This window comes from Sturnira hondurensis, unplaced genomic scaffold, assembly GCF_014824575.4.
Source record: "Sturnira hondurensis isolate 20B ecotype Veracruz unplaced genomic scaffold, ASM1482457v3 Scaffold0002840, whole genome shotgun sequence".
NCBI classification, from domain to species: Eukaryota; Metazoa; Chordata; class Mammalia; order Chiroptera; family Phyllostomidae; genus Sturnira; species Sturnira hondurensis.
This window is the reverse complement of record NW_028075471.1, coordinates 13,168,168-13,312,346: the sequence shown is the minus strand read 5'-3', so window position 1 is coordinate 13,312,346 and position 144,179 is coordinate 13,168,168. Positions and strand designations below refer to the sequence as shown.

At 39.0% G+C, this 144,179-nt stretch overlaps 1 pseudogene; it reads right to left on the bottom strand.

The window, feature by feature from the left end:
• Positions 1-64,678: 64,678 nt before the first annotated feature.
• LOC118983630 (small nuclear ribonucleoprotein-associated protein N-like) lies at positions 64,679-122,853 on the bottom strand (annotated as a pseudogene).
• Between the last annotated feature and the right edge of the window lie 21,326 nt (positions 122,854-144,179).

The window sequence follows — 144,179 nt, the reverse complement described above, 5'->3', positions numbered from 1 at the left end:
AGTTTTCATAAGAAAAAATGGATAAAATCAAATGTTTCTATTGCCGTTTGTTATTTTGATTATAGTAATGATTGAAGCCTAAAAAAATAAATGCTAACTTTTGACATCACACACAAAAATTGCTGAAGACTGTTAGTTGGTATTGAAATAAGACTGTAATATACTTAATTCATTTTGGGAAAATGTTCCTGATAAGTAGTTTACCTTTATGCACAGTCTACATCCTTTTATTGATCAACTTCCTATCTAAAGTTGCTCTAAACTAACTAAATATCTTAAGGTCAAATACATTTACAGATATGAGGTTTCAAAATTTCAAGGTAGCTTCTTTCCTGACCTCACCTGCCAAGGCTCCTGCTTAGTCTTTCTCCATCTCTGCCTAACTCACTGTCTTGTGACGTGCTCCTCACCCAGACTGAATACAGTTGAGTTGAATGACGGCAGAGTTGTTTCTGCTACACATGACAACAGACAGAATATTTTCCTTGTATTGAATTTAACTACATTATTGAGTAGCTTGAAAGTAAAAATTAATAGGACACAATCTCTCTCCGAAATCTGCACCCAATCTTTGCCAACAATATCAGCTAGAGGTTTACCTTGGTTAGAGAGGAAAGTAAATATAAATATCTTCTGGGATCTGTATGTAGTCCAACAAGGCCACCCCAGATCTTCAGGTGCTGTACCCTGTATTCAATCTAGGGGTCTTTCTAAATTAACAAGTGATTATCCCAGAGCATTGATTAAAATAGAAGAGCAATGTATTAATTTGCAGAATGTGCTTCCCAGCTTACCTCCCAACAACTTTTAATTCACCTGCAGTACATTTTTCTGGACCTTTTATCACTGCAGTTTTTGATCTAACTGAAGGCGAAGTTTGTAGACACTCTCTTTATAGAACCATGAACTAATTACATATAATTAGCAAATTACTTGCTAGAATTATCATTTTAGCTAGTAATTTCACATGTATCTGAGTGAAACTGAGAAGTAATCAGAAGAAATAAAAATTATTCACTGTATTGATCTCACTTAAGTCTTAAAATTTTATTGGGTAACACTTAAATTTTTGCACTATAGAAATTAGCTTAGGTTCTTAACACAAAATGTTCTCTAGAAAAAGAGAGCACTGTAAATTTGCTCCACTCTAGCCCTGGCTGGTGTGGCTCAGTGGATTAAGTGCTGGCCTGTGAGCCAAGGGGTCATGGGTTTGATTCCCAGCGTAGGGCACAACCCTGGGGTGTGGACCAAGTCCCTAGTTGGGGGCATGCAAGAGGCAACCACACATTGATGTGATGGTTCTCTCCCTCTTTTCCTTCCTCCCTTCCCCTTTCTCTATAAACAAATAAAAGCTTTAAGAAAAATAAATTAGTTCCACTCTGACATCAGTGCAGAATTGATCTTACCTGATTATAGCTCTTTCACCAAAGGTTCTGCATCCTGAATGTGGGCAGGACAGGGAAAGCCCTTGTGAGACAGCTGCTGGGATGACAGCTTAGTCCTGGTTTCCACCTCAGGTCAGGTCAGAAGAATGCAAATCCCCTGAGAATATGGTACTTGAAGTTTTAAATATGTATTCCATACTTTTGTTTACCTTCAAATGGAAAGCAGGATTTTACTTCAAATCTGTGTGTTTGTGTGTTCGTTTACATACAGAATTGGAGAAAGATTTTGTACATAAAGATCCATCTAAAAGATGGATGGGATCATTACATTATTCCCCATCTTTTTAAAATGTTCTTTAGCAGCTTAACACCCGAAGTAGATTTTTAGAATTTTGCACAGTGATTTTAGCTCCTTAATTTTTGAAAATATTTATTTATTTATTTTTAGAGAGAGGGGAAAGGAAGGAGAAAGAGAAGGAGAAAAGCATCAATCTATGGTTGCCTCTCACTTGGCCCCCACTGTGGACCTGGCCCTCAACCCAGACATGTACCCTGACCAGGAACTGAACCAGTGACCCTTTGGTTCACAGCCTGCGCTCAATCTACTAAGCTACACCAGCCAGGGCTTAGCTCCTTCTTTTAGACATTATTGCACATCTATCACCATACATTTCCATGCCTTTAACATTTTATTTTTCAAATATGGTAGCATTTTAAAATTAACTTTATTAATCTTTACCTCTGCTAAGGGGAAAGGAAATATGATGAGAGGAATGATCATTTTCTTTTTTTTTTAAATATAATTTTTATTTGGAATGATCATTTTCTGTGTGGCAATCTTTACAGTGTTGATTTCCTGTCAGCAGCTGGAATCTGAGGTTCTGGCAGATACACCTCTGCAAGCTCTCACTTGGCAGTGTTTATCAGCTGAATATAATAATAGTCAATTTCTATGTAAATATAATCATTATTTGATGGTGCTGAGGAAACTTCCTAGATAATGATTTTTGTGATTCCTTGATTAACATAATGAAACTATTACCATATGCCCTAACGTTGCACATTTGGAAATAACTGAGATTCATCTTGGCCTTTTTAAAGAAATGTGACACTTCTAGGTAAAAAATATGCACATGCCCCTGTGCCAGGACACTCAAAAACACAGCATTTTGATACACATGTATGTGTCCATTTAACATTCCACAATTAGTTATTGAGTCTCTACTGTGTTTCAAATACTCCCTAGGTGTGTACACACCACTCCAGCTATCTAGGAAGACAGGGTCCCCTGATCTCATAGACTATCCTAATAGGGAGCAAGGCAGCCACACAAACAAATGCTGTTATTTTCTGTAGTGACAGAAGAAGGGAAAAAAATAGGGCTTCTTTGACTGTGTGATTGGAGGTCTTTCTGAATTGGCATCTGTTGAAACATACTTGATCAGAAGGAGTCAGCTGATGAAAATAAGAAGGTGAGAGATGCAGGGAGATCAAAGAGCAGGTGCAGTCCAGAGAAGGAAATGAGACTGGGTGTTCAAGGTCTGTGAGGACCAGTGGGACTGGAGAGGAGGGGGCTGGGAGTGGTGACAACAGACTGGTAGGCAAGGACAGAACCCTCAGTACAGTTGAATAGGGGTAATAAGAATGCCAGATATACAAATATATATATAGGAAACTAAGTTAAACTTGAACTTCAAATAATCGATGAATAATTTAGTGTAGGTATGTTCTATTCAGTATTTGGTATTTTATATTTTATTGAGCAAATCTATCCTTTCCTTATCATCCAAACCAGAACACTTTTGAGTGAAGGGGTTGTTGTTGACAGCTAATTCAGGACACCAGCTAAATGCCAGGTCTGACTCAGGCAAACCAGGGTGTGTTGTCATTGTGTTGACAGAGTCTGGATACCACCAACACTGAAATAATTGCTTGGAATCCCCCATTTCACTAGACTATTTTAGTATGGTATTTAATAGGGAATATTTCTAAAGCAGCCTTTTGGATTGACTTGTTTCTATGCTTGAATTTGTGGATAACTTACTTAAGGGGTCATGAATGGGTAAACTTTTCCTCAGGCATAACAGCTCAAGATCCTCAGTGGCATCCTGATGGACTATCTTGAAGAGGATTCTGAACTACATCTAAGCTCAGCATGAAAAAGAGCTTGGTTGGATGCATAACAGTTACTGTGGCATAGAGGGGACTACTGTGACTTGCCTTCCACATATTTGCCCTTTGTGACTTCCACTTTAATCTTCCTACATTCCAAATAGAAATTATTCTTTCTTGCTAGGCTTTATGTGACACATTAATTTAACATCTTTGTTCCTATGTCTTTGATAGGCTGCATATGAATTTGCCTATTGTGCCTGTAAAACACAGAACATAATATGATTTTCAGGACATAGTAGATTGCTTTGTCTCTTAGGTCCCTGAAATCTTCTCTTGCTACTTGGCAAATCCTAGAGACACCAACCAGGACCCCAAGGATTGTATCAAGATGGCTGAGTACAGGTCTTGCTCTGCTGTGAGACTCAGTATGATGAAAGTGAAGCCGATTTCAAATAACCCAAATTATTAAATGTGTGGCCAGATCTCTTAGCCTCCCCATGCTGACATTTATTATCTGTAGAATCACAGCAAGCTACAATACCAAAGCAGTTGATTGGAGTTACCCAGTAAATAACATTTGATAAAAAGAAAATTAGGTGGTAAATAGACCCTTGAGAAATTAAAAACAGCCTTCTAGGCTTTCCACATATTCATCACACAGGAAGGTGTTGGAATAATACAGTAGACCTGAGAACTGACAGCAACCAGCTTCCAAAGCCCTCAAATACTGAGTCAAATAGTGTAACAGCCCAGCTTGAGGGATTTTTCAAATTTGAGTGATAATAACCTTTGATTAAGGAAGAAAAAAAGAAAAAGCTTATCTTCAATTTTAACAGAAAGCCTTAAAAGAGTCGTTACAAACAATATTCATTTTTTAGGCTAGGATTATTGTGGCTTGCCTATTATACTCATAAGTCTCAAGTGTCTGATCTGAAACCCAGTACAAATGAATTGATTTACTTCAGTTGAGCAATGTTTGACAAGGAGAAAAGATGAGCCTGTCTTTCTTAGTGCCCTAGCTTTGTTTTCTGTAAAAATAGGTAGTGAACTTTAAGCCCCAATGTTTTTGTTATTGTGTTAAGAGAGGAGAGAAGAGGTCTCATGCAACAGACTTTTGTTGAGGGTGAATAAATGCTTCTGGAAATGTCACCTGTAAATTCCTTCTACATACAGCCTAGAATTCCCAAATGGGAATTGCACCTCTCTGCTCCTTTGAGTACATAATAGAATCGGTGAAATATATTCTGTCAGTAGATCGGGATAATAAAATTTTTTCATTAGAGAAAATAATAAGTAACAGCCATTCTATTTCTACTCAACTACATACCCCACCTCGTCCAGGAAGACTTCCCTAACTTTCCACTTGTTATTCCTCCTTTATGTTTTCATAACACGTTGGGCCTCCTCCTATTTGCTGTTTGTGAGAAGAATTATGTGGTAGACAGAGCACGAGCTTTAGCACCAATCCTACCTCCCATTGGGCGAGGTACCTCTCCTCTCTCAGTCTTAGACTCGGTCTATATAAAGGCTCTATGTGAGGGTCTATGGTTTAATGGTTGTTGCTCAATAAATGAGAGTATTTGGCTATTAATTAGACTAAGAAATCTTAAGACCACAGGTCCTGATTTAGTGTACTTCCCACACAGGATACCTCCAACTACATCACAGGCACATAGGAGATTATATTTTTTTAATGAATGCTCTGTGTGGTTCAGATGTCATTCCAAGTAACAAGTTGTACTTCTCATTATGTTTCCATATAGCTTTAGGCATTTATCTCTTAAAGTTNGTGAGAGGAATTATGAGGTAGACAGAGCACGAGCTTTGGCACCAATCCTACCTCCCATTGGGTGAGGTACCTCTCCTCTCTCAGTCTTAGACTCTGTCTATATAAAGGCTCTATGTGAGGGTCTATGGTTTAATGGTTGTTGCTCAATAAATGAGAGTATTTGGCTATTAATTAGACTAAGAACTCTTAAGACCATGGGTCCTGATTTAGTGTACTTCCCACACAGGATACCTCCAAGTACATCACAGGCACATAGGAGATTATATTTTTTTAATGAATGCTCTGTGTGGTTCAGATGTCATTCCAAGTAACAAGTTGTACTTCTCATTATGTTTCCATCTAACTTTAGGCATTTATCTCTTAAAGTTCTCCTTGCAACATATTTTAGAACTTTGTTACACGCCATAATGATTCTCCCAAGTAGCATGTTGAGTTCTTCCTCTTTTATGTCCATTGTATCCGATACACTGCAAGGAAACAGCACTGGCTAGCCAAGTGAGAGGAAGGAGGACAGTCAGCAAGTAGTTGGGTGGGTAGGGGAGAAGCCTAAAATCTTAAACTTTTCAGGCACTAAATGGAAAATTTATTTTTTAGTAGTTTATTCTCTGTGCTCTTTGTACCTTTATATTTGCACTACTCGTTTCCACTTATCAAACATTTTCTGAATTTCAGCATGTGGGGTCAGATACTGGGGGATACAGAGGAGAACTGGAGAGAAAGAGAGAGGGATGAGTAAATGGATTACCCAAGGACTTAAAATTTCCCAGGGGAGGTAAAACAGGGGATACAGTAGAATAGATTTTAAATTCAAATGATGTTTTGTTTCCTTTTTTTAGTTTTTTAAATTATTTTTATAATTTTTATTTAAATTATTATATTGTTTTTCAATTACAGTTGTCCATATTTTCTCCCCACCCCTCCATTTCACCCCCTCCAAACCCACCTCCCTCCCTTGTTTCCACCCTCCTTCAGGAATTACTATAAAGGACACATGGACAAAAACAAAAGAATCAAATAATGCTATTACTACTAGGAAACCTTCACTGCGTTCTCAAGGATTCTCACTTTAAGCCAAAGTTCTTACTCTAAAGTCATGGTTCTCCCTGATTTCTGCCTTAGACCCCTCATCCTCTCTCCAGTCCATTGTAGCCAGTGTAGCTACCTCTCCTCCTTCTGAAACATGGCTTCTGCTTCTTCACCTCTTGCGTCTTCTATCTGAAAACCTTCCTCCACGCTACATCTCTACCTAATGAAATCTTCTCCACGTCCTCGAAAAGCCAGCCTGAAGCCACTTCTTTCATGGAGCCTCCCCTGAGTCTCCCAACCCCAGTTTTCTCTCCTTTAAATGCTTTAAGCATTATCTACTTGTTGACAAGTAGAAACAAAAGTGGGAAAGACATTAAATTTTGTAAACTGAGATTAATAGGAAGCTTAAGTCAATAAGCAAAAAGGAGTGGGACTGGATTTAGGGTGTTCTGGTGACACTGTGGAGCATGGACGATTCCTGGCGGGACCTCAGGAAAGGCCATGATGGTGGCATGAATTTGGGTCTCACACAAGAGAGGTGAAAATGAAAATTTGAGATGAATGGGGCTGACAAAAAAAAAAATACACAGGAGACTGAACAGAGGGACTTGAGGAACACCTGTTTTTAAAGGCTAAAAAAGGAGAGGAACCATGAAAGAGCCTGAGAAGCAGCTCTACAAGAGGCTGAATGAGGTAGGAGGGAGCAGATTCCACTTCCCCCTACACATGGGAGAAAAACCTAGACCATCTATGGAGGAACAGAGCAAACAGCCAACAGTACCCCAGCATATACGAAAGTAGGAGACCAAAAAGTATAGCGGACATTGAAAAAAACAGTGAGGGGAGTGCTTCAGGAATATAAAGTCCCAGGGATCAGTGTGGGGACCAGGGCAGCTGCAGCTCCAGGCTGGGTGCCCGCCCGGTCTGCCACAGGGTTCTTGGGAGAGAGCTGGGTTAATTGCTCCCTCCCCGGCGGAACAAGTTTCCAGAAACACCAGGAGAGACCTGGTTGCTTAAAGTCACAGAGAGGGGAATAGGGACTAAGTGGCAAACACACAGGAGCTGTGAGCACCCACTAGTCTGTGGATGCCAGGTAGAGGGAGTTGAGAGTTGGGCTGTGACAGGCCCTCACCCCAATAGTCCTCAATGGGGCTGTGCAAGAGGCCAGGCTACTGTATGAGCGGCAGGCTTGAATAGAAGTAATTTCTTGAAAGGCAAAAGTGAAAAGAGACACTTTGGGGGAATTGTCCTGCAACAATCGTTCCGCCCTCCTTGCCACACAGCCCTGCAGTGATTCTGAGGTAGCATGGAAAGCCCTACATACCCCATAGCACTGAGAAGGGCATGCACCTGAACCCATGAAGCTGGAAACCTTCTGGCTGAGAGTGCTCACCTGCAACCCAGAAAGAGTGCACTCTGCAGAAGGCCTAGATTCCACACCCAAGGCCACCCAAAGAGGCCACAGGCTAGCCCTGGGGAGAGGGCACACAGGATCCCTGAGTGCAGATCAGGAGGAGAGAAAAGCCCCTCAGCCTGCTGCAGCCAGCAAGACCAGAAAAATCAGTGTGGCCAGTTTGAAACAAGCAAGAGACTTTTTCTTTTTTAAGAATTTTTTTTTATTTTTTATCTCTCAATTCCTATTTCCTTTCTCTCCTTCTTTCTTGTTTTCTTCTTTCTTCCTTTCTTTCCAGTTTTGTCTCTTCTTCCTCCCTTCTTCTGCTTCTTTTTTTAATACCCACAAGTGAGACCAAAAAAAAAAAACTGGAACTGTGAAAAGACCAAAGTTGGACCCAAAGAGGGTGCATCCTAACAGCAGAGACAGTGAGAATTATAGGATGCTGTTCCAACATCCAAATTCTAGGGGTACCAGAAGGGGAAGAGGAAGAGAAACAAGTGGAAAACTTATTTGAGCAAATAATAAAGGAGAACTTCCCCAGCCTGGCAAAGGAAATAGACTTCTAGGAAATCCAGGAAGCTCAGAGAGTCCCAAAGAAGGTGGACACAAGGAGGAACACACCAAGGCACATCATAATTACATTACCCAAAATAAATATGAAGGAGAGAATCTTAGAAGCAGCAAGAGAAAAGGAGACAGTTACCTACAAAGGACTTCCCATCAGACTGTCAGCTGATTTCTAAAAAGAGACCTTGGAGGCAAGAAGGGGCTGGAGAGAAGTATTCCAAGTCATGAAATGCAAGGACCTACATCCAAGATTACTCTTTCCAGCAAAGGTTTCATTTAGAATGGAAGGACAGATAAAGCACATCTCAGATAGGGTCAAGTTAAAGGAGTTCATCATCACCCAGCCCTTATTTTATGAAATGTTAAAGGAACTTATCTAAGAAAAAGAAGATAAAAAATATGAGCAGTGAAAAGACAGCAAACTCACAGTTATTAACAACCACACATAAAAGAAAAGCAAACTAAGTGGACAGCTAGATCAGGAGTGGAACCATAGAAATGAAGATCGCATAGAAGGTTAGCAACAGGGGAGTGGGAGAAGGAGAGAGGGAGAAAAAGTACAGAGAATAAGTGGATAGATGGTAGGTAGAAAATAGACAAGGGGAGGGCAGGAATGGTATCAGAAATGTAAAAGCTAAAGAATTTAAGACACATGGACGTGAACTAAAGGGGGGAATGTGGGTGGGAGAGGGTGTGCAGGATGGAGGGGAATGAAATGGGGAAATGGGACAACTATAATAGCATAATTAATAAAATATATTTAAAAAAGAAATATGCTCAACATGCTGGTTAAAGTCTTGTGTGTGTCATCTGTCTCTGTAAGGTGATTATAAGTTTTTTAAAGAAAATTGTTAATACATACATATTTATAAATTTATATGTGTATACAAATAATGCCCTGTGCTTTGACTAATATATCTCCAGAGCAGTAGGTGTTTATTAAATGTTTGTTTCAGAATTCAGGATCAGAATATTCTCAAATCCTGTCTGTAATACACAGGAAGTTGTTGTTGGTAGAGCTCAGTCTGAATGGGTGATGGTTTTCACTAGAATTAGCAACTTAAAGTACCCACAATGTGTAGCTTCTGAAGTAAACAGCTTCCTCTCCTGCTTTAGAAAACACCATGCCTAGAGTGGAAAAATTGCATGTTGAAACCAGTATCACTCGTTAATGGAGGAGCTGTTTGTGCATATCATGTGTGTTTTTCTTCTCTTGTCTCTTCTATAAGCTGCTTTTATATTGAGGAGTGGTAATTCAGCACATTGGCTGTGATGTTACTCCAGGTAGATGGACTACTACTGTATGGTGAGACACAGGGTGCTGAGATTCCCCCAGCAGTTACACAGACGATTAGCAAAGTGGAGCCAGTGGTTACGTGGTGCTTTGGATAGCTCCTTACATGGTGAACAGTTGGTCTAAGAGCTGCTGTTTTAGAGAAACAGAGAACCAGTTGGGAAGCCCAAATCGCAGTTGGATCTGTTTGGCATATATTTAGGAGATATCATTTGGGGGAAGTGTTTTGCTGGTCAGCCACCCCCAACCACCCCAAATAAATTCCCCATCCTCTTGCTGATGCTTTAGACAGGGCATTTAAATAATTTTGTTTAAATCCTCACCCAGGGATATTCTTATCCATTTGAGAGAGAAAGAGAGAGAGAGAGGGAGAGAGAGAGAGGTATGTGAGAAAGGAACATTGGTCAGTTTCCTCCTATCTGTGCCCCAACCAGGGATCAAACCCACAGCCTAGGTATGTACCCTGACCAGGGATCCAACCACAACCTTTTGATGTATGGGATGATGCATCAACCAACTGAGCCACCTGGCAAGGGTTAGCTAGACTGGGCATTTTTCACCCTAATGAAACAAAGCTTAAAAATGCAACTATGAAAAATTATACATTTATTCCGAGGGAAAAATGTTTAATTACTGAAATCTTTTAAGGCTTTATTCATATATAAAACCAGACCATCCTAGATAAATCCATGCTTTGTAATCTAGTCCCATCTATATAAAGAAAAAATATATTGAACAATTCACAAATTTATCTCTTTTATCAGTTTTTCTACTCTTTAGTTATTTGACATACATTTTCTACAAAAAATATAATAAACCTGTATCAAATGGTGGAAATTGTAAAGTTACCTTTTTAGTCCTAAATACTTTATTTAATGTAGAGTTTTGGCAAGGGGACATATACAATTTCCCTTTTTATTAATACATTATCCAGTTTTATTTCAAATATTCCCAATGAGTAACCTTTCTTTTTTTATTTCATCTAACCTATAAGCACACATTTAAATTTAGTTTAACCTTATAGTTTTTTGAAATTCTGGCCCCATGTTAGGTGCTGTGGAGAAACCCAAAATAAGCAAGTTGAGAACTGTGTTTTCTGGGAGAGACTTATACACTGACTTCATAAAACTGGAACCCAAATAGCCATAAAAACTAAATTATTGGTACTTTCATTATCAGGAAATAATCACACTCACAACTGCTCTGAAGTTACAGGACCTAAGTTCCATGTGTGTATTAAATATGCTGATTGATTTTCATATGAATTGTTTTGAATACGTTTGTATGCAAGATTTCTTCAGAACTTATCTCCTCTTTGTTCTTGTTCCTGAAATGGTCTGTCCATGTTTTGGATGTTGCACTTACCATATGGAACTGTGATTATTGGTTAAGTTAATGTGTTAAATTATTTGTTTAGTCTCCCCAACCAGAATAGAATTCCGCCTGGCCAGACAGAGACTGTCTTTCTCCTCTGTGCTCATTTTTGCATCCACAGTGGCTAGTACCACATCTGGGACAAAGGAGTGTTCGTTGCATTTTTATCAGACACCTACTTCAAGTGTCCTGAGTTTACATAAGTAAGAGTTTAAATCATAATTCAGTTCTTTCTTACCACATGGATAGATTCAGGATACATAGATCTTGTTCTCATTTTTAAACCAGGATTAGGTTTCTGAATAAGAGTTGGTTGGTTTATGTAGGTTGCATAGAATTATTTTAAGTGAAAATAGACATTTTCTCTGACAGTATTTTCATCTGTTCAAATGGAATGTCTATCTCACAACCATTTTATGTTTGCCTTGTGGTTTTTCTCTCATCTCAGCATCTCATATGTATAATAATAGGAATCTTTTTTATTCCTCTTCATATGACTGCTGTAAGCTTCACCGCCTTTAGGAATACATTTACATTCAGAGACACCAACAGTATATAATTTCCACAGGATGAAGCTCTTTAATCCTATTTTATATCTAAAAGGAATGCTCAACATTATCTGCTGACATCTCTTGAGAATCCAATTTCCCAAGATTATGTTCCTGAGACTAAGTGGAAATTTTCAAAACCTAGAGTTCAAAGTTAAGTATCAAATTCAAACAAAGCCCAAACAATCCAAACTGATACTGATTTGTGAGGCCATAAACAGCAACAAAATCTTCAAGTGACTATTGGCATAATAATTATGATTTTGGCTTAGCAAAGTCGAGTCTCTCTTCTCTGGCCCTAAGCATGTAGGGGATGTTTTTCCTAAACAGAATTTTTAGAGAATGTAACATTCATAATAAAAAGCAACCAGAACATTATGACAGATATCTATGTAAATAGTAGGTATCAAAACAGTGGGGCAAAATTTAAGATTAAATTTAATTGTGAATCAAAATTCTGTTATTGAGATACAGCAAACTGGAATCTTGGTGGAATCCTAAGGAGGTCAGCTCCTTGCTGCTGACTTTCATGACCAACATGCCAAGAACAGGTGGTCTTTCCTAAACCATGTTTTCTCCATGACATACAGAGATGAAGAAATAATTGATTTTTTAGTAAATATAATGAAAGTTAAAAATAATAATAAAATACACTGAGCAGGTAAAACACATGTAAGCTGCTGGTTTACTGAAGTTTCTAGCTAAGAGTTTATTCTAGTCGGTAATTGACCAAGACACTTTGTAGTTCCTTACTAGCACCTTCACCATTTATTGGATTTTAAAAATACTTTTTGAAAATTAGATCTTTCTCCTTATGTTCTTAGGCAGCATACCTGCATGACTGACGAGCACAGCTGAAAAATCTACACGCATCTTATCTGCCTCACTCCCTGAGGGCTATCAATCACTCGTCCTACATATCTGTATTTTATTGAAGATTTTCAAAACTATAACGGGGCCCTGGCTGGTGTAGCTCAGTGGATTGAGCGCGGGCCTGTGAACCAGAGGATCGCGGTTCGATTACCAGTCAGGGCACATGCCTGGGTTGCAGGCCAGTTCCCTGCAGGCCAACTCCCAGCAGGGGACGCACAAAAGGCAACCATACACTGATGTTTCTCTCCCTCTCTCCTTCCCCTCTAAAGATAAATAAATAAATAAAATCTAAAAAAATATTTAAAAAAAAAACTATAACGGTAATGGGTTAGAGAAGACACTTATTTCTGGGTCATGTGGAAAGTCAGAGTCAAAATCATCCACCCTTCAGAGTGATCATGACAGGCTGATACAGGAATTATATGCCAAAAGAAGCAGCTTTCATTCTTGAAAATCGAGGGTGATACGTAGACCAAATAAATGTGAATCCACCAATATCAACTTACTCTAGTCCTACAGCCCCTTAGCCAACTCTTAAATTATAAATAAAAGGGAAAGATGGAAATAAAAAAGCCAGATAAAATAAGTGTTTAGTAAGGATGTTGGGAAACAGAAAATAAATAAGACTTCCGTCTTTTTCAGACAAGGTTGTTATAATACTCTAAACTCCAAACATGCAACTTCCTTTTCTTCCAAAGTTTGAATCATCTATATAATTTTAGAGGTGAGAGAAAATATTCTATAGCCCTTAAGTGCCATCCTCAACCTGATAGGGCTCCTTAGCAATTTCTCTCTGAAAGGGGCTTAAATTTAACCATGCACAGCCCAAAATCTTAGCTGGTCTTTGCTCAAAATGCCCCCGTGGAAAGGACTCTGCTGCCCTCTACTGTCACTTAAAGCAACATCCCTCCTAAGGGAAGACCTTGCAAGGATACTTAAGCTATTGTACAAGTTTATCCTTTATCCTAACTGAAAGATGAAGTAGAAATGTGGAAGGAGCTCTGTCAGGTTTGAAATGTCAAGGCCGAGAGATGAAATGGTCCATCTATGTGGGCAAACTCTTTTAAAAACTAGTCATTATCCAAAAAGTTGGTCCAAAAAAAAAAAAGAACTCACGAAAACCCATTTCACCCAGCAAACCATATATTGTAATTTAATATAAACAGAGCGAAGACAGAGGATGCAATACCAATCTAATTGTTATAAAGAAAAATAAAGCAGGGTAAGGGCATATAGAGTGATAGAGATACCGTCTACACGGAGTGGCTAGATACTGGCTAGAAGTCCAGAATGACAAGAAGAGGTAAGCCATAGGAACATTCCAGGCTCAGGAAACAGAAACTGCAAAGGCACTGTGGTAGAAGTATGTTGGGAATGTGCCAGGACGAACAAGGCTGATAACTGAAGTGTAGTGACTGAGAAAGTTCGCCTGAGGGTCTGGGGAAGGTGGCAGAGGTCAGAGTATCTAGGGACATATAATGGAGCCACATCTACAACTTTAACTTTTCTAGAAGCCAGATTTTAAAAAAAGACAAAGCAGGTAAAAATAATTTCAATAGTATATTTTATATAACCCCATGTTTCTAAAATAGTGTTATTTGAACATGTAATCAATATAAGAAATAGTGATGAGATATTTTATTATTTTCTGATACTAAATATTTCTAATTTGATGTGTATCTTACATGTACAGCATACCTGCTTAAAATGGCCACATGTGAAGTGCTCAATGGTCAAACTGAGCTATAAATTATAGCTATGGCTACATTAAATTTTTGTTCTAGCTGTATTTGAATTTACAAATTCTTTTTGAGTTTAATTATCTTTTTTTTTCAATTATTCTTCTGTTTTGCTTTTTGTTGTATTTTTCCCATTACCATTGAATCCCCTTAGACCTCCCTTTCCTCAGCATTGACTATCCTATTGTCCATGCCCATGAGTCCTTTTTCTCTTCTGCTCAATACCTTGACCCCCTAGTCCCCCATTCCTAATTTTCTTACACACACTTTGGAAGTTAGAATTCAATGAAGAATAAAAGAGCAGCAGACCTCACAGCTCAAAGGGACTCCAAGCTAACCTTGAATCATCAAGCTGGGTCACTTTGGGGTTTTGTTTTACTTTGGAGAACAAGGTGGGCGGTGGTTAAGTGAAGCATCAGCTTGGAGAGTCTAGGTAGGAATACATTACACCTGGAGTTCAGTAAAGTTTTTTTTTATGGACCGTTGAGAGTAGGGGGCCAGAGAAATGTGAATGAGTGGAATTTCCCACCCCTTCCCTGCCCCCCATCCCCCACACTCACCTGTCCCAGTTTCAACCAGCCCAGTGCTACCAAAAGATGTGCAGGGCAGTGCAGTGGTTAGGAGTTTATATGCTAGATGCTGACTCCTGGTTTTGCTACTTTAATAGCTATGTGACCTTGAGTGTGTCACTTAAGTTTTGGTGCCTTAGTTTTCTCATTAACAATGCAAGGCAGTTGTGAGGATTAGAGTTAATGTCAAGTGCTTAGAATAGTGCCTGATTATAAAAAATGTTTCATAACGAGAGACAATCCTACCTGTCACTGTAAAATCCTCTCAGCCAGTACTTGGTGACAGTTCCGTACACCAAGCACACTGGCACAACCCACCCCTCGGGTCACAGTGCTGTACCTTTGTTTTCTGCCTTGGGGCTTCTTGGAAGCCACAGCATGGGATACCTTTTGGGAATTTGCTTGGCTCTAACAATTCTTCATTCTAGAGATGCAAAGGAGTTAATCCAGTGGACCATCTTTGACCTAGGTGAAAGGGAAACAAAAGATAATCTGCTTCCCTTTTTGTCCCTAGGTAGATAATTCTGACATGTGTTTTGTGAGATTTTCAGAAGGTTTAGTAGAATTAAGCACCTGTAGAGGAGGCCAACTCCTTGCAGAAACTCCCTTCCATTCCTGTTTCCCCGCCGCTGTCCTGTGTTCCTGGTCACACTCCCAAATCAACTACGTGCACTGAGCCTTTGTTTCAGATTCTGCTTTCAGGGGAACCCAGGACAAGACACTATATTTTTATAAATTTTCCTAGCTGTTACTTTGAAAAATGCTTATCCAGTTAGTCATAGGATATGTCCATTTCCAGGATGGCCTTGCCTCTTTACAAGTATGTCCTTATGACCCTGACCCTCTTTTCCCTGGAATCTCTAGTATCATTCCTTTGATTAATTCCTATAAACATCAGCAAACCCTCTACATCCTACAGAAACCTTCCCCACTCAAGCCACTGCCCAGTTTTTTGATAAAAGAGTTTGCTTTTACTTCCTTCATTGGCTCAATTCTCATTCATTCCTCATCCCACTGTGATCTGGCAACCATCCCCTGAACCACTCTACACCATTTTTGCAACTGACTTATTAAATGACAACTCCAGTCACCTCTCAAGAGGAAAAGTGAAATTGTTAAGCTGTGGCAGGATGAGTTATTGTGTAAACTGGAATCCATTCTGCAGAGTTCTGTGAATAATAAGAACAAATATGATAGTATTAACATGTAATGAGCACTTGCAATATTCCAGGAATACTGCTAAGTGCTCTTATATGAATTCTCATTTAATACTAACCAAGCCCATCAAGTAGGAATGATTATTATTTCCATTTTGTAGCTGAGAAAATATATTCCAAGCAGTTAATTTATCTGAAAACACACAGCTAGCCTGTGCAGAGTCAGGACTTAAATTCAGGTTTGTCTTCCTAGAACGCTCAGCTCTGGCTCAGTTCACTAAGACCATCTGAGACCCTGCGTGCTTGACCTTGACCTACCACTGTCTGTACTCCTCAACACTGTGAGATATAAATTTCCTTTCATTGGTTTAAAAGCAGGAGTTAAGAGACTCCCATTATACAGCAACAGAAAGTAAATTAGAGGTGGCTTAGAAGCCAGGGATCAAGGGGAGATGGATAGTGATGGCACATGCGATGCGATGATGAATATGTTCTAAAATTGACTGTGGTGTTGGTGGCACAACACTGTGAATATGCTAAAAACCATCAGATTTTACTCTTTAAAAAGGTGAATTGTAAAAGGGGGAAAAGGAATCCATTAGAGTGATTTCACTTACTTATCTGACAACCCAATACAGCTCATGCGTAGGAAATGCTAGATGATGCCACTGTTATTTATCAAATTCACAACCAGTAATTGCATATAAAGTAGGCCTATTTTTCACTTGCATGCAGGATTTGGGGTTCAAAGAATTGTTTCCTTTCATATCATTGCTGATCGGGCACAGGATCACTGAGACCCATGACTTCTGCACACAGCTCTGGGTGCAGCCAGACCCCTCTGTTCCTTTAAAAGAAAAAGGAGGAAAGAGGATCAGCAGCTCCTTGAAAGAAAGCAGTACCAGATCATTTGAATGCCTGCTTATGTTTACGGCCTTCGTTAGGGGACCACATCCAGATGGCTCAGCAATTTTGATGACCACATTGCCTGCCAATACATGCTCATAGTCCTAACTTCCAAAAACAAAAGGGAGAAGAAAAAGTGAAGGGGAATTCAGTGTTAGCAGCAGACTGCTGTTCATCCCCTCCGGGTGGATGTGGACTACAGTGAAGCCCCCAGTGGGGAGAGTCACTATTAGGTTTGAGAAATGTGGACTGACAATTAGCCTCTGTTCCCTTAAAGGAGGGGCACCAAGCAAAAGAAAGGCCATTAACTACTGGCTTATACTGGCCCCATTACTTCAGTGGGTTAATTTCTCCCTAAACATCGGGCAGGAGCAAAGTCCCTCCTCTCCACCTGTGACCTTATTAACTCATGATTGTCTCCCTTTCCTAAACAACTCATCTCCAGTGACTTTCCTTCTTCCCGAGCTGAGGCACATTGCAGCACAGGAGAGCTGGTGTCAAATCCTGTGTGAAGGGATTTTTTTTCTCAGCCTCACCTCACATCACAGCTCCAGTAGGAGAATTCCAGAACCGTTGATGGTTTTCTCCCTATCTCCCAGTTCTAGTCCTAAGAGGAACCCTTTCTATGTAGAAAAGAATGCCTTATAAATCCATATGATAGAGGACCAGAGAAAGGCAGGAAGGGAAGAAGATCTGGAGACTAAGCTGACTACTCTGGGGGTAAATCAGGTGGGGCGAAGGTGTGCAGGGTGAGGGATGATGGATAAGAAAGGAAGGGAGGTCTGTGATACTGCAGATGCCCCATCTCCATATTCCTGAGCTTTGAGGGGTTTGAGTTCTCAACAGCTCTTTGGGTCTTGGGTCTGTTGTGTCTTTGCCTGACATACTGTCCTGAGACTGACTGCAGGGTTAAAGGTGATTCCCCCTGGATGTAGCCACCAAGAGGACCCATTCAGCTCTGTTTTAAAAAGCAATCAGTGCTGCCTTTAGACAGGAAGCAGAAGTTTTTAGAACCTGGAGACAAAATGTAAGGATAATGCACTTTGTCTAAAGGGAAGCAGACCTTCTCGTTAGTGCACAAGAATCCACTTTTCTAAACCAATAAGATTGCACAGGACTAGTAACAGTTTGCTTTATAAAGTGATAACTAAATTGATAAAACTTTTGTAACAGAGGTGTGGTAAGTAGAGGAAGGTGTTTTGTTAAAAGAGATTCAGATTCCTCAGTTACACAAGAAGAATACAAGATTTTTTGTTCCATTTTCCATTAAGAAAATAGAGGAAAGAGCTTTTTACTTGGAGGAAGAGAAGGTCTGAGACCAAATCTCTGACCCACTTCTTAGCTATGGGACCCTGGGCAGGTCAGTTAACCCATCCTTCCATGTTTTTTAAATGAATAATGAAGAAAAACAGTTCACTTATCTTTCCCACATTATTACTAAATTTAATTTGTTTATTGTATGCATGTGCTTTATATAAATATACATATTATATGTTAAAAAGAAGAAATTGTAATATCTATTCAGTGCTCCTGAGTAAGGAACTCAAATTATCCTCATTTTATAGGTGAGCAAGTTGGCTCTCAGAAAACTCACTAAGTTATGCAAGGTTAAACACCTAAGAACTGGTGAGACTAGGTTCAAACTCAGTCTGTCAACTTTCAAAGGCTCTTTCTTCCAGTGTTCACTGTCCCTTTTATTAAAAGTGAAGTATTCCACATGGTACAGTGTTATTTAGGTCACCAAATTTTCACTTGACAATTTTTCATCTGATTGAAGTTTTATGTTATAATCAGGAGTACTGTTCCTTTCAACATAATTGTTACAGTGTTACTTTTGCAATATAATTTTTAATGGTGATACTTTAATATATTACTGACTTTTTCAAGGCTCTAGCTAAGAGTCCTGATGAAAATTCAAGAGGTTCTTTGCCAATCTTGTAGCATCTCTTAGTTAACCTTCCCTCCAAAAACTGGAAATACTCTAAGTGAATGACAATCTTCGTCTAAACTCAGCTTGGGTTTGCAATGTGAGGCAATTGACTACAGAATAATACCATATTTATATAAAGCAATGTAAGATTCTCTCAGTCATCTTTTCCTTATTCTTCTAATCAAGAGAAAAATACCTTTATTTGGCCATGGGTAACAACTTTCCCTCTTTTGGCATATCTGGACACATGTTCCAGTATCAGGGAATAGCACTGCAGGGTAAGTGGAAGCAGTCTGGCTTCCTCAGCCAGGTGTCTGGGTAGCCAAGGGAAGCAGTGTTGCCATAGCCTTGAAACCAGGTCCAATAAACTGTTCCGATAATGTGATGTGAGCTCGAATGCACAGAATTATGTTATATTATGTAATGTTCTGGCAGTTTTCCTGCTTTGTTCCCCTCCTTAAACAGGTAGGTACTCCCTGCTGAGGGGGCAATGATGATGATGAAAGACATGCAAGGGGACAGGTATCATGGTGGGTACCACGCTGGGGAGCAGGGGCCATGACATGAGACATGCAGACAGACACATAACTTGCAGTTTGCATGGCAGGCCCACCCACCAATAAAGGCACGCCAAGCATCCCAATGGTTCCATGGCCTTGAAGAGTGGTAACACAGGTACCAGATGTTAGACCTTGGTCCCCGATTTCAGCTCAGAAAAGAACTTGAAGCCAAGGAGCTCAAATACAAGCAAAAGTTTATTTAGAATGTTACAGAGGTAGAAGTAAGCTGTGGAAGAAGTGACCCAGCTGGGTTGTGTGGACTCAGGAAACAAGCTACAGAGGCAAAAGAAGGGCCCTGGGAGTTTAAAAGAAAGAAAGGCAAAGCTAATGCCTCTGGAGGAAGGAGAGTAAGAAAAGTCTGATCATGCTTCAGGGAGAGTGAACATACACTTGGTCTTTTGTCTTAAGGGTTTGTATCTGTTTCCAAAGGCAGGGATTTTAGAGGAAGTCTCAGGGGAGGATCTCCATAGACAATGCATCAGCTTCCCAGGTGTGTCCTATTAAGGTTGTGGTCCCCACTGGTTGACAGGTGCTAGAATAGGGGTCATTAGTCACTGAATCTGGCCCTAATATTAGCCATGGATTTACTTCATTTTGTTCCACTGCTTTTCTGGGCTTGGATCTGAAACACAACTAAGACCTAGATGTTATCTCTAGTTTGACCAAAACTCTCTCAACAGACCAAAGGCTTGGTTTCTAAGATTATTTGATGTGGATCAGAAATTCATTGTCCTGAGGGCTTAATGCTTGAGCAGATGGTCTTGAAAGGGCTTGTAATGGGAGTTGAGTGAGGCTCTTCTTTAGCCCCACTTTATTCCTCCTCTAAGGAGGGTTCTATCACATGACTAGCAATATGAAAGGGGAGAAAGGGTCAGGGAAGTATCCAAACTAAATGGCCAGCATAAAAAAGGTCAGGGGAGTCTAAACCACATGGTCAGTGATACGCTACAGGAGGAAAGACCACCCTGGGGGTGAGGACCCACCCTACAATACTTGTGTTCCCAGTTTTACCCATTGCTAGGCACCCAGACTTTCCACCCTGGTGACCTTCTGTACCTGGCCTATCGCTCCTACTCTACTCATGACTGTCTAACTGCCTACCATATCAGTACTAAATGTTAAATGTGAATCAAAACTACTGATAAAAAATGATGATTATTTTATCTGTTGCTGGGTATTATTTACCAGCAACTCAACCTCCGTTAACAAGCAAAGTTCATATTCCTTCCACAGCTAACTTAAGAATCCCATTAAGAAGTGAAAACATGCAATTTTAACACTGTCAAGATTTAAAGGAAGAAAAATGAGGGAGGTGATAAAACTTTAAAGAGGTGCAGGAAAAAAGGCATCAGTAATTTCTCTGTCCAGTAACACTTTCCCAAACTGTCCTGAAAGCCAAAGATGAAATAGAAATTTCTTTACTAACCAGGAGTATGAAGGAGGACTGACCTTTTATACAGCAATCATTTGTAGTTTTGACAAATGATCAAAAAGGAAATTTGCATTAAAAAAGTATGCTGGGCACACTACACGAGAAGTTAAGTTCCCATAATGTAAAGAAAGCCAGAGGTCAAACTTCTTAAAGGACCTTGTCTGATAAAAGCTGAATTTCTTCCACTACACATGTGGGAAGGTAGTCAAGCTGCAAAGGATTTTTTAAGAAGGACAAAGTATTTTTGTTCTGTGCATCAACACAAAGTGTTTTCCATCTTTACAGGCCTGAGTTTGGACCAACAATTTTTCATCTTACACATATTAGGGATTGGGATGGAGAAAAGCAAAAATGGTAACATAAACATTATCAGCCACCTACTTTGCCTTTGGTAATTATACTACAGTAGAATTAGTTATAAACCTATTTATCTCTTTAGTTTCCCCTTTAAAATGCTATCAGAAGACCAATAGCTGTCTTATAAGTTTAAAAAAATCTATCTATTATATAATAATCCAAGGGAACATGTTATAGAACAGACCCAGGGAGGAGGGAGCAGAACAATATACTACTGCCCAATGGACTTACCCTTGTGCTCTGGGAGTCCCCCACCCGGTACTAGGTTCGCCTTGCCAGACTCCAGGAAAAGACATCTCTCAGTACCAGAGATTGGTGAAAAGGAAAGGGATTATTAATGTAAAGACTGATACAAACTTAAGAGTAATGACTTGATGTCTTCATTGAGATCCCAAAGTCCTTTAGCATACCTACAAACACGCAACCCTTTCTTTCCCCTCCACCCAGTCTTGGATACCATAGCTCAGAAAAAGAAATAGAAGTCTGTGGTTCTTCTCTGCCCAAGCCTCATGGTCCCCAAAAGACTCCGCATGGCTGCTGCACCTGGGTTTAAATCCCAGCGCCAATCTTCCTCTGCTGCACCATTTCTGACTCCTCCCACAACTGGCCACAGCTGCCAGCATTCCCATATTTTTCCAGCTTTACTGGGCTGCCATAGTAAGTCCAGGCAGGCATGGCCCTGTGGCATGGAGCCAATCATCTCCAAGCTCTTACTCAGGCTCTGTAACCAGGGGGATTTGCCTCCCAGTTACATCATGGGTTGAAGTCACTCCCATTTCCCTGGCTCAAAGCATGGCCACAGCTATTTAACATATCTATGGAATAAGTTAAACATTGTAGATATGTTAAATGACCATTCTAGAAGTTATCTGCAAAACTGTTGCTATTCAAAACAACTCTAAATGGCCCTGCTCGATGTGTCCCATCCCCCAGCTCAGACTTGTGGGAGAAGACATCCTATATATTTTTTCTAATATTTCCTGGACACTGAGTTCTGGACCCCATTACAAATCCCTATTTGGGGACCCCCTTGGCTGCACCCTGTTACAAATATAAGAATATTTATATGTAAAATTATTGTGGTACAGAAATATGACTTTATTCTTATCATTCAGAGTTTTTGTCTGATAGCTGGTAATAAACCTATTAATAAAAAGAAACTTAGCATGAAATCCAGCTACAGTACTAACCCAAAGCAGCTAAAATGACACAGTGCAATTCTGTCTGTCTTCTCACCCAACTCATTCTCTGCATTCTAATACACACAGTATTTTAAAAACTGTCCAAGTCCATAGTAGGCACATAATAAATATTTGTGAAATGAAAGTATTCTACAGAGTGTTAGTAGTTACTTGGAAACAGAAAACAAATGAAGAATAACCTGCTTTTAGTTTGGGAGGCAATACAGGATTATGGTCAAGTGGATGGGCTTTTGAATCTCACATCTTGGTACGTATCCCAGGTAAACCTTATCAATTTAGTTACCTCATGTTTATTAATAAGTCCCCCTAAACTTTTATTTCTTTCCATTTAGAATAGAGATAATGGCATCAGCCTACTAAGATAATATTTGTGAAGAGCTAGGATGTAGGAAATGTTTAGTAAGTGGCAGCTACATTATTTTTTAGTTTTGTTTTTTAAGTATTTTTATTGCTTTTAGAGAGAGGGAGATTGAGATTGAAACATTGATGTGAGAGACAAACATTGATCAGTTGTCTCCCATATGCACCCAGACTAGAAAATAAACCCTCAACCTAAGTATGTGCTCTGATCAGAAATTGAATCCACAGCTTCCTGTGTATGGGACAATACTCCAACCAGCTGAGTCACACCGGCCAGGGACATTTTTCAGTTTTCTAAATGATCCCCTTGTGCATTCTCCACAAAATTCCCATACTTAGTCCCTCCATCTTCTGGGTCATGCCTTTATATATATTTGTACATATTCTACCAATGTTAACACAGTCTTCTTTCAGTTGGCTTATTGGTCCTCATTTCTGATATGCACACAGCACTAATATTAGCTGATATAGATGATATGCCTGATAGACAAGTTTAGAGGTGATTTCTCCCTGTGAAGACTCTGATCCTGGTGCCAATTGCCCATGAGATGGGGCTCAAATGGATTATCTCAAAGTAAATATCATCTTTTATTTTTTTTATTTTTAATATGTTTTATTGATCATACCGTAACAGTTGTTCTATTCCCCCCTTCATTCCCCCCACCCTGCACACCCCCTCCCCCACCATTCCCCCCTTTAGTTTATGACCATGTGTCACAAGTTCTTTAGATTCTATATTTCCCCTACTATTCTTGCCCTCCCCCCTACCTATTTTCTACCTACCATCTATGCTACTTATTTTCTGTACGTTCTCCCCCGTTCTCCTCCTCCCACTCCCCTGTTGCTAACCCTCCATGTGTTCTTCATTTCTGTGGTTCTGCTCCTGATCTAGCTGTCCTCTTGGTTTGCTTTTGTTTTAGGTGTGGTTGTTAATAACTGTGACTTTGCTGTCCTTTCACTGTTCATAATTTTTATCTTCTTCTTCTTAGATAAGTCCCTTTAACATTTCATATAATAAGGGCTTGGTGATGATGAACTCCTTGAATTTGACCTTATCTGAGAAGCACTTTATCTGTCCTTCCATTCTAAATGAAAGCTTTGCTGGATTGAGCAGTCTTGGATGTAGGTCTTTGAATTTCATGACTTGGAATACTTCTTTCCAGCCCCTTCTTGCCTGTAAGGTCTCTTTTGAGAAATCTGCTGACAGTCTGATGGGTACTCCTTTGTAGGTGACTGTCCCCTTATCTCTTGCTGCTTACAGGATTCTCTCCTTCATTTTCATCTTGGCTAATGTAATTATGATGTGCCTCGGTGTGTTCCTTCTTGGGTCCAACTTCTTTGGGACTCTCTGAGCTTCCTGGATTTCCTGGAAGTCTATTTCCTTTGCCAGACTGGGGAAGTTCTCCTTTATTATTTGTTCAAATAAGTTTTCCACTCGTGGCTGTTTCTTTTCCCCTTCTGGTACCCCTATAATCCGGATGTTGGAACGTTTAAAGATGTCCTGGAGGTTCCTAAGCTTCTCCTCATTTTTTTGAACTCTTGTTACTTCACATTTTTCTGTTTGGTCATTTCTTCCTTTCTTCTAGTCCACTCCCTTGATTTGAGTCCCAGTTTCCTTTCCATCACTATTGGTTTCCTGTGCATTTCCCTTCACTTCAATTAGTTTAGCCTTCATATGTTCCTCTAATTTGTGACTAAAATCAACCAGTTCTGTGAGCATCCTGATCACCAGTATTTTGAACTGTGCATCCGCTAGATTGGCTATCTCTTGGTCGCTCAGAAGTATTGGCTCTGGGGCTTTGAGCTGTTCCTCTTGAGCCATAATGTCTTGGTCTGTTCGCACCTGTTATGTATGAGGGGCGGAGCCCTAGGTGTTCACCAGGGTGGGGCAACTCAGTCACTGGGTTGTGATGCTGAATGTGGGGGCGGAGTCAAAGGGAAGCAATGGCGGTCCCCTCTGCCTCTTCCCACCGCTGGGGCCTGCATGGTCTGTCTCACTGCGCTGGAATGTGTGACCTCAGTCAGCCTGCTGCCTTATGCCCTCACTGGGTCCGCCCGATGCTACCCCAGCTGCCTGGGCACCTGGGGTTGGGGGATCCTTCCTGCCCAACCCTGCTCCGCTGCTGGCTCTTTCTTCACATTCTTTCTTTCAGGGATTCCCAGTAAGCATACATTGAAGCATATGGCAGTGTTCTACAGGTCTCTGAGTCTCTTAAATTTTTTTTATTCTGTTTTACTTCTCTTCCTTTACTTGATACTCTCAATTGATCAATCTTTACATTTGCTAATTCTTTATCCTACCAACTCATATATTCCAGTGAATTTTTTATTGTTAATTATTTCTTAGCTCCAGAATTTCTATTTGTTTCTTTTTAATGACTTCTATATCCTTATTGATAATCTCTATTTGGTAGATATATGATATGCATACTTTCTTTTGGGTCTTTAGATATTGTATTATTTAGTTCTTTGGATTGGCTGATTTAAAGTATTTGTCTATTACATTCAATATTCTTCCTCAAGAATAGATTCTAGTGACTGCTTCTTTCTCCATGTATTGCCCATACTTTTCTATTTCTTTGCATCTCATAATTTTTTGTTGAAAACTAGACATTCTACAAAATGTAATGTTGCAACCCTTGTAATTAGATTCCCCATTTTCAGGGTTTATTGTTGTTGTTATTTGTTGTTATTTTTGCTATTGATATTTGTTTGTTTGTTTAGTGACTTTCCTGAACTGTGGCTGAAACATATATATTCTTTGTCATGTGTGGCCACTGAAATCTCAGCTTGGTCAGTTCAGTAGTCAGTTAATGATTAGATAGAAATTTCCTTAAGCTCTTTGAATAAATAAGTCTCTCAGCCTTTACTTAGAAATACTGTGTGCTGGTTGAGACATACCTTCAATGCTGGCAGTGTATAGCGCTGCATTAATTAGCCTTTCCTTCCAGTTGTGCAGAACCTTATTATCAGCTAGAGGTGAGAGACTAGTGTCATCTCAATTATTTTGTGCACATGTATACAGTCCTATACAGTATGTGGTCCTCTATATGCCCTTGAATTGTATAAGAACTTTTCAACCCCCCACCCCCCGGACATTTCATTTCTTTGCTTTTCTGTTGGTTTTTTGGTCTGGCTTTTGTTGCCCTAACTGATATCTCATCTCAGACAGCTGTGAAGTTAAATAATTCCCCCTGACTGTTTCTAACAAATATCCCAGAGAGAAGATTGTTTGCACTGGGCAAGTTCTGATTCAGTTTAAATAAATACAAGCTCTGAAAGTTGGAGTGTTTCAAGGAGCTACCAAACAGGTCAAATGTAAAAAATACTCTAGGAATAATGCTTTGGGGAAGCTGTTAGTCCATTTTATCCCCTTCACTAACTGCTAGGCTACTGATTTTCACAGCTACACTGGTTGTGAAGATGTTGGTTTAAAGGCTACCATAGAACTGAGGTGCAAGGGCTGGTGTTAGGACAAGATAAAATGCCACAAATCTCACTATTCTTACTGAGCATCCACCATTCCTCCTTCCCAACAGTCCTTGGTGGTTGCAAACCTCTGTTAATTTTCAGAGTTCTGAAAAAGTTGATTTTGACAATTCCTTCCATTATTTTCATTGCATAGATAAGCAGATTTTCAGAGGCCCTTACTCTGTCATTCTGGAATTTCTTCATACAGATTACTTTAAAGAATAAAGAATAAAGAATAAGAATAAGAAGTTCTAATAAAGAATTAGAACTCCATTTTATTTTAGCATAGTTATGCAGGTGCTTCTATATTAGAGTCTCAATCCCAACAAAAGAAGGGATTCATGAAGACCCAGGCTCTTCTCCGACAGAATACATCCACTTCCTGTTGGATTAAGAAAGGACTTAGCTGTGAGTAGAAAGGTTAGTTACATTTAATGATTTTATAGCAGGGGAAGTTGGTAAATGCTTCCTAATGCCTGACCTGCCTGCCCCCATGAGAAAACATGTTATTCAGCAAATCTAACTCCAAATGGCAAGATTTTCAATACCTAAATTTTCAATTATTGGTACATGACTACTTTCTGTGCCTGAGTTTCTAATATGAAAATCATCAAGAACCCAGAGAAAATGGTATTTACTCTAACTTTTAGGGAATTTGGCATCCTTTAAGAAAAAATGATATATTTTTCCTCATATAAAGTATAAAAAAAGTGGCACTGAGGAACTATTAATTTGAATTGTTACAGGAACGTTTCTAAAGAAAATAAAGTTTTCTAAAGAAAATGTGAATACTTAGAACCCTACTTAAAGATTAGCTTTAAAGTTTGTCCAATGATTAACATTTGGGAGAATTAGGTTTTCTCTAAGGGAAAAATACATTTTATGCATTCATAAGCAACTGCAAGTTTTTTAAAGAATAGTCAGCATATTTTTGTTTTTTAAATGGGCCAGATAGTAAATGACCTTGACGACTTTGAAGAGAAAGAGGGAATAAGAAACAAAGTGGTAGCATTCATAGCAGAAGAAAAGTAAAACAGACTTATTGAAATGTGTGGCAAATAATTGAATAGCCAAAAAGATTATAAGTCACTGTACCCAGATCACTGTCACTGAAACATGAAAATTGAAACACAAAAATATCAGAAATAACAACCTGAATATGTTTACCCTGGGAGATTATACCAGCTTCTAAAAAAGGAAAGCCTTAAAAAAATAAGGCTTTTATTAAAAATAAAAGCACCTTCTATGTCTTATTTGTTATTTTAAGTAGAAAGTAGCAAGGAAGGAATGGATTTGATTCTGCCAATGGTATTCAGTGCTGAAGTAAAGTGGGCCATTATAGTGTATGAGGAGGTGCCATCAGCTGTATGGAACGCCCAAAACATAAGGAACTGAGAAGCTATAACACCTGGTTATCATTTTCTGATTTCTGATCCAGGATCTATTATGATGCTCTAATTATAGAATTCATTGCTAACACTTAAAGAGATACAGTTGTTAGAGTTATTTTTAATAAAAGTGTCAGTATTTGAATAGAATGCCATTTATCAAAAAATATATTGTTTCCTAATACACTGAAACTAAAACAGAACTGCTGAGAGAGATACATTCTTTAAAGCTCGGATTGCTTTACCCTCTCCTTCAACCCACAAATCTCTCCAGATTGCTTGAAACTTGCTCTCTTATCTTTAACTGAGTTATTTTACAAGTATTCTTATTATTTATTTGTGCATTTATTTTTTATTTCTACTCCTTGTTTCAACACTTTACTCATTTTAGATAAATTTGACTTACTGTCACTATTATAGATTTATCACAAGTCTTTGTGATGCTAATTCTTCCTTTTTTTCCTTTTTTTTTCTGTATATTTGCTGAATTTTGCTCATGGTGGGTCAGTTTCTCCTATGTTTATTATGGATGGTTGTGTATTAGTTTTCAATATAGCTTATTTTGTATATATGCATGTAAATCCCATGTGGCCTAGGCATGGGATTGAAGTGCCCTTGCAGGGTGGGTTTTATGGTCCCTTCTCGGATAATCCAGGTGTACTATTGGGCTATATAAGTTTCTGCTACTTTCTCAATGCGAGAAGGGGTAGTTACCTGTTCTGCTTGAGTAGCAAACAGTTTCCTCCTAAATCCACAGGGGCTGTAAATTTAGAATTGGGGTTTTCTAGCTTTATTGATATATAATTGACACAAACACTAAGTAAGTTTGACATGTACATATATTGTAAAATGTTTACCACAATAAATGTTAACACTTCCTTCTCCTCCCACAATTACTGTATTGTCATTGTTATAGTGAAAGCTCTACTCTCAGAGCAACTTGAAAGTATACAACACAGTATTGAAAACTATAACTATCATGCTGTACATTAGACCCCCTAGGGAAGTTCAGAGTTTTGATCGTCCCAAGAAATTTTATTTATTTTTTCCACTCAAAGTGATTTTGTTCATTTTTCTTCCTGGTCTTGATAACTACCATTGACAAAAACCACTTTATTTCCATAAATGGACATACCGTATTTTACTTACCAGTTCCTCTATTTATAATTTGATTTGTTTTCACTTCTTTGGTATTATAAAAATGCAGCAATAAATGTATTTTGCGTATATAGTTTTTCTCAATAGACAGATTATTTCCTTAAAGTAATTTTTAAAAAGCAAAGTATTAATGTTTCATCAAAGGCTATGAACATTTCCTGATGCTGGTGAATATTGCCAAATTTCCCTCCAAAACAGTTTCTTTGTCATTCTGTTAAGTACTGGGAAGCCAAGAAAATATTTGTTGTCACTAATATTATTCCCAGAGGACTTTTGGCAGCACCACTATATTTAAATTCATCTCAGGCCTGCAATAAATTGGCTGTGTACCATTAAAAGGGTGAAAGCAAGCATGAAATTGGTTATGAACAAGGTGCACTGCACAACTGATTGTCCAAACTTCACTCTCTTCTATAATGAATCACAGGCTCTTTATAAGAGTCATGTTGCTGAGAAGCCCACCACTTAGAGAGCCAGGAAACCACATGGTGCCAGGAATTAGGAAAGGATGGAGGTTAAGGATGAACTGAGATGGAGAAAACAGGTGAGAATGTCATTTTGGAACAAGCCTGTTCCTGTGCACCTGGGCCTTTGATATTATGGCAATCCCCTGAACTACTTCCTGTCTAAGCATTTAAATCATTGGAGCACAAGGCTTTTCTCTTAAAGGACTCTGTAATCACTGAGGAAGCCAGGTTCCTTTGTGCCAGTCCCATATAGACTCTGGAAGTCACTCTTAGAAAAACTCATGCCACCCCTAGCCAAGAGTTCTCTACTAACAGCCTTCAAAAAGGAGAGTCTGGTTATTGACCTAGCCATGTATATCATCTGGTGACCCACAGGGTTCTTCAAAGCTAAGAAATAAGCCATTTTCTTACTTCTTTCAATGTAGAACTGAGTCTAAGACCCTGTTCTAGGTGGTCCACCAAAAACAAATGGTTGTGTCAAAATGAACAACTGGACTCTTTTGCAACATGAGTTCTCAGGGAGAGAAGCTTAAGGCAAATCACCAACTGGCATAGCATTCTAATTTCTGACAGACATATTAATCTCAATTTTTAATTTCCACATACCCACACCCTTGCTTCCTTCTTACATAATGTATGTACTTAGTTCATAGTTCTCATTGGTTAAATCTCCAGGGTGGGTTCAGTTAGAGTTTTGATTGTTATCTAATGTACTTATATTCTCATACATCTTTTAGGCTCAGTTAAGGAGGATTCTACATTTCTACCATGAATGAGATGTTCTGCCTGTCACTGCTTCCTTTTAATTATTGTTTAAAAGGACTATGATTCATAATTTTCTTATCATGACAACTTTTTAGAAAATTCTTATAATTTATCTATTAATTCCCTTTATTATAATGTATGTTTCTGGCATTCTTCATTTTTTAGAATCTACATTACACCCACCTCCTTGGGTATATTCATTTGAAATTCTTCTCCAGTGGTCCTGTTCTATAGCTTTTCTTTCTTTTTTTTTCCAATTTTTTTATATAATTATTTTTCAAGTACAGTTTTCTGTCTATTACTCCCATCCCATCCCACCTCCCATCCTCCCCCCTCCCTTCCATCTCCACCCTTCTCAGTCATTGTCCATGTATCCTTTATATAGGTTCCTCTAAATCCCTCCCTTATTTCCCCTGAAATTCCCTCCCCTCTCCCCTCTGGTCACTGTCAGCCTGTTCTCTATTTCAGTGATTTGGTTATATTTTGCTTGCTTGTTTGTTTTGTTGTTTAGCTTCCTGTTAGAGGTGAGATCATATGGTATTTGTCCTTCAACACCTGGCTTATTTCACTCAGCATAATGCTTTCCAGTTCCATCCATGTTGTTGCAAAAGGTAGGAGCTCCTTCTTTCTTTCTGCAGCATCTATAGCTTTTCTCTTTCATTCACTTTGAACTTTTTCAGTTATCTACTAACAAAAATTATTTTCAAACTTTAATATAATAATAGTAATAACTACAGCAATATTATTTTTCATGACACCTCAGTTTATTTTTCATTCAGTTATGTAATAATATTTACTATTTTCCCTGTATCTTGCTAAGCCCTGAGGAGCTCATATTTCTACTTTCATGAAACTTAGAATCTAGTAGAGGCAACAGATAAGCAAGTAAAAATAATATATTAAAACATTTTGAATGTCATAAATACCCTGAGGGGGAGGTACATGGTGCTGGGAGGGTGTACTAGAGAAGGATATGACCTGACTAAAAAAATCAGGGAAGTGACATTTTCTGAGGATAAATATGGGTTGGTGGAGAAAGATAAGAATGTACCAGGCAGAAGGAATGGCATGAGCAAAATTAACATAGGAGCAAAAAGTGCTCAAGACTCCAAACAGCCTTGGCCAGGTAGCTCAGTTGGTAGGAGCACCATCCTAAGACACCAAGGTTGTGGGTTCAATCCCTTATCATGGTGCATACGGGAATGAACCAATGGGTGAATAGACAAGTGTAACAACAAATTGATATCTCTGTCTTTCTCTCAAATCAATAAATAAAACATTATTTTTAAAAAGCCACTCTGAACGAAGGTCAGTGTGGCTGAAATACATGGAGGAGGGGGAAGTGTGGTAGGAGATGAGGCGGGTGAAAAAAGCAGTGGTGATATTAATATTTGTCTTCATCCTAGGAGCAGTTGCATTAATTTTAATTACCACTGTCTTAGAGTGGAAAATATTACTATATAACCATTAGAATCATTATTTCAGCTAATGATTTTGCAGTATCCAATGCAAGTTTCTATTTCAAAACCCTTATGACTTAAAGTAGCTACTGGTGTTATTCCTGTTTTGTTTGTGCATGAAGTTTCTTGCATTTGATATTGAAAATGTCATTTTAAAATACCCAATGCTTTATGACTATATTCTCTGTACCTAATCTTTTGTCCTAGCGGTTCCTCTCACAGTGCTTCATGGTTAGCTAATGCTCTATAAATGTTTGCAGAATGGTGAGTGAGAAAAAGAGTGAATTTGAGGTTGCCAGAAACCACTCTGTGAAGAAGTCATTTAAGAGAGCCATGTTCTGACATTCACCCACAAACTCATTTCTAATACAACAAAAGAAAAAGAGATCAGAGATATGAGCACATTTCAAATTGAAGTATATTTCCCTCTGTGAATCATTACTGCTTCTTCAGCTGATTTTTGTCCTCTTTCACACCTGCTCTATTGCCATTCTCTGGGTCAGGTACAGAGCAATGTAATCAGAGTAGACAGTATGCCCACCTGTTTTGAACATCTCTCCTACTGTAGCAATGTGAGAGTGTGAAATATCAAAGCACTGCAATAGACCCTTCACCCCTGTGTTAGGAGATAATTATTTCCCCAGAGTAGTGGGAGGCTTTATAATAACTTGGCTAAAACCCAAGAAGGTAGTTAAGTTCATTTCAGTTTTGCAAATCTTTGTGGAATAGTTTCTATGTTCAAACAGTATTAAAATAAAAAGAGAACCAACTGAATGGGAAAACATATTTGCCAATGATACCTCAGAAAAGGGTTTAATCTCCAAAATATATAAAGAATTTACATGACTCCACTGTAAGAAGACAAGCAACACAATTAAAAATGGGCAAAAAACTTTATAGACACTACTCCAAGGAGGACAGACAGAGGATCCAGAGACACTTGAAAAGATGCTCAATATTGCTAGCTATCAGAGAGATGCAAATTAAAACCACAATGAGATACCACTTCACACTGGTCAGAATGGCCACAATAAACAAAGCAACTTCTCCACAAGTGTTGGAGAAGTTGTAGAAAAAAGGGGACCCTAGTGCACTGTTGTTTGGATTGCAGACTGGCACAACCACTATGGAAAACAGTATGGAATTTTCTCAGAAAACTAAAAATGGATCTGCCTTTTGACCCAGCTATTCCACTGCTAGGATTATATCCTGAGAACCCTGAAACACAAACCTAAAAGAACCTATGCACCCCAGTGTCCGTAGCAGCACAATTTACAATAGCCAAGTGTTGGAAGCAAGCTAGGAGCCCATCAGTTAATAAATGGATCAAAAAACAACTGTATATTTACACAATGGAAGTCTATGCAGCAGAAAGAAAGGAGGAGCTCCTACCCTTTGTGATAGCATGGATGGAACTGGAAAGCATTAGGCTAAGCAAAATAATCCAGGCAGTGAAAGACAAATACGATATGATCTCATCTTTAACAGGAATCTAAACAACAAAACAAACAAACAAGCAAAATATAACCAAAGACACTAAAATAGAGAAGAGACTGACAGTGACCAGAAGGGAGAGGGGAGGGAATTTCAGTGGAAACAGGGAAGGGTTTACAGGAACAAGTATAAAGGACACATGGACAAAAACTGGGGTGGGGGATTGGAAATGGGAGGGAGGTGGAAAGGACTGGGGGGTGGACTGGGGTGTGAGTAAAAGACAAAAAACTGTACTTGAACAACAATTAAAATTTAAAAAAGAAATTGTTCTATGTGAGCCAAGAGATGCAACAATGAAATGAATGTGCCTCTTTTGAGTAGCTCACAACTCCTTGCTCACTCTAACTACTTAACAGCAGATGTAATACTTACACCATATCAGACACATGGAGAGCTTTGGGAATAGATGAAAGGACTCTGTTTGTATACAAGGTTAATATTCAGGTGTTTTAGGCCCAAAGCACTTATATTTTGACCAAATTTTTGTTACTTAGCAACATCTGTTGAATGCCAAGTCCTATACTATGTGCTGGAAATAGGAAAATGAGACATTTCTTAACCTTGAGGAGCTCACTGTCCAGTAATGAAAACATAAATAGATTACTACTATAAAATGTGGCAACTCCATCAGAGGTATGTGTATAATTCCAAAGAAGCACAAAGGAAGAAGACTCAAGTCCAGGGTAGTCCAGAGATCATTTCTTAATAGAATTTGTAGGAAGTGAATCTGAAGCATGAATTGGCAAGGAGTAGGTTGATAAGGACATTGAGATCAGTGGGAAGAGAATGATTTCAGAAGTATCCTCTTCAAGATGCCAGACAAGTTGCTTGTAGGTAGATTGTAAGTTGACATAAGGAATTTGGACGTTATCTTATTGGGCAACTACGAGTAATTGAAAGCTTCAGCCAGTGACATGATAAGGTCCACATTTTGGAGGAAGCATGGAAGAGAGGGCTCTGGAGACAGGAGACAAAGATGCAGGTGAGGAGCTCCAGTGGCGCAATCGGTTAGCGTGCGGTACTTATAAGATGCAGGCGAATGCACCAACCAAGCAAGAAGAGGTGAGGGGAGGACTACAGTAGCAACAGCAATGTTACTGCCCATCTTATTTTACTGTCCAGGGAAAGTGTGAGAAGGAAAGATATCACTGTTTTTCTTTTTCTAAACTGGCTGTCATAATATACGCAAGTAAAATGTAGCATGTGTTAGATTCCTCAGAGAATTGCTCAGTGTGATTAAATTGGAGTGAGTTAATTCTCTAAGGAAACCGGAATCAAACTCAACTAATCATGAGCACTGACAAGGCTTTTACTTTTCATTTGCAAAATGGAGATAACAGTATCTTCCCCATAGCGCTGGTCTGATGGTTAAAGCATTTGACATTGATTGCACTGGCTCATAGCAGATACATATTAAGTGTGAGTTACCTTTATTGATTCGATGGATAATTAATAGGCATGTAGTCTGAACCATCAACACTAAACCACACAATAAAGTCATGAAAAGAATAGAGATTCTGCTCTCATTAGTCTCATGGTACTTTGGGAGAAAGAAATATATAAAGAAATAAGAATGGAACAGGTGGAAATATACAGTAAAAGGAGGGTGCTAGAGGTTAAAGAAAAAAATATGCACCCCTGAGGACAAGGACAAAGGCAAGGGCAGGAGTTTTCAGGGAAAGGGCCATTTGCACCTAACACAAATAATAAATAGAAAGGGCATTCCAGGCAGTTGCCAGAGCCTTCCTATTCAGAGTGTTCTCTGAACCAGCAGGGAACTCATTAGAAAGGCAGAATCTTGGGCCCCATGCCAGACCTACAGAATCTGTGTTTTAGCAAAGTCCCCAGATGACTTGTGCCCATGTGAAAGCTTGAGGACCTGTACAAAGATGTAGCAGTGAAAATTTACATGATAATTACAGAATGTTTATTTCCTGAATCCAAATGACTAATTTTTAAATATCAAAATAAAACAGATGACAAATTGGTATGTTTTCCTTCCATAATTAATTTATTGAACCAAATTACACTTCAAAAATGAACCTATGTGTATAACTAACCAATGGATCAAAGAACAAGTTGCAAGGGAAATTACAAAATACATAGATGAATAAAAATGAAACATTCATACCAGACTTATAAGATGCAGGCTAAAGTAGTTCTCAGAAGAAATTTTATAGCTGTAGTTGCCTGTGTGAAAAAAAAGAATAAAAATCTAGAGCAAACAAAAAGAAGAAAATAAACAGTGGAGAAAATTAATAAATAAAAATACATCAAAAATTGACAAAACTAAAAGTGCCTTTGAAAAGATCAGCAAAATTGACAAGTCTTTAGCTGGAATCTAAGAAAAAAGAGAAGACTCAAATTACTATAATTAGAATACTCAGAAAAGTATAGGGAACATAACAAGCATGTCAAAATATTGTTAAGTAAATGAATGATAAATAATTTGAGTTATCAAAAATATTATAATAATTACCATTATGTTAAAGTTTGAAAATCATTCTGTTAGCAGATGAATGTTAAAAAGTTTGAAATAAATGAAAGAAAAATGCTGTGAAACATGATTGTTGGAGAAGAATTTCAAATGAATATATTTAGGAATGCAAATCTTTGTTTCTGGGAAGAAGATTTAAGGAATTTTTGTTAAGATGGCAGTAATCCTCAAATTTATCTTTAGATTAAACAGAATTTCTATAAAAGTCCTTACTGAATTATTTTTTTACTGTAATTATCAGACTCATTCTAAAATTTCTATGAAAATGAAGAGGACGTAGAATAGTAAAAATAATCTTTAATTAAAAGAACAAAACTGTAGAAGCCATACTTTTCAATATCAAAGTTCACTAGAAAGTCATAGCAGGGTGGTAGTGGCCTAAAATAGACATAGATTAATAGAATACAATTCAGAGTCTAGAAAGAAAAAATGTATATCCAGCCATTGTTAATATAACAAGAATGACGTGTAATATTGATGTAAACTGGCAGCCAAAGAGAGTGGATTGGAATGTGCATGCATGAACAATGATGACTTCACTGTAGTAGTCAGTGGGGCTTGTACATGCCATTGAGTGAGCACATATATTCTGTGGCTGTCACATTTTAAATAACCCAATAAATAGAGCAACAAATCTGCATCGCATTTTGCATTAAGCTTGAACATTCCTCTGTGGAAACTAGATGATTCAGAAAACCATAGCTATGAGCAACTGGTGATTGGCAGCTTCATTAATACAATGAGCCCACTCATACATCATGTCTTGTGCAGAGTTTTTTGGCAAAACATCAAATTATCCAGGTAATTCAGCCCCCTATAGCCCAGATTTGGCACCCTATGACTTCTTGGCTTTTTCCAAAACTCAAATCATCTTTGAAAGGGAAGAGATTTCAGACCATCAGTGAGATTCAGGAAAATATGATGGAGCAGTTGACAGTGATTGGGAGAACTATGTGAAGTCCCAACGTGCCTACTTTGAAGGGGACTGAAGTGTCATTGTCCTATGTACAGTGGGTTTTGTATCTTGTATCTTCGTCAACAAATGTCCCTATTTTTCATGTTATCACATGTAGCTGGATACTTTCTGGACACGCCTCATTGTGTTTCAGCTGCTCCATAGTCACCTGTGGTTCATGGCTACCATACTCCACAGTGCACATAGAAAACACTTCCACCACAGAAAGTTTTTTTACACAGCACTAATCTACGGCCTACATTGTAAAGCTTTCACTAGATCCATGACAACCTGAAAGTGTACATGTGTTGCAACCATTCGAGGCTGGACATGTTCACATGGGATTTGAGCAGACAGAAGAAAATGTGTGAAGCCATGGGCTTGCTTGACATGCCTTTTTCAAGGGTGAGCAAACCATGCATGCTATAAGCCACATGTCCCCAAGCCGGAAGCCCCTAACTCTCTTATATACTAAACACACACAAAGCCAGCAGGGAGCCAAAATATTGTATAATACAGTGAGATTCTGTATGTGTGAGCCCACTCAAGACTACGGGAACAGTTTATTGGACCCAGTCTCAAGGCTGTGAGAACAGAACTTATCTTAGTTCCCCAGACACCTGGGTGAGGGAGCCAGACCGACTTTGTTTACCCTACAGTACAAAAACTCTGAGCATATTTGCATCTTTTTGTGAAAAGAACTGCATGGCTTTCATAATATTCTCAAGGAGGTGAAGTACCAGTGTGAGCACAGCACTTAGTGGGCACAGCACTAAGCTGAACTATTAAATATCAAAGTTATATCTCACTAATCCTGAACTGAATTGAGTGTTTGTTTTATTTGATGACTTGATTTTACTTCCTATTAAAAAATCTGAGCCCTGGCTGGTATAGCTCAGTGGATTGAGCTCAGGCCTGCGAACCTCGATTCCCAGTCAGGGCACTTGCCTGGGTTGCAGGCCAGTTCCCAGCAAGGGACTCACGAGAGGCAACCATACATTGATGTTTCTCTCCCTCTCTCCTTCCCTTCCTCTCTGAAGATAAATAAATAAAATACTTTTAAAATCTGTAAGGTTGATTTCTGTTGGCTCTTCTCTGCTTTCACTTGAGAAACAACATATTCTGTTAAAAAAATCTCTTTAAAGTATTATTTCTCTCTTAATTAAATCAGGACATACCAACAATTATGACCCAAAGCAGTAATAATTATGCCATAGCCAGCACTTGTGAGGCTCAGGACGGATGCCCCCACCCCACCGTACCCCACCCCACAGGAAAGTGAAAGCAAGGGCAAATTTCACATTGAATTTGAATTGACATGAAGATGGACAGATTGATGAATAATGACCATGAGAACAGACACAGTGGTGGAGAGCCTCAGTACAGGAAAACCTGAAGATGTCTTTGACAGCAATCAGGAGGTGCAGCCTCTTTTTGACACGTCCTGCCTCAGAACAATGGTAAATTCCATGGGGAATCTTTTAGAGAAAGGTCATCACAAATGGTGGAGATGGAAAGACTTCATAGCTGAAAGTCTTTAATTGCATCTGGCACACTATGCTATTACCAGCTTGGCTGAAAAAATTGAAATCTGCCACAACAGCTGTTGCTACCACTGGGTGTTTCTAAAATATCAACACCTGGCACCCCACAGTTGCTCTCTCACAATGAGGAATTATTGCTTTGACTAAAAGGATAAAGCGTGGCAACAGCAAGCACATGTGCCTGTAGCTGACAAATGGTTAGTGTCAAATTTCTCTGGAGATAAATGTGGCCCCGCCTGAGGAGACTGCACAGGCAGATCCTCCTGCAAATTCAATCTCTACTCAAAGCCAACAATGGTTGCTGTCCCAAAGACCTCTGCTTAGGTCACAACACCTCTAGCTTTTACCTCTCAATGACAAGGAGCCAACATTAGTGATGCAATCGTCCTTCCCCTTTAGCCCAGGAAGATTCCAGACTATTGGGTCAAATGCAAAATCAGGAGAGGTTCTTGGATAAGACATCTGCAGTTATTGTTGACAGTGCCATTTAAAAGGAGTAAATGGTTTTTCTCTTTGGCATAATTTTCAGCTAAGTCTTCAAAAATGCAAAGTCTGCTTTCTTTTTCCTTCAGATTCTCCTTGAATTTGTTAATGTGGCAGAGTAACTAAAATAATGAACCTTAATAGCCTTAGATGTAAACCCTAGCTCTGCCACTCCCTTGCTATGTGACCTTGGGCATGTACTCAACTACACTGAAGCTCAGTTTCCTCATCAGGAAAGTGCAATAGTATAGCATCTGACTTAAAGAGGAGTAAGATCAAATGAGGGAATTTAAGTACAATTCGTAACAGTGCCTGGTTCAATGTCAGAACTCAAGATTTGATATCTATTGTAAAGCCCTAAAGTTGCGCTAAAGGATTTTCACGTTTTATTTAATCTTAATTTCAATCTTGATGCCGATTAGTGAAATCAGAGAAAATAACAATCAAAAAAGTATGTCATCTAAAATTATTTTTGAAAGAAAAGCTACATTGGTATAAGAATCTATATCAGTAAATTTATAAGTTTATACTCTAAGTTTTCATGATACCTGGAAGAAATAAACTTTTCTCATCAATTAGTTTCTCTCATCCTGTCTGATGGATTTAGCTCTGATGGAACTGATCTGAATTTTTTTGTTTTAGCCTTTCACCATATGAACTGACCATTTTGCTCAGCTCGAGGCCACTGACCACAGGGCTGGAGATGATGTCATTAAATTGCAAAAGGAGTAAACACTAGAACAAACAGAAACAGGTCAGGAATAGCTTTAGGAAAATGTGGTTTGGGTGGCTTTTGGAGGTCATAGGACTATAACATGAGGAAATACGATGAAAAGATAAATACATTTCAGGTCTCAAACTGTTTATTTCAAATGAGAGATGTAATTTTTTGTTCCTCTGTAGTGATATGCTTGAACTTTGAAACTATAAAATTTGAATAGTTGCCAACAAAATACCCCATAAGCTTTATGATAAATTTTCCTTAAAGTTCCTCTGAATATATAAATTAATCTAAACCCCATTTATTAATAGGTAAGAATTAAATTACATTTGTTGCTGACCTCCTTAGGGTTGGTCCATAACTAGATTTCAGTTAAATGACAGGAGGGCTATTTAATAATCTTTACCCTTAGAGCTCTTCTCCAAAGATCATGACAGGCACAAGAAAGATGCTGAAATCATCTGTAATATGCATACCTTAGATTTCTACTCAAGGAGTCAAATTGGAACTCCACTCCATCTTACCTATCCATGTGAAAAAAATGTCTGTTTTCAGGGATGGGGGATGGTCTTAGGTTGCATCTACTCAATTCCTCAGTAATTTCTGAAGCATAGCTCTTTCATGCAGAACTTTAGAATCTCTGACAGAAAAGAAATACTCAAGGACCCTCTCTGCCTTAATTTTAAGCTCAGATATGAAAAGCTCAGAGAGAGGAAGTAAACTTCCCCAAGGACAAATGGTCTTTTTGTGGTTGAGCTGGGTCTAGCAGTAAAGCCTTTTGATTCTTGATTCACTGCTCAGTTCTGTTAATGAAATGACTAAAAAGAGAGTTGGAGAGTTTGATGGACATTTCTAATATGCTATGTTTCTTTAAAAGATATGGTCACATTGATTTTCATCAGCAAGTTTCTTTGAATCCTGCCTGATCACTCCTGTTTGTGACCAACAGAGACCTTCTGTAAAGTGACTTATTCAATATTAACTTGTCTATAGAATATTATTAACCTGTCTCTAGAATAACCAAATATGTAATTTTGGTGTACCAGTAGGGGTTATATGGTTATAAGCAGCTGAAAGTGGGCAACTTAGGCACAAAGCAAATTTGTTGAGACATGCAGAAGCGCACATGGAATCCAAGCACCAGTAAAGTACAAGACCCAGAAGGGTACATAGCAGGTTAGCTCTAGGATCTAGACAGCCAGTTAATAATCAAATTAACACTTTCTCCAAGAGATATACAGTTTGTGCTGATGTTAGTATTTTTTATTTTTGTTCTTTTTTTTAAATTTTGGTCTTTTTATTACTCTGCTCATATTTTGAATTCCCAAGAGACTGACTCCAAGGGTCTTAGCTCCAGTCACTCATCTGCCCCATTTATATCAAAACAAAAATGTGCATCTTGGGAGAGTGGGAGATTGGATCTTCAAGATAAGTTTGGGGTGCTGCTAACAATGGAAGAACTACAGGATGCTGGAGCATCATTTTGGTGGGATACACCCTCCTGGTAAAGCCTTTTTAGGCTGAGACATCTTTAGTTCAAACACATCTTTTAGAAGACATGGCATGTGTGTCTATTACGTCCTTTCCTATCACTTTTTCTCCTCTCTGGTGCCACAATAAGCACTTACAAGGCACTCATTATTTGATTGATTTAGACTGAACCATTTCAACCAAACTCATCTATCTGTTGAAGTAATGGTTATCTCGTATCCTTATGAAATATTAGAGGTGAGAGTGCCACTTCCTAGATGGTTGAAGTCAATACTATAGCTTCTGCAATGCCATGTAAGCATAGCATTTAGTGCCTCAGCAGCATCATTGTCAGTGCAAGGAGGAATCCAAAGCACATGCTCATGGAAGCATGATTCACAACAGCCAAGAGATGGAAGCAACACAAATGTCAATCAATGGATGAGTGGATACAGAAGATGTGATACACACATATATACACATATATATTTACATATACAAACACAAGGGAATACTATGAAGCCACAAGAAAAAAGAAAATCCCGCCACTTGCAACAACATGGATGTACCTAGAGGGTATTATGCCAGACAGAGAAGGACAAACAATGTACAATCGCACTTACACGTGGAGCCTAAACAAAGCCAAACTGATATAAACAGTGAGTAAAATGATGATTTCCAGGAGCATATGGGTGGAAGAAAGTATTTAGGAAATCAATAAGTTCTACAGATGCTATGAACAGTGTGGTGTTAGAGTTGTTGATTAGAGTTGACACTGCATTACACATCTGAAAGTTGCTAAGAGTAGATTTTAAATGCTTTCATCACCAAAAACAAGATATGATTATGTGATGTGACGGAGGCATTAGCTAATTGCTATGGTGGTAATCATGTTGCAATATACAAATGTATCAAATCAATACATTTTACACCTTAAATGTACACAATGTTATATGTCAATTATCTCTCAATAAAAGTATTACATGTTGAGGGGAAGCTGATGTCCTCCAGCTAGATTCCCTAAGTTTGAGTAAATTGTTCCACTAACCAGCTGTGTAACTTTAGGTGAGTTACTTAAACTCAGAATCCTCATCAGTAAGATAAGTTTAAATAATCATCAATTTTATATGAGGAGTAAACAACTTAATATATGAAGAATACTTAGAGCACCCACTTGATGGCAACTTAATTGTTATCCTCACCATTATTATCATCCCAGAAACTTTCAGATGGTATTGAAGTTTTGGTGAAGATGGGTTGCTTTTTCCCAGTTTTGTGGCCCTTGCTGGGATGGTGGTAAAAGATGGATTGCAACAATCAAGACCATGTTTAATGAGTTAACTGCATTGAGAACATGTGCTAAATGCTTGTTTTCCCCCATGTGTCTCTTAATGCTTCTTTAAATATCATCTTTGCAATTTTTACTTCCTTTACAAATATGAAACTTAACAAGCAGACTCAGCCAAACTCAAGAAAGGTCTGCATTTCTTTCTTTCCAAGGGTTCGAATCTGGATTTACAATGGCTACACACTTAATCAGGGAATTATCTTGATATTATTCACTGCCCATTAATCAGTTTGTCCCCTTAAAAAGTGACAAATTGTGGTTCCTTTTCGATCTCAAAGAGGCCAGCTTTGTTAGCTGTTGCTTTGTTAGGGAAAGCAAATGCCCAGAATTGTTCTTCGGCTGCCCTTTGTTGCTGGAAGGTCATGGGAAAGTAGATGTGAGGGCTCCAGGGTGATTCATCATTTCCTGACAAAATAGTGTGACATCTGGGCACAGCATTCCCACTGATGGCACTCACATTCTGTCTGTGAAATGATTCTCACACAAGTAAAGGCAGCAGTAACTCTGAGCAGGAAAGGTAATACATGGTCACACCTGGGGTTACAGCTGTCTCCACCTGGTGTAATCCGAGTAACAGAAGTTGATTGGACTTTTCAATCCTATTCTATGTCTGTGCCTGTGAAGTACCTTCCCAAGACCTTCCTCCTTCTCCCCTAGTCTCCCCTTTTCATGCGTTAGCAGTAAGGCTGCAATAGTTGCCTAAGTTAAACCTGCATTGCATGTCAAAGAACAGCCTGCTGTAAAATAAGGTGTGTAAATTGGTACTGTGCGTCTCTATGTCCTGGAGATTATTGTGCCTACCATGGATTTTGCATAATAAATGTCATTACACAGTGAGTGTTCTCATTCTTTCAGAATCAGTGTTTGACAAATTCAAATTTCTTTATTAATAGTTGGTGCGGGAACTTCTATTTCCTCCCCTTTTTCTGGCTCAGGAGAAAGCCTTCCTGGAACCCCAGAGAGAAAGGAAATTTTTATCTTTTAAGGCAGAAAAGTACATGTAAAGTATCTGAGAAGGTTCCCTGGAAAAGGTACCTTGAAAAACACCTTCATGCCTCCAGAGAAAAGGCCCTTGGTCTTCTACTATGTATCGCTCTCTCTTTCTCCTTCCTCCCCACTTCCTCCCTTCTTTCTTTGTCTCTTCTTTTTTTCCTTCCTTTCTTCCTTCCTTCCTCCCTTCCTTCCTTCCTTCCTTTTTTCCTTCCCTCCTTCCTTCCTTCCTTCCTTTCATTCACTTAATAAATAATTTCTTTCAACTTCTATGTCCTCTCTGTACTAAGCCCCTGGGAAATAGAATCAAATAATGTCCTCTTCCTGCCTTTAGTTTACCTAGAGACAGGCAAGTAAACTAATAATTATAGCATGAAGAGATTAGAGCCTCGATATTCCAAGTGTAGTTCCTCAGAAACTTGTTATAAATACAGAATCTCAGTCCCACCAGAACTTACTGAGCGAGAGTCCACATTTTTACAACATCCCCAAGTAATCTGCAAGCACAGTAAAATGCTGTTTGAGGCATGGGTCATGTACCGTGTAAAGCTAGGATACAGAGGGGCATGTGGGGCACAGGGAGGCAGAGCCTCTTGACTCGGTGAGCCCTTGACTTGCTTTTCACACTCCCATAGCAACCCCACCAGCCCATGGGACATTCAGTTTGCAGTTATTCTGTTCTAAGAGCGAGGGACAAAGTAAGTACAGTTATGCAGACGGCAGGCCACAACTGTAGGGAATATTATTGTGCTACCTTACATCCAGCACTATGGCCCTGAGAGAAAGAATAAGCATTTTGCTCTTCTACAGAGGGAAGATGAAACTTAGGCCAATGATTACAGGCCCCTGAGTAGAAGGGGGAACAAGATCAATCTGATTATATGTATTTCTCTGATTAGTTTTCTGGTTTTACCTTGTACTTCTAACTTTGAGGGTAGAATGAAAGCCATGTACCTGGTTCCCAAACACTCACATGGAGAAGACAAATGAATCTGCACATCGTTGAGAGAGAGAACCACAGTTCTCCTCAAGCCCAATCCGTGACACCCTGAGGTTTATTATATGCCCCAGATTAAGAATCTCTGATTCACAGAAATGCTAGACAAAATTAGAACTCTGTCTTCTATAACATAGTGAAATGTTTTATTCTACAGCAGGAATTATGCTGAGCAAGTTACATACATCATATCATGTACTCTTTGCAGCAGTACTGTCTGGTAGGTCTTTATCAGTCAAAGTTTCCTCATTTTACAGATGAGGAAACTGAAAGATAGAGAGGCTACTAAATTGTCCAAGGTTGTGCACTAGGTAGTGGAAACCAAATGGCCACCCATCTGACTCTAGCACCCACATCCTTAACTACAATGCATGCTGTCTCTCCAGAAAGAAATATTAACCTTGAAAATAAGACAATAGATGCAATTAATGCACTAAATTGTATACTTAAGAAGTTAAAATGCTGTCCTGGCTGGTGTGGGTCAGTGGATTTGAGTGTTGGCCTGTGAACCAAAGGGTTGCTGGTTCAATTTCCAGTCAGGGCACATGCCTGCGTTGTGGGCCAAGTCCCCAAGAGGGAGCACAAGAGAGGCAACCACCCATTGACACTTCTCTCCCTCTCCTTCTGCCTCTCTTCCCCCTCTCTAAAAATAAATAAAATAGTTAAAATGCTAGATTTAATGTGATGAATATTTTACCACAGTAAAAATAAAACAGCAACAACCAAAAATATATACCTCACACAGAGCAAGATATTGGGAAATGTTCAATGTTTCCAAGTCCCTCTACACTTTTGATTCATCCCTTCTTTTTCTAAAAATGTAATGAAATAACCAAACCAAAATTTAGGCAGTTCTGCCCCTTGTTCACCACACATGGAAATCCTAACTGCATGCTGCTCGTGCCACAGACCCACCCAAGTGCCTGCATACTGTTGTCAAGGCAGACCCTCAGCTGGCAGTTGCTCTCCAAAATGCCAAGTCTTGACATACTCATCGAGGCCTTGCAAGGTATGTAAGTTTTTAAAACATATCATTGTTCCTTATTCTATCCTTAATTACCAATATGAAAAATCCTGTCAGATAGCAACCTGGAAGTCTCCTATTCCCAGCAATAAGGACCCCCTGGACTAGTGGGTCAAGGACTCGGCCCAGACCAGGTCAAACCTTGCATCTTCTTCTTACTAGTTCTGTAATCCAGGGTAGGTTTTAACTTCTTTATGACTTTGTTTTTCCACATCTGTAAAATGGGAACGATAGTGAGATAAGACTTTTGTGGTGGGAGGATTAAACAAGATAATACAGGCAAACTATTTTGTAGAATGCCTGCTCTATGCAGAGTGAAGTTAATAAATGCTGATGTTGGTGATGAAAGTCATGATGGTCTCAGATGTTCTTAAGAGGATGGAGATTCTCCTGGACCACTTTGGCATGGCATCTCATACCATGCTGCCTTTAATAATCTGTCCCCCTGGCTGTGACCTGTGTAGGACCTTTATTATCGACAGAAGCTTCTTTTCAGTGTTTAGAGGTATAACTGAAATGTACATATTTAAGGTAAATAATTTGACAAGTTTTGAAATATGTGTATACCCATGAACTATCACCACACGCAAGACAATAAACATAACCATCACCCCCAAAGTTCCCTGTGCCCCTTGGTCATCATCCCTCCTGCGCTCTCCCCACCAATGGTTCTCCCCAGGCCACTACTGACTTGCTTCCTCAAAGAATAACCTTAAGGCATAATGAAGCATACCGGGGTTTCTCCTGCATTTTCTACTTGACTGAACACACCATTTTGCTTTCCTTTTAAGTTTAACTACATATTTAGCTTCTCTTAAAAGTGGGAAAGGTTTTTGAAGGGTAGCCTTTCTGCATAATCACCTTTCAAGGTCAATAAATCAAACATGCCAACCCCTTCTCACTTTGAACTCCTTCAAGTTATCCTATCAAATTCAGCAGACTCTACTGCCATTATTTGTGTTGCTTACTATGTTAACAATGGTCCTCTCCTAATCCAATAAATATTTGTTTCAGTATTGCAACACAGTATAAATCATTTGAGCAGACATTTTAGGCAATTCTTCGTTGTCTGAGTTTCAAAGTAAGAGTCACACAATCGCCCTAAGGTGTTCCTCTAGAAATGGCTCACTTCATGCACAAGGGAGAATACCTATGTCACAATTTATTCCTCTTCCTTGAGGTTTCCTTTAACATCAGTTGTAATACATGTCTCAATTTCAAAAAACATTCAATGTGGAAGGAAAGATTTATACCTTAGTACGCAAGAAATGTGATCATCATAAATTCTTATTTGGTCTTGTTATTTTGCTTTTGTATTGTTTAAATTATTTTCTTCCTGTTTAAAAAGTAAAACTATAAGTTATATTTCTTTGTACTCTGTGGAAGGCCTGACATAGTGCTCAAATATGTATGAACCCATAGAATTACATAATGCCATTGCAAGAAAGGAAGGCAAACTTTATTTAGTCTAGTCCTCTCAAATTCGCTCATGCAGAGAGGCACACAAAAAGAAACATATCTTCCCCAGGTCCATTTAGTCTTTCCAGAGTCAGGATGTGATTCCTGGCATTGATTTTAGTTGAGTGCACCATGATCAGAGCTGGAAGTAGACATTTAAAAATCTCCCCATGAAATTCTTACGTGCACTAGAACTCTACATTCACGTTTAAATCTGCTTCCTTCTTTCCTTGTTCATTTATCGATTCAGGCATTTATTTAAGCTCCTCTTTTACCACACACTGTTCTGAGATTCAGACACTGTTGTGACGACACAGCACTGGGTAAGTCTGGCAAATTTCCTGGCTCCTGGTGCTCAGGAGACAAACAATAATCAACTAAACAGATAATGAAGATGACAGGCCACAACACTACAATTGCAAATTTTAATAAAGATTATGAAAGAAAAATAATGAAAATTGTATTTATCTTGAAACCTGAAGGATAAGCAGAAATCATAGATGAATAATAACTCATATATGCATATGTAATCTCAATAATTAATTTGGACACAAACCCAGCATAATAGCAATATTTAATATCAACTCATACCACATGCTTCTGAAAACTGGAATTTATCTAATGCTTTTATCCCAGATATTACATCCCTGATGCACAAAAGATTCTGAATAAATGTTTCACAGGTGCCTTGAGAAGCAATGGAACACCTTTGATAGGTAATAAATGGCTAGTGAGCTAAAACTGTAATTTTTTCCTCAGCACTGGCCCAGTTAATGCAAGTCTGGAAACTCTTCTTAATTGTCTGAAAGAGCTTGAAATGCTGGTCACCCAGATGCATAAATTGGGGTAGACTCCAGAATGGAGGTGTTCAGGGAAGATTTTGGTTCCTACTCCTTGTGAAAGTTGAAGATTGACTGTGATATGTCCATGCTTCTCATGGAGTTTCTTTGAGTTTCTTCTGACAGAAGCTGATTTCTTTTATTGCTGCTTCCTTCATGTATTTCATCTAATTTTTATTATTCTTCTAGTATTAATTTCCTTCTCAAGTAACTATTTGGATGGATGAGTTTAAATTACATACTTGTCTTCTAGGCTATTGAGCTTAAAAATAATGCATTTCAGTCTTCACAATTTGAGGCACAACATTCTGAAATGTAAAAAAACATCTGTAGGGTTTGGTGTTTTTTTTGAGTCACATCTAACCATTGGCTTGCTTTTTTCTTTCTTTGTTTATTTTTTCTTTCTTTTTTTTTTTTACCACAAGTTCTGGAGCCAGTTTCCTGGATTCAAATCCTGGCTCTGGCATTTTATTTGCTACATGACCTTGAGCAAGGTACTAAAGTTCTCTATGCCTCATTTTTTTCATCTGTACAATGGGTATAATAGTGCTGGCATTGTGAGAATAAAGCAAAATAAAATCAGGTAGTGCATGTAAGTGCACATACTAGTTCCTGATAAAGAGTAAGCCCTCAATAAGTTAGCTGCTGTCATCAGATATGTGGTTTGGAAATATTTTCTCCCATTCTACAGGGTGTCTTTTCATTTTGTTAATGGTTTCCTTTGCTGAGCAGAAGGTTTTTGGTTTGACGTAGAATGGGAGTTTGTTTTTGTTTTTGTTGCTTTTGCTTTTGGTATCAATTTTTTTTAAAAAACCATTGCCAAGGCTTTTTTAAAAAAGCCATTGCAATGTTGAGAAGCCCTTATGTTTTCCAATAAGAATTTAAGTTTCAGATCTTACATTCAAGACTTTAATCCATTTTGAACTGATTTTTGTTTCTGGTATGAGCTAGTGACCCAGTTTTATTCTTTTGTTTATGCCAATCCAATTTTCCTAACACCATTTATTGAAAAGACAATCCTGGCCCTGGCCAGGTAGCTCATTTGGTTAGAGTGTCATCCAAATATGCCAACATTGCAGGTTCAATCCTCAGTTAGGACACATACAAGAATCAACCAACAAATGCATAAATAAGTAGAATAACAAATTGATATTTCTCTCTCTACCTTCCTTTTTTTCTAAAATCAATGAATAAAAAATTTTAAATGTTTTTCAAATAAAAGATAATCCTTTCCCCATTGTTCATTCTTGGTTCCTTTGTTGTAAATCAATTGCCTGTATATGCATGGATTTATTTCTATCTCGCTATAAATTGTTTTTCTATTGATTGTAAGCATTGTGAATGATAACCAGAGAGACTGTGCTTCCTGTTACGTTCTTCTGAAGAGTTTTGAATTTTTTCCCTAAAGTAGTGTTTGACTTGACTGAACTCTACTCTACCCGTAATGTCTGTCTTCTCTGTAGTAGTTTGACACTGAAATTCTAGTCAGCTCTTTTGTAGCCTCACTTGGGCTTCTTGGATTATGCCCCATATGTGCAGACTTCAGGCATCAGTCAGAGATTTGGGCAGAATTTATACGTAGAAATTGGTCTTCTCCCTCTCTAAGTCTCTTCTTTCAAAAGTTTCTTTACCAGTTTTCATCACTTGTAGTTACTCTGAACTTTATCCTCTAGTTCTTCAAGCCAATAAGACAACAGATGTTTTGTCTGAATTTTAACCACCCAGAAAAGCACAGAGTAAAGCTTGCCATCAGCTGAAAGATGTAAAAGATCAGGAAATTCACCCAGTACCATTCCCTTCTTCCAAGTGGTGATTCTCTGATGATATACACCTGCTCTTTGTCACTCTCCAGTGCCTCCAATTTTTGCTTCTTATGTTTGTATTTATGCATGAGGCTTTGTCTATGAGAAAGCTACTTGGTCATTACTAGAATTGGAATCTTTTTGTTTACTCTTGATACCTTTTTATCATCTCTTATGTATTCACTTATCACTGTGTTGAGAATCTATATATAATATATTCACATTTCCCTCTTGTTGTGGTGCATTCTTTAATTTTATTCCTCTAATCACCACTGTATTCCATGGAGTAACTGCTAAATTCCCCACAGCCCAATGAAATATTGTTATGCTCACCAACTAAAACTTAGAAGTGAGTATTCAGATAGCTTTTTGTTCTGATAATTATTAAGTGTATGTGTGGTCTTGCTTTGTTGGCTAGCTGGAGGGTATAATCACCTCGTTTATTTCTTACAGAAATAAATGTCTCTCCATATCAGGCAGGCAGTTTCCCCAAATCATTGTAAAGGATATTATGAGATACACATAAAGAAAATGCTAACCTTTATTTGAGTTCCTTCTCTATAAGTTGTATGACTGTGATCAACTACTCCTCAGTTTCTTCATCTGCAAAAGGAAAACCACTTAATGGTTTTTAGCACTTAGTATACTACTATTAAATGTTAGCTGTGTGTATGTAGCTTGATTTTGCTTATGAATTTGGCATAGTGGGGATAACTGAACTATGTGATGATCTGCGTTCAGACTGCCATACACTGGACTCTTGACTGTTGGTTCATTGGAAGAGAGCTGATGTTATGAAGGTATATATACGATGATATGATGATATATTATTACAGAAAATAAAATAAATTGGTTGTTCCCTATGGAAGTGATTTAATGTAATCTTCATTGGGTACCAAAAGAAAGGGATCTGCAGGCTCTTTAATTCCTTCTCTCTCACTGGTGCAGGGCCAAAGCAGTGGATAAAGAAGTTTGGTATGTTTTGTTTGGGTTGTGGAGCCCATAGTGATTCTGGGAAGCTGGAGAAGACACTGGTCTTGGAAGTCTAAGTGACAAATTGGGTCTTTCTGAAAGCTAGAGACAGCTTTTAGTGTTATTAAAAAGCCAGGATACTTAGAATTACCCTATGTGCTTTTCCATATCATAGTTAATATTTTCATAAAATATTTAAGTACTAAATTAAATAACAAATTTTTGGCAGTATATAGTATTAATTAATATACATCTCACAGTGCCTCTTTTAAAAGCAAGCAGTTATAATAGACTGCATGTCTACTGAACAACAATGTTATGTTTTTATTACAACTTGTTATTTCATAAATAATCATTAATAACCATGTCTTGCACTTTAATTAGACTTTTAAAAGTAGCTTCGTAAGTTAGCTCCTCCTTACAACCTTGAAAAGTAGATAGAACAGTTATTATAAACTGGCACATAAGGAGACAGGTTTTCTTCCCCTCACCTCCTAATTTATAGAAGGGACTCAGTAGCTGAGCCAGTCTAGGACACTGTCTCCTTCAACTCAGGTATTATTAAGCAGAGTGTTTTGCCTCCTGAAGAGATCCTTGTCATTTACATTATTTGTTACTCTTTATAAATTTCATGACCTAACATTCATTTTTTCCTATAGGAAAGAAAATAAATGCTGTGTAGAAAATTCAAACAAACACAAGAATAAAATAACCTTCCCATCATTCAAGATAATTTATTAGTTTTCTACATTTTTCCACTATGCATAAATAGAGGAACATATAAAATTTGTTTTAGCAAATTATGTAATACTATGTGTTTTCACTTGCTGTGTTGAGAAAACTTTTTTATGTCATTAAAAGTTCTAAAGCATGACTCTTAATGGCACTTTAACATTCCATTCCATTAATTGACTGAAATTAATGTGTGTAATCTCTATTGTACTTTCATTCTCTATTTTATGCTATTATTAGTAATACAGTATTGAACAGCTTCAATGTGCATCCTTGATGATTTCCTTAGCATAATTTTATTGAAGCCAGATTACCATATCAAAGAGTTATTTGAACAATTTTAATACCATCTTATATGGCTCTATTAATAGACAAAGATTTGAAGAGTTTACTACCTATAAGATTGTGGCATTTAAAAATGCCTTATGTCATTTATAAAATACATTGACTAGCATGGTATATTTTCTAGTTATATGATTCACATGGTGGGGTAAGGACATAATGACATAACCTCAAAGTATCATGTACACATCACAGATGTACATTAAAATGATTAAATTGAATCTAAATGTGTTTCAGAAATTTTAAATACTCTTTAAGATCATTGGTGACAGGGGTGGGCTGGGATGGGAGTAAAAGACAGAAAACCGTACTTGAAGAACAATTAAAAGAATTTTTTTCCAAATAAAAGATAATTGGTGACAAATATGCATCAAAACCAAGTTTGAGAATTATTGGCTTGCTGCCCAAATATCACCAGAGGATTTAGGTTTGTGATTTTGCTAAAAGATTTTAAAGACTGTTTCACTTTTCTGGTTATCTTCCAACAACTATCACATTTTGGTATACTATCTACCCAGTAGAGGTAAACACTAAACCCTCTGCTCAATTCTATAAATCTAGAGCTGGTCTTCATAGCTTAGGCACTTCTGTTATAATTTGGGTAGTTTAACATGATAAGTGCCAAAAAGCTTAATGTGTCTGGGTAATTTCACAGGATAAATTGTAACCATAAAACATGTTCTTTATTTCATTTGAGATACAAAATTAGTGATTAACTGACAGCTGAGAGAGATGACATTGAAATGACTCACTTCTTCTATATCAACACAAGCAGGTTCTGTATTTTGCATGTTAATACTGTATTATTTGGGACTTTTATTTGAGTATAACAGAAATGCACTGTAGTTTAAGCAAAAACAAAAGAATGTCATAAAGGATAGAGATGCAGCTGGCCTCAAATTTAAGCTAAAACCAGAGTCTCTATTACCAGAAGAAATCCTGGGAGTCTTATTCATCTCTCATTTCTGTGTCTGTTTTATGTTTTAGGTTTATGTTGTGGCTCTTTGTATTTCTGCCATAAAGTGGAAATGGCCACTAACATTAGTTAGATTTACATTTCTGCCATCCAAGAGACTAGATAAATAGAGGGCGAGATTGCTTAATCCTTATTTTAAGTTGCCAAGATAGAATTTATAATAGCATAATAAGAATAAATTGCTTAGGAATGAGTTTAACAAAAGACATACAAACGTGTCCTCTGAAAACTGTAAAACATTATGAAAGTAATTTAAGCAGATCAGTATAAATGGGAAAACATCTCATCTTTCTCCAGATCTTCAGAGACTCAAGGCAATATTTGTTAAGATAGTAGTCCTCAGGAGCTACAGATTCATCAGAGCCTTGATGAAATTCTAGATGCAAATTTTGCAGATATTGACAAGTTCATTCTAAAACTCATAAGGAAATGCAACTGACCCATTATAGCCAAAAACAATATGGAAATGGAGAACAAAGAGACCTATCTTTTCTGATTTCAAATCTTACTACAAAGGTACAGTAATCAAGACAATGTGGTATTGGCATAAGGTAGACATATATATCAATGGAATAGAATTGAAAATTCATAAATTAACCCCTACATTTGTACTTAGCTGGCTTTCTACAAAAAAGTGTCAAAATAATTTGATGGGGAAATAATACTATTTTCAACAAATGGTAACGGGACACCCACATATAAAAGAATGACGTTAGACCTCTATGTCACACAAACACAAAAAATAATTCAAAATGAATCAAAGAATTAAAACTATGAAACTCTTAGAAGAAAATATATGAGTATATTTTTGTGACATTGAGCTAAGAAATGATTTCTTTATGAAACACAAAAAGCACAAGTGACAAAGGAAAAAAATAAATCAGACAAACTCAAAACNAATGGAATAGAATTGAGAATTCATAAATAAACCCCTACATTTGTACTTAGCTGGCTTTCTACAAAAGTGTCAAAATACTTTGATGGGGAAATAATACTATTTTCAACAAATGGTAACGGGACACCCACATATAAAAGAATGACGTTAGACCTCTATGTCACACAAACACAAAAAATAATTCAAAATGAATCAAAGAATTAAAACTATGAAACTCTTAGAAGAAAATATATGAGTATATTTTTGTGACATTGAGCTAAGAAATGATTTCTTTATGAAACACAAAAAGCACAAGTGACAAAGGAAAAAAATAAATCAGACAAACTCAAAACAAACTTCTCTGTGGACAGAAAGTGAAAAGACAGCCTATAATGACAGAAACTATCTGCAGATTATATACATGATAAGAGACTGGTATCAAGAATATATTGACATTGAAATTAAGAACAATCTAACAATAGCCAGAGGGGATGGGGAAGGGTTTTCAGGAACTACTATAAAGGACTCATGGACAAAACCAAGGGGTAGGGTGAAAGCAAGGGAGGGAGGTGGGTTTGGCTGGGATGAAGGGGACTGGTGGGGGGGAAGTGCAGACAACTGTAAATGAACAACAATAAAATAATTTTAAAAATTAAAATTAAAAGAGAATATATAAATAACTTTTACAATTCAATAATAATCAAAAATGGGCAAATAACTTAAATAAACATTTATCCAAAGAAGTCAAGTACACAAAAAGGTGATTGACATCATTAGCTTTAAAGCAATGCAAATTAATACCACAATACAAAGCCACTTTACATCTACTAGGATAGCTAAAACAAAAAAGACGGACAATCGGACTTCTAGCCAAAATGGAGGCATAGGTGGAAACACTGTACCTCCTCACACAACCAAATTTAAGGACAACAAAGATTTAGAAACAAAAACACACCAAAACCAGACAGAAAATTGAACTGTATCAAAGTCTGACAACAACGAACCATTCATCCAGACTTGTAAGAGGGGAGAAGTCTGTGGCCGGTGAAGAGGTGTTGTGGTAGGGAAAAGCTGTGGCTGCTGGAGGAACTCCAGCACACAGGCAGTGGTGGGCAGATCCCAGGCATGGGGTGGCAAGGGGCAGACCCAGTGAGGGCACAAGGTGGCTGGCTAACCACGTCACACATTCACGCATAGATAAAACAGGCAAAAAAATGGACAGTGACACAGAACATGCAACCCAGGGCCCCAGCAATGGGAAATAAAGCCTAAAAACACTGACTGGAAGAACCTTTCAGGAGTTGAGATCCCGGGAGAGGCTCCCAGCCTCACAGGAGAGTTTGTTGGAGAGACCCACAGGGTCCTAGAATGTACACAAGACCACCCACCCAGGAGCCAGCACCAGAAGGGCCCAATTTGCTTATGGAAAGTGACAGAGAGGACTGAAATCCTAGAGAGAGCTGAAAAAACTCCATTGCTCCCTCCCTGACCCCACCCCCACATACAGTGTCACAGCCCAGCAACTGGGTTGCTCTGCCCTGGTGAACAACTAAGACTCCACCCCTCATATGTAACAGGCGTAAACAGACGAAAACATTATGGCTCAAGCAGAAGAACAGCTCAAAGCCCCAGAGCCAATACTTCTAAGCAACCAAGAGATAGCCAAACTATCAGATGCACAGTTCAAAACACTGGTGATCAGGATGCTCACAGAACTGGTTGATTTTAGTCACAAATTACATGAAAAAATGAAGGCTACACTAAGTGAAATGAAGAGAAATGCACAGGGAACCAATAGTGATGAGAAGAAAACTGGGACTCAAATTAATGGAGTGGACCAGAAGGAAGAAAGAAACAACCAAACAGAAAAGAATGAAGAAACAAGAATTCAAAAAAATGAGGACAACCTTAGAAACTTACAGGACATCTCTAAACGTTACAACATCTGAATTATAGGGAGACCAGAAAGGGAAGAGGAACAGCAACAAGTGGAAAACTTATTTGAACAAATAATAAAGGAGAACTTCCCCAGTCTGGCAAAGGAAGTCCAGGAAGTCCAGGAAGCTCAGAGAGTCCCAAAGAAGGTGGACCCAAGGAGGAACACAGCAACGCACATCAAAATTACATTCCCCAAGATTAAAATGAAGGAGAGAATTCTAGAAGAAGCAAGAGATAAGCGGAGAGTCACCTACAAGAGAGTTCCCATCAGACTGTCAGCAGATTTCCCAAAAGAGACCTTACAGGGAAGAAGGGGCTGGAAAGAAGTATTCCAAGTCGTGAAATCCAAAGACTGATCTATCCAGCAAAGCTTTCATTTACAATGGAAGAACAGATAAAATGCTTCTCAGATAAGGCAAAGTTCAAGGAGTTCATCATCACCAAGCCCTTATTATATGAAATGTTAAAATACGCATCTAAGAAAAATAAGATAAAGATATGAATAGTGAAAGGACAGCAAACTCACAGTTATTAACAATCACACCTAAAACAAAAGCAAACTAAGCAAGCAGCTAGATGAGGAGTGGAGCCACAGAAATGGAGATCACATGGAAGGTTAGCAACAGGGGAATGGGAGGAGGAGAAGTGGGGAGAAGGTACAGAGAATAAGTAGCATAGATGGTAGGTAGAAAATAGAAAGGAGGAGGGCAAAAATAGCATGGGAAATGTAGAAGCTAAAGAACTTGTGACACAAGAAGATGAACTAAAGGGGAGGAATGGGGGCAGAGGGTGTGCAGAGTGGAGGGGAATAATGGGGGGAAATGGGACAACTGTAATGGCATAATCAATAAAATATATTTTTAAAAAGATGGACAATAATAAGTGATGGTGAGGATGTGGAGAAATTTGAACCCTCATTCATTGCTGATGGGAGTGTACAATGGTACAGCCACTTTGGCAGTTCCTCAAAACATATGACCCACTGATTCTATACCCTAAGTATGTATGTCACGCAAAAACTTATACATGAATGTTCATAGCATTACTCACGACAGCTCAAAAGTGGAAACAACCCAAATATTTATCAATTGATGAATGAGTAAACATAATAGGTTATATCCATATTGTGGAACATTATTTAGCCATAAAATAAATGAAATAAATATGCTAAATCAAGGATGAACCTCAAAAACATGCTGAGAGAAATCAGTCTCAAAAAAACATATAAAATTATATTTTAATTAAATGACTAGAGTAGAAAAATTGGTACAAACAGAAGGTAGCATAGCAATTGACTAGGCCTGGGGTGGGGGAAGAAGAGGGAGAAAGAGGAGGGCTGCTAACAGATATGGGATATTTTTTGAGTGACTAAAAATGTTCTAAAATTGATTATGGTGATGATTATACAGTCTGTGACTATACCTAAAAACAATGAATGAAAAAAATTCCCCAGGGAAGAATTCTGAATGCTTTAGTTTCAGCCCTCAGTGTGTATGTACCCCTAGACCCATCAGCCATGGCCAGAGGAGAGAAGTGATTTTTTGTAAATACATCTGCTTCTACAAGTATGTGGGTGGGAAGACAAGGAAGGGAAAGGGGAAGCTTTCCAAAAAAGCTGCCTGGCTGTATGATTCATAACTAAATATTCCCCCAAGTTTAATGAATATGAATACTTCAATTTTTCAATTATACTTTACATTCAGTGTTATTCTGTATTAGTTTCAGACATACAGCATAGTGGTTAGATAATCATATACTTTACTGAGTGGTACTCCTGATATTTGAAGTACCCACCTGGCTCCATACATACTTATTACAATATTATTGACTCTATTTCTTATGCTATACTTTACATCCTTGTGACTATTCTGAAACTACAAATATTTTTAAAAATATGTTTATTGATTTTTTGAGGGCTTTGCACAAAGCAAGCATTTTATAAATGTTATTGTTACTGTTTTTGTTTATTTCTTTATTTTTATTGTTTATTTTATTACAGTTGTCCCAATTTTCTCCCCTTTGTGTTCCCCCACTCAACCCACCCCCTCACTCTCTCAGTCAGTCCCCACCGTGTTGTACATATCCATGAATCATTTATACAGGTTCTTTGACTAATCCCTCCCCTTTTCTACTGCCATTTTTCCCCTCCCTCTTCCCCTCCTATAGCTGTCAGTCCATTCTATGTTTTTATGTCTCTGGGTTCTAGTTTGCTCATTAGTTTACTTCGTACATTAGATTCCAGTTATAATTGAGATCATATGATGCTTGTCTTTCACTGACTGGCTTATTTCACTTAGCATTATGTGGGGGTAACTTTACCCACAAAGCCCCCCCCCCATCTGCCACAGATGAAAGTGAAACTACCAAGACATAATCTGCTTGGGGAGGAAAGGTGGCCAATCTCTCAAAGGAGAAGGGCCAAGAGCCCCTTCTTCAAGGGGCTTTTACTGGGTTCGTTTGCACAAGAATACAGGTAAGGATCAAACAATAAATAGCATTCAAAGAACTATGAGGGCTTATTCACAGTCAGGGTCAGATAGCTAAAGAGCCATAAAACTTTGAGGAACAAACTTCTTGCTTGGACTCTTATCATTTAAATGAGAGCATTCTAAACAAAGTAGGTTTCACAGGAATTTACGTATTCTTTCTTAGGCCTGATCCACCCTGAATCCTGCTCTAGCCAGTAAAGGCCTGCACCGCCTTTCGCATCATAGGTTTTCAGGCTTAAGTGAATTAGAGCCAGGAAGCACTTCTCCCAGAGGACATGGGGACTCAGGCTATGTCAAAACAGCCTGGGGCGAGGGTACATCACTCCCTCTTTGTTGCAGCCCCTGAGTCCTTCCAAGATGGCCTCCCAAGTGATTATGTCTGGCTTAGGTTGCCCCTCCTCTGAGGGGTTGTACCCATCTCTGACCCATGCGTGGGGGCAGGGAAGAAAGCAGAGACAAGCTTTATCTCCTTGTGGCTCACATTTCAGAGGTTGCTCACTCAGTCTTAGCCATGGGGGAGCATTTACAACTCCTCAAACCAAGCAGAGCGGTTCCCAACAGCATGATAGTCTCCAGTTTCATCCATGCCATCACAAAAAGTAAGAATCCCTTCTTTTTCTGCTGCATAATATCTCATTGTGGGAATGCACCAGAGTTTTTTAATCCACTCACCTACTGATGGGCTCTTAGGCTGTTTCCAATACTTGGCTAATGTAAATAGTACTGCTATAAATGTAGGGGTGCATAAGTCCTTTTAAATTCATGTTTCAGGACTCTTAGGGTATATTCTCAGCAGCAGAATTGATTTTAGAGAGAGGAACTGAGAGAGAAAGAGAGAGAGAACCATCAATGTGAGAGAGAAACATTGATTGATTGCCTTCCATTGTGCCCCAACTGGGATCGAACATGCAACCTAGGTGTGTGCTCTGACCAGAAATCGAACCCCCAGACTTTTTGTGTATGAGACAGTGCTCCAACCAACTGAGCCACCTGGACATGGTTGTAACTATCAGTTTGTACTCCTCAATCCCTTCACCATTTTTACCTAGACCCAGCCCTCTCTCCCTTCTGATATGAAGTCCTTTTTAGTAAACTCTCCTTGATTTTGTCCATTTGGAAGATAGAACTTGCTTCTTAAAAATATTATTGAATATAATAAAGAATACCTTGACTTATGAACAAGTTTGACTCAATACTTTTTTTTCTTTGTGTCTGACAAGACATTTTAACCAAAGGTTGTTAGAAAGAGGCAATTGAAGTTTGTTTTATTTGCCTGTCTTCTCAAATACAAATATTTCTATGGGAAATGCCACCTGCAGACAGTGGCCATGGCACATGAATTTAATTACTAACCTTTAATTCATAGCTGGCAAAATCAGCTTGAAGCATCAAAGCTAATCAGGCTTCTCTGACAATGCTAATCAATTGTTCAGCAGTCTACCTTTGCCTTAATTACTCTTACACTACATTACATTTTCAAAATGTCAAGAATCCTCTTCTAGAAAAACAATAAATCATTCCTACATGGTGTTAGTAGAGAGCCTGTTATTCCCTAACAGCTAACCTTGGCTTCATTAGTTGAAATTGATTGCTCACTACAGTGGTACATTATAAAGAAAGGAGATGCAATGAGAATCATAGTACACAAAAAAATAGGGAGGCTTTTCAGCACATTTATTCTTCACTTGAAATGAACCAGGTGCTGTCAGGCATTGTTTTAAGGACTTGTGTGTCCGTGATAGCATTTTCTGAAACAGATTAGTTCTGAGATTTCTTATGCCTCTGAGTTTCTGTGATCTAAACACTATAAAACTGCCATCTAACCAGATATTCACTTAATCATTTGCTGTAGATTCAAATTTCAAAAATTGCTGCTCTTTTCCTGATATGTTTCTCCAAATAAAAAAAAATCATCCACAAATACTTCTCAGAAAATCAGGAGCAAAACAAAAGAAGAAAGCACAGTGCTGAGATTCAGTAGCAGGTCTAGAGTTGGCCCTGAGTTTGAAAGCTGATAGCACTAGAAATTTAACATCTGTAAGCCTCATTTTGCTCATTTGTGCTCTGGACATAACAATGGGTTAATGCCACTAGAGCACTGGTTCTCAACCAAATGGATTTTTGCTCTCAAAGGGACATTCTGCAGTCTCTAGAGACAATTTTTGTGTCACAACTCAGGGAAGGGTACATCAAGTGAGTAGAGGCCAGGGATGATGCTAAATATTTTACACTGCACAGGACAACCCTCATTACAAGAAATTATACAACCCAAAGTGTCAACTGTAGGAGTGAGAAACTGTGCTCTAGAGCAATTAGCACAGCTCTTACACACAGGAAATAGTCGGTGACTCATTACTGTTACCATTTTGGTTTGCTTGGTTTAAGTAAAGCCCCTGTCATCACAAATACGAATCTCCTCTTATCTCATTAATCATTAAAGGCAATAAATTCTATATGTAGCTAATATTGAAATTATTTTAATAAATATAGTATTTTTTCTTTCTACTACTATTCGGTTCCTCTGAATGCTCTTTTCTCAAAATAGTGATTGATTCTCAGGTTTAAAATTGTCTGCCATGAATAAGCATATGAATTGGCTTTTAAAATCTCATTTAGTCTTTTAAGGGTAAATTTTTCTTTAATTCATAGACTCTTGGAGATAAATCACAGGATGATAAAAATCTTAGATGTCATTGGGTATAATCTAGCACATGAAAAAGAACTTTTGGTTGGCTTTAAAATAATTATTCTATTATAACAGACCAATAGCTGTATTTGTTGACTCTTTAGCTTAGTAGGTCTCACACTTAGATTGAAAGCTAGAGAAGCCAGAGTGTCCCTGAGTTCCCCAGTTAAATTGGCTTTCCCTTGTCACTGTCACTGAAACTAGCAGGGGTATCGTGCAGGTTTGCATTCACCATGCCTCCTCTGTTCTGCTTCGCATTGCACAAGCTTGCTTCTGCCCACAACGTTTTCCAGACTCCCTCCCAACTGGCCTCTGGCTACATTAGCACATGATAGGAACTGACAAAAGAGAAAACAAAAGAAAGGAGGACACCAGGATGTCTCTCTCTCTCTCTCTCTCTCTCTCCTTTCTTCTCCCCTTCCTCCTCCTCCTCTTTCCCTCTCATTCAAAAATCATCTCTTTCATGGTCTCTTCTCTAGCTAAGTTGTTTCTTGGCTTCTGGTAACAAACATCTCCTCACTTTGTCCTTTGGCCCTGGGGATGGTAGTTTCTTCCACTTTTACTGATCCCTGGCTTGTTTTACCATACTATTTTAAGATCTTCCAACATCTCTTTTTTCAATATCTTTTTTATAAACTAGTATTTTTTCCATGTTAGATGTTCTTCATTGTGCTTGTACCATGTGCTTCATTATTCTAGCCTAGCGCCAAAGAGGTCAAGAACATACCCAAAATGTGTCCAGCTCTGTACCGGGTACTTCATGTAGTTACCTCCTTTAATCCTTAAATAATCTCACAGGTAGAAATCACAATCCCTGTTTTACAGATGAGACATGGCAGGGCCAGTAAAGTATAGGCCACAGTCACAGAAGAAGGAAGTGGGCAATTCGCTGTTGGCAGCATAGACTATGGAACTATGTATCTAGGTTCAAGTCCCAGTTCTGCCACTTTCCAGGTGGGTGACTGTGGACACTTTACTTGATCTCTCTTTTTTTTTATTTGCAAAATGGAATTAATTACAATTTCTACTTCAGAGAGCTGCCATGGACATTCAATGAGTTAATCTTACTGAAGTGCATGTAGCAGTTCCTAATGTAGAATAATAGCTAAAAAAGAGTTGGTTAATCTTTTAAAACCCAATCTGCTGATCACAAATCCTCTACACCCACCCCAGCTATTCTAACCTCTCTAGATTTGCTTCTCAAAGTGAGGTCTGAAGATGTCTTAGGTGGGTTTCCTGGTAGTATAGCTGAAGGTGGGTTTTTATGGAAGTATAGAGCAGTGATCTCCAAAGAAACACTTAAGAAAGAAAGAGAAGCAGGTGTGGATGAGAAAGGAACCCCACCCTGAATCTTACAAGCTCAGGGGAGGCCAGCATTGTGGACCCTACAAACTGAGAGACCAAAAGTAACCACATATGCTGGTCTGGATATCAAAATTTCTAACTAAAAGTAGATCATGATGAGTAGTCATATCCTAGGCCTCTAGCTTCCTTGACAAAGGTCAGTGTTTATCCTAGTGAGCCTGTCTATTGCCTTTTTGCATCTAAGGTAACATACCTTTGGAATGTCAGAGTAATTTCCTTTTCCAGACCCCTCAGGTCACACCCATGTACCAGAGCAGAGAACACAGAACCCCTCATTGTTACCTTGTTCCTTGAATACCATCTCTATGTGCTATAAATTTTAATTATGAACTATCCTATATAAAAGACATTTTTGTCTGTTTTACTTTTTTATACAATCCCAGAGATTTTACCCTATTTGCTTTCTCCTACCTTTTAGTCTGCCACCGGTGGATTTCATGTAATCCCTTCCTGCTGCCCACATCTCCTTCTTTGATTTTAATGTGTAAAATAAGCTGCAAAACTGCTGCCATTCTTAACTGAAGAGACCACATACAGATGAGGAAATTGAAGTCCAGAAATATTAACTAAATTGCTTACGGTGATGCAGAATCCAACTCTGCCTTAACTTTCTGGGTCCTGACTCGGCCCCAGAATTGCCTTGAAAGGACTGATTTACTAGGTTGCCTTTCCAATTTAGCTTGAACTGATCATAGAACTTTGGGAGCCAGTCAAACCAGAATTTTGAGTGTGAGTTTAACTTTAGAAGCCAAAGTAACAGACACATTGCCAAATCTGGAAGAAAGGGGGAGAATAATTCATGAAAAACTAAATCAAGAATTAGAAATTGGACTAGAGTAGGAATAGGATATAATCCAGAGACAATAGTGACACTTCAAACTCATGGATATTCTCCAAGCTCATATATATGTAGTATTATGTATATTGGCTAGCTGAAATATGAATGACCAAGATAGTCAACCAAAGAACTAAGGAGAGAGCTGAGACTGAAATCTAGCTTTCCAAAGTTAGAAGAACTAATTATGAATAATCTTAAATTCCAAGACAAATATTATGGACCTTATGTTTGCAAATCTTACTGGCTGAGCTCTTTTTGCTTTTTTTTTGTAAAATTTTCATGGGCCCACATTGGATTATTTCACATGAATAACTAATTCTTGAGTAAGAAGGAATTTAAACAGACTTTTACATAAAGGAAACAGATGAACCTAAAGAAAATAAACATTAAAGTAGGAATATACATTTATAATATGACCCAACAATTACTCCCCCAAGTAATTACACCCCCTGAGTATTTATGCCACAGAAATGTTAATTTAAATCCACACAAACTCCTGCACATGATCGTTCATGTTAGCTTATTTACAATTGCCCCAAGCTAGAAACACTGAAAATGTTCTACAGTAGGTGAATAGTTAACAAACAATGATATATCCATATCATGGGATATGACTCAGCTATACAAATAAATACACTATTGACACAAAAACACTGACTTTTTTGTCCTTTTTTATTTTGTTCAATCCCTCCACCCCTCAGAACCTCCCCACTATCCCAACAGCTGTCAGCCTGTTCTCTGTGAGTCTGTCTCTATTTTGTTTGTCAGTTCATTTTGTTCACTAGATTCCACATACAAATGCAACCATGTAGTATTTGTCTTTCTCTGACTGGCTAGTTTCACTTAGCACAATGCTCTTCAGGTCCATCCACACTGTCTCAAAGAGTAAAATTTTCTTTTATTTTTTAATGGCCAAGCAGTATTCCATTGTATAAACATACCTGCTGTTTTATCCACTCATCTACTGGACATTTAGGCTGCTTCCAACTCTTGGCTATTGTAAAGAATGTTGAAATGAACATAAGGAGGAAACAAACACATATTCTTTCAAATTAGTGTTTTGGGTTTCTTCAGATAAATTTCCAGAAGTAGCCACTGCTGGGACATAAGGTAGTTCCTTTTTTAATTTTATGAGGAAATTCCATACCATTTCCCACAGTGGCTGCACTAATCTGCATTCCCTCCAACAGTGCAGGAGGGTTCCATTTTCTCCACATCCTCACCAACACTCTTTGGAACATTTTCTGAATGTATTGAGGTTTCACTTCTCAGCATTTGTCATCAGTTTGGCTCAAATAAACTCATGAAATTTCTCTAAAGATTTGGATGTTTTTTATGCTGACACAGGATGGGGTAAAGATGTGGTTTCAGCTAAAGACTGGCTTCAGCCCGATCCCATTCTGCAGAGGAGCCCTGAAGCAGAAGTTACACCCAGAGTCTGTCCCACCTTTTGTTCCTCCATATCTGTGAGTCACTGGACACCTGACTGTAGAGAATGAGGGTAGGCAGACATAAACAACAGCAGGGGCGGGAGGAATCCTTTAGAGACTTTAACACGAAAACAGAGACCAGATACACTGAAAAGGAATGCACAGGACTTGCAGGAGTTACCTCCAGCCAGATGACCCACTGGAAGGTCAGCAGCATTGGCATCTTCTGCAATCTTGTTGAAAAGACGACTGCAGGACCCATCTCAGACCTTCTGGATCAGAACCTGTAATTAACCAAGACCCTGGGTAATTCAAGATTGAGAAGCCCTATTTTAAAGATGTTGAGTGTGTGAGTATGAATGAAAGACTTCAATATTACTATCAACTCAAAAAGCATTTCTATCAGAAAGTTTAAATTCTTGTTTTTCTAGTATTATAATACTTGGTAAGCCAGAACTCCACTCCTCCTTTTAACAAAATGAAGGAGGAGGCAAAAAGTATTGTGTCTTAAAAACCACAAAGAGGAAAACAAGAAACGTATGATTAGCTATAATATTCATGGCTAACTTTGACTTTGCAGTTTTTCTAGATAGTCTTGAGGGGCTCACTAGACCACATGAACAGGACATGCCATGTGTCAGCAAAGCACATGCCCTACAGGGCCTGACTCTAGTCTACCTTTAGAGCAGCTGTCCATGAGCTTCACAAATATTTGTACCCACTTTATAGGAGACAAAACTCCCCCTGACTTGGGACCAACTAAGCCACAAAATGACTTGGAAAGAGAGATCCAGTTTGGAGTGGTGATCCATAGAATTTTACAGACAAAGTGGATGGCCAATAGTTTGTATCATAATGTTTGTGAGGTCTGACTTGGGGTCTAGAGTGTACTAAAAAAATAAATTTGTAAGTCCTCAGTACTTCTTGCCAGGGCTTCATACTTCAATAAGAATTTAGTGGGAAGAGTGTTTGTCTAATTTTTACCTTCTAATCACCCAGAATGCTTCTACACATCTTTTTAATTGCTCTATGCATTTATTAGCAAATATTAGTGCAGCAAAAAAGGGAATAAAAGCTTGTTAATACTCCACACAGTTTCACAAGACACATTTCAGGAAAAAAGTAACTAAGGATCAGTTATATCCCAGGGTCTTGGCGGATGTATTCCTGCTGGAGGGGAGGGGGGACTTCTAATTCCTAGTGGATGAGGTCTCATTTCTAGAGGAAGCATGCCTGTTGGTGTTCCTCAAGCAGGGTGGTCTCATACCAGGTGGAAGAGCCATAATACCTGGAGAAGGGGGGTTGCCCTGCCTGTGGGTGTGGAGGTAGTCCCTGGACCTAATGGGTACTGAAATGGGGCTCCAACCATGCTGGCAATGGCAGCAACTGTAGCACCTGTGACAGTGCCTTGTTCCTTTGGAGTCACTACCTGCTGGGAGGGTCCCCCTACCCCTCAGACAGGACCTGCTAATGTCTACGGAATTGGAACACCAGCTGGTATTCCTCTACCAGCAGCCCTGCCAACCCCAAGATCTCCTGCAGCTCTGCAAGTGGCATTCAAGCAATGCCGGTATTTTGCGGGAGGAGGCCCCTCCACAGTCATGGAAACTAAGTTCTCCCCACACAGCAACACCAGAACCCAGACCTACCTTTCTTTACATTCTGGCTGCTTCGCATTCTTTGGCTTGTCTTCCTGAATTCATCACAATCACAGAGGATGACCTTCTTATACTTGTCACATGGTTTAAAGCTGCTGATGAAGATCCAGCTGTCTTGCAGGATGCACCTCATTCTAAAATGGATGCACTGCAGCACCTTGCTTCTCTTTCCCACAGACACGATGGTTCTTTCACCAAATCCAAGTCCACAGTAAAGTTTCAAAATCCTTAAGAACTAAAGGAAGGCTGCAAATAAAGATATTATGCAGGTTCTGCTACAAACAACACAAGCTGAGGGGAAAGCTTCAAGTAGTACATGAAGCCTGGGATATTCCAAGACTGCTTTCACCACCTTGTAGTGTCTCAGCTAAGAAAGCCTGCCTCAGTTCCACATGGAAGTCCACCACAGGTACTTGCTGCTGCTGAGTTCACCTCGGGTACACCTAACATTCTTGAGCGTTCAGAGAACCTGTTTTCTTACACTTGATCGGGACATCCACCTCTGGTGCAGGCTCTAGTGCAGTCAGCTCAGCTTAAGAGGTCCCTGTCTGGCCCACTCCACAGTGCCTCTGGCCACTCCTAAGACCACAATGTCAGGCATCTCTGGTGGCTACTGCACTCTACCACATTCATTTTTTCTTTACTGTGTGCTTTTTGAAAACCAGGAGTATGTGTGTGGAAGAGGTAGTAAGTGCTCATCCATGCTCATTTCTCATCTTCTTCCTGGGTACATGGTTTAGATAGGGGCATCTGATTAATTCTAGCCAATGAAATGTGAATGGAAATAATACATAAGAAAATTTCCAGGTGGAAGTGTTTATTAGTTGGTGTGAAAATCCCCACTCTCTTTTTTGCTGATGTGGTAATTTAACACCACCGGTTGATATGGTAATGGTTCAAGTTGAAGAAAATCTGGTTTTCCAGTCCACTAAACAGGTACCCACTTACCTGTATTTGATTTCACATGAATTTGTTTGCTGAACCACTGAGTTTTTGGAGTTTGTCTTTTGTAGAATTTTATAATTACCCTAATTAATACAATATAAGCAATAAATACTATGGAAATATGGGAGCTAAAATATTAACATAGTTTAAGATAAATTAATTTGGAGTCAGGAGACCCAGATTCAAGTCTTGACTCCAACACTTACTAGGTGTGTGAAATTAGTAAAATCATCAACTGTCTCTAGTATTGAGCAAAATTAGATTGAGCTACCTAATCTCTAAGATCCTTTTTATCAGCTCCAGCATTCTATAATTCTTTGAAACCCATCACACATTTTCTCCCATTAGTGTAAAGCTCCCCCCCTCTCCATATCTTACATCTTGCCTAGTCATGATAAACTCATGTAAATCCTAGTACACACTATGCAAATCCTACAAAGATATTCTTTATAAAGAATCATGGAATCGGTCTGTGCCTATAAAAATACAGTATTTTGTATGAAGAAAGTTCTCCATGCCATACATAAGCAGTATTTACAGGGCAATGCCTGACTTAGTCATCTGCCTGATTCACAGCTGAGTCTTTCAAAGAAGCCATCATTATCACATTGAGACATCTGTCCCCTCCAAAATCAGTCTTTTGAGACTGAACTATTTTTGCGTTTCCATCTGGGTTTAACCTCAGTCTAACATACATCTGGAATACTGGAGACCAAGGCATATTGTAGTTGAAAAATTTGTTCTCTTTGTAATTTCAGGAGTTATTTTGACCCTTTGGGGCTGCAGTTTGCCACTTAGTAAATTACCTATGTGTGGATTATTTGGGGAGCTATCTAGTTTCTCTTTTATTGCTACTGCTATGACATCCAGTCTCCTCTCTCCACATGTGTACTCACTGCCTTTTCTTTCTTCGCTTGCTTTTTACATGTCATATTTTAACCTATAAAACTTGGGTTGCAGTAGACAGTAGTAGTTTCCACTCTTCTTTGAAAAAGAAGGCACAAACTCTCAACATTTGAAGTGAAAACCCAGATTACTATAGGTTTTTTAAACACTGAACTCTGAATATTGATCTGAGTAAAAAGATCAGGGGACCGGAGTAAACAAGGAAGAAAATTGGGGTGAGAAAGGGCACATAAGGAAGAAGTACAATGACTATTTCAGGAGGTGCGTTGTTGTTTGTGAAATGAATACATACTCCCAACCCGGGCCATCTCTTCAGACTTCTGAAAACAGGATAAATTTTCTTTCTCACTGCTTGTCTGCTTATGTATTATCCTCTCTAGGGCTGCTCCAGTTGCTGCCCCCTTCACCCCTGCTGCTCCAAGAGTAATTGTGTTGGGCCTGCTGTTTCTTTTAAGCACTGTTTCCAAGGAAAAAGTCCTTTGGTCACAGGCTTCTTTGGTTCACTGCTCAAATGCATATTCAGTAACATCAGAGAACAAACCACTTCCACCTACAAGGAAATGCAGAAGCAACTGTAAGGCAGACCAAAAAATAGATTTTTCTCATTTCTTTTCACAGTGGGAGAAGTTTGTGAGGAAAGTAGGAGGCAGCATAAAATACTGGTGGAAAATAGAAACAGACTCAAAGATACAGAAAACAGATTGATGATTGCCAGAAGGGAAGAGTTTGGGGGCTGGGTGAAAAGGTGGAAGGGATTAAGAAGTCTAAAATGTTAGTTACAGAATAGTCACTGGGATGTAAATTACCCCAGAGGGAATGTAGTCGATAATATTTTATTTATTTTTAATTAATTTATTTACTTTTTAGATTTCATTTATTTATCTTTAGAAGGGAAAGGAAGGGAAGGGAAGGAGAGAGGGAGAGAAATATCAATGTATGGTTGCTTCTCCTGTGAACCCTGCTGGGAACTGGCCCCTGCTGGGGACTGGCCTGCAACCCAGGCAGGTGCCCTGACTGGGAATTGAATCCTGATCTTTTGGTTCACAGGCCCGTGCTTAGTCCACTGAGCTACACGAGCCAGGGCTCAATAATATTTTAATAACTATGTATGGAGACGGGTGGGTACTAGAAATAGCGGGAGGACCACTTTGTAAAGTATATGATTGCCTAACCACTATACTATACACGTGAAACTAATACAGAATAATATTCAATATATTATGTATTTTAAAAAAATACTGGTGGAATGTCTGGGATGGGGGTTGTCCTTTTGTTTTTGTAATTTTTGTATTTCAAAACTGGCTTGGGATCCTAGGTGCTTCTGTGTTGTTCTTTCTCAAGCATAGAAAAATAATAATAACTACTACCAATGTAAAATTAAACATGTTTTTCTACTAAGTCATAGTAAAGTAACACTACTCAAATTCTAGTTGTATGTCTTGCAATAAGTTACTCTCATATACTCTCTGAGTTCCTTACAAAGAATTCTAACATCTATTGAAATCATTAGAACTAAAGTTTAACCTTTTTTCTTCCTCTTTATCTTCAAGCATACATTTTTCCTAATTCCTTCTTTTCCCATATTCACATGACTTTGAAATTATTTTTTTATTTCTGCTTCTTTCTACTGCTGCTCATCGCCTAATCTGAGTTTGCCGTCTTTCCATTCTATCTAGGAACATCTCAGTTTCTCTCTTTGAAATAAATTGCTTTGTTCTGCCTTCCTTTATATAGGAATATAACCCTACTTCCCAATTCTTTTTTTTTATGTTTTATTTTCTATTTCTATCATAATCTGAATCAATTCTACTTGCTTTTACTCACTGGAAGTTGGTATGAAGAATTACAAAAGAATATAGAATAACAAGTATTTGGTTTGTTTCCTAAGAAATTAAAAAGTATATTTCTTGTTAGGGTGATATTTCCCCCATGCCTTGGTAGCACTTGAGAAGATGAATGTCATTCCACAAAACTATACTCACCATGATCTTAGTCTTGGTAAAATATTGCAAATTTCACTTGATGATAGATTAAAGATAGCCAAAATTGTTTGATAACTCTCCTACCTATAAAGTGGAAGAAGTTCCTCTCTTTTGTACCTGGGTGGGTTCTGTGACTGTTGGAAAGTTTGGCTATGCCAGATTAGGGGGCCAGGCTGAACAGACTGGCAACTCTTCATGCTCTCTCGGAACACTCACTCTTGGAGCTCTAAGTCACCATGAAAAGTCCAACTAGCCTTGGCGATGTTGGAGAAGCCATGTGTAGGACTTGCTTGCCATAGTCCCAGCTAAGCTCAACCTTCCAGCCAATTTCCAGGCACACAAACTGAAGCCAACACGGACTTCCAGACCAGTGTGCCTATCAGCCAGTACCATGAAGTGACCTCAGTCAGTGTCATGAGGAAGAGAAGACCCAGCCCACCAAAACATCCCAAGTTCCTGACCCATGCAATTCTGTAGTATAATAGAATGGTTGTTGCTTTGAGACTTTATGTTTAGAGTGATTTGTCATACAGCACTTAATAACTGGAATGTCCTTAATGCTTCCACACTTTACCATGGCCTGGGGGCCTGGAGGGCCTGGAGGGCCTGTCAAACAAGATATAGTTCCTCCCTTGGGCTAACTTAGAGCCAGAGAAACAGCTGACTGTATTTCCTCTTGGTCACTTGAGCCAAGGGATAATAATATCCTGCTTAGCCTGAAACTACTCTACATAATCAGAACCTTAGTTCAAAAATTCAGTGTGTAAAAAATTTAAATTTCTTATTTTTTCCAAGCACCTTCTGTCTTAAAATCCACCATATGTGTCATCAGAAAACCTTCCTTTTTCCTGGAATCAGTGAGCTATAGCCTTTGGGCTGCCTGTTCTCATATGTCCTGAAAGCTTAGAATGTTTTTGACATCTTTAAAAGGCTGTTTTAAAAAGCAACAAATAGAGAACATGCAACAGAGGCAAAATGTGGCCTGCAAAGTTAAACTATTAGGTATCTGAACATTTACAGAAAAAAATTGCCAACCTTTATAGCATAGGCAAGAGTTAGGGGAGCATATAATCTTCAACTGTTCATCTTTTTTTGTGTTTCAATCTCTGAGCTATTTACCCTCCTGCTTAGATAACAGGCATGAATGGACATACAATCTACCTTTTCCCACCTACAAGTTTCCTTGGGTCTTGCAGTTCCAGCTGTTGCTGCCCACAAGGGCAATCATCTAGCTCCTTCTGCTCCACACACGGGAAACTCTTGGATGAAGCCCTCTGCCACTTAGTCCTTCTCAGGCCACAGATATTATTCTTAGAAACCCTATGCAGATGCATCACACACTGTCCACCTAGACACTGCATTTCTTTTTTAGAATATGCTGCCAATGCCATGTCCTGGCTGGGAGAGGGGTTTGGGTCTCCTCTACTCACCCGTCCTTCCTCCTATCTGCCAGTCCTTTTCCCCCTGCACTCACTCCCAGATAAGAAAATTAAGAGATTCAGAATGCATTCATTATTTATTAGGACTCAATCAAGTGGCAGGCATTTTGCTAGACACTTCAGATATACCAGAAAGAAAATAAAGATCCTTTTCATAATTCTAAAAGGAGGCAGATAATAAACAATATAAAAATGAGTAACTAAAGCATCTGTATTCTAAAAGTGTAATAGGAAAAGAACAAAGTGTTAAGCCTCACAATTTCCAAGATTCCATTATTTTCCCTTCAAAGTTTTCCTCTTTTCTTAGCTCTAATATTATTTAATAGATTGAAGGTATAAAGGTCTCGCTCTTCAATGATCATGTAGTCTTTCATATCTGTGGATGAGGCCTTGAATTGTTCTCTGGAAAGAATTACCTTTTTTCTCTGCCACCCAAGGAACATAACCCTTCCCTGCAGCTATGAGCCCAGAATAGCCTCACTTCAACTTGATCAATGAAAAAAGAAAAGGACAATGGCAAAGGCAAAACTGTTGCACTCATCCTGAACTCTGACATCTGATTTGTAACTCCATAGACCCGCAGGGTTTTCTCTCTGAGCTTGAGTTGAGTCACACAGCAGACTAGTGACTGCCCTCAGGCTAAAAGCCATAAAAATAGGAACCTCATCAAGTCTCATTCTCATTTTTACCAAGTGTCAACACCCCTGCAGTTACCTGCTTTCTTCTTGTTCTCACATCTCTTTAGACAGTAGTTTTCTTTGGTTCGTTCAGAGTTTAGAGTTGATTATTTCCAAGAAGGTTAGTCAAATAAGAATTACTCAAATATTACCAACAGTGAAATCCCACCATTATTTTTATGCCTTCCGTTATTCCTCTCTCATCCTGTTGTTCAAGAGCACACTGCAGGGCTGTATTTCTACACCAAGAGCTTTGCTACTCAATGTGTGATTTCTGGACCAGTAACATTGGCCTCACCTGGTATAGAAATGCACATTCTCAGGCCATACCCAAGCTCTACATAACCAGAATCTGTACCATAACAATATCCCAGGTGATTCATACGTACATTAAATTTGATAAGCATGGCATAGAGCACACTGAGGGCCAATCATAGCTACTTGGCAAATGCCAACTGAAAGAGTACATAAATAAATTGGTCAGCTGAACACTGACTTCTAAGTGGGTATATTTGCACTGAGAAACCATTTTCCTCTCTGATTTTAATATCAAAATATGTTTGTAAAATATTTCCCCCCAAGAAAACTTTTCCCAAACTACTGAAAGATTCGGTTGGCGAATATGTATCTGAACAGTGAAGCAGAGGTGTTTTAAAGCTCCATCAAAAAGTGGGAAGTATCATAAATGTCAGTCATTGCATTTGTAAGAGAACCAGCATCATGTATGGTATAAATGAAATGAGAAACTTTATGAATCAAACTTCGTGTATTTCTTAAAAGATTTTCCCCCATCTTCTAGGCAGTAAGATGTAAATCACCCTGAAGAAAGTCTCTCCCACCCAATCCGTGCATAAATTCCTCTAGATGAAAGCATTCTTATTCATTGGCGAGCAAAGCTAATGATAATTATGGGCCCTGGAAAAGCAGATTCTGTCATGAAAATATTTCTGATAAATGCTTATAATTTTGAAAGCTACAACATAATTTTCAAATATAGAACATAAAAACTTGACACAAACCACATAAATGTATTCCCTTTACATTTAAAAATAATTCTACCTGATGAAAAATTTTCCGCTCTTCATCAGTTAATGGTAACTCTTGATGTAATTTTATAGATGGCATTCTTTAAAGGCAAATCATAATTTCAAAGCATGAATGTGAAAAAACTGCTAGTGAAGATGGAGGCGTAGGTAGACATGTTTTGTCTTCTCACACAACCACAGAAAGAATTACAACTATCTATCAAAACTAAACACCCAGAACCATCAGAAAATTGACCTGTGTGGAAGTCCAACAACCAAGGATTTAAAAAAGCCACGTTCACCCATCCAGACATGTAAGAGAGGCAGAGTGGTACAGAGAGGCGGTGGCAGCAGTGGAAGAGACAGCCCCACACTCACATGGGGTGGATAAAAATTATGAGGGATATCTTAGGAGTGAGTGATCCCAGCTCCAGTCCAGATCACCCAGCTCAGGGATCCAGCACCAGGAGGACAAATCCTTGGTTACCTTTGGCTGTAAAACCAGTGGGGGTTTGGGTGGGGGAAGAAACAGCTGCAATTTCACTGCTCAATGGGCTGTGTCGGGCAGCACAAGAATCTGACAGGTTTTCTCCACGTGAAGGGCCCGCATGGACTTAGAATATATGCAAACTCACCTGTTCTGGGTTTCACCACCAGGGGAGCAGATACTGGAAGTGAGATATGTGACTAGAAAGGGCCTATCAAACCTCCAGAAGACAGGCAGTGGCATTGTTCCCTGCCTGAGTTTCCCCCAACACACAGAGCCACAACAGTGAAATGGGTTGTTCTACCCTGGTATTTACCTAAGGCTCTACCCAACACAATTTACAGGTGACTTTTCTACAACAGTCCATGCTACTAAGGCCAGTAGTAAAAGTAGATCTACCTAATACACAGAAACAAACACAAAGAGGCTGACAATTGAAGAGGCAAAGAAATACGGCCCCAATTAAAAAGCAGACCAAAACCCCTGAAAAAGAACTAAACAAAATGGAAATAGCCAACTTATCAGATGCAGAATTCAAAACACTGGTGATCCAAATGCTCAGAGGCCTCACTGAGTATGGCAAAGTCATAAAGGAAGAAATGAAGAATATACTAAGGGAAATAAAGAAAAGTCTACAGGGAACCAACAGTAAAGGGAAGGAAGCCAGGATTCAAATCAATGATTTAAAACATAAGGAAGAAATAAACATTCAGCCAGAACAGAAAGAAGAAACAAGAATTCACCCTAGCTGGTATAGCTCAGTGGATTGAGCATGGGCTGTGAACCAAAGGGTCACTAGTTTAATTCACACTCAGGACACATGCCTAAGTTGCAGGCCAGCTCCCCAGTGGGGCCATGTGAGAGGCAACCACACATTGATATTTCTCTTCCTCTCTTCCTCCCTTCCCCTCTTTCTAAAAATAAATAAAATCCTTTAAAAAAAGAAACAAGAATTCACAAAAATGAAGAGAGGCTTAGGAACCTCTGGGACATCTCCAAATTTGCCAACATCTGAATCATAGCAGTGACAGAAGCAGAAGAAGAAGAACAGAAAATTGAAAACTTTTTTGAAAAAATAATGAGCCCTGGCTGGTGTAGCTCAGTGGATTGAGCTCGAGCCTGCGAACCACACGATCGAAGTTCAATTCCCAGTCAGGGCACATGCCTGGGTTGCAGGCCAGTTCCCAGCAGGGGACTCATGAGAGGCAACCATACATTGATATTTCTCTCCTTTTCTCCTTCCCATCCCCTCTAAAGATAAATAAATAAAATCTTTAAAAAAAGAAAAAATAATGAAAGAAAGCTTCCATAATCTAATGAAGGAAATAGACATACAAGTCCAGGAAGCACAAAGAGTTCAAAACAAACTGGGCCCAAAGAGGACCACACCAAGACACACCCTAATTAAAATGCCAGAGGTTAAAGATAAAGGGAGAATCTCAAAAGCAGCTAGAGAAAAGCAGATGGTTACCTACAGAGGAGTTCCCATTAGGCTGTCAACCTGATTTCTCAAAACAAACTTTGCAGGCAAGAAGGAACTGGCAAGAAATATTCAAAGTAATGAAAAGCAAAGACCTACAACCTATATTACTCTATACAATGAAGCTATTCTGTTTAGAATAGAAGGGCAGATAAAGTGCTTCCCAGACAAGTAAAAGCTAAAGGAGTTCATCATAACCAAGCCATTATTGCATGAAATTAATAAAGAGACTTATTTAAGAAAAAGAAGATTAAAACCATAAACATTAAGAAGTCAATAGATTTATAGCTATCAACAACTGAATCTAAAAAAAACAACACAAACTAAGCAAACAACCCAAACAGGAACAGAACCATAGGTATGGGGATCATCTGGAGGATTATCACCTGGAAGGGGGAAGGGGAGAATGGGGGAAATGGTGCAGGCCCTAAGAAACATAAATTGGTAGGAATGAAACAGACAGGGTGATGTTAAGAATAGCATAGGAAATGGATAAGCCAAAAATCTTACATCCATGACTCATGGACATGAACTAAGGGGGCGGCTTGCTGGAGGGAAGGGGAGCACTAGGTGAAGGGGGCAAAGGGGGGAAATTTGTATAACTGTAATAGCATAGTCAAAATATACAAAAAAAGAAAAATAATGCTAGTGAACAAAAGTACTATCAAAGAGTAAAAAGTTGCAAATAAAGCAGGAAAAAATCATATAAAATAATTCTAATACATACACAGAAACCCAGCAAAAACATGTTTTTGCACCTGTACCATGATAGTTTTTTGTCCACAGACATTAAAATATATCAAAATTCTTATCCATAATGAAATTAGTTAGTCTAACATCTTCCCTCTTTCCAAGTGATCAGTAATTCCTAATACCATATGGTAGGCAAAAGCTAAAATGTTTATTTTTTTGCCTATTTTGTTCATGTAGTGTCATTAAACAAGTGCTGATTTGTGTAAATGACACTTCTTAATAAGAATGGAACAACACATTTAATAATAAGCCCTTTTGTTTTTATCATTTTTATTGTTTTAATTTTTTATTTATTTGAGAGAGGGGAGGGGAGAGAGAAACATCAACTTGTTCTACTTATTTATGCATTTATTTGGTTGCTTCTATGTGCCCTGACCCAGGATCAAACTTGTATCTTTGGCATATTGGGATGATGCTCTAACCAACTGAGCTACCCAGCCAGGTCAATAATCAACCTTTGTTAAGAAGAAAAATATCATTTTATTTGAATGGCAAAATAAATAGATGGAGTGGCTATCAATATTTAAAATCAGCTAGTAATGGGCAGCTATGAATTCTCAAATCAAGGGGGGAAGCAGAAATGAAATTACTAAAAGAATGGAAAAATAAATGTCAATATTAAAAGAACATTATCTAGTTTTTAATTGATGTAGGCATTTAGATTGGCCAAAAATATAAGTTACCTAATTGTCCTAATTTGGTGTATGCTTCAGCAAGATCCCAGAGGACCAACAGTACTACACTCTTTCCCCTGGATTTTCAGTGAGATCACTGCTAATAGAGATATGGATCCATTTCTATGGACTCTGCCTTGAACGATCATTAGGTACATGAATTCTAGACCGAACACAACTTGGTTTAAACCCTGGCTCTACCATACGTTAGTGATGTGACCTTTGGCAATTTAGTTAAGTCCTAAGTCCCTGTTTTTTCATCTTTAGAAACAGGGGAAGTTATAATCTCCCTTATGTCACAGGACTGTTGAAAGAATTAAATGAGACAACTCATGAAATGTCCTTAATATACTGCTTGACAGAGAGTAACAATCTAAAATGGTTCCTGCTCCTCCTCTTTCTCCCCTCTCCCTTCTTTCTGCTCTTACCATAGTGGGCTTTTTCAGGGTATAAAATCTGTCGGGTCTAAATTCTGTTGGGTAAGCAGTGCCAGCCAAGGCTGAAATAGTTCATGTCTAGAGCAGCACTGTCTCACAGACTTCACTTAACAATGGGAATTTCTAACCTGTGTTGTCCAGTATGGGAACCATTAACCACATGTAGCTAAGGGGCACTTGAAGAGTAGCTAGTGTAACAGAACTAAATTTTAAAGTCTTATTGAAATGTAATTAATTTAGTCACAAATTAACTAGTCACAGGTGGTTAGTGGCTATAATAGTGCAAATCTGCAGCAAGGATCACAAGCTCAGGTGCAGAGAGGTGACAAAAATGAGTGAAGTGAGTTGAGTCAATGAGAGGGCATGGCGGGACCCATTGGAACCACAGACACACATCTCTTGTCTACAGGAGTTAGCCAGTAGTAGACTCAGCCAGTGCTGCTGGGTAGGTGTATGTCTAGCTCTTCTAATGTTTCAGGAGAAGTCAGAAATGCAAGTTTTCATGCCCTCTTCCTATTCTTTAAAGTATCAATTAATTCTAAAATTTTGGAACACGTCAGGCCAAACGTGTGTACTAAATAGATATAGGACACACAACATCAGTAGGCAATCTCCAGTTTAAAGACCACCTCTAAAATCATGGGAAAGCTCCAAATTAGACTGTCCAAAGGGAGAACAGGGAGCATCAACCTGTTGCATATTACGTCAGATTTGCACATAGTATGACTTTCTGAGAACCCCATTCCTGATGGCTGAGTGCCTACATCAAACCTTTAGAAGCTGCCTCAGTTTTGGGACTTTCATTCGATATGTTTATAAGCTAAAATAAGGTATTTTCAGATGAATCTTGCAAAGGCATTAGTATTTCCTGGTCCAGCTCATCCCCAACATTGGATACCCATTGGCATCTCCCCTAGAAAGGAGAGTGACAGGGACAGGAAGCAGGTCAGTCTTCACATTCTAAACCAGGGGTGTCAAACTCATTTTCACTGGGGGCCACATCAGCCTCAAGGCTGCCTTCAAAGGACCGAGTGTAATTTTAAGACTGTATAAACGTAATTACTCCTTAACAATTAAGTGAAAGCTCAGAGCTGCCACCAGGTATAAACAAGGTGCCGGGCCAGATAAAACAAGGTGGAGGGCCAGATTCAGCCTTTGAGCTTTGTGTTTGCCACCTGTGTTCTAAACCCTTAGCACTGTGGCAACCCCCAAATGATGGAAAAATGAAGAAGATTCTATCCTGCTTGAACATGAAGCTCTCTGGAAACTGGCAACTCTGTGAAGCCACCAGAGTTTTCATCCAGTATATTTCTTCATGCATCCACTTACTAAACAAATATTTGTTAGCCAACTCTTATGTCCAAATCACCAGTGCCACCTCCGTGCCTGCCATTTGGGTGTGGAATATAGGGTTAGCTTTCAGCCTGGTCTGTGTGTGAGATCTAGATGCAAAGGCAACAGAGCATGGGGTCAGCAGAATTACCTCAAAGGGACCTGGGACTCAGATTATCCACCATTGTCTTCAATGTGTGCCCTAAGCAAGAGAGTCTTCAATTCTTAGTACTTCATCTACAAAGACAGGAAAATGAGAGTATCTTCCTTATAAACTGGGGGGAGGATTAAATGAGAAAAGCACATAAAGGGTTTAGCATAACCATAGCTTGCTATAGCAAGCCCTCAATTAAAAAGAAAACCCCTCCCACACAACCAGAGGAGCATGCAATTGGGATCAACTGACTTTACTGAGAATTGATTGTGCAGACTGACAATTAAAAGCAGGCTGGCTTTCAGTCAGTTGTGCTATTGTTTGAAAATTCTCAACAGACACTGTCCTCTGTCATGATGTTTGCCCCCAGACTTGAAACACCATTAGCTCCAGAATTATCCTTCTGGGGGCCTGCATTCTGAATATTCATAATATTGGTTTTAGTTCTTCTTGAAATCACAGGTTAGTTGTGCACACACTGGTGAGTTGAAAATCAACTTTGTGCAAGTATTGACTTCTATAATACAGGGTGACCAGCTTGTACCCATTTTCCCAGAACTTTTCCCACGGAAGTCCTAGTCCCCTCAGTCCTGTGCAACAGGGACAACTGGTTACACTGGACATGCCAGGCATTAAGTAAATACAGTGCAGAAGGTAAGCCAGGGTTCTAATACTAAGAGTCTATATGTCTTGGTGTAACATCAGAAGACAAAAAACTGCTCACTGAATGCACACTTATGCACAGACTTGCACACCCATTTCAGAGCATGGCTATTATAGGCCTTGCCCAGAGGCCCTGCCTTTAGCATCACACAAATCTCTCTTCCACCCACTCATCAACTCCATTTGCCCAGACTCATTTAACTGAGCCTGGAAGTACAGAGCCGGCCACCATCTCTTGCACCCTTTCTTTTCTTCTGTGTTCTGATGTGCCTGCAAAGTGAACGTTCAACTTGCTCTTTTAAAGGAGGCCTGAGACAAATTGATCATTGCATAATTGATTACAGGCCTTTGCATTCACATTCTATGTAGATTATTGTATGCAGCAGGTGACAGGTGTTCAGAGAACATTACCCAAGCTGCCTTTTGCTGAGAACATCCTGAGACCAGCTGGAGCAAGGAGCCCAGAGGAAATCCCCGTGGTAATTTAATAGTTCACAGGGCTTTGGCTTTGTGAGGAATACAAGGAAGAATTAAAGTAATACTGACCACCCACTTAAGAAGGGCCTTTCTGTTTTTCCTGGATATTTCTACACTTATTATTTTGTTCCCAAGGCAATTGCCACAGGGTGACCAAGATGAAAAAGTGTCTGTTGCTACTTAACAGGAGAAACAAACAGAGAACATCTAGTAAGGGAGAAGCCTGCTTTGAAACATCCATTTGAGGGTGTGCCGGTTTGGGGCCAGATTCGTACATGAGCAATTTTAAGGAAAATCATAGAATGCAACTTTCAGCATTAGAAGTGGGCCCTGGAACAGAATGAGGAAGAACATTTTACTGATTTCTCAGGATTTATACTGTAGGTTTATTACTCAACTTTGCAGAGTTGGTGGAGCCAACATTCTGCTCTAGGTTCTAAAATTTACTTTCATTTGGCCTCATTTTTTGAGTATTTCTTCCCTGCTTTCTCAGGCAGTTTTGTTATCCAGAAGAACTTTGGGTCAGAATTCATTCATTGGCTCATTCAACAAACATTTATAGTATGCCTACTATATAGATCACACTACTATATAGATGTAAGACACAATTCATTTAATATTTGTCACATGGAATATCTCTTGTGTGATATTCTAAGCAAGGCAGTTAAGACAGGTTCTATTCACAGAGCATAAATTCCAATGGGGTAGAAAGACTGGTGATACTTGCTATGAAGTAAAGTACAGTCGTTGAGGGAAGGGTGAGAAGTGCTAGATTAGGGAAGTTAAAAAAACATTCTAGCAGAAACTTGAACACGCCGAGTGAATTGAGCAAATGGGTATTTGGCAGAAGAATGTATGTGGCAGGAAAACAGGATGTGCAAAGGCCCTGTGGCAGAGGATACCTGATGGCTCGAGGCCATCACAAGGACCTGAGCTTCCCTCTGAGTTATATGGGAAGCCTTTGTAGGGTTTGAAGAAAGGAGTGATGTTGTCCACATCAGGTTCTCACAGGATCTGCCTGACTGCTGTCTGAAAAATAGTAAGGGTCAGCATAGGCACAGGGAGACATTTAAGAAGGTTGTTGGAACTACCCAAGAGAAGAAGGCAATACACAGAGAGAATGCATAAGTCTAGCCCTCCAGAAGCATGTAATGGCTGGAGAAAATAAACCTTTGTGTCATTTTATCTGAAATAAATCAGAATGGAATAATAAAAAGAAAGCAGAGAAAAATAGTGATTAATTCTATTAGGAAAGGTGTCTTGGTGGAAATGACTGTAAAAATTTTCTGTTCATTCTTGTTTTCAACTTTTTTTTAAGAGAGAGGGGAAGAGAGGGAGAAAAAGAGAGAGAGCAACAATGGCATGACAGAGAACCGTCAATCAGTTGCCTCCTGTCCATGCCCTGCATTCCACCAAGAATCAAACCAGTGACCTTTCACTTTACAGAACAACACCCAACCAACTCACTGAGCCACACTGGTCAGGGCTCTGTTCATTCTTTAGACCTCCCTCATTCCCTCTTCTTTCTCTTCCTTCTTCCCTCTCTCCATCTCTCCATATGTCTATCTCTTTTATTATGTCTGTCTGTCTTTTGATGGCATCATTTTTATTTGGCCTTAGGAATAGTTAGTAGTTAGCTAAACACTAACATTTATATCAGCTTTACAGCTCCTTCCTTTTACTGGCCTCAAATCTGCTATAACTTTGTTTATTTCCTCTTAGCCAAATAGACTTCAGTATATTGGGATGATGTTTTAAAGGTTTTAAGCATTGAAAGATGGATTTTAATGTTCAAAATATGGAAATTCATTAAACTGATTAAAATATCACTTGAAACAGAGGGGTTTGGAGTAAAAGAGGGAAGAACAATGAAATTCGATCAGCAGAGCCATGGGAACAGTTGAAGCTGGGTGTCAGGCACAGGGAGGTTCAGTGTGCCATTCTGCAGGGGGCGGAAATCTTCTCTAATTAATAAAAAAGGCTTGAAAACTCATTAGACTAGTCTCTTGAAAAACTGCCATCCATGATACTAAATGTTTGGTATCTTCTAGAAATTATATCTCTGAAACTCCTTTTTTGGTAACTGACCCCTGAATAGAATGGTTTGTAAGAGTAAACATTTCAGGAAATAGCTATTTTAAATATGTGAATGGGATGGTCCAGATTTTCTTTTACTTTGTGATTTGACTTAGTGACATGCCAGCTCTTGCTTTGCACTCTTAGTTCCATGACATTGTCTTTCAGTTTGACAGTGTGTGTCAAACAGAGGCTATTGGAAATGACTGGCCCTATTTGAAGCAGTTCTAGAATCAGGCAGAATTTCATCATCGGGGAACAGCGCATGATAAGTATGTCACACTTGTCTGTGGAATTGACCTCTGAAGCAATTCCTATCAAATACCTACTCACAACCAGTTAACTATTTCTTAAAAGAAAGAAACACTAGAGGTCAGTCTTAGCATTGAGAAAGAAACCGGAAAGTTACAGGGTGTGACTGTAAGACAGACAGACACATTTCTAAATAGCTTCTTAAAGAATGAGGAAGTCATTGTAAAATAACCTTCACATATTTTATCTAATTTATGTTGTTAATGCAGCCCAGAAATGGCAAAATCATCTAGATATAGAGTATATGGGTTTACATTTTCATAGAGTGTATGGTAAAGATTATACCACAAATTTGACTTTATTAAAATATTTTCAGTTAAAAATATCTAATATGATATTTTTAGCAATTTTGAACCTAGATTAGGAGATAGGAAGTTGAAGTCTAGATCTGAATAGATTAATTAAACTCTCTGCAAACATACACCCCCAAATCCAGAGCAGGTTAAGTGTTCCAACAGGGATTGGCTTGCCCTCCTGCTTCCCTGGAACCAGTTTTCCTCTCATAGTAACAGCTATTGATGGACTGAGGTTCTGGACTTCTCGGTGTCTAAATAATCAGCCCTTCCCAGTTGTTTGCTCACTACCAGATTTTTCTCTCCCTGAACACTGATCTTGTGTTATTCCACAATGAATTTTCTTCTCTCTATACTGATGACACCAACCAGCACCCCAATGTCTCAGCCACTAGCATGTTTTCTTGCCTTAAATCAAGTCCATTTTCTTTTTCTGGACCAGAAGAATCTTTATGGTTAGTTCTGCTAAAGCTGAGGCAGCATGTTAAATTCACTCAAAGAAATTTCTCATTGTCTTCTAAAACTATTTCCTCAATAATCCCCCTTAAAGAAAAGGCATTCACTCTATTTTTAGGTACAGATCATTAAAAAAAGAATACTGCAAACAGAAATGTTAATTAGGACAAGAAAATAATTAGCATAGGCCTGGTAGGGTGACTTGGTTGGAGTGTCATTTTGTGCACCAAAATGTTGCCAGTTCAATCCTTGAAACTCCTTTTTTGGTAACTGACCCCTGAATAGAATGGTTTGTAAGAGTAAACATTTCAGGAAATAGCTATTTTAAATAGGTGAATGGGATGGTCCAGATTTTCTTTTACTTTGTGATTTGACTTAGTGACATGCCAGCTCTTGCTTTGGCATGGGTACATTTGGGAGGCAACCAATTAATGTTTCTCTCTCTTCTCTCTCTGAGCAATGAAAAACCATAATTTCAGATGAGCATTAAAAAACTAAAAAGTTAAAAATTGGTGTAATAATTACTTTCATTCCTCAGAAAGATGCCTTTAAAATAAATAATAAAGGAGAACTTCCCCAGTCTGGCAAAGGAAATAGACTTCCGGGAAACCCAGGAAGCTCAGAGAGTCCCAAAGAAGTTGGACCCAAGAAGGAACACACCAAGGCACATCATAATTACATTAGCCAAGACTAAAATGAAGGAGAGAATACTAGAAGAAGCATGAGATAAGGGGACAGTCACCTACAAAGGAGTACCCATCAGACTGTCAGCAGATTTCTCAAAAGAGACCTTACAGGGAAGAAAGGGCTGGAAAGAAGTATTCCAAGTCATGAAAGGCAAGGACCTACAGCCAAGATTGCTTTATCTAGCAAAACTTTCATTTAGAATGGAAGGACAGATAAAGTGCTTCTCAGATAAGGTCAAATTCAAGGAGTTCATCATCACAAGCCCTTATTATATGAAATGTTAAAGGAATTTATCTAAGAAAAAGAAGATAAAAATATGAAAAGTGAAAGGACAGCAAAGTCACAGTTATTAACAACCACACCTAAAACAAAAGCAATCTAAGAGAACAGCTAGATCAGGAGCAGAACCATAGAAATGGAGATCACATGGAGGGTCAGCAGCAGGGGAGTGGGAGGAGGAGGAGAAGGGGGGAGAAGGTACAGAGAATAAGTAGCATACACGGTAGGTAGAAAATAGACAGGGAGGAGAGCAGGGATACTATGGGAAATACCGAATCTAAAGAACTTGTGACACATGGACATGAACGAAAGGGAGGAATGGTGGGGGAGGGGTGTTCAGGATGGAAGGTAATGAAGGGGGGGAATGGGACAACTATAATGGCATAATCAATAAAATATATTTTAAAAAAATAAAATAAAATATAAGATAAACTTTTATCGGCCAAAGCTCTTATAAAGCAAGTAAAGAGACAAGCCACAGATTGAGAGACATCTAATAAAGGACCAATATCTAGAATATATAAGATCTCTCAAAACTCAATGATTAAAAAAATAAACGCTTCAATTAGAANTTCAGGATGGAAGGTAATGAAGGGGGGGGAATGGGACAACTGTAATGGCATAATCAATAAAATATATTTTAAAAAAATAAAATAAAATATAAGATAAACTTTTATCGGCCAAAGCTCTTGTAAAGCAGGTAAAGAGACAAGCCACAGATTGAGAGACATCTAATAAAGGACCAATATCTAGAATATATAAGATCTCTCAAAACTCAATGATTAAAAAAATAAACGCTTCAATTAGAAAATGGGTCAAGATACAAACAAGCATTTCACTAAAGAGGATCTTTTGATATCATACAAAAAGATGTTAGACATTGTTAGCCATTAAAGAAATGCAAATTAGGACTTCCAGCCAAGATGGAGGCATAGGTAAACACACTGTACCCCCTTGCACAACCAAAAGAAGGACAACAACAAATTACAAAAAAAAAAGAAAACAGAACTGCCAAAAATTTAACTGTATGGAAGTCTGACAACCAAGGAGTTAAAGAAGAAACAATTATCCAGACCAGTAGGAGGGGCAGAAACAGGCAGCTGGGGCAGAGAGGACTTGCAGCAAGGTGGTAGCTGGTGGACCTGGTGTGGTGGTGGCTGGCAGAGAGGGTGGTCCCACATTTGTGTGTGGGTAAACCGGGAGGAACAACTGGAGAGTGAGACAGACCACACAACCTAGTGTGGGAACTAAAATCTCAAAATCTCTGACTGAAAAAGTCTGTGGATGTTGAGGGGCACGCAAAACTCCGACTCACAGGACAATTCATTGGAGAGATCCGCAGGGTCCTAGAACGTATAGAAAACCACTCATTAGGAAATCAGCACCAAAAGGACCCAATTTGCTTGTGTGTAGTGGGGAAGTGACTGAAATCAGAAAAGGGCTTGATAATTTCAGGGCTTGATAATTATTGAAAAGGTTCAATAATTCAAACAATGTAGCTTGGTCAGTCCATGGAAATTCAGATAGGTCTTTGAGCACTTAGCCATTGATTTCTGCTTGTGCAGACTTCAACTTCCTGTGGCAGCATTTGCACTATGATGACAGAAGAGTGAATCAAAATTATCTGAGATAACAGTTCCTTGAAGCAAAGAAGAAAAGTAATTTCCAAAGTAGACAGTTATTCAAAAAATCACCACAAAAATTACATTATTGGAGAAGGAAAATTGTCATGCTAGGAGAGTACAAATCTTCCCTCAACTATCACGCTTTCAGATTTTGCCGGTGGGATGGATGAGACATGGAGTGGAGTCCCTAATCAGTATGTCCGTTTATTTTATGGGAAGAGCACCACCATTAATATTATTTTCACATTTTATACACTAAGCTCTTGTGTGTGCTTGCTATCACTTTTCTTCTCATGACATTATCAGGTTCAGAGAAAAGTGAAGATATACAACTGATTGGGTAGGAAGATGCTGCTTCTGAAGGTTTGTTGTTTTTTTTAATTAAAGAAGCCTGGGATTCATTCTGTGTAGTGAATAATCTCAGACTTCACATAAGCATCTTCTTTTGGGGTTGATAGAGTGATGTCTTCATACAAGGCAGAAGAGACCATGCTTATTCTGGGAGAAAAGGGGCTGCTTTTTCATTGGTATTATGTACAAGAGTTACTGCTATTGAAAGACAGTATTGCCACAGCAACTCGTCCACTCTCTTGTGGCTGCTGCGGAGTTAGGGGCAAATCCCAGAACCTGCTGTGAAGATGACATTAGAAGCCTTCATTCCATATGCTCTTGCTGCATTTCAACAAAAGCTAACAGAATAACCTATCTACTCTGTCAGAAGAGCCAATGTAATCTGCCCTACTAATTGTGTTTATGGAGGAAAATGTTTTGCAACATTAGATATCATAAAACTGAACACATGAAGCAGGGGTAAAATGTTCCTGAAACTGAAAATGTTGACCAATCTCTTTTCCTTCCCAAACAGATAAACTTGGGACACAAGAAACACATTAACCGTCTTCAGAAGAGAATAATAGGACACATGTTCAGACTGTTTTTCCCATCTCATCCACTTATTCCGTAATGCCCACCACAAAACCAAAGCTGCCTGGAAACATTTTATCATAAAACATACATGTTTTTAAATGTAGTTTCAAAATTATATTGACCACTTTGAATTCACATGTACTTGAGTGTCATACCTAAAGCTTTATTCATACACTTCCTATATCCCATATTGTTTCTTAACCTCCAACATAACTTCTCTCAAAGTAGTGCCCTTGCATCCAAAGTACCTGGGAGCTTGTTGAAGATGCAGGTTCCCAGGCCTCACCCCAGGCTCACTGAATCAGAATCTTTGGGTCTGAGGCCCAGGAAATTACATTGTTAACCAGGTCTCCAGGTGGCTTTTGAATTGCTGCAGTCCTATCAAATTTTTTTTTTAAGATTTTATTTATTTATTTATCTTTAGAGGGGAAGGAGAGAGGGAGAGAAACATCAATGTATGGTTGCCTCTCGTGCATCCCCTGCTGGGAACTGGCCCCTGCTGGGAACTGGCCTGCAACCCAGGCATGTGCCCTGACAGGGAATCAAACCACAATCCTCTGGTTCACAGGCCTGTGCTCAATCCACTGAGCTACACCAGCCAGGGCTCAAATCTTTAATAATATATTAATAATTATGGTTTCCATACCATAAAATTATATTTATGTTTTTAACTGATCAATTTGTACTGTATATTTCCTCCTTCCTGAAGGTATTTTGCACCATTTTGTTTGTACATGTCTCCACCAAAATTGTATTTTACTGTTAACTCTTTTTTTGTGTTACATACATGTACCTTGCCTGTGGACTACACAAACATTATTGATTGATAGATATAAACATAGAAATAAAGAGCTATAAATACAGATGTCTAGAGAGTTCTTTATATTTAGCTTACTTCAATAAATACAATGCAAATAATAAATATTTTTAAAAGAAAACAACTACCTTATCTAAAAGTAAGGGTTTTTTTAAATGACTCCCATCAAGCTTAATAAGAACATGCATTAATTACAAGGGACTAGTGGAGTTGCTGCTGTCGTTCATTTTACTTGCTTTCTGAATTTCTGTTTTGCTTTACTTAAGGTATTTTCTCTAATGGGCAGCATGGCAGTTTCACAAATGTCAAAGTACTAAAGAGAAGGAGTTTCTTCAAATCAAAATGCAAGTGTCAGGAGAAGGAGAAAATGGCATTTTGCTCTCCATTAACTTTTTTCTAAATGATAATTCAAGCCTGATGACACCATAGCCTTAAGCCAGTATTTTCCAAAACGCTTTCCAAGAACGCCTGCCCCTGGGGTTGTGCCTCTAGGAAAAGGTTCCATTTTCCAAGTATGTTTGCAGATTACTTCAGGCTTTCTCTCCTGCCCCCGCTGCAGTGCTTCAGATATTACATGTTCACACTGAAGACTCTGAGGAGTCCCGGGGAAAGAAATTCCGTTGACTTTGATCAGCAAGGCATTTCTTAAGCTTACTTATCCCTAGGACCTCCCCCAGCTTTTCTTGGAATCACCCCTCTTCCTGAGCAGCTCCTCAGAGGAGGCACACTGAGTCTGTGATGAGCAATCCGAATGCTCTGGACTGAAGTGTAATCCAATCTATAACTGTTTGTAACCGTCAGTTACATAAGTTTATCCTTCATCCTCTTCTTTTAAAGTCAGGCCCTTGGTCATCAGTGGCAGGAACTGAAGAGCATCCTCAGTGCTGGTGCTCAGAGCCCATTCTACACTGACCAACAGCACTGCCTGGCCTAAGCCAAACAGGACAGTTCCAGGTCAGTGTGGCAGTTCCAGACGAATACCTATCCTCTCTTTAAGGGTCCCCATAACAGGTGACTTCACAGTCTCCTTTCCTAAAAGATGTTATCTCTTCTCTGTCCTAAATCAGAGATTTCTATTGTGGGCCCCCTAAAAGGTGGTCACGGGGGGCAATGCATCCCAAGACCCCATATCTGCAGTTCTGCAACTACTGATCTGTGATATACTGCATATTGGTAGTCTTTCAACATTTCGGTGTAAAATAATATTCCTTCTTAAATGACTAAGCTGCTCTGAGGTCCAAAACCAAGATCTCCATGGACTTACACCCCATTAGGTTTCCACTTTTTGCCAGCACATCTCATTCACTACCATGAATGAGTAATGAAGAAGAATGCAGCCCATAATGACACCTAGTGGGCACTCGATAGGATTGATGTTGGAAGAGTGAATCAGGCAGAAAGCTACACAATGACCACACTTACAGGCTCCTCAGGACAGAGCATCTCTGTGGTTGGCCCATTGAAACAATGCTTATTCTTTCTTTACCCTTTCATTCTAGGCCTGACCATATGTGGCCAGATACTAAACACTAACCCCCATTGCTCTAGGGCAGGAGCAATGTCAAGATCTTCTCCAGGGACCCATAGATAACTGTGTGTGGGCACCCAGCTGAGGCCTGCGGCCAAATAAAACTGTTTTTTGTCTATCAGTCACTAAAAGGAAAACCGCTATGCAAAATAAAAGATTTATCAGAAGAATGGAACAAACAAGAATGTTGAGTAGAGAGATTGTTACTGAATCGTAATTGGGGTTCTACTGCCTGTTGCCCAATAGGCAAACTGCAGAGGCAGAAGTCTGATGAAAAGGAAAGGGGGTTACACAAAAGTTACAGTTTTGGAAGAATGGCAGGTTTCCATCCCAGAGTCTATTCATTTAAAACACCTGAAGAAAAATAACCCCACCACCCTTTGCCAGATTAGTTTAAGCTGTGCCTAGAATGCCTTCTTTCATTTAAAGTATCATCCTTTGGGAAAGGCAGGCAGCTACAGTATCACTGTGTAGGCAGCTTAGCTGGTTTCTGGGCGCAGTCCCGCTTCAGGAGTCCTTCTGGAGTCTATGTGCTCGCCAGAGTCCTGCTTGTTGTGCACTGCCCTTTTCTCCCCTCCTGGCCAATGGCCCAGTGCCTGTGCCCCATTCCTTTGACCATGGGCTTGCTGATGGGCCTGTGTGCCTGTGTGCCTGGCTGAGCAGGACCACACAGCACCAGTCGCCCAGGATGGGCTCGGGGCTTGTCTTCTGGCCATGTGGCTTCCAGGGACTGCTGGCCCACTAAAGCTCTGGTCTCCATCCCCCAACAAGACGACTGAGGGGAAGGAAAAGGGACAAAACTCTACTCACCCTCCATGTCAATCTTTAGACCCCAGATGCTTTGTGCTCTGGAAGGAAATAGGAGGGTATTTCTTCCCCCTGTCTAAACATTTTTACTAACCTGGTACTAACTTTACGCAAGCTTCCTTCTATTATGTTATGTGCTGGTTTTTGTTTACCCTTTACCCAGGGGTATGGAAATCTATCATGCCTCAGCTCCAGCTTCAGTCCCATCACCTCTGGGCTATTCTCAACTCCATTCTTCTCCAGGGCTTGGACAGGCTCTTGTACCACCTCAGAGACCCCTCCCCGCTCCTGAGTAATTTCACCAGATACNCTGCTGGCCCACCAAAGCTCTGGTCTCCATCCCCCAACAAGACGACTGAGGGGAAGGAAAAGGGACAAAACTCTACTCACCCTCCATTTCAATCTTTAGGCCCCAGATTCTTTGTGCTCTGGAAGGAAATAGGAGGGTATTTCTTCCCCCTGTCTAAACATTTTTACTAACCTGGTAGTAACTACGCAAGCTTCCTTCTATTATGTTATGTGCTGGTTTTTGTTTACCCTTTACCCAGGGGTATGGAAATCTATCATGCCTCAGCTCCAGCTTCAGTCCCATCACCTCTGGGCTATTCTCAACTCCATTCTTCTCCAGGGCTTGGACAGGCTCTTGTACCACCTCAGAGACCCCTCCCCGCTCCTGAGTAATTTCACCAGATACCCCTGTAACAAAATGACCACAGAGTGGCCAACATTTCCAAAGTCTTTACACAGCCAGTCTCTCTCTTTTAGGCCTGGGTCATGCGCATGTTCACTGTTAGTATTCCATCAGAGTAGGGCCTGTCTGGCAAACTCAGAAAGGAGCCTCCCATTTTCTTTGAATGTGGGCTTTTAATCTGCAACCAAGAGGACTCACGTCACAATAAATATGGAAGTGGCATAACGAACTGAATAACAAACCAAGCCATCAGCAGGACAAAAAGATTCCAGGTAGGGTATGTTGACCACTCCTCCATTGACATGTCTGGTGGAGCCCTAAAATGTCTCCAGTAAATGTCTGGATTTTAAAGGGAAAGACTGTGAGTAGATACTGAATATACTATTTCACTAACTTTTGGGTCAAATTAGTAGCTCAGGGTCCCTCCTTGGGGCCTCCCTAATACAAATAGACCATCATGAAAGAGCAAAGTCCTCTCTTTACCCCAGGCTCTCGTACAGCTTTTGTGTGTGGAGGGCTCAGTGTGGCTCTTGACAGGGAACCGCTTGTAACAGAACAAGGTGAGAGCCTGTTCCCAGAGAAGCAGTCCAGACTCTTCACAGGACCTGGAGGTAAGGCAGCCACCACCTCCCAAGCACTGCCTGCTCAGGAGTGAAAGACTAGTGTTTGAAGGTACTCACATCCCATGGAGGTGAATGTATCTCCTCAAATAATTGTGGGGAGGACCTTAGTGGAGACGGAGGCTCTGTGCGTATAAAAGTGAGGCTCATAGGTTGAGTTGTTTGTTTTGCAAAAGAGGAAATTTACTCCAGGATGACAATACCTATGACCAGTCAGTTTGGGCTTTTAGGGCATGCTCCTCTGGAACATCCTGGCATGCCCTCACAGGTTGGTAAACTAGCATTTAGAGAAAATATTATGATAGGGGAGATAGGGACTCTAAACATAAAATCAAAGGAAATGAAAGTAAGATGGAATAAAGGTGACTTCATTCAAATCTGCTCTTTTAAAGATAAGAAAAGTGATGCCAGAAGTGTAGTAAGTATAGCAAGTCACTCACATGATAGAGAAACAATTGAATTTTTTTCTAAAGCAACAGTAATAAGTAACAGTCCTGTATCAGTGAATCCAGACTTGGCCCTAGAATTTCAAGCTGGGCTCCAGGTTTCGAGGAGGACCATCATGGAGGGTGGAATGGCCAATGCAGAAAAGTCAACCAGCAGGGCAAGAGCTGATTGCTCTTGAAATGTCAAAGCCCAGACCTACTACCTCCATAACAAGGTACCTGCTCCAGACACAGCAGGAAACCACTGTCCAACCCGAAAGCAGAATTCTGCCAGAAAAGCTGCTCAGGACTGCTCTGCTGGCTCCAGTGAGCACCTTCAAAGCCCATGCCTCTGCTAAGACTCTAAGCTGCCACCCTGGAAACCCCACAAACACCTAGGTTGTGTTAGCACGAGAATACCCTTCTCTTTCCTGTGTAAGCTGCACCATGGTAGTCCATTGGAACAAGAACCAGCTTTGGGAACTTCCGCCAAGATGGAGGCATAGGTGGAAACACTGTGCCTTCTCCCACAACCAAGTTTGAATACAACAAAGGTTTGGAGAACAAAAACACAGCCACAAAACAGAAAATTGAATTATACGGAAGTCCGACAACCACTAACCCTTCAACCGGGACGGTAAGAGGGGTGGAGCCAGCAGCGGAGCAGGGTCGGGCAGGAAAGATCTTCAGACCTAGGCGCAAGTGGCCCGGACCCAGTCAGGGTGTGGGCAGACTGACCGCAGTCCCACATTCTCGCACAGTGAGATGGACCACCCAGGCCCCAGGGGGCGAGGGCTGACGGCAGTGGCACACTCGCGTGCAGTGGGACAGGGCGCGTGGGCCCAGTGACGGTGGCAGCTGCCGCACCTGTGGGGGCCTCGGCAGGAGACAGCAGATGGGAAGCCATTGCTCCTCTCTGACCCCGCCCCCACATACAGCATCACAACCCAGCGACTGAGTTGCCCTGCTCTGGTGAACACCTAGGGCTCCGATCCTGCTACGGAACAGGCACGAACAGCCAAAAAGATGGCGCAAGAAGAACTCAAAGTCCCAGAGCCAATAACTCTAAGCGACCGAGAAATTGACAGCCTCTCAGAAGCACAATTCAAGACACTGTTTATCAGGATGCTCACAGAACTGGTTGATTATAGTCACAAATTAGAGAAACATATGAAGGCTAAACTAATTGAAATGAAGGGAGACGTCCAGGAAACCAATAGCGATGGAAAGGAAACTGGGACTCAAATCAATGGAATGGACCAGAAGGAAGAACAAAACATCCAACCAGAAAGGAATGAAGAAATGAGAATTCAAAAAAATGAGGAGAGGCTTAGGAACCTCCAGGACATCTTTTAACGTTCCAACATCTAGATTATAGGGGTACCAGCAGGGGGAAAGAAACAGCCACGAGTGGAAAACTTATTTGAACAAATAATAAAGGAGAACTTCCCCAGTCTGGCAAAAGAAATAGACTTCCAGGAAATCCAGAAGCTCAGAGAGTCCTGAAGAAGTTGGACCCAAGAAGGAACACACCAAGGCACATCATAATTACATTAGCCAAGACCAAAATGAAGGAGAGAATCCTAGAAGCAGCAAGAGATAAGGGGACAGTCACCTACAAAGGAGTACCCATCAGACTGTCAGCGGATTTCTCAAAAGAGACCTTACAGGCAAGAAGGGGCTGGAAAGTATTCCAAGTCATGAAATCCAAAGACCTACAGCCAAGATTGCTTTATCCAGCAAAACTTTCATTTAGAATGGAAGGACAGATAAAGTGCTTCTCAGATAAGGTCAAGTTCAAGGAGTTCATCATCACCAAGCCCTTATTATATGAAATGCTAAAGGGACTTATATAAGAAAAAGAAGATGAAAAATATGAACAGTGAAAGGACAGCAAACACACAGTTATTAACAACCACACCTAAAACAAAAGCAAACCAAGAGGACAGCTAGATCAGGAGTGGAACCATAGAAATGAAGAACGCATGGAGGGTTAGCAACGGGGGAGTGGGAGGAGGAGAAGGGGGGAGAAGGTACAGAAAATAGCATAGGCAGTAGGTAGAAAATAGATGGGGGGAGGGCAAGAATAGTGGGGGAAATATAGAATCTAAAGAACTAGAGACACGTGGTTATAAACTAAGGGGGGGAGAATGGTGGGGGAGGGAGTGTGCGGGTGGAGGGGAATGAAGGGGGGAATAGAACAACTGTAATAGTATAATCAATAAAATATATTTTAAAAAATGTTTAAAAAAGAAAACTAATTAATAGATTACCTTATTGAATATATCATATCTTAAGAAAATAAAAATATTAAAATCTTTAAAAAAAAAGAACCACCTTTGGTGGTCATCATCAGGGATTAAAAAGATGCTGGCACAAAGACCCCTCAAGGACTCATGCTGAAAGGGCAAGGGTGGTCACCTTGATCTCAGTCTTTGGAGAGTCTCCAAGCTCCTGCGGTCATGTGGAAAAGGGCAGTGGGAGACTGTGGAAACTTTCCCAGGACTTGGAGCTGCTAAAGTCACCGTGGAGTCCTGTTATCAGAGGGAGATGTTTGTATAGTCCTCACTCTTTGATAGTCTGTGTCTGAAACATTTTGTTAAACCTGGAGGAGGGCAAACACTTACGAGTGATTGCACTGTGCCCTGAAAGAACTTCCAATGTTTGATGAATGGAATACAAATATTGATTGGAACTTGTTAACATTGTGGTGTACAGAATAAGAAACAATGTTTACCAAGGTTCTTGGATTTCTCCTACTCAGAGTGGGTGCTTAGTACTGAATCTGGCTTGGTTTAAATATACATTACCCTTGATATCACATGTTTGTTCCATGGGACTTATTACTACTTTAGTTCCCAAAAATCTAGTTATAATCTAGGTTCCCAATGTGTTGTCTTGAACTCACAGGATATTTCCCCCATGTAAATGATTTTCTTCTGACTTGAAACAGCATCTGTGGCAGTGGTGAAACAAATGTTGGTCAAGGTAAACCCATGTCATCACATCAAAGCATGTTGTAATCAAGGTGATAGACCAAACACATGCTTTATCTTTTATCTACTAAGGTCTTGGTGCTGCTTAGAACAACTGTTCTGACTATTGGCAGACACAGCTTAAGGGTAAACAAAATGAGTACTTGGAGGAATTTGTCCATAAATGATATAGTAGATTACTGATTACATTGTCAAAGGAAGCTGCTTCTGTGGTTAAATAAACATGAGATAGTTATCCTTTGAATAACTATAAGCCATGGTCTTTTAAACTATACATAAGAACCATTTAAAATATGTGGGTAAGACTGCATTAAAAGAAACAAAAAAGTTAAGTTTGGGCTGGGGGGTTATTACAGTTTGGCTTTTTGAAAACATGTCAAGCTATTCAATTGGCATAGCACCTGGTGCAGACACCATGTTGTAGTCCATCTGTCTGGACTACTGGTGCATCATCACTTCAAGTCCACTTGCATTAGGAGATGGGAGAATTTCAGGGAAGAATTTCAAAGCAATGGAAATTATTTATTTTTCTTATGTCACACTAATTCTTTTTATATTAAATACATTTGAATTCTATTGTTGTTCAGGTACAGTTTTCTGTCTTTTCCCCCTACTCTTCCCCACCACCCCAGCCATCCCCATCTCCCTTCCCTGTTTCCACCCCACATTGTTTCTGTCCATGTGACCTTTTTCGTTGTTCTTGTAAACCCTTCACTCCTCATTATCCTCTCTAGTTACTGTCAGTTTTTTCTTAATTTCAATGTCTTTGGTTATATTTTTCTGGCTTGTTTGTTTTGTTGATTGGGTTCTAGTGAAAGGTGAGATCATATGGTATTTGTCCCTCACTGCCTGGCTTATATCACTTAGCATAATGCTCTCTAGTTCCATCCAGGCTGTCACAAAGGGTGGGAGCTCCTTTTTTCCTTCTGCTGCATAGTATTCCATCATGTAAATGTAGTATAGTTTTTTGATCCATTCATTTATTAATGGGCACTTAGGTTGCTTCCAGCACTTGGCTATTATAAATTGTGTTGCTATGAACATTAGGGTGAATAGGTTCTTTTGGATTGGTGTTTCAGGGTTCTTAAGATATAATCTTAGCAGTGGAATAGTCAGGTCAAAAGGCAGTTCCATTTTTAGTTTTCTGAGGAAATTCCATACTGCTTTTCAAAGTGGCTACACCAGTCTGCATTCCCACCAACAATGCACTAGGGTCCCCTTTTCTCCACATCCTCTCCAACACTTGTTTGTTGTTTTGTTTACGATGGCCATTCTGACTGGTGTGAAGTGGTATCTCATTGTGGTTTTGATTTGCATCTCTCTGATGGCTAGTAATGCTGAGCATCTTTTCATATGTCTCTGAACCCTCTGTATGTCCTCCTTGGAGAAGTATCTGTTCAAGTTTTTTGCCCATTTTTTAATTGAGTTGCTTGTCTTCTTAGAGTGGAGTCATGTGAGTTCTTTATATATTTTGGAGATCAAACCCTTGCTCAAGGTATCACTGGCGAATATGTATTCCCATATGGTTGGTTCTCTTTTCATTTTAATGCTGTTTTCTTTAGCCATGCAGAAACTTCTTATTTTGATAAGATCCCATTTGTTTATTTCTTCCTTTATGTCCCTGAAGCAATAGAATTTAAAAGGAGCCAGTATAAGAGTTGTCTCAAGAACCTAAAAGTTAGAGAAGGCCGTATATGCTAATTGGAAGAGGCATGTAACTATGATGGCATCATCTTCTTCAATTTGGGAGGCTCCAATTTTCTTCTGCAGACCATATGCTCTGAACCCACCCTACTACCCCCCAACCCTGCCACTTCCTGTGATAGCAGCTCCAGAAACAACCCCAGGGAAAAGTTGCCAAGGTGAGTGAGGGTGCCAGGTGGCGCTAGCCTGGATGTTATAGTGGCAGGGCATAAAGCTGATTATTCACAGCAAAATAGCCGTCATTCACAAGGTCGGCCCTTATCCAGGTTAGAAGCTAGCCCTCCCATACTGGGTCAATATGGGCACAAACATCTACCACCTTTTAAGATCCCAACCAACTTTTCACCCACAAGTTACTTCCTAGGCATCTGGAAGATTCTCATACAAAATGTCTTCTTATGCCCCCTTTCCTGAACATTGGTGTTTGCTGCCTGATCTCCTAAGGGAGACTGCCTTAAATGCCTGCAAACCTTAGAAAGAGCAGTGTCTGCCTTTCAGAACCTAGAGGCAAGTTCCCTTCCTAATGCTGACTCAGGTGACTCCCCAAGATCATTTCTACAAGAGCAAGGACATTGAACAACTGCTTAAACCTTTCCTAGGCATCTCCCATAATCCATTCTAGAAATATGAAATGGAAAACTCTCACTTTCCTATTTATGACTTGAGTGAGTGTGGTGCATTTCTGTTGGAAATAAGTTTAAGGTCCAGTGTGGTATTTCCACTTAATTCTGGAAGATGACAGGCCAAAGAAAGAGGATGAAAACAATTCATGAAGAACTCTGCTGTCAGGACCTCCTCCCTGCGATGTCTGCCCCCTCCTCCAACAAAGCTCTGTACACATGAATCCATACAGCACACATGGAATCTGTACCCAAATTTAATGTGCCATTTGTTTTGGCTCCCATATCCCTGCTCACATGTACTCTGGCATTCAAAGAAAACTGCAGCTTTTAAATGTTAACGTGGCACTTTTCTTCTAGTTTTAGAATTCTGTTGTTTGAGGCTGAAGTCTTAGTTCCTTGGTGCTAAGGCTAATGCAATTAATTTTTGTGTAGAAAGTTACAGCGATCCTGACAATTCATTTTCACTAAGTTGGCCAAAGAGAAAAAAAAAAGTGAAAGAAAGAAAGCATATTGGTGTGCAATGTACTGGTTTTGGAAAATGCGGATAATTTAAGGATCTGGTTAAAGATTACGAATCCTTTCTTTGCCACCCTAAGATTCACTATTATTAATGTTATTGCAGTCATTTGGAAGCAGATAATTTAACCAATGATGAGGAAGCTGAAGAGATTCAGTAGTCCAACAAGGGGATTACTCAAAACGAAAGATCCTGACTTACTGGTTCAACTCTCCTCCCCCAAATCTTCTTCTAAGGAAAAAAATGTTCGTATAGGAATGTTAGTAATAATGATCATTCCTATTTCTGAAACTCTTTGTAATAAATTAGCTTTGCATACATTATTGTTTTGATTTTTCACAGCAACCCTGAGAAATAGGCTCAGGGATAGTTACTATTTTTTCTCTTTACAAATGAGGAAAGTTTAGGTGTCATATTTAGGATCATCAGATAATTGGCAGGATCAGAACTCAAATCCAGATCTCTCAGTTTGGGATTTCATTGCTTTTTTCATAGTTCTATCACTATTTTTTAAGAAGCAGAAAATGGGCTCAGTAAATTGTTAGGCCTTTTTAGAATACATGTGAGGCAGACAGTACCTCCAAAACATGCCTATTTCTTTGCAAGGGAGTTCACAAAAGAGGCTTATCCTACTCACTTTTCCTGTCAGCTGTAAGACATAAATTTGAACATGTCTTAAAGGAGTAACTTAGAATTTTGATGCAGTGAGCCTCTTAAATGACCCATTGTCTCTGAAGAGGACAAGCCAGGCTTTGTGCCGTGAGGGCGTTTCTCATCAATCCAGATCTGTGGGAGGCCTCCACTCCTCAGAAGGGCTGTTGTCTTTTTCCCGCCACACATCAGTGCCACACATCTCACACTCAGGAGGACAGCCTACTCAGTCTCCATTCATGGATTCTTCTGGAAATTAATGTCTACTCACCACCACCCCCTCAAAAAACAAACAAACAAAAAACCCTATGGCATTGTCAAGAGAGTGATTGGAAATGGAACTTGTGAAAACCCTTGCAGTGCAATGTGAACCCAGACAGTAATGTTTTGTAACAGTTCTGTTTGATGTGTAGTGACGGGAATTAATCATTTTAGTTAATAGAATTGCTCTTTGTTATGTAAACTTTGTAAAGTCCGCCTGACATGACCTCTTGGATTGAGAAATACGCTGTTCAAAACTGTCGTCTTTCTGTGGGCATCGGGACTCCTGTGGCAAATTCTAGAACCAAATTACCATTTGACCTTAAAGTTCTTAAAGTACGTCGTACTGCCGCTGGGCTGGATACCAAGCGAAGCAACGATGAAAATACTGTAAAATATGTACACGCACAAGTCCCACTCCCCAAGAATTGATTAAGCAGAATGAGTCTTTGTTTTCTCATTTCTCCTTTCATTTTCTGGCATCTTAGATAGCCGACCTCTACCAGTGACCACAACACTGAAAATAAACCGTTTCTAGATTAATAGGCTTTATTCACATTAGATAGCCAGCTCCTGCATGTGTGTACATTTTAGTCCATTGGAGAAGACAGTTTGGCCTGAGATTGTGTGCTTTTAGATCAGATATTTGTGAAACAAGTGAAGTGGGCTCCCATCAGTATCACTGCCTTACAACCTGCATCCCAAAGGGGATTTTCTCTCCACGTGGTTTCCCAGCATCTGTGACATGGCTGGAGCTGGCTCTTGCAATCTTAGCCAATAGATCTAAATCCCAGAAAATCATCCCACCACCACCACCACCGTGGAGACCAGCAGACTCAATCGTATTAGAACCCATTTTTCAGTCTCTTTCTGCCCCTAGGAATCTCAAGTGTCATAACCATCACGATGACCCACCTAGGCACCTTAAACTAGAGTTAAGAGAGTGTGCCTTCTAATCTGTCAATTTCCTAGAGCTGGTTGTGAAGTAGTCAGTTTCCAGGTTTCCCACAAGTATGTACTTAATACACCAATTATTACCTGAAAATTGTTTAAATACAAATCTTCCAAAAGTGACAAAGGCAATCACAATATATTAGCCCATGAAGAAAGAAAGCAGGCATTCAGAATACCAAAGATCTGAGGTCAAACCCCACTCTCTGCTGTTTGCATACCACCTTGTATGATGTTGGGCAGGTTATCAACTGTCTCAGGACCTATTTTTTCTCTTGTAAACAAGCATAATGTGGAGCAGAAATTAAATGTCCTCATACATGGGAAAGCAGAACTTCAGCACATGACACATGCAGGTGTTCAGTAAAGGACAGGTGCTAAAATTACAGTTGTTATAGTGACTACTGTTCCTCCTTTTTATCATTGGCACAAAGTCTACTTTCTACATACAGACAGTTTTCAAGTGAAAATTGGGAAATCATGCCAGGATAGGTCATTATTCTTTTTAAGATAAGTGAATCTATAAATCCACTATGAAATGTCCGTTGCCACCAATAAAAACATGTGAGAATTTTATCCATTGTTTTTTTTTAAAGAAAAGTATAACAGCCCCAGCTGGTGTGGCTCAGTGGATTGAGTGTGGGCCTGGGAACCAAAGGGTGATTGGTTCGATTTCCAGTCAGGGCACGTGCTTGGGTTTCGGGGCAGGTTCCAGTGGGAGTCATGTGAGAGGCAACCACACATTGATGTTTCTCTTCCAGTTTTTCTCCTTCCCTTCCCCTTGCTCTAAAAAAATAATTAATTAAATCTTTAAAAAAATAAAAAGGAACAAAAGAAGAGTATAATATCGTAGAAAATTACAAAAGCAAAGTATTTAGTACTTTAGTATTAGCACATGAAACTCCCTTCACTGGGGTGATAGATAAAGCCCTTACTAGTTTCACACAAACTTTACCTGTCATCTGAGTGCAACAAGATTAAAATTCTAACTTGTACATTTAGCATCATTGATAATAATATGGAGGGGAAAAAGAAAAGAAGCCCAGCAACAACAACAAAAATGGGTGTTAATGTGATATTTGTCAAGCACATGGTTGCCTTGTAACCCTACCCGGGTCTTTGGTGTTCCTCACCTTATCAGAAGCTGATAGAAACAATCCATGTGTTCCCCAACTGTAGGGTGTGCTGCAGCTGCTACAAATAAAGAACATGGCAGCCACAGTCATTGAAAATTTATGTATCAGAATATCTGCAAGCCCATTCAAATGTTCACTGGTGAAGAGGTAATCTGAACTTGTGGATGCCAGCAGATGGGCAGCCACTGAGGCTCCTTTCCGAGGAGGAACAGGAGAGTTTGACTCAGAGTGTGGTTACTGTACTGGCTCGTTGCTGAGCAGCCTCCCATCACTGCATGCAGGGCTTTTGCGCCGGTGATGGAAAGCCTGAGTGTGTTGGCTGAGGGCCCCACCAAGAGTCCCTGCTTGTGAGACCAGGGACCAGACAACACCAGCTAGGCTTACTCAAAGGAGAGTTCCTACTTACGTAAGGGAATTGTCAGCACATGTGCTATGGAATTTTTTTCTAATTCCATTAACTACAACAATGTATAAGTAGATATATTTGAAATATACATTTAGGAAAAAAGAACCAAAATTGAGTTTATTTTCATTGACTTTGATAACATTTATTAGTTTAATACAGGGAAGTAGAAAGGAAAACAATGGTCTATAATCGTACTACCCAAGAATTCCTCTGGGCTTCATTTTTGAAACTTTTATTCCAGCTGAGCACATATTCAGGAAAGTGGAAAAATCTGAGTATATAACTTGTTGAATTTTCACAAACCAAACACACCTTTGTTACTAGTACCAGCTCCCAGATCATGACATACGTCATCAGCCTTCCAGAGTCTCTTCAGCCTCTTCTTGGCACAGCTAACGTCCAAGGGTGATCTTGATCTGGAATTCTTACAGCATACATTAGGTTTGCCTTAGCATTTTCTTTAATAAACAAAAGTAATATAAGTATATTAGTAGAAAAATTTTAAGTACAAAAACATAAAATGAAAAGCAAAATCCTCTCTCCCTACCCTTCTCCCTAAACGTAACTTCTATTGATAGATATTTGTTTTGGTTGTTTTGCTTTGCATTTTATTTCTTTCAGGAAAATGTTTATGCCACTTACCAGAATTATTTCCCCTCCTCCTTATTCTTTTACTCATATACACAGATCATATGTACACACCGTCCTACTTGTTGCTTATCTTCTTAGTACTATTTCCCTCCCCTGAAGTATATATTTCTACAGATTTCACACTACATGTAAAAAGTACTTCAGTGGTAGAGGAGAGTAGGGATGAGGATAAGAAATGTAAGAGGGGACATTTCATAATTTGTGAATAAATAAATGGTGTTGATTAGTAGGAGAGAAGAAAAGGAGCACTTTTCCTTTCTGTAAAAGGGCAGGTAAGGTCTGCAATGATTCCTGCCTCTTTTGCAGATTTCTGGGTCCTTCTATGAGACAGCTCTGAAAACAAAGCCTCCAGCCCATAAATGAAGCCCTGTATGCTCTCACCCCCAGAAACAGTCTCCACTGAGGTGGCTGTGTGCCCATTTGGAGAAAAGCCTATTTCTGAATTATGTATTTGTTTGCCTTGTATTCCATTATTATTTAATATTTTCTGTGCTATCAAGTTGAAAAATTAAAGCCTTTTTTTCTCCCAAAACAAAATACTTACAGCTCACCTAAGTTTCCTTCAGTGAGCTGGCTTAATTTTATTTTTCTTTGGCAGGAAAATTGCCATCTAGGGAACATTTTCTCATAGTGCAGACTTTAAGCCTGTAACTTCATTTTTATTAAAATATATTATTCCAATAGGTGGCGCTAGTGAGTTTAGCTGGAATTAACACATCCCAGTAAGGGGAAATTGTATGCTTTAAAACAACTGCACTTAACAGTCATCAACAAATTTTCTCTCACACTCTTACAGACTGTCTTGACTTCTGACACCTCAGACATGCTTGCAAGCTACCCTACCGAGCATTTCAGGAACTGGCCCTCATCTTGTGATAAAGAAAACAAGATTACACAAGAAAGAATAGATCACCAATGAAAAGCATTTCCTTCGTCCTTTAGTTCATTTAAAGTAAAATTAATATCTGAAATTTAAAAGCTAAGATTGAAATTTTCATTTTATATATAACTAAACACAGCAAAAGTGTAACTGGCATGCAAACCACCTTCTTGAAATGCAGGTTTGACATGACTGTCCAGAGAAAGCCATGCACTGTGTTTGCTTCAGGTTTTCCTTTTGCAAAATGCAGGTAATAGTAGCTTCTCCCAAAGAATCATTACATTCGATGATGTCTCAAGAGAAAAGATTGCTCTCCATTTGAGCTCAATTTATGTTATGTTCTCAAGAAGACTTTAATTTTCACCACTTTTCAGCAATATTATAAACAGAAATTGAGAGCTACTCTTTGAGTACTAGGGAATCTGGGACAATGCAAGATGAGGCAGTCTGTGGACCCTGGAATTGTCTGGAATGTAATCCCAGTTCCTCCCCTTTCTAACTATATTACCACAGAAGTGTTAGCTAAACTCTACTTGCTAATTAACCCATCTGCAAAATTGAATTGAATAAAATAATTTCTACTCCCTTATTACTTAAGAGTAAACAAAACCTTCTGTATTTTTATTTTTATTTATTTTTTAAAATATTTTACTTATTTACCTTCAGAGGGGAAGGGAAGGAGAGAAGGAGAGAAATATCGATGTATGGTTGCCTCTTGTGAGTCCCCTCCTGGGAACTGGCCTGCAACCCAGGCATGTGCCAAGACTGGGAATCGAACCGCAATCATGTAGTTCGCAGGCCCGTGCTCAATCCACTGAGCTACACCAGCCAGGGATAACCTTCTATATTTTTAAAGTACCAGACTTGAGCTGTGGATAGTTTTATTTTTCATTCTGTTTTTTATGCTTGAAATATTTCATAACTAGACATTGAATAATTCATTTTAATAAGCATCACTGTATTTGGAAGGAAAGACAATATATAATTTTAAGAGAACATTATTAGACTTTTACTCATCATAAGAATGATATCTATCCAGAGAAAAATTGAAACTTACGAGAGGTGAAAATGGAGGTAGGATATCACCGTAAGAGGGACAACCACTGCTGCCATAAGCATTAACCCTTCTGAGGACTGTGATTAGCATTTTCCACAAAGGTACCTGTTAGAGTGCAGAAAGTAAATAAAATAGGGCTGCTTTTGATGGCAGAAGCCAAGAAACAGGCTCAACCCCTTTTCAATCCACTTAAATTGTTCAGAATGAAGCATTGGGCAGAAGATTCAACTAGATAAACTTCTAAAATCCTTTCCAAGGCTGATTCCGTGATGTCATGCCTTCATTCAACAACTACTTCTGAGCACCGTCTACATGCATTACACTGTCCTGGGTGTGAGGATATCCACCCTGAACAGAAGCAGCAAGAAGACAGGCGTTAAACAGTGAGTCAGAGAATTCATTCTTTAAGTACAAATGTAATAGGGACTATGATGTTGTTGTAAGAAAGCAGGCAGGGTATCTAATGTTCAGAGAGCCAGGAAGCTGTGCTTTCAAAGCTCAAAAAGATTTGAACTAGATAAATGGAGATAAGGGGAATGGAGAGGAGGAAACTGTGCAAAGGTCCTGTGGCAGGAAAGAGCCTCATGTCATCTGAGAAAAGAGCACCTTCAATTTGGGTGAAAAAGGTACAGGGGATGTCACAGATGGGATTAGACAGTAATCAGGGGCCTCTGGATTATGAGTGAACTCTTCAGGCTAATAGATTAGCTTTTATTCCAAATAAGGTGGGATTCCACTGAGTTGTGAGCAGAATACACCTGCTATTCAGATTGGGCTTTATGTTGAGGCTGAATTAGATGGTGACTGAGTGCATATGTGTGGAGACAAGTCTGCTGAAACAGTTAAGGCAAGAAATGGTGGTGGTGGCAGTGAATGCAAAGAAAGATACTTAAAAAGTAACAGAAGAAGAATGGACTAGTTAAGGAACGTGTATGAATGACCCACAGACATGGACAATATAGTGGGGACTGGCTAGGAGCAAGGGGTGGACCAGGTGGAGAAGGGCAAAGGGAGAAAAGTCAGGACAACTGTAATAGAACAATAAAATGTTTTTAAATAAATAAATGATAAAAAAGGAAAAAGAAAACCTTTAAAAAGTGGTATCAATGGGACATGATGCAACTGAATATTGTTAGAGAGGGAGGGTAGTAGAAAGGATGACTTCTAGGCCAAATGTATTAAATCGGGTTGTTGGTGTGTATCAGTATATTAACTTCCAGGGAATGCATCACTCTTCAGTTAAGGAACATTAAACCCTTGTTATATTTCAGCCCCTTTTCTAGGCACAAGTAATACCACAGCAAACAAAACAGACAAATTCCCAAAGTACCTATAAAACAACAACATGAAAAAATTTAAACCAGGTGTCAGCAAACTACAGCCATGGCCAAATCCAGGGTGCTGCCTGTTTTTGTAAGTTAAGTTTTATTGAAATACAGTCACACTCATTTGTGTATATATCGTCTGTGACTGCTTTCACCCAGCAATGGCAGAGCCAAGCAGTTGCAACAGAGACAGTGTGACCAACCCACTGCGCCAAAGGTATTTGCTAACTGTCTCATGACAGAAATTTTGCCAACCACTAACACACCCTATTTTTAGGACTATAAGGTGCACTGGACCATAAGACACACCTATGTTTTAAAGGAGGAAAATAGAGAAAAAAATTTTGAAGCAAAAACTGTGCCAAAATATTTAATAACCTGTGATCCCACTCCACCACTGCCCTCGCCAACAGCAAGCCAGGTGAGCTACATTCATACCATAAGACTCCCCCTTTTCCTCCCAAATTTTGGGGGAAAGTGTGTCTTATAGTCTGAAACATATGGTAATTTAGCTGTGTATTGATCTTAACTTTTCCTCTGATTTGTCACCTTTGAGAAAACTAGTTAACTTCTCTGACTCAGTTTTCCTAGATGCAAAGTAGCTATGGTACCTATGTGGGCAAATTGAGAAATTAACAAGGAGGACATCAGATTATATAAAGCACAATATAGGACACATCATGAGAATGTGTTGTTTGGATTCTAATCTTCCGTTACCTGGTCCTCAACCTACTTTTCCAACCTGATCTCATTCCAACTTCTAAGGCCATTTCCTGCTCCCGCAACGGAAAACTTTCTGAAGTCTGTGCCCTCATTTACACTCTTCTCTTTCCCTTTAAGTCTGTTTCTAAGAGTTTACTGAAGTCCCGCCCATCCAAGGTCTTTCATATGTGTCACTTTCTTAATGAAATCTTTCCAAATTGACTCAACCAGATTTCTCTTCTTTGTGTGAATACATCTTATGAACTTCTGTTCATCTCTCAAAGGCTTGCCTCAGTTTGGCCTGGGGTTCTGCTTATTTGTCTGGTTATTACTTGTGAGAGACAAGCAAAGAGGGAATTGTAACTTGCTGGTGGCTATAGCACTGTAGTATTTTTACATGATGCCCTCACCCAGCAGACATTTAATAACTAGCCATTGAGTTAAATTAAATACACACCTAATAATGATTTCACATTTTAGAGTGTGGTCTTAAAACTAGCCCCTGCATAAGAAGACTCTGGAAGGTGAAGCTTCCCAGAAACTTAAAGACAAATAAAACAACGGCTTGGGAAGATTCTCCCCACAAATGCAGAGGTCACACCTGCTGACTAACAGGTCAATTCCAGCCTACAGTCCTATTCTCTATGGCTTGAACTCTGGGACCCCGGCAGGATTATAAGCATTTTAATTAAGTTCCCAACATCTTAAAAATAAGAAAATTTTACCAAAAATTCTAAATATCTTTCTTTTGCAAGCCTACATTTCCCGGTGGCAAGAATCTACACTGTATTTATTTTACTTTTATTTTTTTAATTAAATTTAACATTGGTTAATAAAATTATATAGGTTTCAAGTGTACAATTCTGTATTTCATCTGTCTATTGCACTGTGTGCCTACTACCCAAAGTCAAATCATCTTCCATCACCATATATTTGGACCCTTTATCCTTGACCATCCTGCCACCCCTGTCTCCCTGGTAACTGATATCTCTGTCTGTGAGTTTTTATTTATTTGTTTTTCTTATTTGTTTATTTGTTGCTTTCAGTTTTATATCCCACATATGAGTGAAATCATACAGTTCTTCACTTTTTCTGTCTGGCTTATTTTCCTTAGCACAATATTCTCAAGGTCCACCCATGTTGCCACAAAAGGCAATATTTTATCTTTTCTATGGCTGAGTAGTACACAATGGAGTGCACTATCTTTAGATGGAGCACATGGTCTCAAACTTACCATAGTCCCCACCACTCCTTGATGTGTGTCTGATGTGTGGCTCTAACACACTGACCATTTATCCCCATACTTGTTGTACCTTGTCAGTTCACTGTCTAAAACAGAGATGAAAGAAAAATTAAGTATTTATTTTATCCATGTCTTAAATAAAACTGAAAATACCCTGAGAAGCAGAATAACTTATGATTAAGATCGTGGACTTGGGAGTCAGACTATCTGGATTCAAATTCTTGTAGCCCCTCTTGCTTAGGATTGCCAGTTCAAACATGGGAAACTCAGTTAAGTTTCTATTTTAGACAAACATTGAATAGATTTTAGTATAAGTATGTCCCATGTATTTTTATTAGTCAAATCTGCCAACCCTTTTTCAACCTGCTGTGTGACATGTGCAAGGTAGCTTCACTACACCTCAGTTTCCTCATTTGTAAGCTGGGGATAATAAGTGACATTGTGACGGTAAAATAAATATTATCTACTATCAGTATTATTTTTTGTTAAATTTTTTTAAAAAATTGAGATATAATTGACATGTAACATATAATATTGTATAACTTTAAGATGTACAATGTGTTGATTTATAGCCCTAGCTGGTGTAGTTCAGTGGATTGAACACAGGCCTGTGAACCACATGATCGAGGTTCAATTCCCAGTCAGGGCACATGCCTGGGTTGTAGGCCAGGTCCCCAGCAGGGGGCGCATGGGAGGCAACCATACATTGATATTTCTCTCCCTCTCTCCTTCCCTTTCCCTCTAAAGGTACTAAATAAAATCTTTTATATAAAAAAAGAGATGTACAATGTGTTGACTTAAAACATACAGGATGAGGCAAAAGTATGTTTACAGTTGTGAGTATGTGAAACACAGAGTTTATTCTTATTTATTAATTATTATATTACTTTCCATACAAACAACTATAAACCTACTCACTCTGTATATATTGTAATATGGTCATCACTGTAGTATTAACTAACACCTCTACCACATCACAATAATTATCATTTTATTTTTGTGGTGAAAGCACTTAAGATTTAATCTCTTGGCAATTTTGAAGTTTATATTGTTGACTATAATCACTATGCTGGGCATTATACCTCCAGAACTTAATTTAACTATTAGTTATAAGTTTGTACCATCAAACAACATCTCCCCAAGTCCCCCACCTTCACCCCTTAGTGCTCACCATTCTATGGTTTTTGCGAGTTCAGCTATTTTTTAACTTTATTTTTTATTTGTCAATTACATTTAGCATTCAATATTGTTTTGTGTTAGTTTCTGTTATACAGAATAGTAGTTAGGCATTTATATAATTTACACAGTGGTCTCCTTGGTAAGTCTAATACCCACCTGGCACTATATATAGTTGTTAAAAATAGTATATTTTATACTATATATAGTTTAACAACTATATATCATTGTTAAAAATATTGAGTATATTCCCTTTGATGTAATTTATATCCCTGTGAAAGTTTTGTAATTACCAATTTGTAATTCTTATCTTTTTTCACCTAGTCCCCCACCCTGTCATCTAGCTAACATCAGTTTGTTCTTTGTATCTGTGCCTATTTCTGTTTTGTTTGTTCATCTCTTTTGTTTTTTAGATTCCACATATAAGTGAAATCATATGGTATTTGTCTTTCTCTGTCTGAATTATTTCACTTAGCATAATACACTCTAGGTCCATTCATGCTGTCACAAATTATGGAATTTCATTCTTTTTTATGGCCAAATAATACCTCATTGTATATATGCATCCCTTCTTTATCCACTCCTCTATTAATGAGCACTTAGGATGCTTTCATATCTTCACTATTATAAATAATGCTGCAATGAACATAGGTGTGCATCTATCTTTCTGAATTACTGTTTTGAACCTCTTCAGATAAATTCCCAGATATGGAATTGCTAGGTTATAAGGTAGCTCTATTTTTAGTTTTTTGAGAACCTCCATACTCTTATCTTCAGTGGATGCACCAATTTGCAATACCACCAATAAGAACAAGGGTTTCGTTTTCTCTGCATCTTCGCCAGCACTTGTTGTTTGTTGACTTATTAATGATAGCCTTTCCAATGGGTGTGAAGTAATATATAAATGTGGTTTTCATTTGCATTCTGTGATGATTAATGGTGTCGAGCATCTTTTCATATGTCTATTGGCTATCTGTGTGTCTTCTTTAAAGAAATGTCTATTCATACCCTCTACCCATTTATTAATTATATTGTTTTGGGGGGTTGCTATTAAATTGTGTGAATTCTTTATAAATTTTTAATATTAACCCCTAATGGAATGTATCACTAAAGAATATCTTCTCCCCATTAATAAACTGTGTTTGCATTTTGTTGGTGGTTTCCTTTGCTCGGCAAAACCTTTTTAGTTTCATGAACTCCCACTTATTTATTTCTTTCTTATGTTTTTATTTCCCAAGGAGTTATATCAAAAAATTATTACTAAGAGCAATGTCAGAGGATTACTGCCAATGTTTTTTTCTGGGAGTTTTATGGTTTCCAGTCTTACATTTAAGTCTTTAATACATTTTGCATTAATTCTTGTATATGGTGAAAGAGGGTAGTCTAGTTTCTTTTTCTGTGTGCATCTGTCTAATTTTCCCAACATCATTTATTGAAGACATTGTGTTCATCCTATTGTATGTTCTTGCTTTTTTTGTCATAGATTAATTTGACCATATAGGTGTGGGTTTATTTCTATGTTCTTTATTCTGTTCCATTGATCTATGTGTCTGTTATTATTATGCCAGTACCAGACTGTTTTGATTCTAATAGCCTTGTACTGTAATTTGATACCAAGTAGCGTGATACTTTCAATTTTATTTGTATTTCTTGAGATTGCTTTAGCTAATTGGAGCCTTTTAAAATTGCATCTAAATTTTAGGATTGTTTGTTCTAGCTTTGTGAAAGATGCCATTGGTGTTTTGATGGAGATTGCTTTGAATCTACAATTTGCTTTGAATATATATACATTTGGTCAATGTTAATTCTTCCTATGCAAGAGCATGTTGTATACTTGCATTTATTTGTATTTTCAGTTTCTTTCCCCAGTGACACAATTTTCAAGTCTTTCATCTTCCTGACTAAATTTATTCCTATGTATTTTTATGTGATTGTAAATAAGATTGTTTTCTTAATTTCTCTATCTGATAGTTCATTATTGTATATCATATATACAATATGTATAAAAATGCAACTAATTTCTGAATATTAATTTTGTATCCTTCTACTTTAATGAGTTCATTTATTAGTTTTAATACGGTGTAGTTTTTTGGTGGAATCTTTAGGGTTCCTTATATATAGTATCATGTCATTTGCAAAGTATGAGTGCTTTACTTTTTTCTTTCCAATTTGATGCCTTGTATTTCTTTTTTTTTAAATCAGATTACTTTGCCTAAGACTTCCAAAACTACGTTTAACAAGACTGGTGATCCTTGTTTTGTTCCTGTTATTAAGGAAAATGCTTTAAGTTTTTCTTCATTGAGTATGGTGTTGGCTGTGGGTTTGTTACGCATGGGCTTTATTACGTTGAGGTATGCTCCTTCTATTTCCCACTTTGCTGAGAGATTTTATCATAAATGGATGCTCGATTTTGTCAAATGTATTTTCTGCATTTATTGATTTGATCATATAATTTTACCCTTCATTTTGTTTGAGTGGTATATCACATTAATTGACTTGTAGATATTGAACCAAGCCTCCATCCCAGGAATAAATCTTATCCCTCCTACCAGTCTTGAAGTAGTTTCTTTTTTATATCATTAGTTATAGGACTTAAGTTCTGCTAGTCTTTGGATGGTTTTCCAGGTCAATTGTTCTATAATTTAGTTGTAATTTTCATAGGGCCCTGGGAGGAGGTGAACACAACATTTACCTACTCTGCCATCTTGATTGGAATGGTGAGTTCAGCTTTTTTTAGATTCCACATATAAATGAAAGTGAAATTATACAATATTTGTCTTCCTTCATCTGCCTTTCTTCATTTAGCATTAATGCCCTCAAGTGTCATCCATGTTGTTGCAAATGGCAGGATTTCCTTCTTCTTCATGGCTGAATAACACCTCCTTGAAAAAAGATTATCCAATCTTCTTTATCCATTTATCCATTGATGGACAACACTTTGGTTGTTTCCATATCTTGGTTATTGTGAACAATGCTGCCATAAACGCAAGAGTGTCAATATCTCTCTGAGATCCTGCCTTCATTTCCTTTGGACATATACCAAAAGTGGAATTGCTGGATCATAAGCTGGTTCTATTTTTAATTCTTTGCAGAACCTCCATACTGTTTTTCACAGTGGCTATGTTCCCACCAACGATGCCCAAGCATTCCCTTGTCTTCACATTCTTGCTAATACTTGTTATTTCTTGTCTTCTTAAGGATAACCATCGTAACAGGTGTGAAGTAATATTTCATAGTGGTTTTGATTTATATTTCCCTGATGACTAAGGATGTTGAGCATCTTTTCATGTACCCCTTGGCCATTTGGATGTTTTAGGGAAAAATGCCTGTTTAGTTCTTTGCCCACTTAAAAAAAATTCTTTTTTATCCTCACCCAAAGATATACTTATTATTACAGATAGGGGAAGGGAGAGAGAGAGAAGAGAAACATCAATATGAGAGAGAAACACTGATCAGTTGCCTCTTGCATACACACTGACTTGGGACTGAACCCATAACTTAAGCATGTGCCCTGACCAGGAATTGAACCCATGACCCTTTGGTTTAGAGTATGATGCTCCAACCAACTGAGACACACCAGCCAGGGCCTTGCACAATTTTCAGTTTGATTTTGATGGGGAGGGAGTTGTTGTTTTTATTGAGCCATATGAGTTCCTTATATATTTTGGATGTTAACCCCTTAACCAATATATGATTTTCAAATATTAGGTTTTTTAAGGAAAAGTCTATTTTGTTGGGACAATGGGAACATGTCCTATATGTTTAATAACCAACATATTTCTGTGCTTAAATATATAATTTCAGATGCTCATCTGGGTAATCAGCATTACCTGCCACTCTGGGAAAAACCTGAAAATCTGTGGCCCACCGACAAAGATTTCTTCCTATCTTGCATACTCTACAATGTGTATCAGAAACCATCTCCCCCCTTACGTGAAAGATATGACTTCCAAAGTAACCACAACTGAGGAGGAAGGAAACAGAGGTGGCCTCCCTGCTACTAACAACCTTGACCCAGGAGTGATACAACACTTTTCACGTATAGCCTGTTGAACAGAACTAGCCACATGGCCCTAATCTATCTGCCAGAGACACTGGGAAATATAAGGGACCACACAGAATATCTGGTGAGTAGTGACTATTTTGGCCACAGGTACCATTATAAGGCAAATATGGTCTGCCTCACTTTTTGTACCACCCATCTGGCTGCTATATATGCAGCATATGCAATAGATTCAACATCAGAAGACCTATGCTCTAATTCTTCTGGTTCTCAAGCCAGAGAAGTGTACCCAGAAGATTTTCATTCTTGGGAGATTTATCTCTTCTCACTGCTAGAGAAGAAGGGGATTTTTTTTCTTTTCCTATCAGGAGCAAGAAGTTGTTTTGAGTTGCATATATTGTTGATTTGGATGCTTCAAAACAGAATGTGATACAAGTAGAAGAGAAAGGGATGCTGAACCCTCAATTATTTTGATTTAGGGACCCACAAGTAAGAGAAATAGTACGGACTTTTTAAATTTGTAGCATGTAAACCAGATCTCGTTTTTCATTTTGGATTTATAGATACCCTGATATCTTCCAGCATTTGAAGAATAATTCTCAGAAAATAGACAATTATCTGCACAGGTCCAGTTAGTGGTGTGAATCCAGGAGTTTGCCCAGAATGGAATGTCACCAAAAGCAATTCAGGCCACAGCTCTATGTTCAAAGGAACACCACGTTCATAAATACAGCCAGTCATTGGGACTCACTGACTGGTCTAAGAGAGGGAAAACTCGTGCCAGTGCTCCACTGCCAGGGTTAACAAGGCTGTGTGTTATAATCCCATCCGAAATGGATGTCTGAGCCACGCACAGGGAGAGAGGAAGAGAGCAGTCAGCCTGTGATGAGTGATGAGGCTTTGTCAGTTACACCCAACATGTACAGCTCATAAATCAGAGAATATTTCCTGATCCGAAGATCTCGATTTGCAGCGTGGTGATTATTTTTAGATAAGTTCTGAGAGACTGCAAGTAGAGACTTGAAAACACAATCAAACCCCAGAGCAGATAAACCATCTGTGTATGCTAAAAAACTGAGAAGTGAATTTAATCTTTATACTCTTTGAAAAAGGAGAAGGGTGTTGTTGGAAGGCCCATAAAATATGTATGATAGCCAGGGTGGCAGGGACCCAAAACCAGGAAAAGAATCATTCCCCTATGTCGTCACTGTGCCTAAGTTGTGTTCCAAAGTTCCATGAGCTGATGCTGGTCCTACGTGCCTTTGGCTTAGTGCCACAATAATCTCTGTAAAGAAAAAATGTCTTTTCTCAAAAAGATCACAGGTTTTTTCTATGACATTGTCAATACTGAGAGGCATTTGTAGATATTTAGTCAAGTCAGGGAGACTCACACTTTTGGGAGACTGTGATGATCCTTCATCAATTCTGTGCTTTGCATATTACCCAAATCCAGAAAACCCTTGGTAGTTCTATGGTAATAACAAAGCATCTCAAATATAACCTCTTAATACCATCAAGTGAAAATCAACCAGAACCTTACAATTGTTTTTTATTCTCAATCACACTAAACAGTTAAGAAACTGTAAAGCCATACAGTCAGTGAGGTTAAACACTGGATACTATCTGTTTAACAAATGAAGACTTTCCTAACATTTTCAGCTTTTTTCTTCTTTCAAAATTAAATATTGTTATACCTGGTTAAAGGAAGATTCTGTGATGAGAATCTTGCTTTCAGATAATTTCACTTAGGCTATGCCCATTTTCTAAGGCTTCCTATCCGTCTTTCCAGTGATTCTGTGATGTTATCAACATCCTTATAGTGATTTCTTTTACTGCCTAAGTCAGCCACTTAGTTTCTGTTGCATGCCATCCACCAGAATTTCTCCTTGGTACATTATCTATTCTGCCTAGTACTGCTATTGTTTGTGTCTATGTGTGTCTCCCCAAGGAAACTGTAATATCTTTCAGGATGGGTTAGCATAATGTCCAGCATGAGTCATAATGCCCAGCACAGAACTTCACATCTAAAATTTAAGTTACAAATGTGGGTCCACATCCTCTTGGTTAAAATGCCAGCTTTCCCCTTTACCAACGGCATGACCTTGGACATGTTAACATTTCTAAATCTTGACTTCCTCATGTAAACTTATGAGCACCTACCAATTTTAATGCTGAAAACCAGGCCTGGTATATAGAAGGTACTTCATAAATATTAGCTATTACTAGTATAACAGGATTAAATTACATTATTTCCTGTTATGTTCATATTATGCATCATATATTATATCAATGATATAATTACATAATTTACTGTATATTATGTGTCTGTTATACAAATTATAGGTTCGCATTACATGTATCATTGTTATAATGTACTCATTATCATAAGCACTCAATAAAATAAAGGTTTAATGGAATTTAGCTGTTTCTCAAACTGTAAGTTTAATTCCAGTTTACACTATGAAGTTTTTATTTGTTTGTTTTTAAGAAAAGTTTTTCTACCCTTGGTTTCTTTTTAAATCTATACTAAAATGTTTATTTGGGGGGGCAATAAATTTTAAAATGCAAGTTATTAAAATAGAAGCATGGAGTTTTTCATAATATGCTAAATTTTTCATTCTTTATCCAAGCATTCCTCACCTGGTTGAAATGTTGATTTTTTTTCTTAATGTTGTGGTGTTTTTCATGAACAATCTGTGCATTTCATCTGCCTGCCTATAATGCTTCCCTGGACCAATTGCATTTTCCCCAAAGTTGTATGAGCTATAAAGTCATCTTTTTATCCAGATTTTTTACTTGATCTTAGTATGGTGCATGACACTGAAATTCCTCTCTTCTTCTTGCATTTCTGAAGGCTGCTGTGTGCTTTTCTTTGGCAGACACATTTCTCAGGGTTTTTTTAAAGATTTTTTAAATGTATTTATCTTTAGAGGGGAAGGGAAGGAGAGAAGGAGAGAAATATCAATGTACGGTTGCCTCTCATGCATCCCCTGCTGGGAACTGGCCTGCAACTCAGGCATGTGCCCTGACTGGGAACTGAACTGCGATCATGTGGTTCGCAGGCCTGCGCCCATTAGTCAGTTTTATTCCTGAATCTGACCTCTCTGACAAATGGTATTGTGCTTTCAGTGCAGTTCTTCCTCCTTGGCATTGCAAAGGATTCTTTTTTTTTTTGCAAAGGATTCCTATGAACTTCAACACCCCCACCCCGCCATTTTCTTTGTGCTGTTGTTAGAATTTTTCTTTTCTTTTCTCTTTTCTTTATTGTTTTTTTTGTCCTCACCAAAGGACTTGTTTTTTTATTGCTTTTTAGAGAGTGAGGAAGAGAGAGAGAAAGAGGGAGAGGCAGAGAGAGAGAGGGAGATAGAAACATGAATGTGAGAGAAACATCAATCAGTTGCCTCCTGTACACCCCAGCTGGTGTTTGAACCCACAGCCTAAGCATGTGTCCTGATCCGGGATCAAACTCGCATCCTTCTGGTCTGTGAGATGATGCTTTAACCTACTGAGCCAACACCATTGTTTGTTTGTTTGTTTTATGGAGAACTTTGCATCCCTAGATTGAAATAACACTTCAATTATCATATGGTCAAAATGGCAAGCAGGGATTTGTTTTGCTTTTATTTATTTTATTTTTGGAAATCCCTGGTTCCCAAAAGAGTGTCATTCTGAAACGCTATAATTGAAGTCTACTTGATTTATCTGTTCAACAGTTATTAACTGGGGACTTAAACAGGGTAGGATTTGCTCAGAATGCTGGCCTGATTCAGAGATGAATTTAACACATCCCTCATCATGTGTAGAAGCAAACAGCAGCAGAGCATCGAATTCTTTACAGAAGATCAGTGCTCGTCTTTATTTCAAACTCACCACACTAGTCCTTACGTGGGGTATAAACACACTAAGTTCCCCATAGATCTCTGAGAACTGAAGAATATCAGGAAAGGATGGAGGGAGGAGAAGATGGTAAGGCAAATAGGTTGGTTAAACAATATCTGCTCCCTCAGTATCCTGGAAGTCTTCTCATCCAGTTTCACAAATAAGGAAACAAAAGCTCAAAGAAGCCTGGTACCATCCACTTGGTCACACAGCCAGATCATGTCAGAACCATCTGGTGGCCAGTTAAACTTGTGCTCTTCCCACTCATCTCCCCACTGTCCCACAGATGGGATAGAAGGTGGTGGGTAAAAACCAGGACAATATGATATTCTGACCAGTTGAAAGGCCCCTTATTGCTATAGCTCCAGAATCTAAGAAGATAAGTGGAGTCAAAGAAGGAGCAGTTGCATGATTTTAACTTCTATTATTATTACTACCTAATTAGAGGTCCTTTGGTACAGCCTGTTAAATTCCTAACTGCTTCCATTCATCTAACCAGGCAGTCTACATCTTGGTGTCTACCCTTGAGTAATACTTGCACATTGGTAGAAAGAAGTGTGAACTAATGTGGAATTAATGTAATGTGCAGAAACTGGAACAACACAGAAGTTCTTTAGTAATGTAATTTAAATAAATTCTGATAAATTTATACTATTAAAGACTACATAGATAAGGTAGATCTTTATGTGTAGAACTAAGATCTTCAAAACACATGTGAAAAAGTCAAGAAACAGAAACATGCATGTAGGATGATCACAGGTATGTGTAGTAAGAGAAAATAGATACATTTAGAAATCTTTTTAATATATAAAATTTAATCAGACCCTACAGCAAAATTATAGGAAAATGTATAAGAAGGATTAATTATTCAAGAGAAGAGATATGCACTTCCAGCTGTGGGGCTTGATGGCATACCAGGTAAAATGTGTTTACATACAAGAAGAAGAAACCTGAACAATTACTCAAACCTTATGGTTTACTTTCTTAGCAAGAAGTCTGAAGCTGGGTATTGCTATGCTGATTTAGCATCTCAACAATGTCATCAAGGACATAGTTTCTTCCTGTTCTCCTCGGTGGTTCTTCATCTTTAGGCATGTCACGTTGTTGTCCAATATTATGGCCACAGCTCCAAGCATCTCAACCACATTCAAGACCAAGAAGCAGGAGGTATCCAGGATAGCAAAGGAAAGAGAGAAGTTTTTAATGAGAAGCAGTCTCTTAACATCTTTGGACAAAGCTTTTCCCCAGACACCTCCTCTAGAGATGTCTTCTAGTTCTTTGGCCAGTACTAGGTCATAAGTACACACACATCCTGTCCCCTGACCCTGGGATACTGTGAGAGTATGATTCTGGTTTTTCCATCATCTCTCATGAAACCCAGAATAGGAATAAGGAGCTTTGCAGTTCTAGGGAACATCTGAGAAGGTCTTCCATAGAAGGTTTCGTGCAAGAAGCAGTGCTCAAGTTGGATCTGAAACAATAATGAAAAGAACATTTATTGTATTGTCTATTCCAACACCACTTTTCTAAGAATTGTCCTGCCTCAGCTTTGTGAGGGAGTTGCCAAGATCATACAATATGTTTCAGTCTTCTGGGAATGTATTGTAATAGATTTTAATAATAACTGCCAATTTGTCTTTGCTTTGTTTTTTCCTCTCTAGAGGCATTTCTAACTTTCTTCCTTTCACTGACGCTAATTGTGTAAGCACCACACTCCTTCTCAGCTGTCAATCTGATGCTTATTGATTGTCTGTACTCAGTTTCCAGCATCAGTTAGATCCCAATCTTTTTAACAGAAAGATTAACCATAGATAGGAAACCAGAAAGACAGAAAGGGGACACTAGGGTATGGCAGAGGTAGTACTGCAGGAAGCTTGCTACCACCTCAAGTGTTGGGGGAAGAAAGAGGTTTTATTAGGAACCAGTTAAGAGAAAAGAGGGAAGCAAAGATCGGGGGAGGGAGGGAACACAGAGGCTTGGAGGAAGAGACCCCCATCCCTGGAACTGTCTTTTGAAGAGGGTGTACCTGATGGTGCTCGTGTCTCTGGGAAAGTTTGACACAGCTGGTTGAGTAATGGAAAAAAACACAACCTCGAACCAACTCCTGCTACTGGAACCAACGGACTTTGCCAAGTTTAAAGCCCATACTGGAGATATATAGACAGCACCAGCAAGCAAACCCAGCAGCAGCATGTCCTTCTCTCTCCTCTCTCTTCTCCATCTTCCCAGGTCCCTCTAGCACCCCCTACTGCTGAACCTAACAGAAAGCGGCTGGCCAAACACAGGTGGGGCCTGCAGAGTCCCAGACCAAGCACCACAGAACAGAGTATAGAAGACTCTGATCCAAGATAGCTAAATAACCAGCAAATTATTTATTATTTTTAACATGTCCTTATTAAATGGGTGCAATAATAGAACATATCCATAGCATTATTTTAAGGTTTAATTGAGGTAACTCATAAGAATTAATTAGCAGAGTGCCAACAGCCTAATAAGCACTCAGAAAGTATTAGTGGATGTAATTACTATCCATTCAAGTATTTGTTGTGTGCCTAGTATGTGCCTGGCACAGATCTAAGTCCTGAAAATATAATGGTGACACAGACAGAGGTCCCTGTTCCTGTGACACTTGCCTTATAGTGAGCAGTGGCCCATAATGAACGAGATCACTTTAGAAAATGGTAAGTGGTGTGGGCATAATCAAATCATCCTGCAGTTGAAAGTTACAGGGAAGAAGTTACCGAAGATTCAATGGTCAGCCAATAACAAAATGGAAAAACAAGCCTCAGACACGGGGGAAAGTACTCACAAAATGTATACCTGTTAAAGACTTGTATTTAGAATATAGAAAAGTCTCTCAAAGCTCATCACAAGAAAACAAATGACCACTTTTAAAATGGGCAAAACAATTTGAAAAAACAGTCCATTAAAGAAGATATGAGTAAGTACAAGAAAAGATGCTCAAGTAAAAAGTTAACCAATAGTTATTAGTGAAATACATATGAAAACCACAATTAGACTCTACAACACAAGTATTAAAATGGCTTTTTAAAAAGCTGACAATATGGCTGATGTGATTATAGAATGACTGTCATTCTATAAGCTCTCCTATGTGGTTGATGGGAATGCAAAATAGCACAACCACTTTGGAAAACATTTGGTAGTTTCTTCCGAGGTTAAAAATATACCAACCTTATGAACCAGCAATTCCACTTTTAGGTACTTAGAAAAATAAAAAATTAGACCTACACAAAAACCCATATGCAAATAAACATGTCATAACCATCTGCTTTATTCATAAAATTGGAAATAACCCCAAATTTTCTTCATCTGGTGAACAGATAAACAAGCAGTGGTATATTCATACAACGAAGTATTATTCCACAGGAACAGGGAATTAAGTCTCACAAAGGCAACAACATGGATAAACCTCAAGTGCACTATGCTGAATGAGTGAAGCCAGATTTAAAAAGCTGTGTTCTGTATGATTCCATTATGATGTCACTCCCAATAAGGCAAAAGTGGATGGACAGAGCAGTGGTCAGGTGGTTGTCAGGGGTTGAGAATGGGGGCAATGGTTGCCTGAACAGGAGCATGGGGGATTTGTGGAGGTGGGGAAACTCTTCCATGTCTTGATAGCTCTGATGGTTATATGAGCATATGCATTTGTCAAAACCGATAGAACTGTACACAGAAAAGAATAAATTTTACTGTGTCTCAAGGCCATAAACTGCATGTGTGTGCCCCTGGCAAATTCACATGTTAAAACCTAATTTCCAATGTGATGGTATTTAGAAGTTGGACTTTTGGGAGGTATTGAATCATGAGGGCGGAGCCCTCACGAATGAAATTAGTACGCTCTCTATGCCTTCCACCATGTGAGGACACAGCAAGAAGACAGGAACCAGGAAGCAGGTTGTCACCAGATATGGAACTTGCTGATGGCTTGGTCTTGGACTTGTAGCCTTAAGAATTTTGAGAAGTAAATTTCTTTGTTTATAAGCCACCTAGGCTGTTCTATTTTGTTATAGTAGCCAGAGCTCTCTAACACAATCAATTATACCTCAATAAACCTGACTGAAATTTCAAAAAGAAAGACCCCTCCCCTGCCAGGTAAAGGTGGAATAGTATGATAAGGCCTTTCTGAGGAAGTGACATTTGAGGGAAGACCTGAGTAACGAGATGCAGCCAGCCCTGACAACACGGAAGAGCAGGAGATTCCAGGCAGAAGAGCAAGGAGAAATCCTTCAGACAGGAGGAAGGAAGGGCTGTGGGGGAGAAGCCTGTAAGCCTGGAAGAGCAGAGTGAGACTTGGTGAGCAGAGCTCCGACTCAGAGGCCCTCCTTCGTAGGGCTATCATATTTGGAAACAAATAAATAAATTCCAGACACTCAGTTAAACTGGAATTTCAGGTAAGCAGTGAGTAGTGTATAGTATTAATACCATAACTATGTCCCATGCAATACTTATACTAAACATTTTATTCTGTTTTCCTGGAATTCAAATTTAACTGGGAAGTGTATTTTACCAGGCACCTCATCACCCAGGACATGGTAAGAAGTTTGAACTTTCTTCTGTGTATAATGGGAAACCAATGGGAGAGTTTTGAAAGGCCCAATGGGGTGAACCATATTTTACTAAGCTTATCTGATTACTGTGGAGAATGGATGAGAAAGAAGTAAAAGTTTGGCCATGAGGGTGGTCCAGGAAAGAGAAACTGGAGGTAGCCATGGAACTGAGAAAAGTAGGTGGATTTAGGATTATGTAGTGGCAGAGGTAGAGGGGAAAGAGGAGAATGAAAGATGCTCCTAAGATTTTGGCCCTATATATTAGCTCATTAATATTTAACTTATTTAACTCTCACTGTGATTTAGGGACCTGAGAATTATAGAAAGAGTTATCCCCATTTTATAGATGAGAAAACTAAGGCAGTAAAAGGCTAAGTAATGTGCCCAAGATCATGCAGACAATAAGTTGCAGAGCAGTCTGGCTTGAATTCATGCTCTTAATCACCACGCTCTGCTGTCTCTGGAGTATTGGGCATGTAATAGATACTCGGTAAAGAATTGTGGAATTAATAAATAAAGGAGTGATTGACAAGATGGGTCTATAAATGTGGCTTTTCACATGTCTTGTGTCCATTTTTATACAGGGTGGCCACAATGTCCTCATGTATGTTATCTGTACGCTTTCCTCAATTCTCCACACAAATTTTAATTTTCCCTCCATTCTTCTGGACTTCATCTCATATGTTGATGTTGGAAGTCATTAAAATAATTCCTGAGGGATGTTTTTAAGACTTAAACTGTTATTAAGTGGAATTGAGAAATATTCTTTTGCAATGCCCCAAGCAAATTGGCACATGTAGTTAAGTCTGAAGTCCAAGGAGGCCAAATAGTCCCCAATTCACATTGAGGCTATTATCAGCTGAATTTGTCATGAGATATTATCCACCATGGAGGACACAATGTACGAGTGTACCATCTCCTGCATGGCGAGGGCTGGTCCCTAGGTAGTCAGGGAGACATGGTTCCCAGTAATGGCTCTGCTCTGTGACCTAAAGCTAGTACGAACTCCTTTGTGCTCAGCTTCCCCATTTGTAAAATGGGTACAGCAATAGTGCTTACTTCATAGAATGATCTATGACGAGATAAGATAAGGCTTTTACCAGTACCTGACCAAATAAAATGCCAAATAAAAGTGGCATCCATTATTATTACATTGGATTCCCACTTAGGAGAAAACTAGTCATATCAAGCCCATGTAATAAGTTTCTACATAATAAATTCCTTGCTTAGAATTTGCCCTGGCTTTCACAGTCCAGCTGTAAACATCAAGAAGGGACAATGAGATTGTTCTTAGTACCATCTCTTACTTCTCTCCCTTCTCCCTTGGCTTCAGAAGTTCTGTTATGGAACACTTCCCACTGCTCAATGGGAAAAAATGTCCATTTCAAGGTGTTTAATGATATTCACAAAATCTCTCAGTTCAATGGGGCACCTGCCTTAGATTTCATCCTGGCTTCAGAGGAGGTACACACCCAAGAATTTGTAAGTTGAATGGTACTCTCAGTATAAACCCACATTTCCATTCAGTTCACTAAATTTGTAAGTGAATCAGATGTGATTAATTGAAGAACATTCAGATATTAATTGCCAAGCTATGGCAGGGTAGGGCTTATGGCATTGTTGATCTTATTGCTGAGAGATGCTGACATCTGTATGGTGAAACCTACTGGTTTCACCATACAGATGTCAGCATCTCTCAAGAAAACAGCTCTCCAGAGAAGCATGTCTCAGTGTCTGCTTGCATCATCAATAAGGCCATAAATCCTTCCTTATTTATTGAGGAAGGATTATTGAGGAAAATGATCTCAAAGAGTATGTTATAGCCAACAAACATGATTCTTTAGGAAATAAATGAACTACTCTAAGAAATCCCTCATTCCTAAATCTAAGCACATAAAGTAGGTAAAGATTGTGGATGTTCATCCACTTGACAAAAGAATTTTTATTTTTATTTTAAAAACAATTTTTTCCTGGAATTAGTTGAAGTGTGAACTACTGAGCTATATTTAATGCGATCTTAACCACGTGAAAAAAACTTTCCTTTATATCCTGCATTTTGCACTGACTAGCTCAATTATTTTGTCTCTTGGTTTGCAAAATAGGGAACTTAGGATGAATACTTTCAGAGTCCCATCCAGAACAAAATCCTATATTCGTGGGGCTGGAATATAAATAATGTGACATATTTGTTTTTTTTCTATATATTTTTTTTGTTTACTCTTTTTCTCATTTAAGCAGATAGCAGATTCTGGGCTTCTGAGCTTCCAGCAAAATTTTGTGGCAAGGCAGAAAGCAGACAGAGCCTATCTTTTTTGAGGGCAGAGGCGAAGAGGATAGGAGTTGAGACGGGTCTTGGAGAGGCACAAAGGAAAGGGTCCTATGGGGCCAGTACCCAGGTTCAGCTTCCTGGCAGTTTCCTGAAGAAACAGCAGAGTCCCAGAAAAAAAATGACTCAATGGTGCATCTTAGGCAGCCCAGCAAATGAGCCCTATTTCCCAAGCTTCGCAATGGAGAAGCCACAAGCTCCAGAACCAGCCTCTGTGAATAGTGACAATGTTACCCCCAAGACCACCTCTGTGGTCCAGCAGCCAGAAGGTTCCCTCACAGGGCCATCCCTTAGCACAGAGTTAGACCCTAGGTATCAAGAGTGACAAATTCCCAAAATGAATGAGAATAAGACTCCTGCCAACATGAAGAGACAGGGGCCCAAAATCAAAATTGAGTTGGCTTAGTTATATCAAGACAAATGATGCTTCAGGAGCTCCAAATATACCAACTGAATCCATATTCAATATATATATATGTATATATATATATATATATATATATCTCACAATATTTACAATCCTTCATTCTTTCTAAAGCTTCATGAAAATGTCCCCATTTTCTTGTCCAGTACTTTTATTTCTACTCTTTTCAAAACTATACAACATAAAAGAATCTTGAAATGATCCCCACCACGGCCTTTTTCTTACTATCTGAGAACTCAAGGGTTTACAAAAACACTGTGGAACTTCTATAGATGCTGCTGTCTGGGGAGCATTTGGCAACCACAGCTCCTCCTTGGGGTCAAGGTACACACTGTTAGGAAGGGTTGTTTTGTGACTGCCTGGCTGTGTGATCTTGGAGAGGTCCGTTTATATCTCTGATCCTCCACATTTAGAATTAAATGAGGAAGTGGGGTGTCGGACAGGTGAACTCCATCCAGAGCTCCCATAAATGGCTGGGCAGACTGTGCCTTGCTCAAAGATGCCCAGCTAAGAAGGCAAAAAAAGAACTAAGTGCCACCTGCCAATCATCAGCCCTGTGCCCTGTGCCCTGTGTGCTTGTGCCCTGGCCCTGTCGCCTGTTCCTCATCCACACAGAGGAGCAGCATGAGAGACCTAGGCCTTCATCCTTGCTGCATAACCAAACTCCGATGTTCTGTTATTCCAATTTTTTAAGCCTTTTTCTCTAAACAATTTTTCTTCTAACAGTCTTTCTGGGCGGAAGGTGGGGGAAGCTTTCATAAACATATTATTTTTTCCTCTCAAAAGGAAAAAAGCACTTTTAAATATATAGAAAGTATCTGTATTTATAAGAAAGTTGTTACCATATCAGGCACAGCCCCCAAGAACCACAAAGATAGCTGCAGAAGAGAATGTTTCCTTTTCCACTCAAACTAATTTGTTCATCAAGTACAAAACTTAATTCTTGCCAGGTCTCTGGTTAGCAGGAATTAAGAGAAACCGAGACGGCGGGGAAACTTCAGGTCCAGATCCTCTGTTCAGGATAAAGCCCTTGTGGCTCCGTTTCTGAAACCACACTGAAGTCTCCTACCACTGGGCTGGGGGAGGAGGTGCTGTTGCTGCTGCCTTCCAAGGCCTGTCTTTGAGGAAGCGGTCCGAAGTTGCAGTAGCTTGGCCGGCGGGAATTTCTCAGAAGTCCTGCGCTCACCCATGACCGAATAAATAGTGGACAAGCTCTCAGTGATGTCAGGTGGCCAGCACCCCCTGGGGAGAGCACTGTCTTGTCCACAGCTTGGCCACGGTAGGCGGACACCGGCTTCAAGGATGTCTTTGTTATCAGATCAAGTAGGGTTGGCCATTTTAATGAAAATGGGACACCTGCGCCAGCACCTCCCATAAGGTGGAAGAGAGCACAGCCCGGGAATCCAACCCGAGCCAGGATCCCGTTAAGGAGGGCGCACGGGGACTGGGGAGGTGGCTGAGGGGAGAGGACCCTGCCCCGGGATTGCCGTCCTGCACTGCCGGGACGGGCGAGCTAGGTCGCCGCTACTGGGCCGCGTTCTCCTCTTTCGCCTCTCTCCTAGCTGAAGGAGGTTACCGCGGTGTTTTGTTTTGTTTTGTGTTTTGTTTTGTTTTGTTTTGTTTATGTTTTCTGGCGGGAAGTGCACAAGACAGTTGAATTGGACTAATGATTGTAATTTAATTTCAACAAACTCAGAGCTGTTTTCCTACCAAACATATCATGGGCCAGGAAACACTCAAATAACTGGGGAAACCATTCTAAAATCAAAAAGGTTGAAGAGAAAGTCACAGGGTGAATTCTACTACTACTAATAAATATTTCATAATAATTATATAAAATGTTATGTTTTATATACCTTCATATAGCATGAAGTATTTATTATATATCAGATATAATAAACATAAACATATTATTTTTTCAGTGATTTATATATCGCTGAATAATATCAGATATATTATAATTATGATGTATGTAATATAATCTTCAAAATATTCACAAATAATTTTAATAAAGTTGCAATGTTTGAGGACCATTCCCAAATCAGAAAGTTTTAAGAGGAAGAGACAGCAGAGAATGAAAATAATTGATTGTAATTATTTTATGATAATTAAATTTAACATAATTACATATACTATTCTGTATAATTATTGTTTTATATGATACTATAATATATAATAGAAACATATTAATTATTCTTGTTGATATTATTATTATTGTTGAAGATACTATTTACTGATTGCTTATCAGGCATTGTGCTTACCAGGCATTATATTATTTAATTTTCACAATAACCCTATGTTGTAAGAACTGTGTGTTTTTTTCTTCTTTAAGTTAGTTTCATTGGGGTATAATTCACATACCATATATTTCATTCATTGAAAGTGTATGATTCAGTCTTTTTTAGTATATTCGCAGAGTTTATAATCATAACCACAATCAATTTATATTTTCATTATCCCAAGAGGAAACTCCATATCCATTAGCAGTGACTCCTCATCCCCACTTCCACCAGCCCTAAACAACCATGAATCTATTTTCTGTCTTTATATATTCTGGACATTTCATATAAATGGAATTATACCATATAATCTTTTATGACTGGCTTCTTTAACTGAGCAAGTTTTCCAGGGTCATCCAAGTTGGAGCATGTAACAGTACTTCATTCCTTTTTATGATTGCATTCATTTTGTGAATAGACCACATTTTGTTTGTCCATTCATAAGTTGATAGACACTTGGGTTGTTTCTACTTTGGGGAGATTATAATTCATGTTGCTCTGAGTATTCATGTGCACGTTTTTGCGTGGTTGTATGCTTTCATTTTTCTTGGAGGTACTATGTTTTTACCCTATTTACAGAAGAAGAAACTGAGGCACAGAAATTTTAGGTAACTTGCCCAACATAACACTTGTGACTCAGTTCAGTTCTATCCGATGCCCTATTGCCCTTAAGTTTAATCAAAGGTTAATATTTGGAGGGTGGAGACTCATGTCCTTTGGGACTCCAAAGAGGAACAGAAAAAAACACAGCAGGAAGAGTTTCTATGCAAGCTACGTATGAACTTGTTCCTCTGAGTGCTGGTTGGTTAAGCCTGGGAGTGATTGCCAAGGGAGGAGTGAATTCCCCTTTTGAGATTAAGGATCCTCTGTGGGGATCTTTAGAACATAGGAGGGATCCATGTCTCACTCCTCAGAATGGGATTTGGTTTAAGGCTGTCCAAATGGCAGCCCTCATTCTGCATTTGGTGTCCAGATAGAGTAAAAGGGTCCAGGCTAAAATTCAGGCCTTCTTCACCCCTTTTCAGCCCAGCCCCACCCCAGCCATTCCAGTCCAAACCCCAGCACCACACAGCAGGACCTCCCAGATCTCCTCTCTCTTCAACCCGGTCCCTGATCTCCCTCTCCCTCTGGCTCCTACTTTGGACTTCTGCAGAGGGAGCTGGTCAAGGCCAGCTGAACCAGGGCTGGCAAGTTGGTTGGGGAGAAAGGTGATGGAGTTCAGGGAGGAAGGGAGGGACAGGAGAGGGCCAGAAGAGTCATTTCAAAACACCCAGGGAAGGGTAGGGTGTTGGGAAGGGGATCCACAAGCCTCCCAGAGGAGGTATTGTTCATCAGAACACATGGCTATAAAGTGAATCTCCTGTGTTTGTGTGACTTATAGAATCAGGGTCATTTGATATATTTCTACAGGCTATGGGTTTTCTTCCTAAAAAATCCTACCAAAGAACAGATTCTGACTCCTGAAATTGTTATTTCACCAGTTATAGAAATAACACAAAGTCCACAGGCTCTTTTGGGGGGACTTGAGTTATGAAAAGTAGGGAAACAGATTTAACTTTGAAGTCAGAGACAGAGTCTGTCCCTCACTAACTTTATGACTATGAAAAATGTTCTTAACCTTTCGTAACCTCAATTATTTTTGTGTATAAAGGGAGAACATAAATAGCAATACCTCCTTTGCACAGTTATTGGCAAGGTTAAGTGAGACAGTACAGCATTTCTCAGTGTGTACTCTCAGCAATCCCACTTCTGTAGGTTATTGTAACATGGGAAGGAAGTGGCTTAAACAAAGCTTAAGCAGGGTACATTCTTGCACTACTCAGAGCATTTAATATGCTGATCTGCATTAAGGATATTTAAGAAGAACCTCTTTCTATTGCATTTTGCAAATTTATTTAAGCATGGAAATATTTGGATTTAACATCAAGGATACAGTTTGCAAACTGGCAAACCAGATCTGGCCAACAGATGTAGTTTTTTGGCCAGCACTGTGTTGCTTTAAAAAGTTTCCTGTATTTACATATAGTGAGATTTCACTCATAAATTGCAAAATTGCACGTAAAAATTAACTTTTCAGTTTCTCTTGAAAAGTATATAGATCAGGCCAAGCTGGGTCCTCATTTCTACATAGTGACTCTCAGCCTGAACAGGTAGTGAGCGGTCTGCAGAGCCGCCACTTTAGGTGGGGTGTGTGCTCTTCACTTGGTCACTTGTCCCCAAGGCATTCCATTTTGGGACCCCTGAAAGTCTAGTGCTACTTACGCTGGGATAAGCAATGTAAAATGATGAGCTTTGTCTGTATGCCCCTTCATTATAAAGTTGTAGAACATCTGTTTATTAATATTAATATTTATGCATCACTGGATAATAAAATATGTGCATTAGAAAACATATACCAAGAATAATTTAACAGGAGAGATTTGTGTAAATATAAATGAGTAGTTTTCCTCTCCCCTTTTCACCATGTGGAGGCCACAGCTCCTCGTACAGAGTTAGCACCAAGTGGGGCTCAGTCATGGTCATTCATGGTCATAATTGAGGTAGATGGAATGTGAAGGTGTCCAACATCCTTGTTAAAGGAAAGCTGAGCATGGAACCACCACCTGTGGCCAACACCAACCTAAATGTCTTGTGTATCTGAGCTCATCAACCTTTACAAGGAGATTGTGAATTAAATGCTATTATGCTTGTACTTTGCCCTCAAGGGTTATTTTTCCTTTCTTTTAGTTATGGTCAGTAGTATAAACAAGAGTCTTTTGAACCTAGTCTGTGTCAGAAATATTAATTTAGGTAAATGCCAATATATACAAAGAGAGAGATGGATACACAACATTCTATTTTCAAATACTGATGAAGTGCTGACTTTAGCCAGAAAGAACCAGAGAAAAAAATTATACAAATTAAAGGGACTCTTCAAAAGAGCCACACTCAAAAGAGCCACACTCCATTACAATCCCCAAGGGAATAATGTTATAGTAAATAGTAACTATTTGTGAAGTTGACTAAGATTTTTAAATGCAAAAATATTTTTATAAAGTATTATTTATTATGACAATTTGGGGTAAAATTTTTTATATTTCCACTTCATCCCCTAACAAATTTTCAACATAACAAAAAGCAGTGTCACTGACATTGGGTTTTCTTCTTCATAGGAGCTATAATGAGATGGGAATGGAAGAAATTACCACTGGGCATGGAAGGCATGCCCATGCCTTGCGGTAAGGTGGTGGCTGGCAGAACCAGCAAGGCGGCATCTGGTGGAGTGGGAGGATTCATGTGCAGATAAACCAGGAGAAACAATTGCCTAGCAAAACAGACTGCACAACCCAGGGCTCTGGCGCAGGGAAGTATAGCCTCAAACCACTGATTGAAAACACAGGTGGGGGTTGAGGCAGCAGTGGGAGAAACTCCCAGACTCACAGAAGAGTTCATCGGAGAGAACCACAAGGTCCTAGAACAAACACAAGCCCACCCACAGGGGAATCAGCACCAGAAGGGCCCAATTTTCTTCTGGGTAGCAGGGGAAGTGACTGAAATCCAGCAGAGAGCAGACTAAGCACAATTGTTCCCTCTTGAACCCCTTTCCCATGTACAGCATCACAACACAGTGAGCTGGGTTGCAATGTGGGTTACCCTGCCTCAGTGAATACCTAAAGCTCTGCCTCTTACTAGTAACAGGCAGGTCAAGACAAAAAAATGTCTCAAATGAAAAAATTCCTTCACGGAATTTTTTCCATGAAGAGGTACTGTACAATAATTTTCTTTAAAAAAAGTAAAAATGTGCCTTTTACTAGATCAAATCTCCAGAAAAAAATGCAACTAAGCAACAAACAGATAGTCAACCTATAAGATGCACAGTTCAAAACACTGGTAATCAGAATACTCATGGATTTGGTTGAATATGGTCGCAAATTAGATGAAAACATGAAGGCTATGCTAAGTGAAATAAAAGAAAATGTACAGGAAACCAATAGTGATGGGAAGGAAAGTGGGACTCAGATCAACAGTGTGGACCAGAAGGAAGAAAGAAACATCCAACAAGAAAAGAATGAAGAAACAAGAATTCAAAAAAAAAAAAAATGAGGAGAGCTAAGGAACCTCTAAGACATCTTTAAACATTCCAACATCCAAATTATAGGGGTACCAGAAGAAGAAGAAGAAGAGTGAGTAATTGAAAATTTATTTGAACAAATGGTGAAGGAGAACTCCCCAATCTGGCAAAGGAAATAGACTTCCAGGAAGTCCAGGAAGCTCAGAGAGTCCCCCAAAAGTTGGACCCCAGGAGGAACACACCAACACACATCATAATTACATTACCTAAGATTAAAAATAAGGAAAAAATCCTAGAAGCAGCAAGAGAAAAGAAGACATTACCTACCAAGGAGTGCCCATAAGACACTCAGATGATTTCCCAAAAGAGACCTTACAGGCAAGAAAGGGTTGGAAAGAAGTATTCCAAGTCATAAAAGGCAAGGACCTACATCCAAGATTGCTCTATCCAGCAAAGCTTTCATTTAGAATGGAAGGACAAATAAAGTGCTTCTCAGATAAGGTCAAGTTAAAGGAGTTCATCATCACTAAGCCCTTGTTATATGAAATGTTAAAGGAACTTATCTAAGAAAAAGAAGATAAAAAATATGAACAGTGAAAGGACAGCAAACTCACAGTTATTAACAACCACACCTAAAACTGAAACAAACTAAGCAAACAACTAGAACAGGAGCAGAACCAAAGAAATGGAGGTCACATGGAGGGTTAGGAACAGGGCAATGGGAGGGGTAGAGAGGGGGGAAAGATACAGAGAATAAGTAGCATAAATGGTAGGTAGAAAATAGACAGGAGGTGGGTAAGAATAGTATAGGAAATGTAGAAGCCAAAGAACTTATATGTATGCCCCATGGACATGAACTAAAGAGGGGAATGTGGGTGGGAGGGTATGTGCAGGGTGGAGGGAATTAAAGGGGGGAAATGGGGCAACTGTAATAGCATAATCAATAAAATATATTTTTTTAAAAATAGTTGACTAAGGACATACTCAGACTTACACTGGGCTTGTCCACATGAATTTTTTCCGTGAAGAGGTACTGTACAATAATTTTCTTTAAAAAAAGTAAAAATGTGCCTTTTACTAGAAAACTTGACCTTTTGATAGTCTCTGTAATGCTGTTCTCTCAAAAAAAGAAAATGAAAGGGGTGGAGGAATCAGAAAGTCCAGAGAAAAATATAAAAGCCTAAGGAGTAGGTGACAAAAAGCTACTAATATTAAGTGTGATTGCAAGAGAGATTCAGATGTTCAAGATTTGCAAAATATGGCCTGTGGACTTGTCTCCAGCCCAGATTTGTACATATTTTTAGAGCTTGTTCTTCAAATGTAAGCATGGCTTATTTCTTTTTATCCTTTGTTCAGTTTATTTGTGAAATGTCCATAGATGACAGTACAGTTTTAATGGTTTGATGGAGGGGGAGTAGAGAGTAGAAATGGTACCAGGACAGGTACTCGCTCATTAACAGAAGGGAAATGCAGGTGCCAGGCTCACATGAACGTTAAGGCCCAAATAGACACCTATAGGTACACACCTATTTGTTTATGTTACATTCATAGCTGAAAGGTTGTATTTCTTAATAAACTGCCTCCTGAAATTCTGAATATATCTCTATACATACTTTAACTTACATAGACCATAGGGCTGGGATGAGGAAAGAGAGGACAAAGAGAAGAGAGAGGCAGATGAAAATTAAATATGTAAGTACCCTATTTTGATTTTTTGAAGGTAAATATACAGCACTGGCTCAGCCCCTCCACCCTAAACAGAGGGTACACACAAAATGAAAGTATTTAAGGAGGTTGTGTTTGCAGAGGGTTTACTTATAAAAGTGTGGGTATAGGAAACAGCAGGGAATAGTGCAAGAACAAGCAGGAGCCAATTTCCCACAACCATAGCCTGAAGGGAAGAAGTTACTGGAACTGAAAAGAGAGAGAGTCACATAGAATATCTGCCTTGCCTTGAGAGAAGCTGTGACCATAGTTGAGGGATTCTCAGAGGGGACCAGAGGAATTAATAACTTTTCATCTGCTGGAACTTTTCATTGACTATACCCACCTGGAAGCCAGAGGTCCAAGAGGCTATTGAACTAGTCTGCAGACATCAGCTGGTGGTGCAGACAGCAGAGTAGAGAGAGAGGTAGTGGATCTGGGGACAAAAGGGATATACCCAGCACACTCTTCACCCCTACATATAAAAGTTTTTGAAATCAGAAAATGCCTGGTTGGAAACAGTAAGGCCTAAAAAGTATAAATCCAGCTTTAAACCAAATACAGATTTTAGAAAGGCATTGAGAAGAGCCAAAGGTTTATCATTCATCTTCTTGGCACAAATGTAATTGAGTACCCTGAGTGTGTATCAATAAATTCCATTCCCATTTGTCCCTAATGGCCAATCTTCACATTGAACTCCTGATCCTTTTAATGCTTAAGTTCAGTAATGTCCCTTATCCATTAACCACACCCTTTTCCGTGGCTGGGGGTTAAAGCTAGAATCTTCACAATGGTCTACAATACCATAGATGAGCTCCTTGATTACTTCTCTGAACTTGGAGCTACTGCTCCTTCCTTTGTCAACCTGACTTCAGCCAAATTGGTTGAAATACAGCCATCATAATCTGCCTCAGGACCTTTGCACTTATTTTCACTCTTTGTCCAAAATATAAACATGACTCACCCCCTCACAGTTATGGATATATGTTCAAATGCTATATTCAGAGAAGCCTGCCTACAATTCTATGTAAAATAGTAACTACAGTAAAATATGTTTTTCAAAAATGACACCAATAGTTCCAGTCCTACGTGATCTTCCAGAAACTTACCACTACCCATCAACAAGTGGAGTCTTTTTCCCTCTCCTGGAGTGGGACTTGTGACTACCTCAACAAATAGAATATAGTAGAAATAATGCTGTGAATTTCCAAGACTAGGTAATAGAAGGCAATACAGCTTCCTTCTGATGCTTTCTCTTTCCTGGGGCATTTGCCCTTGTAATTCAGCCACCATTTTGTAAAGAAGCTAAGGCAACATGAACAGACCTCATAGAGGTGTTTCATTCAACAACCCCAGCTGAGATCTCAGACAAGAGCCAGCATCAATCACCAGATATGGAAGTGAGTAAGCTATCAAGTAATTGCAGCCCATAGCCTTCACGCTGCCCTAGCTAATGCCAAGTGCAGTAGACAGAAACTATTTCTGCCAAGACCTACCCACATTGCAGATTCATGAGCAAATAGGTGGTTGCTTATGCCACTGTCTCTTGCTTGTTTGTTTTGAGTAATTCATTATCTAGCTATAAAATTAGAACATATTTTTGGAGCCAGAAGTAAGATATGGTAGCAAGAAGAAACTAAAACATGAGGGAATGGTAGTGGACAAAAACTAAACCTTAAACACGGTTAGTAGAAGCTTAAGGAATCTTGAGGAGACCATTAAAGGAAGCCTGATAACCCTTGTTAATGCTACCAGTGAGGGCTTAAAGGGAGGTAGAGAAAATGTTGTGGGAAGCTGGGGGAAAGGAAATTCATATTATGTAGTGAGATATTTTTAGCTACACTGTTTTTGCAGCAATGTGAAAATTTGAAGAGACCTAATTAGTCCCTAATTAGTTAGATGATCTAGCTAAGGAGATTTCAAGCAGAATATTAAAGTGCCTTCTGGCTTCTTCCCATTGTCTATGATAAAATAAGAAAACAGGGAAATTACTTAAATTTAAAAAATAGGAATAGTCATATATAGGAGCCAGAACTTGATAGGTTCAAAAATAAAATTATTTCTAATTTCTAGTCTCTCCAGTATTCTCAAATTAACAGAGCACTTCATAGCAAAGATTAAACTCAGGGTCAGATCGTAAGATTCTTTGTTGAAACTTCAGAGATGTCTAAGGTTGTGTCCCAAGAACTACTCTGCTCAGACAAAAGGCCCTCTAAATATCAGATGGGAGTGCTTCACAGATTATGTTAATCAACAGAACTTTTAAGAATCCAATCAATGCTGTCTTTCAGCAGTTTTAAAGCAAATCCAATGCAGAGAAGGGCTTATTCCACTAGGGCTTTGCCTAGTGGAACGTATTCATAAGAATGTATTGATTCGTAAGAAACCCACAGTTTTTAAAATAATTATATCAGCTTAGATAAAAAGAATGATTTATTCAACATGTAACATGCAGAAAGCAGACTGAGAAAACTATTCAGCTGTAAAATGGACTACTTTTTACGGAAAAGGACAGAAGGTTTGGAGGCTACAGCCGAGAGCCCTGGTAAACAAATTGCTGGGCAGTAGCACTGCATCTTAATCAAGTAAGTGGCACTCTCTACGCTACTGGATTTCAGATTTGTTATCCATTCCTGTGTGCTTTCCATTTTCTTCATTTCAAAAAGAAGAGTCTATAACAGTTACTCTATACCTGTGTCACCATTATATGTCATTTGTGTGTGTGTATAAATTAATGTATTTATATACATGTAGATATAAATGGATATATCTATCTATGCCAAATTGTTTCTTATATTCGCAAGTCTAAAGATCACTGGGAACTGCCTCTGGAAGCTCTCCTTAAGGTAATAAACCCAAAGAGCTTCAATAGTAGATGAATATGATCTAGATGGCAAGGTCTTGCACTATAAGCCTGAACTTCAGGCCATAATGGAATTAGTTTTTTCGGATCATGGTGAAAGAAGTAGGCTTTTTTGCATAGCAGAGGAATATGACTCATTCAGCCAGAGGGCAGACTGTATAGCAAAGTGCATTTTCTGAAGGTGGCCATAACAGTATTGCTGGTCCCGCATACTCTTTCATAACCTTGCCACTTCCCATCAAGAAGTAAAATCTATTTTATCTTCCTTTGGGTGAACCTGACAAATGTAGCAGTCATATAAAAGTAATTATAAAATATTTTGAAACACTTAAAAGCAAACCCAAATAAGTGAGGATATGTTTATAGATAGAAAGACTAGATGTCATAAAAATATTAATTATCCCTAAATTAATCTATAAATTTTAAAATATATAATTACCATTTTAATAGGCAGGATTTTTTTGGAACTGTTCAAAATGATCCTAAAATTCATGTACAAGAGGAAACAGCTATAAAAAGACAAGTTAATTAATCTTGAATAAGCATCTAGTAGGATGTAGAGAGAAATATTTGCACTGGAGTATATTAACATTATAAAGTTATAGCAAAACATCATGGACTTGGTACACAGATAGATGGATAGACCAACAATTAGACTAGAGAATCAAGACATACCCTCATGCATATATAAATACTTGATTTATTTTTTAAAATATCTTATTTATTTATTTTTTAGAGAGAGGGAAAATGAAGGAGAAAAAGTGGGAGAGAAACATCAATGTGTGGTTGCCTCTCATGTGTCCCCTACTGGGGACATGGCCTGCAACCCAGGCATGTGCCCTGACTGGGAATCGAACTAGCGACCCTTTGTTTCTCAGGGCCATGCTCAATTCACTGAGCTACACCAGCCAGGGCAAATACTTGATTTATTATAAAAATGCCCATACAATGCAATGAAGAAATAACTATCTTTTTAAATGGTGCTGAGACATTTGGGTATCCATAAAAAAAAAACTTAAATCAGATCTCTTCTCCACTCCAAAAGCTAATTATTTAGCTAAAACTCTAGAACTTCCAGAATAAGTGGATAGCCAGGATATCTGAATGCTCCAGGATAGGGAAATGATTTCCTAAATAAAACAAGATGCAAAGAAATTCACTCACTTTCTGGGACAAAATATTTGCAATGCATAGAAACCCACAAAGGGTTAGCATCAAAAATATATAAACTTCTTCCCATTGCTAGTAATAAAAAATGAAAACTAAATCTAGAATGAAATAATATTCAAAGACCTCAAATTGGCAAAAAAAAATCTGTCAATATTAAACATGTGTGAGAATGTAGGGAAAGGATTCCAACATGCTCTTGGGATTACTAACTGGTCTATACAGAGAATTTTGGTAGTATGTAATGAAATCAAAGCCACACATCATATATAATTCAGCTTCTCAACTTCTAGGAGTATATCTTACAAGAAACTTCTGCTCATATACACAACTTACCATGTCCAGGAATATTTATAGAGGCATTGTTTGTTATTTGAAGACAACCTAAATGTGCCCTGGCTGGTGTGGCTCAGTGAATTGAGTGCCAGCCTGTGAAGCCAATGGTTGCCAGTTCAATTCCCAGTCAGGGCATGTGCAGGACAGGGTTGCAGGCCAGGTCCCCAGTAGGGTACATGTGAGAGGCAACCACACATTGATGTTTCCCTCCCTCTCTTCTCCCTCCTTTCCCCTCTGTCTAAAAATAAATAAATAAAATCTTTAAAAAAAAGAAAACAACCTAAATGTTTATCAGCTGGAAAATAGAAAAACAAATTGTAGTTTATTCATACAATAGGATGTTTAAATGTAACATTTAAAATGAGTGTGCTAAATTACACATACACATAAACATGGAGGAATCTCTAAATTAGTATATTGGGAAAAAAATCTAGTTGTGATGCAAACAGAGTGACTCAATTATAGAAAGTTTTAAGACATGAATAACAATACCATACTTTAGGATACTGCATGTGTAGTAAAAATGTTAAAGTGGCCTTGGAAATGATAAAAACAAGATTCATCTGGGGAATGAAGGAAATAGGAATAGAGGCACTAAGAATTTCAAGTGCACTTGTAATGTTTTATTTCTTTTTTCTCTTTTTTTTAATAATGTATTTTATTGATTATGCCATTACAGTTGTCCCCTTCCCCTCCTTCACCCTCCTCCACCCTGCACACACCCTCCCATCCACATTCCCCTCCTTTAGTTCATGTCCATGTGTCATAAGTTCTTTAGCATCTACATTTCCCACACTACTCTTGCCCTCCCCCATCTATTTTCTCCCCACTGTCTATGCTACCTACTTTCTGTACCTTCTCCCCACTTCTCCTCCTCCCACTCCCCTGTTGCTTAACCCTCCATGTGATTCCATGTAGTTCTCTTTCTGTTCTAGCTGTCTGCTTAATTTGCTTTTGTTTTAGGTGTGATTGTTAATATCTGTGAGTTTGCTGTCCTTTCACTGTTCATATTTTTATCTTCTTTTTCTTAGATAAGTCCCTTTAATATTTCATATAATAAGGGCTTAGTGATGATGAACTCCTTTAACTTAACCTTATCTGAGAGGAGCTTTATCTGTCCTTCCATTCTAAATAAAAGCTTTGCTGGATAGAGCAATCTTGGATGTAGGTCTTTGGATTTCATTTCTTGGAATACTTCTTTTCAGCCCCCTCTTGCCTGTAAGGTCTTGCCTGTAAGGGAAATCAGCTGACAGTCTGATGGGAACTCCTTTGTAGGTGACTGTCCCCTTATCTCTTGCTGCTCCTAGGATTCTCTCCTTCATTTTACTCTTGGCTAATGTAATTATAATGTGTGTTGGTGTGTTCCTCCTTGGATCCAACTTCTTTGGGACTCTCTGAGCTTCCTGGATTTCCTGGAAGTCTATTTCCTTTGCCAGACTGGGGGAGTTCTCCTTCATTATTTGTTCAAATAACTTTTCCACTTGTTGCTGTTCCTCTTCCCCTTCTGGTACTCCTATAATTCAGATGTTGGAATGTTTAAAGGTGTCCTGGATGTTTCTAAGGTTGCCCTCGTTTTTTTTGAATTCTTGTTTCTTTTTTCTTTTCTGTTTGGTTGTTTCTTTCTTCCTTTTGGTCCACTCCATTGATTTGAGTCCCAGTTTCCTTTCCATCACAATTGGTTCCCTGTACATTCTGCTTCATTTCACTTAGTGTAGCCTTCATTTGTTTCTCTAATTTGTGACCAAAATCAACCAGTTCTGTGAGCATCCTGATCACGAGTGCTTTGAACTGTGCATCTGATAGGTTGGCTATCTCTCGGTCACTTAAAAGTATTGGCTCTGGGGCTTTGATTTGTTCTTCTGTTTGAGCCATAAGTTTTTGGTCAGGTCTTGCTTGCTACATATGAGTGGCAGAGCCTTGGGTGTTCATCAGGGCACTGCAACCCAGTCGCTGGGTTGTCATGCTGTATGTGGAGGTGGGGTCAGAGAGGGAACAATGTCCGCTTGATCCATGCTGTCTTGAATTTCAATCCCCTCTGCCACTTCCCACAAACAAATTGGGCCCTCTTATGCTGGTTCCTGAGTGGGTGGGCTTGTGTACATCCTAGGACCCTGTGGGTCTCTTTAACAAATTCTCCTATGAGACCAGGAGTCTCTCTCAGCCCCTTTTCAATTGGTGCTTTTAGGCTTTATTTCCCGGTGCTGGAACCCTGGGTTGTGTGGTCTGTCTCAATGCCTGTTTTTACCTAGTTTATCTGCACGTGAATGTGTGACCATGATCAGCCCTGCACTGCCTGCCCTCCCGGGTCTGGCAGCCACCACCTTTTCCTGCCACGACTCTTCTCCATCGGCTGCCCACTCCACTCCTCTTATCAGTCTGGTTGAATGGTTGCCAAACTTCCATATATATATAGTTTAATTTTATGTCCATTCTGGTTGTGTTTTTGTTTCTAAATCTTTGTTGTTTTTAATTTTGGTTGTGTGAGGAGGCACAGTATTTCCACCTATGCCTCCATCTTGGCTGGAAGTCTTTTATTTCTTTAAATGGAAAACAGGGTCTATGTCAAGTTGTTAAGATTTCACGAAGTTACACAATGTAAGTGGGCACTTGGAATATGATTTTTTATTGACAGATTGTTTAAAAGCTTAATGGGAATCAAAAGCCTCTGTGAGTTTATATGGTTTGTTGCCTTATTTGTGGACCTAGAAATGTGTTTGGTATACAACTTCTGCCAAGAATATTCTAAAGGAATGTGTGGAATTGTGTTCATATTGTTCTCTGAAGTTTACACATCATTGGTAACCCTCTTCAGCTTTAAGTAAAATGAGCAATTACTTTATTCTCCCTTTCCTAGCAGAAAGATTTCTTTTAAATTTATCACCAGATAATCTACTCCCAACTGATCCAATACACAAAAGAAAGATACGATGTAATCAAATTATCTAAAGACCAGAAATAAAAGAAAAACACAGCACACTCACTGTGGTTACTAAAGCCATATTAAACATCAACTTTCAATTTCCTATAATGAGAAGAGAGATCAAGTCCTCAGAAAGGATGAGCAAGTCTTGAGTTAGGCTTTAGAAACTCTTGGTTATTGAAACGTTTCTAAGAGGTCTGTCCCTGTGGACTCACATCATTGTTCTAAAAGAAAGAACACTGTGTGTCAGGGTTAGGCTGAATTATCTGTAAATGTAACAAGAACACGCTGTTTTGTCTTATTTGCTTGTTTGTTTATTTGAGTACTTTTAGATGAACAATCATAAATATGCTATTTGGTTATATTCCCTAAAAGCAGACAACTTAAGGGACCGTAATTTATCTGAGGAGAAAATCCCAGGCAGCACAGTGAGAGAGAAGGGGAGTGAGACAGAGAAGATGGAAAAGATGATAAAAGGGTGTGTTAATGAGCAGGTTGCTGTCCTGGGCAAGTGAGGCTTAATTCTGCTGGAGATTCTTTGAGGAACTGTGTAGAACAACCCTTGAAACCTGCCCCACAAAGCACAAGGAAGCAGGAGTATTTACCCACCAACTCCTTACTATTAGGTGTGCTTGTGGAAATTAGTCCTTGCCCTCAGGCCTGTATCTCCTGCAAGTGAGTCAAGCAGTCTTCTGTGGGCCACAGGAAGTCCATTCTCAGACTGAGTTCAGAAGCCCCTTGCCCCTCAGCTTTGACAAAGCCTGACTCCCCTGAGTCCTCGAGAAGTCTCTGAAAATTCCTTAGCTATCTGCCTCCTTTGCCTGAGTTAAGCCTGAAACAATGGCAGAGGGCAGTGAAGCCCTGTGCCAGAAAGGGCAGGCTGCCCGGGTGACCAGGCCTGAAAAAGGACATGTAAAATCCTGTGAAGCCTGTTTTTGCTAAGAATGCTCTTAGTTAAATGATAAAGGCCCAAGCAGGAAATTAGTTTGTTTCCCAAAGTTTTGTAGCCTTTAGCTGATAGACCCTGACTCAGAATAAGCCCTAATAGTTCTTTGTATGCTATCATTTGATCCTTACTGCCTGACAATGATTAATAAGCTGTACCTGTATTCCTGCACAAATTAAACCCAATAAAACCCTGTCAAGGCAAGGGTCAGCATGCTCTCCCCTTGAGAGAGTGGCCAGGCCATTCTGAGGTGCTCCCCCCTTGAGGGAGTAGCCATGCCATCCCTTTTCCTCCACAGGACTTGGTAGTTCATGTGAATTTGTCTCATGTCTCATCTATGACGCCACGGGCACTGTGGGCCAGTGCACACGTCAGGCTTTGATAGTTTGTTATGCAGCCATAGGAAACTGATACCCTAATTATGGCTATTCTACACCTCCAACATAGCTCCCTGTTGAGCAAAGTAAGCCTCAGGCTCAGAATGGTTACCGAGGACTGCAATTGTTTAAAATGTACTAACATTGTCCTGTTTTAATTTAATTTATTTTTACAATTGCCATCAAACTGTGGCAAGTAATACTATTTGTTGTCAGCAACAATGCAATCTTTTTTTTTTAAATAAATGTATTTAATCTTTTGAGCCAACCAATTCAAAGAACAACATTAAGCAAGTAATAGAATCATAAAGATGGCATAAAATAGGTGAAGGGGGTGTAAAGTACAGCATAAGAAATAGAGTAGCCAAAGAACTTCTATGCGTGACCCATGGACATGAGCAAAGGTGTGGAGATTGCCTGAGGGAGTGGGGGATGCTGGGTGGATGGGGGCAAAGTGGAAAAATTGGGACAACTGTAATAGCATAATCAATAAAATGTAATTTTTTAAAATGTGTGAAGGCTGGGTAATTATACGAACTCTAGAACAGCATGTTATTATGGATAGAAAGAGTATAACTTTGGGCAAATCACCTGAACCCCCTGAGCTTCAGCTCACATAATACTGACCTCACAGAGCAATTCAAACAGGATGATATTTGTCAAGTAACAAGCATTCTGCCTAGATTTAATTTTAAAAAATGTTAGTTCTCTCTCCATGAAATATTTAAAAGAAAATATACCTTTTCTACTTTCAGTTACCATTGGCATTCAATATTTTATTAATTTCAACTGTACTTGAACAAGAATTAAATAAATAATTTTTAAAAAGTATACAGCATGGTGGTTATATATATATATGTGTGTGTGTGTGTGTGTGTGTGTGTGTAATTCACAAAGTAATCTTCCCAATAATGTAAGTACCCACCTGACACCACACTAATATATAGTCAATAATATTATAATTATTATATTATTGACTATATTCCCTATACTCTACTTTATATCCCCATGACTATACTGTAACTACCAATTTACATTTCTTAATTCTTTCACCATGCTCACCCAGTCCCCAACCCTCCTCTCATCTGGCAACAATTAGTTTGTTCTCTGTACCTATAAGTTTGTTTCCATTTTGCTTATGCATTTATTTTGTTTTTTATATTCCACATATAAGTGAATTCATACAATATTTACCTTTTTCTGTTTGACTTATTTCACTTAGCATAATACCCTCTAGGTCCATCCATGTTGTTGCAAATGGTAAGAACTTATTCTTTTCTATGACAAATAATATTACATTTCATATCTATATACGCCACTTTTTCTTTATCTAATCATCTATCATTGGACACTTAGGTTACTTCCATATCTTGTCATTTGTGAATAAGTTTGCAGTGAACATAAGGACTCATATATCTTTTCAAATTAGTATTTTGGATTTCTTCAGATAAATACCCAGAAGTTGGGTATTTACAGTTGCTAGGTCATATGATAGTTCTATTTTTATTTTTTTGAAGATCCTCATACTGTTTTTTATAATAGCTGTATCAATTCGCAATCCCACAACACTGCACAGTGGTTTCCTTTTCATGGTTGCATTGATCTTTTTTGTTGCTGTATTTTAGACTCTGTTGTGTTTATTTACATTCTGACCTTTAGTATTTTTTATTTACTTTGAGCTTTGTTTATAATTCTTTTTATAGGTCATTTAGGCCTTTGTTTAGATTGTTTATTAGAGATTTTTCATGTTTCTTGAAGTAAGTTGTATTGCTATGAGTTTCTTTCTTAGAACTGCTTTGGCTGTGTCCCATAGATTTGGGCTCATTGTGTTTTCATTTTCATTTGTCTCAAGGTATCTTTTGATTTCTTCCTTGATTTTATTGTTAATCAATTTATTGTTCAGTAGAATGTTATTGAGCCTCCATATGTTTGTATATTTTTCAGTTTTCTTCTTGCAGTTTGTTTCTAGTTTCATACAATTGTGCTTAATATGATTTCAATTATTTTAACTTTATTGAGACTTGTTTTGTGGCCCAACATGTGGTCTCCCATGGAAAAATGTTCCACATGAACTTGAAAAGCTCACTACTTTTGGGTGAAATGTTTCAAAACATCAAATAAATTCATCTGGAATGATGTATCATTTAAGACCACTGTATCTTTGTTGACTCTATCTGAATGATCTAACTATTGATGTCAACAGGATGACAAAATCCCCTACTATTACTGCATTACTGTCAATCTTCTTCTTTATGTCCATGAATATTTGCTTTATATACATAGGTGCTCTTATTTGGGGTATGGAAATGTTTACAACCTCTTGTTGGATTAATCTTGTTATCATTATGAAATGTCCATCTTTGTCTCTTGTTACAGCCTTTGCTTTAAAGTCTATTTTGTCTGATATAAGTACTGCTACCACAACTTTTCTTTTGTTTCCATGTGTATGAAATATCTTTTCCATTCATTTACTTTCCATTTATGTATATTGTTTGATATGAAGTGAGTCCTTTGTAGACATCAGAGGTATCAGTGTTGTTTTCTTGTCAACTCAGTCACCCTATGTCTTTTGACTGGAGCATTTAATTCATTTAAATTTAAATGAATTATTGACAGGTATATAGTTATTACCATTTTATTATTCATATTTATATTCTTTCTTCTGCTTCTTAAAAAAGTGTCTTTAACATTTCTTGTACTACTGGTTTGGTAGTGGTGAATTCCTTTGTTTTGTTTTGTTTTTTATTCTGGGAAGCTCTTTATTTCTCTTTTGATTCTAAATGATAGCCTTGCTGGATAGAGTAGTCTTGGCTGTAGCTCCTTGCTTTTCTTCACTTTGAATATTTCTTTCCAATCCCTTCTGGCCTGAAAAGTTTTGGCTGAGAAATCTGGGGACAGTCTTATGAGAGTTCCCTTGTAGGTAACTAACTCCTTTTGTCTTTCATCTTTTAAGAGTCTCTCTTTGTCTTTAAATTTTGGCCTTTTAATTATGATGTGTCTTAGAATGGGCTTCTTCTGGTTCATCTTATTGGGACTCTGTACTTCCTGAACTTATATGTCTATTTCCTTCACCAGATCAAAGAAATTTTCTGCCATTTTTCTTCAAATACGTTGTCAATACTTTGCTCTCTCTCTTCTTTGGGTACCCCTATGATGTAAATGCTGTCATGCTTGGTGTTGTCCCAGAGTTTCCTTAAACTATCCTCCTTAGTTAATTTTATATTTCTTTTTGCTGTTCTGATTGTTTTCAGCTACTTTGTCTTTCAAATTACTGATTTGGTCCTTTGTTTCAAATAATCTGCTGTTGGTTCCTTCTATTGTATTCTTCATTTCATAATGTATTTTTCATTTCTGGCTTCTTTTCTTATAATTCCTATTTCTTTGTGATCATTTATTCTTTCCCCTTTTCCATTCAACATCTTTATAACCAGTGTTTTAAACTGTGTATCTGATTGCTTCTCCATTTCACTTAGTTCTTTTCCTGGAGTAGTGGATATCCTGAGAGGCTCAGTGGTACACCTTTCTGATCACCTAAGCAGGTACTCCAGGGTTGTTTCTTGTGGGGGTTATGTGTGTGCTCCTGTGTAGCTGAGCCTTGATTGCTGTTGGCACATCGGTGACTGAAACTGGCCCTTAGGTTGACTGTCTGTGAGGACTGGCTGTGACTACAGTGGATGAGCTTTTGTGTAGAGCCTGACCCCATGGAGCAGGATTCACTTTAGCAGGGCTCTGGTGCCTGCTGAGTTTACCCTTTGGGTGCGTCATTTTTGAAGCTAATTTGGTGTTGCTCTGGTTAGGTCTGAATATGGCCACTGGATATGTTGATTCTGGGGCCTCTTGGGAGGGGTTCCAATGCATACTAAGATCAACTACTGCCTGTGCTCAGTCTGGGGACACCTGGTAGGAGCTACAACGTTATCTGTGGTTGTTAGCTGTCTGTGCTGAGCTTGAAGTCACCTGGAAAAGCTATGCTGTGAACTAAGGCCAGCTGCCACTAGTGCTAGGCTTGGAGCTATTTAGCAAGAGGTATGGGGCTTGCAAGGGCCAGCCACTGTGTGTTTGGAGTTTGTGGGGCTTTGAGAGATTTTTAGGAGATCTATGTCATGGGCCAAAGCAGTCTGCTTGTGAAGAATAGCCACTGAAATGGATTAGGGCTGGTGTGTGAATTGGGAAGTGTGGGGTCTCAGGGGGTCACCAGCGTGAGGACAGCAATGTTAGCCAGTTTGATGGCATCTGAGATACGGAACTCACCCTCAACTTCAGACTCGGGAATAGGGAGGAGGAAGAGCTCAACAAAAGAACAAAGGCATCTGACAGCACTCCTGTCCTAGAGGGAGCTACCTCTTCAGCCCTATTCCCAAAGCCACACAATTCAGTTCCTCCCCATATGTCCCTGGCACTTTTCATGCTGCTGTCCCTTTGCTGCACCTTTGAGAAACATTTGTGAGCAAGTCTTGCTCAGGCTCCTTAAGAAGATACTTGGATCTACGACAGATCTCAGTCTCATCCTGATGGAATCCCCATTGCTTTTCACAGCCACATGTTATGGGGACTCCTCTTCTTGGAACTGGTGGCTCAGGCTGGGGGCCTGGTATGAAGCTGGGACCCATCACTCCTGAAGGGGTCTTCCATAGCTGAGGTGTTCTTCCCACTTCCTAACACCCCTCATGGGTGTGGGACCAGTCTGTTTGGAGTCTACAACCTTCTGAACAGTCTCTTTTGGGATTCGTCTTTACATCCTTAGTTATAGAACTTCTGTTCAGCTAGTCTTTAGGTGATTCTCAAGGGCACCTAATCTACAATTTAGTTGTAATTTTCATGCGGTCATGGAAGGAGGTAATCACAGTATTTACCTACTCTGCCATCTACACTGGACCTTAGAAAATGTAATTTGTAATGGACCTTAGAAAAGCTATTAATCAAGCATTATACCACTGATAATCAAATATTAATCAAATTTGATTTTATTTTCTTTAGTGAACTTTCTTTACCATCATTTAGACCCATCATTAGAAATGTGGTCCTTTTCAAATTTTTTTTATTTTAATTGTTGTTCAAGTACAGTTTTCTGTATTTTACTTGCATCACTATCCACCCCCGAGAGTCCTCCCACCTCCCTCCCATTTCCAACCCCACCCCTAGTTTTCGTCCATGTGTCCTTTATTCTTGTTTCTGCAAACCATTCTCCTTTTCCCCTGAAATTTCCTCCCCTCTCCACTCTGCTCACTGTCAGCCTGTTCTCTATTTCAATGTCTTTGGTTATATTTTCCTCATTTGTTTATTTTGTTGTTTAGGTTCCTGTTAAAGGTGAGGTCATTGTATTTGTCTTTCACCTCCTGGCTTATGTCACTTAGCCTAATGCTTTTCAGTTCCATCCATGCTGTCGCAGAGGGTAGGAGCCCCTTCATTCTTTCTACTGCATAGAATTCCATTGGGTAAATATACAATAGTTTTGATGTATTAATTTACTGATGGGTACCTAGCTTGCTGCTAACACTTGGTTATTGTAAATCGTGCTGCTGTGAACATTGGGGTGCATAAATTCTTTTGCATTGGTGTTTCAGTGTTCTTAGGATATAATCCCAGCAGTGGAATTGTTGAGTCAAAAGGTAGATAAATTTTTAATTTTCTGAGAAAATTCCATACTGTTTTCCACAATGGCTACACCAGTCTGCAATCCCCCAACAGCGCACTAGGGTCCCCTTTTCTCCTCAACCTCTCCAACACTTGCTTGTTGCTTTGTGATGGCCATTTTGACCAGCGTGAAGAGGTATCTCACTGTGGTTTTAATTTCCATCTCTCTGATAGCTAGCAATACTGAGCATCTTTTCATGTGTCTCTGGATCCTCTGCATGTCCTCCTCAAAGAAGTGT